This window comes from Balaenoptera physalus (genome assembly GCF_965194825.1).
Source record: "Balaenoptera physalus genome assembly, chromosome: 20".
Taxonomy (NCBI): Eukaryota; Metazoa; Chordata; class Mammalia; order Artiodactyla; family Balaenopteridae; genus Balaenoptera; species Balaenoptera physalus.
In genome coordinates, this window is record NC_138901.1 from 1,623,771 (window position 1) to 1,767,637 (window position 143,867).

Sequence of the window (143,867 nt, forward strand, 5' to 3'; positions counted from 1 at the left end):
TCTGATTTGAATTGCTTTGTTCTTGGTCCAGGAAGGGGGAAAGAGGGGGATGCATTTGGCCTAAAATGAAACATTTCCCTTTTAAGTCAAAAACTTGAACGTGGCTTGAAGGAGAGAGTTTAAGCTCCATAATCCCCGGTCCTGAGCAAAGCAGTAACAAGCCTGCCGTTTCCTTTCTGAAGGAGGGGAGTCAGGGCAACAGCTACTGGGTAGAGCAGCCTGGCATCCCCGCAAGCCTGGCCGGAGTGGCATTTCACATGCTCCCAGGGCCACCGCTCAGAAATCGTGTCCCGCAAGGCAGCTGGGCCCGTTTCCTTTCCCAGTCTAGGCAGAGATGCTCTGTGTTTCAACTGCTGGGGGAAAGAACCCCAAGGCAGCTTTTCTGTGGCTCCCAGCTCTTTTCTTCCACTTTTGCTGCCTGGGCGGGTTCCCCCCGCCCCTCGCTGCACCATCACAACAGCAGCGGCCACTGGTCTTTAACCAGCCCTGTTGCCTGTAACCAGCAGCGGTTCTGTCACAGTCTTTCTCCTCTCCCCGCCCACCAGCCATCAGCAAGTGATGAAGTCATGAGGGAGTGGAGTGGGTGTCAGGTCTTTGGGTACCAAAAGTTTGGTTGTTCTCACCCCAGACGTGAGAAAATCGGGCCAGATAACCCTCTAAATTATCATCCATTTTGAAAACCATTGGAATCATCATAGAATAGCCTCAAAGGGATGTGAGCAAGTATCTAGTTAGATTTTCTCATTTTTCTAATGAAAAAGAGGGCATCTGACTGAGTCCCAGCCTCCAGGCACAGAAGGCTTATTTGACTATGACTTAGTGCTTCAAGCCCTCTCCCTCGTAACACCTTGTGCCGGTTTTTTTTTTTGTTTGTTTGTTTGTTTTTTTAATGTATGTATTTATTTATTTATTTTTGGCTGCGTTGGGTCTTTGTTGCTGTGTGCGGGCTTTCTCTAGTTGCGGTGAGCGGGGGCTACTCTTCATTGTGGTGCATGGGCTTCTCATTGCGGTGGCTTCTCTTGTTGTGGAGCACGGGCTCTAGGCGCGCAGGCTTCAGTAGTTGTGGCACGTGGGCTCTAGAGCGCAGGCTCAGTAGTTGTGGTGCACGGGCTTAGTTGCTCCGTGGCATGTGGGATCTTCCCAGACCAGGGCTCGAACCCATGTCCCCTGCATTGCCAGGCGGATTCTTAACCACTGTGCCACCAGGGAAGTCCCCGGTTATTTATTTTTTAATTTTATTATTTTAATTTAATTTTTATCTTATATTGGAGTACAATTGATTTACAATGTTATGTTAGTTTCAGGTGTACAGCAAAATGATTCAGTTATACATATACATATATATCCATTCTTTTTCAGGTTCTTTTCCCATATAGGTTATTACAGAATACTGAGTAGAGTTCCCTGTGCTATACAATAGGATCTTGTTGTTTATCTATTTTATATATAGTAGTGTGTATATGTTAATCCCAAACTAATTTATCCCTCCCCTAACTTTCCCTTTTGGTAACCATAAGTCTGTTTTCTATGTCTGTGAGTCTATTTCTGTTTTGTAAATAAGTTCATTTGCATCATTTTTTTTAGATTCCACATATAAGTGAGATCATATGATATTTGTCTTTCTCTGTCTGACTTACTTTCTTGTGCCAGTTATTTAAACTCAATATTTGTTTAATTAATTGGCAAATGCAGAGATGGATGGATGGATAGATGAATAGGCGGATGGAGATGCTATCAGACCAGCAGATGCTTTCTCTCCTGCCCAGGGTTCCATGTCACAATAGACATGATCAGGTTCAGAAACACAGCAGAACCAACCCAATGTGACCCATCTTTCTTTAGCCATCCAAGTCTCACTTTGCTGTAGGTTCATTTCTTTCAGTCCCAGCCTTGCCTCTGTTTTGTCCATTCCGGAGGAGGAGGAGGTGATTTGATTTCCTTGGAACCTTGAATCTTTTTTCCAAGGAGCATCTTGCAAACTTCTGATCCAATTTCTTCATGTTAATACTTATGTACAAAGCTCACTATGTTAATCGAACACTTTGGGTTACAAATGCCAGAAACTCAACCCAACCCGGCTTAAGGCCTGAGGGGAATTATTGGTGTATGTAAACCAAAACTCCAGAGGTGGATTTGCCTCTGCCTATAGCTGAAACCAGGTCCATAAACGATGTGATCAGAAATCTTTCTCTCTCTTCATCCCTCAGCCTTACTTTCCTCAGTTCCAGCTTCCTTCTTAGGCAGGTTCTTACACACGGAGCCTTCAAAAAGATGCTGCCCAAGTAGCTCCAAGCCTGCTTGGTCCTTAGAGCCAATGATCACAGTGAAAAGAGTAGGACTCGCCCAGTAGTTCTAGCTAAGTTCCCAGGGCTGACTCTGCTAGGCCTGCCTTGTGTCCCTTGACTGTTCCTGAACCAATCACTGTGATGGCGGCGGGGTGGGAAATGGAATAAGCACTGTGATTGGTCAGGCCAGGTTAAGCAGCTGAGGCTGAGGACAAGCAGAATGGAAAGGTGGCTTCTATGTCCAGAGGGAGAGATGTGGAGAACACAGAAATGCCACCTGGCCGCTACACCCACTCACCTGCTCTGTCTCAGGCGGCAGCTGTATTTTTCTCCACTTCTCCCTCCGATACGTTTACCTTCATGAAAGCCCTAGGACTTGTAAAGTAGTTCTGGGGCCCAGGGTAAAGGATTCTGGCCAATGGCATTTTCCAAAGATGGCTGCAATAATGTCTTCTTTCCCCACATGCTCTTCTAGAACCTTGGCATCCCCCTGCCCTTGAACCAGGGTGGGCCTGAGGGCTGCCTGACCAGTTGAGGATGTAGAAGTGACACCATGTGATGTCAAAGGCTAAGTCATAGAAATGCCGTGCAGTTCTGCCTTGTTCTTTTGGGGTGTTCCTTCTCTTCCCTCCCCCGCCCCACACTTCTCTAACACATCTATTTACACTGCGGGGTTCACCTCAAAAATTTCCTCCCCAAGAAGCTTTCTGTGATCTGTCCCACCTTCGACACCCAACTCCCTTCTCCACGTCCTCAGCCCTCTGTACGTCTGGGATGTGTCCTGCTCCCAGGTGTACAGTGCCTGACAGTGGCTGAAGGGATCTGATCGTCCTGCCTAAGAAAAAATCCAGGGGGAGGGGGTTCTGGGATTGGCACAGCATTTCTACGAGGCCTGCTAGGAATCAGGTTCTCTCTTTCCATGTTGTGAAACTCGGCATTTGACTTTTCATCCTTGGTTTGATCCCAATCTAGCTGCTACCTCTCCAAATGCCGTCTCTATACACAACCATTCTCAAGTCAAAAAGATGCGCGAGGTCTCCCCACGAAATTCTCCTAGCGTCTCATTGGCCAAATCTGGTCACATGACCACACCCTAAGCCAATCCGTAGAACTGGGGATTACACTTGGCTTCGTCCAATCACGGTTTCTCCCTTGGGTCTGAGAGGGGCCCATCTGTCCTGACCATGTGGTCACAACAGAGTTTTTTGTCTGTTATCACTTAATGTGAGACAAATATCACTATCTTCCGGCCGGACTGAGTTTTTCAAGGATAAGAACGATATCTTATTTACCCCTTTGTTCGGAGCAGCACACCCAGGGCCTGATATTTTAAGGAACTCAATGAATATTGCCTGAATATAGACCAAGTTCATCTTGGAGTCAAATCCCTTGTGAATCCCATCTTCTTATTACTCCCAGCTACTCAGGGGGGCCCCTCTGAGGCACCTGGGGAACTAGTTTTTGTCTTCTCAGCATTGCTCCCTACCTGCAGCTTCTCACGAAAAATGTCAATTCCCTGGTTGCTGGGATGGACACGGTTGCTAGGATGGTCTAATCATAGACCCCATACCATGATGATGAACGGGACCCCGGAGCTACCAGCAGCCATGCTCTCTGCTTGAGAGAAAGGAGGTGCCCCCCGAGCAAGAAGCAGACATGGGAGCAGAGTGAGAGTCTGTGACTCTGAGGCCCTCAGAGCTGCCCTGTTACCCGCTCGGTATCCTTCGAATCAAGACCCACTTTCCCTTAAGCTGGTTCGAGTTGGCTTCTGTCACTTACCGTGCTGACTAATACAGCCCCCTGCCTAGACCTGGCCTCCTCAGCAGGGCTCAGTTCTTTGAGAACCGGTAGGTCAGCTTTGTTCACTGATGTGTCTAGTTCCCAGAAAGGTGCCCGAGCCATGGCAAGGATGCCATAGAATGAATGATGACAATACGACAGAGGTGGGTTCAAATCCCAGATCTACCGTTTATAAGATGCAAATTACAGGAGCCACTGAAAAGTACTGGAATTTAACCCCCTCCTTTTTAAAATGGAAATAACGCACTGTCTGTTTCCCTCCTGTAATTGTTATTAGAAATAACATAAACATATATGGAAAGTCTCCCAGCCTCAAGGGCCTCACAAGAATTCTTTCTGCCACGTCTTTCTCCCTGTGGGCCCAGCTGATCTGACTAACTGGAACAGCATCTATGCCTCATGATGTCTTGGCCTACGGGAGAAGCATCTGTGTGTCTCGGATCTTCTGCCACCGTCTCCTTCCAAGCAGAGTGGTCAGAAGAGGTGCCTATGCATGTGTTGCTGTGTTTTGAACCAACTGATGCTGGCACAGCCAACTGACATGAGCAGTGGTCTTGGCTGGCCAGTGGCCCTTGCGGTGCTTTGGTGGAAGAGCTCTACTCACCAGGAGTGACCTACAGTGGCCATCCAATCAGATTCTCTCACTGAAAAATGAGGCTTGTAGAGAAAAAGAGAGAGAGGTGTGATTATAGGGTGGGGGAAGCCACTGAAAGACACACAGAGAGAAGAAGACAGGAGATGTCATAGATGGTCTGAGACTTAGAAGCTTAACATGGCAACATCCAGGAAACGGGAAGAAAGAAATCTGATGCCACTATGTCAATAGCAGCAGGGACCTACTGGCCAGGCAGCTAACAGATGTCTTCTGCTCAAAGGGCAATAGTATGACCAAGTCACTCTGCTGGATGACCGGCGTTGCCATGGAAATACCCTAACTCTTGAAATGCCCTATTGAAAAACCTGGCTATCAAAATCCCATAACTCCTGTTATGGTATAAGATGTTCCCGTTCTTTGTGGGGCGTGGCTATGCAGCTGCTAAGATGTTTGCTGTCTCTCTAGATTCCCTGGGTCCCCTTATCATAAGCCCCATTAATACAGCCTGAACACACCCCTGTTCCATACAGTTTAAAAGAACCTATCATACCTTTCTCTCCGCCTAACACGTGCAGGTCTTACCTCAAAAGAAAGTTTGATGTAGACATTTCAGGCATTAGTGAAAAGACTAGTTGGTACATATATTTTAAGTAAGGAAACATAAAAAATCATACCACACAGACCCCAGTGTTCAACTTATCAACAGAACCAGAATTATACCACAAAGGACTGTAGTAATTATTCTTTAAAATAGCACTGTCTACAAAAGACTTGAACAGGACTTCACAAAAAAAAAAAAAAAAAAGGATATCCAAATGGCCAATAAACACATGAAGAGGTATTCAGGTACTCAGCTTCAAGAAGGCAATGACATACCACTACGTGCCCATCGAAATAGAAAATACCAAGTGTTGGCAAAGAAGCAGAGCACGAGAAACTCTTACACACTGTGAGGATGGGACGTAACCTGGTACAACCACTTTGGAAAACTGTTTGGTGGGATCTACCAAAGCGGAACACACATAGACCCTGTGACCCAACAATTCCACTCCTAGGTATGTGCCCCAAAGAAACACATTCACCGAACAACATGAAAAAAATCAGAAACAATCAAATGCCCATCGGCAGGAGAATGGGTAAAATCTACTGTGTAGACTCACAGTTGATAAATGTAGTTACTCGGTGGATACTGTATGTCAATGAGCTTGAACAAACTTTAGATAAACATCATGGGCAAATCTCATAAACATACTGTGTGATCCATTTATATAATGTTCAGAAAGTTCCATCCACATAAAGTTTAAATGAGGCAAAACTAACCTAAGGTGTTAGAAGTCAGGGTGGTTATTATTGTCAGCAAGGGGCAGGAAACTGGAAGGGGTACCAGGGAGGCTCCTGGGGTTCTTGAAATGCCTGTGAAAATCCATCAAGCTGTACCCTGGTTCGCTGTGTGAGCCTCTCTATTTATGTCAGACTTCAGTGAGAATGTACCTTAAAAAAGAAAAAGACCGCCTGGCTCAAAAATTACACTGAATAGATCAATGTTGATGTGATTCATGTGCCTTTGTCTTTCAAAAACAGTTCAATTCTTTCAAAAACGATTCTTTCATTGTTGCATCAATATAATTCATCATGGCAAGCTTTCCTTTCACACTGTACAGACAGCTGTGTCCCAGGCCCCATGCTGGCCGGCCCTTTGTGTGGACTCATCTTGTTTATTGGCAAGGCCAGCTCTGCTCAGCACCTGTGCTCGCTTGGAACCTCTAACCCCATCCCAGATGCTTTGGCTAATTTTGCGTTCGGCAGGAAAAAAAGTTGTCTGATAGACCACGGGGTAAGATGGAAAGAGCAGAGAACCAGATCTGCTTCTGTGGAGCCAGATCTGAACGATTGACACATTTCTGCCGCTTCAGGTAAGTTGCTTAACCTCTCTGAGCCTCAAGTTGCTCACCTGTAAAATGTGATCCCGGCAGTTGTGAGGAATGAATGGGGTGATATAAAGTAGCCAGCCCCATGCCCGGCATATTGAACTTCCTGCGTAAATGTGAATTCTTACTGTTGTTGTTGGAAAAGGATCTGAAATAAGTTTTTTTCTAATTTCAAAATTAAGGATGTTCTATTGCCAAACACATGAAAACCACAGGAAAGCACCCAGAAGGAGACAGAAATCGCTCAGCGATAACCCCCGAATCGTAATTCTGTGGTGTGTTCTCTTACTCCGTTCCTGTCCATACACCCTGGTCCCCGGCTTCAGGTGGGCAAGAAATAGATGTTGATTTCCTCTAGTTCAGCTTGAATTCTGTTATGAGCCCACCTCCCTGCAGGCAGGAATTCACCTCATCAGTTCAACCCCCTTCTTTTCGCTGGAGTCGTATCCAAATTCTCAGGGTGGGCGGAGGAGAGAAGGAGGAGGAACTGGGGGCCGGGGGATCTGGTCCGTGGCTCTGGGCGTCCATCTGTGTGGTTTGCTGCCCACTGCCCCTCACCCCCATCTGCAGGCCCCGCAGGTCCCCTGGAGCTGGGGACAAGCCGGGGCCTGCCACAGCGGCGGTCTGAGACCCCATCACAGGGTCCTCTCCACAAAGCACCCTCTCTCTGGGGTCAAAGGCCTCAGGGGAATTGCCTCCGATGCCCTTGGTTCTCAGAGCCTTTGAAGGTTCCTCCACCTCCATGCAGCCCCCCGGAAGGCTCGGCCTAAGAGAGGAGCAAGGCTCAGGACTTTTTCTTCTTTTTTCCTTTTTTATTTTTTTTTTGGCCGTGCCTCACGGTGGGACCTTAGTTCCCCCACCAGGGATCGAACCCGTGCCCACGGCAGGGTAAGCGTGGAGTCTTAACCACTGGACCACTGCGGAAGTCCCAGGACTTTTTCTCAGGAACGCTCCAGCCTCTAAACTCTCAGCCTCTCTCCCTCTACCCCGTCCCCAGCATCCCTCTGTCCCTCCCCCCCCTCCGATCTTAACCCCAGAGGACATTTTCTGGGGTGGAGCTGGGGGAAAGTTTATCCATCGTGCCTTCTGTTGTGGCAGCCCTCAAGACCTTTCTGTTTTTCAAGCCCCAAACCCTGAGACTCTCCTTTTCCACTGCTTCCTGTTTTACATCCCTTCCCCGAGGCAATAAGCACCAAAGAGCTGAACTTTAATTCCGAGATAGCGGTCTGGGAGGAAGTTCAGCAAAGGGTAAAAGGAAATGGAGATACAGAAATATCCCTTAATGTTGAAAAGATATTGTCTACACACACACGTGCGCGCACACACGCACCCCAGGAGGACGCAGCTTTGTGGCCTAATTTTTCCATGTAGCGATGCCTTGTGGACCCATGCCTGTGTCATGATGGCATTTTTATTGACTTCATGCTGTGCCATTGTCTGGGGTGCAGTCACTTACCTTAGTGCACCCAGTGTTGGAGAAACTCATGACACGTCTTCCTTGAGTTATGATGGGCTTACATCCCAATAAACCCACTGTAAATTGAAAACACCTTAAGTCGGAAATGCATTTAAATCACCTCACCTACCAAACATCATAGCTTAGCCCGGCCCGCCTTAAAAGTGCTCAGAACACTTAACGTTAGCCTGGGCAAAATCATCCAACACAAAGCCTGTTTTATAATAAAGTGTTGAATATCTCATGTAATTTATTGACTACCGGACCGAAAGCAAAATCCAGAATGGTCGTCTGGATCCAGCGTGGTTGTCAGCGTGTTGGTTGTTTACCCTCGTCATCGCCCGGCTGCCTCTGTACAGCTTCAAAAGAGGATCGGGGGCTTCCCTGGTGGCGCAGTGGTTGAGAATCTGCCTGCCAATGCAGGGGACACGGGTTCGAGCCCTGGTCTGGGAAGATCCCACATGCCGCGGAGCAACTAGGCCCGTGAGCCACAACTACTGAGCCTGCGCGTCTGGAGCCTGTGCTCCGCAACAAGAGAGGCCGCTATAATGAGAGGCCCGCGCACCGCGATGAAGAGTGGCCCCCGCTCGCCGCAACTAGAGAAAGCCCTCGCACAGAAACGAAGACCCAACACAGCCAAAAATAAATAAATAAATAAATAAATTTATTAAAAAAAAAAAGAGGATCGGACCTCATATCGCCAGCCCAGGAAAAGATCCAAATTCGCACCACCTTAAAGTTGAGAAATCATAAGTCAAACCACTGTTAAGTCGGGGACTGTCTGAATCTCCACATCTTTATTACCGTAAATAACATTGCCACGCACGTCCCATGGGCAGGCCACTCTCAGCTGTGGGTTCTAAGACAAGGCTCATTATCTCTCTAAGCCTTAGTGTCTTGATTTATAAAACACTGGCACTACCTCACAGAGTCGTTGGAAGAATTAAATAAGATAGTAGATGTAAAGGTGTAAAGTGCCCAGCAAAACCGTGTTCCTCCAAGGATGACGAAGATGGTGATGATGGTGATGGTGACAGTCACACAGCTTCTTACACATCTCTATTTTTCTCAGGATAAAAACCTAAAAACAAAACTGCTGGGCTAGAGGCTCCTTAAAAAACTGAAAATAGAGTTACCATATGATCCAGCAATCCCACTCCTGGGCGTATATCCATAGAAAACTCTAATTCAAAAAGACACATGCACCCCAGTGTTCACAGCAGCATTACTCACAATAGCCAAGACGTGGAAGCAACCTAAATGTCCATCAACAGAGGAATAAAGAAGATGTAGTATATAGATACAATGGAATATTACTCAGCCTTAAAGAAGAATGAAATAATGCCTTTGCAGCAAAATGGATGGACCTAGAGATTATCATACCAAGTGAAGTAAGTCAGACAGAGAAAGACAAATATCATATGATATCACTTATACGTGGAATCTAAAAAAAATGTTACAAATTAACTTATTTACAAAACAGAAATAGATCCACATAGAAAACAAACTTATGGGGCTTCCCTGGTGGCACAGTGGTTGAGAATCCACCTGCCAATGCAGGGGACATGGGTTCGATATCTGGTCCAGGAAGATCCCAGGTGCCGTGGAGTGGCTAAGCCTGTGAGCCACAGCTACTGAGCCCCCGTGCCACAACTACTGAAGCCCTCACGCCTAGAGCCCGTGCTCCACAACAAAGAGTAGCCCCCGCTCGCTGCAACTAGAGAAAGCCCGTGCGCAGCAACGAAGACCCAACGCAGCCAAAAATAAATAAATAAATAAATTTTTTAAAAAAGAAAACAAACTTAAGGTTACCAAAGGGGAAAGAGAGGGGAGGGGGGATAGATTAGGAGTTTCGGATCAGCAGACACACACTACTATATGTAAAATAGATAAACAAGGGCCAAGAAAACAAAACCGCTGGGTTAAACGATAGGTACATTTTCTAAAATCTTCTGAGAACTATTTTGATTTACCCTCCATGGCCCTTGCCCAGAACCCCATTGCCAGCCTGGTGCACCTGTCTCCCACCTGTTGGGCGCGTTGACTGCAAAGGGCTCACAGCTGCACTGTCATTTGGAGCGTCGCCCTTGGCCTATGGGAGCCACCCACCTGAGAAGTGCCTGGCACGTTAGCCCGCCCCCAGGGCAGGCCGCAGCCAGTGGCTGACTGACACAGGCTGCAAAGGCCAGCTCCCTGGCCTCAAGGTGGCACAACCCGTGGTTCCATTCCTGCTCCCAAGCTCCCCACGGGATCAGGTTAAGACCGGACTTCAGCTGAACCACATCGCGGCTGAGTTTCTCCCTCTAGCCCGCTTCCTTCACTTCCTTAAAGGCTTTTCTCCCAAGAGCCTTCCTCGATCAGTAGATCATTTCCCTGGGAATCCCTTCCACAGAATCCATCTTGAAACACCCATCCAATAGCAGTGGGGGGCGTCAGGTGGGAGGTCTTAGGTGCATTGTGTGGTTGTCACTCTTTAAAGCGCGTGACCACACAGCTAGGCAGCACGAGCGTGTGTGCTGGTAGAATGGGGGTCTCCATCCCTGGACACCCTGCTCTGAATGGACGCATCTCCCCAAACACACGTGCACGGGCTGCCCTCACCCAGCGAGCCAGTGAGTCTCGAGGCGAAGTAGGAGCAGACAAGCCGTGCAATAACAAACAAGCCAGCACTACGAGAAGGCGGCGTGGAGCTTCCCTGCCCTTCATGGAGAGAGGCCGAGGAAGCCTGCAAACAGAACCTGGGGGTCCAGGAGCGGTGAGGGGGTGGGCAGGCTGAGGCAGCTGAGACAAAGTCCAGAATGGGGCCAAGGTGAAAAACGGGCACTGTGACCTCGTTCAAGTACATCCGTGCAACAAAGATGCTCATTGAATAAGCAAACCACCTGATGCTTGCATGGTAGGAAAAATAATAATAAAACACCTGGCACTGCCTTTGGGTTGATCAGCCAATATCTTCATTCTCTCTCTCTGTCTCTCTCTCTGTCTGTCTCTGTGTCTGTCTGTCTCTGTCTCTCTCTGTGTCTGTCTCTCTCTGTGTCTGTCTCTGTCTCTCTGTCTCAGTTTCTCTCTCTGTCTCGGTTTCTCTCTCTGTCTCTCTCTGTCTCTCTCTGTCTCTGTCTCTCTCTCTGTCTCGGTCTCTCTCTCTCTGTCTCTCTCAGTCTCTGTCTCTCTGTCTCTGTCTGTCTCTCTCCCCCTCGATGACTGAAGTACCCACTCTGTACGGCCTTTTGCTCAATCCACACTGGTAATAGTGACAAGACTTTGATGTGCTCCTCATTCAACAGAATGTTGTTTAGTTCAAAGTGAGGAACAGAGGCAATTCTTTGCTTTTAAATTATTAGCTCCCTAAGTCTTCTGTAATGATGTAGTTTGACTGAAGTGTGCAGTTTATTAACTACATAAAGACGACATTATCAGAGCGGAGAAAGGCGGCTGCGAGATCTGCCATTCAGCCCAGCAGCAGGGGTTCTAGGTGCTTTGATCTCAATCAATGCTAAATGTCTTTGTGAGATAGAGAGCGAGCTGAAATTATCTTTGGCATGGCGGCAGCATCAATTATTCAAGTCCTTTTCCTTATGAATTAAAGTGTTCTTCAACTTCCACCCCATTTGTGGGTTTGGGGCATTTTTTTTTCTTTTATTGTTGTTTTTCCAGTCAGGAAAGGCCCTTGGAATAAACCTCCAAGCGTTTGCTAATCATACTCCAGCTGACCTTTGAAAATCCACGTCTCCTCCTCCTCCTCCTTACTAATTGCTTTCCCCACCCTCACTCAGAGCCCTGGTCCTCTTCGAGGTGACCCGAAGGACTGCAGAGAAAACAGGGGCATTGTTTCTATCTGGCTTCGTGCCAGGATGGTCAGCAGAGGCCAGTGAAGTAGCCCCTTGACACGAAGTGTTGGTTTGAAATCTGATGAAACGGAGGCGTCCCCAGGCTGTTAGAACACCGCCCCCCGGCTGACCTCAGCTGCCCGCTGTACCCCCCAAGGAAGAGGTCAGCTATCAAACCGCCCTTCTGATCAAGACCCAGTTCCTTTGAATACACCCGCCCTCTGGGATGGTGATTTTTCCATCTCCAAGCTGAGACCCATGAGTGAGTCATCTAATCAATGTAGTGGATTGTGTCCAGCAGAACTGAAGAGAAAAGAAAAGGAAAGATCAGAATGCATTGGATGTATTAGGCTACGTATTGTTCCTTGAAACTCTACTTCAGATCTGAGTGCCCTGGGTCAACTACCGCATCACCACCACCACTTCCTCACCAGAGAAACCCTGAGACAAGGATCTGGGGGCAAGTCGCTTATTTGGAGGGGGGGGGTGATTCCAGAAAGTTCTGTGCTAGGCGGGGTAAATGAGAGAAGAAGGAAGAAAGCCAATGAACTGCATGTTAATTACTGGGCTGCCACCATGGGCCACTGGAGCTCCGTCCCTCTGGGGACATTCTGAGTTGTCCCACCAAAAATGAGGGAGCTGAAACCTTGGTCCACAAAGGCTTGTCCTCCATCGGTTAGGGTCTCGCCTGGGTATTAGCTCCCTGTCGCTTCTAGGATGCTCCATACGTAGACCAAATATGCCCCCGTGGCCAGAGAACCCCTTCGGGCAGAGGGATGGGACAGAGTGCAGAGAAACTGTCTGTGAGGACGCTGGGGGAGACCAAGGGAATATACATGGAGCACAGCAGCATTTGCTCCACCATGTAAGACGTATTTTGTATCACGGATGGCAGTCAGGACAGTCTGAACATCCCTGCCCTAGAAGATAAAGGTAGGAGAGCCATCACCCACACCACTAGAGTATCCTTTAAGCCTTCTAGACTTTTCTTGAAAGCTCTGTATCAACTACATTCACTAACTTACTACATTTACCTTACAAGTTAGTGATGTTGGCACAGCAGAAGCCCATGGAGGTCAATGAGCCCAGCAGAGTGCTGGCCTGGAATGGCTACTCAACAAAGGGTGAGTTGAATTTGAAACCAGTTTATGAACCACGGTGGGGGGGGGAATCACTGAGCACCTACTGAATGCTCGACATGGCGCTTGGTGCTGTGGGCAATCAGGGCGTTGAGGTACTGATGATCTGTTCAGAAGACAAAGCTAAGCAAAAAGCGCCAGCTGGAAAACATCATGCAGCCAGTCAAAGACCAAGTCAGGAAGTAGGACTTGCCCCTGCGTGACGGTTAGGATCACGGTACCTGGGTATTTGGTCAAGCATTATTCTAAGTGTTTCTGTGAAGGTGTTTGGGGATTAGATGAACATATAAACGAGTGGATTTTGAGTAAAGCAGATTGCCCTCTGAAATGTGGGTAAGCCTCATCCAATCAAAGACCTCAGAAGAACAGACTGACCTCCCCCGAGCAAGAAGGAAATCTGCCAGAAGACAGCTTTGGGACTCAAACTGCAGCTGTCTCCAGCCTTCCTCCCCCATCAGATTTTAGACTCACCAAGGCTCCACTATCATGTGAGCCAATTCCTTAAGATCTCTCTCTCGATATCTATCTATCTATCTACCTACCTACATACCTATCTGTGTATCTCCTTTTGGTTCTGTTTCTCTGGAGAACACTGATTAATAACACCTAGATTCTCCCTTTTCACTCACCCCCAACCCCTCACAACCCGGTCACCAAACTCTTTGGTTTCACCTCTTTATTATCTCCAGAATCAATCCCTCTTTCCCACCCACACCATCCCATCCACGCCATCTTCTTACCTGGATCACTGCACTCTACACATAACCAGACTCTGTCTTCCCACCACCTTAGGGACCTGTGGCACATGTGTTAAATGTTGGCAGACTGGAAGCTGAGAACTTGACTTTGCCTAAGGTGACCTCAAGGGCTGAGCACAAAGGAGAAGAAGGCCAAGTAGGGGGCTGGAAGAGGAGAGAAGAGGGGTACATAAGATCCTCCTAGAGAAGGTACTGCTGGAAATGAGTCTTGGAAAAAATGATGACTGTTTACCAGGCAGGATGATAAAAGGGTGTGAGAAAATTTCTGGAAGAAGGAAGTGGCATGATGGGTTTAGGGAACCAAACTCTATTTAAAGTGGTGTTTTTTTAAAATGTACGTTTAAAATTGTAGCACCCACAGTAGGTGAAATGGGTTCTCACATATTCTGCTGAGAGTATTTTCCTGGAAGGCAAATGACCAACAGGTATGAAGAGCATTCAAATTTTTCCCCTCACTTGACAAGCAATACTTGTAGGAATTTTTTGGTAAGAAACGCCTGTAAAAGTGAAAAATTAGAAATATCCCAAATAGCCAACAAAATGGGATTAGTTCAATAAATATGCTATGTTCCCTACAATTGAATACAATCTGATTATTTAAAATGATGTTGAGATGAATATCTATTGTCATGGGAAAGTGTTCATGACAAATTAAGTGAAAAAAGTAGGTATTAAACTGGGTGAAAGGTACGTGGGAACTCTCTGTACTACTTCACGACTTTTCTGTAAATCTAAAACTATTCTCAAATGTAAAAGTTTGTCTAAATATCTTAAAAACCAGATATTTACAGTCCTGTCTTATTTGTACTGATATTTGACATACACACTGAAGAATATATTTGAAGGTGATCATAGTGGTTATTCTGTGTGGTAGGATCAGGGGCACTTATTTTCTTCTTTTTACTAATCTGTATTTTCTATCCTTTCTACAATGACTGTGGAGTACTTCTGTAGAGCTTTTAATAAGAAAAATAAAGTTTATCTTAAATTTATCTTAAATGTTCTTTAAAGGGAGCTTATCAAAGAGGGAAAGAAGAAAGACCAGTGGCTAGAGGAAAATAGTATCAAGAGATGGTTTAACATTTTATTTTCGTCTTTATTCCAATTCTAAAATAATATATTCTAATCATGTAGAAATGTGAACATTACTAAAATGTACAAAAAGTGTAATCATCACACATAAGCTTGCTTCTCAGAAACGATCACTGGGGAGTGGACTCTGGTGTTCCACTGAGAGCCCACGGATTCCTTTGACCATTTCTGGAGCTCCTCTCCTGGGTCCAGTGTGGCTTTGCTTCTCACCACGAGCACCTGTGACTCTCTTTGAAGGGCTACTTTCAGGATCCTGGAGCTGCTTTGCCCGAATGTGCAGAGAGGGAGAGGTGGCTGGGCAGACTATACGTGAAGGAGTAGAGCATGCGGTGAGGCATAATTTACACTCCTGAGTTTCCCTGTGGGAGGAGACTGGAGCTACTCTTAACTATACTGAGACTGCATTCTGACTTGGCTTCCTCCCCATCCCTATCCTGCTTCCCCCTCCCTGACCAGGTTCTCCTGGAAGCACTTCCGTAGTAAATCACCTGCACACGAATCTCCATCTCAGGGTCTGCTTTTAGGTAAACAGCTATGTTGTTGCTGTTGATGCTCAAATGCATCTCCTTCCCTTCTTTTCTCTATACATTAGAGATTCTCCCTTTTCACTCACCCCCAACTCCCCAACCCGGAGTTTGGTGACCAGGTTGTGAGGGGTTGGGGGTGAGTGAAAAGGGAGAATCTAGAGAAAGTACACGCTGTACTTTATGGACAACTTGGCTCTGATCTTCCCAGAAGCCAGTGCTGAGAGAGCCATGATTGGTCACATGATTCAAGGCATCCATGGGATTTAAAAAAAAAAAACAAAACATAGCTGGAGAGAAGCGGAGGTATGTTCTAGCATTGAGTGCAGAGAAAATTTTACCCTGTGACATGCAGAGAACCACCTCCTCAACAACTGCCTGCAGTGATTATAGTAACAAAGTCCATAAGCTGAAGCCAAAGAGCTGAAGCGGTGTGGTTGAGGAAAAGATGCTCTGATGCTCTGATAAAATCCAAGGTTTAAATTCAGCATGTAATCAGGGATTGCACAAGCAGATGCCTGTGGAGGCAAGGTGGCGTAAACAAGGCACCAGTGAGAACAAAAATGATCGGAGGGCACATTTCCTGTAGGAGCCACTACACAGCTCTAATGAGGAGTTGCCATGTGGGAGCATTGTTGCCAGATCTTCAAGAGGACCTGAAAATCAGAATTTATATGTAAAATATCTCAGTTTTTAAATACTGGAAATCTTTTTTGTTTTTAAAACACCAGGCCAAACAAATATGATTGTGGGCCAAATTCAACCCATGACTAACAATTTGCAACCACTGTTCTACGGGGGGAAATAGTGCATAGAAAGGGGAAAATAAGGCATGTTCTTCAAATAAGCCAACCAGAAAACTACCTCGCACAATTTACCTTTTAACTGCATTTTTCTATTGCTAAAAGCATATTGTACAGTCAGCTTTATCTTCTATTTTCATTTATCACAAGCATTTTCTAACACCATTAAATGTCACCTATGAAAATAATTTTAATGGCAACATTACAGAAGTACTTAAAGTGCTAGGGAGTTTTTGTTTGTTTGTTTGGGGATTTTTGTTTGTTTGTTTTTACTTTAGGAAATAACACTGCATTTCAGATAATTTCCTCCAACTAGACTCCTAGGTGTGGAATTACTTTGTAAGAAATTTTTTTAAACTCTAAATTCATATCAAGATTTAGAAATGCTGTTGCATATACCAATAGTTTGTTTCTTTTTATTGCTTTTTTATTGCATTCTACTGTATGACTATACCAAAGCTTGTTTTTTCAGTCTCCTGTTGATGGACACCAGGATGGTGATGGAATAATAAAAAGGTCTTTAGTGCCAAGTTTAAGAACCACTGAGATACACACACAACATAGATGATCATAAATACCGATGAGGGAAGGAAAAAATAATATTATTGCCTGTATACCCCTCATCATACATGGTGGGTCAAGTGGGTGAAGAGAAAGGTGAAAGAAAAAGTTGTCTGAGGACTAAGCATTTTTTTCTGTATTCTACATAGGAGTGATAACACCAGGGAATCTCAACTATGTCTTGGGAAAAAGAAGAAAGAGTGGAAAGTCACCAAAACTGTGGCTGATGAGGTCAAATACGTAGAGTCAGCTTACAGGGAGAGAGGACTAAAGAACACATATTTAGACACATAAGTAAGTGGTGGGGCTGAGGCATTTGCCTATGAAAACGCTTGTGACATCGAGTGGCCACACAACACACACCCTCCCTGGGCGCCATCAACGTGCGCTCATGGTCTCTTACCGCCAGTGGGTCCTCAACGCTGCCAGGCACCCTCCGCATTCCTCTGGCCCTTTCTCACTTCACTCTCCCCCAGATGCTGCGCTTGAATCTCTTCTCTCCCTCTGCTCTGTCCCTCAATATCCTCCTCGAACACCAGGCCTTCAATGCTCCCATCACGTCTCTGAGGAAGCCCACAAAAGCTACATCACCCTTCCCGTCTCCTCTCCCAGGAACCCATTCGGCGTCTTCAGACTCAACGTCATGAATTCATCTCCCCCAAACCACTCCCTCCTCTTGGTTTCCTGGTCCCATCAAAGGCAGCTCCGTTCTCTAACTCACAGGATTCCCCAGTCTCAGTGCCTTCGCCTTGCCTTCACCCTCTCCTTTCCCTTGATGACATGTTCCAGGTCTGTTCGACCTCTGGCTGCTCTTTCCTTTCTAGTCCCATTGCTGTCACCCTCGTGCAGTCCCCTTACCTCTCCAGCCCTATGGAGATTTCGCAAGCTTGCTGTGGCTCCATCCATCTCAAACCCTGTCCCCAGGGTTATTCTTCCAAAGTGTGGCTCTGATCAGCCACTGTCAAGCTCAAAAGCTTCCTGCGACTCTCCCGTCACCTATCAAGTTGCATCCATCCTCCTGAACTCAGCTCTGGGGTCAACCTAAGCTACAATATCATCCCCCACTGGCCCTTTAGTAAGCTGGGCTCCTCATTGTTCTGGAATGCTTCCCCCCTCTATCCTCTGGCCACCGCATTGTCCTCGTGGGTCCCTCTAGAACTGGAACGCTTTCCTTCTCCCCTTCCCATCATTTAAGTTTCAACCTAAACTCATCTATGAAAACCCTGATGGCACCAGTGGGGTGATTCTCCCTTCTCTGAAGCTCTGTACTCTCTAGGCAGTTGATCACATTCTGCTCTGTATCATTTTAATGCAGGTCTTAGCGTTCTGACTACCCAGAAGGTCCTTGAGGGCTGAGGCCGTGCGATCCATTCCTGCATCTTCCAGCAACAGCCGTGCGTAAATCCTCATAACGGGTGTTCAGCGAACCCTTAAGTTACTCAGGTTGTTGAGACTTGCCGAGCCAGGCCACGTATGTGGATAAAGAACTCTCTTCCTTGGCTCCGCTGCTAAACACACACACGCACCATCTCACTGGCGTTTCCTCACAAGTCAAGCAGCGCAGACGCATCCCTCATTACAGACCCGCCCAGCTGCTCTCTCTTCAGACCCAGATCTCTTGCCCTGAGGGTTTCCAGCCAACACCCCCAGACTAGAATCTCAGTCTCAGGCCTTAGCTGACTTCTTAGGGCCTCTTTCTTTGTCTTCTCGTCCCCAGCTTTTCACTTCTGGGACAATCCCCAGGCGCAAGAGCAAAGCCAAAGCTTGACCCCAAGGCAGAGTCCCCTCGGAACCAGCTCGAGAGCAGAAGAAACCCCGCCTTCCCCGAGATGAAAGCTCTGTGCAGCGGGGATCGCCCGAGGCCTAATGCCACGCTGCCATGGCAACGTGAATTTTAAGCAGTCATCGGCAGAACCCGCCTCTCCTATTTCAACAGCCCTGGAGCCAGCTTCTCCTGGGTGGGTCTTCCCACTGTGAGCGTGCCGGGTGGCCTTGAGGGACCTGAGTCACTTTCTGGGGTCAGGGCGGCCCAACCTGGTAACTGATATCCTGAGACCTGTTAAGTGTGACGTCTGGATCACACTTACGTCTCCAGACACAGAGTTCCTTGCTGGGGAAGAGGTGGAGGCACCAGCAGCCTCAAGGGAAGACCACCCAAGAGAAGGCTGGAAGCAGATTCTCACTTCTCTACCCTCCAGGAACCGGACTCTTCTGTACCTTTTGCATCCATGCAAAGATGACCGACGTGTACGTGATCCCAAGGACGTCGCCGCTTCTAGGGAAAATAAACCACGTATGGAAACAACACAAAATGCGTTGTAACTGAGGTCATAATAAAAGCTCCTCCACTTCCTGTTAAGCTGTAGGCTGGGACCCCGGGTGACAGTGACACCAAACAACAAACACCCAAAGCCCCAGCGAGGCTGGGATGCCCCAGAGGACAGGCAGGGAGGCACATGTCCTTCAGTGTCTGTGACCGTCCCCACTGTCCTGTCCCCCAAGGGCCAGGGGTGCTCAGAGAGACTAAGGCCCCAGCACACTTGGCCTCCTGCCCTAGACTCTAGAAAAAAGTGCTCGAGCCCAGGTGGTCTCCGTGCTGAGCAGATGCAGCACAGACAATGTAACAGTGTCAACATCAGCTCCGGCTAGCATGCAAGGAAATGATTGCCCACAGACCTTCAGATGGGTAGAAATCTGAATTAGTACAGAGTTTTAAAAAGGCAATTTGGGGACCTCCCTGGTGGCACAGTGGTTAAGAATCCACCTGCTAATGCAGGGGACACAGGTTTGATTCTTGGTGCAGGAAGAGCCCACATGCCGTGGAGCAACTAAGCCCGTGCGTCCCAACTACTGAAGCCCACGTGCCTAGAGACCGTGCTCCGCAACAAGAGAAGCCACCGCAATGAGAAGCCCATGCACCGCAACGAAGACCCAACGCAGCCAAAAAAAAAAAAAAAAAAGAGGCAATTTGTTATGGTGGATTGGTCTTTAAAATATGCATACTTTTTAACCCAGGGATTCTTTTTTTGTTTCTGTCCTGGAGAGGTACTTGCAGATGTGTCCAGAGAGGAATGTACCAGGGTGTTGGCTGCAACATTGTTTGTTTTCATGAAAACTTGGAAACAACTTAAAGTTCATCTACAGGAGAATAATCAAACCATGATACAAACTAAATGTATTGGTTTCCCAGCGCTGCTGTGACAACAAACTAAATGTATTGGTTTCCCAGCGCTGCTGTGACAAAGTACGACAAACTAGGGGGCTTAAAATAACAGAAATGCATTCTCTCATAGTTCTGGAGGCTAGAAGTCTAGAATCAAGGTGCAGGCAGGGCAGTGTCCTTGTTTTCAGAGCGGACTGTCCCTCTGAAGGCTCTGGGGAGTGTCCTTGTTTGCCTCTTCCAGCTTCTGGTTGCCCTGGCAATTCACAGCATCCCTTGGCTTGTCGCTGCATCGCTCCAATCTCTGCCTCTGTCTTCACGTTCCCTCGGTGTGTCTCTGTGTATCGTCTCCTCTTCTTAGGATTCCATTCACTGGATTTAGGGCCCAACCGAATCCAGCATGACTAACGTTTCAGTAGATTCACCCTTAGGGATTTTTTTGTTTTTCTGACTGCACGGCACAGCATTTGGGATCTTAGTTCCCTGACCAGGATCGAACCAGTGCCCCTGCATTGGAAGCGCGGAGTCTTAACCACTGGACCACCAGGGAAGTCCCAGGATTTTTTTTAAAAAAAGACATAGAAATCTGGACACCCATAACTGCTATGAAGTCATTGACTTTTCACCTATTTCACCAAAAATAATAGAAAGTAATATGAGATGTAAAAGTGAGGTAATAATAGGGCCACCAATCCACAGTATTAGTCGCAATGTGTAGTGATGTATCTGGACGTTTCCTGTGTAATCAGGAGATTTTTATTTTTATAGGTGACCCGACATCCTCAACCCCCTAAACCCCAAACTAAGTGTGGTACTGCCTTGGGGTCTGTACAAAGATGAGGTTATAGACGTGACTCCTGCCCTGGAGAAGTTCCCTTTGTTGAAACTGATTGAGGTGAGAGTAATGGGCAGTACAAATGCTTCAAGCTCTCCTTTTGCCTCAAAGCCAAAGAATGAGAGAATATAGAGGATTAATACAGGGAAGGACCAGCACCAGGGATGCTGCAAGGAAAGTAGAAACCCATAACCTAGGTCTCTCTAACATCTAATTAATAACGTATCAACACATAATAGAAGCTAACGGCTTGGGTCAAAGGTTTGCGCCCTACTGGGAATGAAGCTTGCTCTCCTCCCAGAATAGGTAGTCATGCTTCCCTGCTGGCTGAAATAGGCTCTGGTCTGTCCTCCTTCCCTGGGCTTCTAGAAACTGGATCCCAGAAGGTGTTTTATGCCAGCTCCTCACCGAGATGGGTGTCTCCTTCGTTCTATGCCTTCTCATTTTATATGGATAACATCTCACCACATTGTTTTGCATTTTATTGAAGGTCAGTGCTCTGAGATTATTTTGATATGTTTCACATGTTCCTCAAGGGAACGAAATCCTTCCCCATAGAAGCCCAACTCACAGAGAGCCACATTCTGGGGCCAGAAAGACTTTAGGAAGGCTCTTCTTTGCATCAATACAACCTTGCATGTAAAAATTGCAAATAGTCATCGAGCATTCACTAGGTACCAGGCACTGAACTGAGTTTTTTTTTACATAAAATTTCCCATAATTTTCATACCCCTGTATGAGGCAGGTATTACACAGATCTCAATTTTATGGACGAGAGAACCAAGTTTGGAGAGTTTTATTAAATGTTTAAGGTCACTCAGCTAGGAAAGGGTAGAACCTGGATCTGCCCCGAGGTGCTGTACACCAGGCAGTGTGCTCCTGTCATGCTCTGCCCCACCTCTTAATAGAGTGTATTCTAATTCTTAGTTTGAAAGTATGTTTCCCAACTAAACTATGAATTCTTGAGAGCAGTACCTAATTTTATTCATGGCAACATACCAAATGCCTAGTTGGCCTTCTATGAAATTGGATGGATGGATGGAAATGATAGGAAGGAAAAACCTTTTCCCTCTACCAATTTATGTCCATTGCTTGGGGGCCTGCAAGTTAACTGACAAAAGGACAGATTAACAGATTAATGAATGGAGGTTAATTCTCAGATTGACAGAGAAAAGACAAAGTTTATTCATGAGCATGAGAGCACACAAAGAAATGGCTCCTGAACAACTAGTTAAGGGTCTATATGTCATCTTAATCAAAAGGGAGGTTAGGACTTCAAGGGAAAGCAAATGGTGGGAAACTAACGAGAAACAAATAGGAGAAACAAGCAAAGGGTATGGAAAGTTTTGATAAGGTTTTGTTTATGTAATTTCTCATGCAGGTGCAAGTGGTCCATCTCCTTTCTGGCTGTAAACCTCCCAGAGAGGGGATTTATGGCAGCTGTATTTTTGAGGCTTTAAGTCAGAAAGAAAAAAAAATCAGGTAAGGTTTTTGCTGCTACTGCTGTTTGTTCAGATATTTTCAGCTTAAAATAGGCTTCATATCACATTGGTGGGTCCAAGTGGATACTATCAGATGGATGGTTGGATAGATGGATGGATGAGTGGATTGGTGGGTGGATGGATGGGCGGGTGGGTGGATGGGTGGGTGGATGGGTGGATGGAATGATGAAAGTGGATGGTATAAACTCATCTGTGCGTTTGGGGTGGAGAGTAAAGAGGCATTTTACAGCAGGGCCAGAGCCACAGTCAGCCTCACAAGACGTTCCGTATAAATCTCCCTGCCACCAAATTACATCCACAGCTTGCTGAGGTGCCTACCGTTCTAAGTTTGGAGATGCATTTTCTTGAGCCAGAGATCCCTGTTTAAACGGGGCTACAATAGAGAGGGAAATGGTATAATTTGAGAATTTATATGAAATGTATACTTATAAATATATGTGTATAATAATATATATTATATATGTTATATATATACATATATATCATATATATACATATATATGATATATATGTGTGTGTGTATATATATATATATATATATATATATATGTCAGACAGCTGTGTTGCAGTGGAAAAGAAGACCCCGGATGAACTTCTAGTTCCAGCAACAGGACAGCTGAGCTAACACGGACTCCCTTCTGTTATAAAATGCAGAAATAATCCTAAATGAAGGTAACAATTACATAGGCCCTGGGGGAGAACAACAGGAGGCTCAGAGACTTGGGGGATCAGACCCAGGTCCCCTCCATCAAGCTGGAATACCTGAAGGGCTGCCCAGGACAGGAAAAGGGGGCTCAGATAAAAGACAGGACTTCTCCCTAAGGTATAGCAAACATATAATAGGAGCTGCCGAAAGAGGACAGAGGAACGTTATTCAAAGGACAGTGGATGAGAATTTTGAGAATGGAAGCAAGACCTGGCTCCTCAGATTGAAGAAGCACCACCCTGAGCAGGACACACGGACGCACGCCCACCTCTAGACACACGGCAGGGAAGCTGCAGGACCCTCAAGGTAAAGACCTCTTCTTGGAAGTGAAATGGGGAAGAAAATCTATAAAATAACAACAGTTGGACTTCTCATCAGCAGCAAGACAGGGCAGAAGGATGAAATAATATCTGAAATGCAGAGAGGAAATTACTCTCAACTTATTCTTTATCCAGCTAAATAATCATTTAATGGTAATGATAAAAATCGTGACAGGTGGACATAGAGAACAGACTGGTGGTTGCCAAGGGGGAGGGGGTTGGGGGAGGGATGGAGTGGGAGGGTGGGATGAGCAGATGTAAGCTTTTATATATAAATAGAATGGATAAACAACAAAGTCCTACTGTATAGCACAGAGAATTATATCACTATCCTATGATAAACCATAATGGAAAAGAATATGAAAAAAAAGAATATATATATATGTGCATAACTGAATCACTTTGCTGTATAGCAGAAATTAACACAACATTGTAAATCAACTATACTTCAATAAAAAATAATAATAAAAATAAAAAATAAATAAAACTAAAGCAATACTCAAAGAAAAAAAATAGTGTTAGGGTACAATAAGAATGAGGGTAAAACAGAGACATTTTCAGACAAAAAACTCAGTTTCCTAATCAAAGCCATTGATGAAAGATCACTAAAAGATGCACTCCAGTAAAAAGAAAGTGGACCTGGAAGGAGGAAGTGGGATCCTAGGGGTGACGGTGAGCAAAGAGCTGGGTAAACATGCAGTTGAAGCTAAATCAGCATTGACTATAATAAACAATAATAGCAGTCACAATGACTCATTTGTTTAAAACCGTAATGGTACTAATAATAACATCAAGGTTGGCAAACCTTGACCCTGGAGCTAAATCCAGTCAACAGCCTGTTTTCATATAGCCCTTGTGGTAAAAATGGTTTTTCCATTTTTTTGTGCGGTTGTAAAATACCCGACATAAAAATTACCATTTTAACAATTTTTAACAGTTCAGTGGCATTAGGTATATTCACGTTGTTGTACAACCATCACCACCATCCATCTCCAGAACTTTCTTCACCTTCCCACACTGGAACTCTATCCCATTCCCCTCTGCCCCTCAGGCCCTGGCAACCACCACTCTGCTTTCTGTTTCTATGAATTTGACGACTCTAGGGACCACATATAATTGGAATCACACCGTATTTGTTCTTTTGTGACTGGCTTACTTCACTCAGTGTAATGTCCTCAAGGTTCACCCATGTTGTGGCCTGTGTCCGCGTTTTCTTCCTTCATAAGGCTGAATAATATTCCACTGTATGGACAGACCACATTTCAGTTATCCGTTCTTCCACTGATGGACACTTGAGTTGTTTCCACCTTTTGGGTCTTGTGGATAAAGCTGCTGTGAGCATGAATATGCAAATATCTGTCCAAATCCCTGATCTCAATTCTCTGGGGTATAGACCAAGAAATTGAATTGCTGGATCATATGGCAACTCTGTTTTTGATTTTTTGAGGAACAACCGTACTGTTTTCCAGAGCGGCTGCACCATTTTACGTTTCCACCAACAATACACAAGGGCTCCAATTTCTCCACATCCTTGCCAACCCTTGTTGTTTTCAGGGGTTTTTGATAGTAGCCCTCCTAACAGAGGTGAGGTGGTATCTCGTTGTGGTTTGAACTTGCATTTACATAAAGATTAGTGATGTTAAGCATCCGTTCATATCTTTATTGTCTGTTCATTTTTGCTGACATAGAAGATGGAAGGGAGGATGGATGCAGGGAGGAGTATAGAAATATTGTTTTGCTTTTTTATTAAGTATTAGTAGTAATTTGGGCAAAATGTTAACATGAGTTAATTCTAGGTGATGTGCATATGGATGTTTGTTATGTTATTCATTGTATTTTTATGTATTTTTTAATTCCAAAATTGAACTATAATTAACACACACACAAAGAAAATAAGGTGCATTAGATTCCATTGGAGTGCTTCTACCTGTTACAAGTGGGGAAATCACACCTGCAAAATGAAGGTAGAGATGCTCTCCCCCCACAGCGCTGTAGTGAGAATGAAATGAAGCAAGAATTCATGGAGGGACTCTTTCAGTGTAAGCCTGGAAGCTATGGTTGCCCAAATCCCTAATTCCCCGAGACAGGGAACTTCAGGGCAACACAGCTTGGTGGCCGCCTATGGTTGAGGAAGAAGAGCCGGTTAGAAGACGGAAAAAGGATTTCTTTCTCAAGGTCCTGAGCAGAGTCCTGCAGGAATTCTGCCCAGGACCAGCCCAGAGCATGGGCTTGGTCAGGTCAGTTGAATCTCACTGGACCCCAGCACCCTGTCTCACATGCAGTGCCCCCTCTCCCTAAACATTTGGGATCAGGAAGACAGAGGCAGGGACTTCTCTGGTGGGGCAGTGGTTGAGAATCTGCCTGCCAGTGCAGGGGACACGGGTTCGATCCCTGGTCCGGGAGGATCCCGCATGCCGCGGAGCAACTAAGCCCGTGCGCCACAACTACTGAGCCTGCGCTCTAGAGCCTGCGTGCCGCAACTACTGAGCCCGCGAGCCACAACTACTGAGCCAGCATGCCACAAGAAATAATAATAATAATAATAAATTAATTAAATAATGAGGGACGGAAGGGAAAGAACTGAAGGAAGACAGAGGCATTCCTCAACAACATCTCAAGGACACATCCTGTGATGTTTGCCACGTGCATCGTGGTCTCCAAGTTCACCGCTGAGTTGCTGTTGTGTTGGGTGTACGCGGTGCGCCCACTGCAGCCGGAACCTGGCTCACACCCGCAGCATGCCATGTGGGCAGCACAGAGGCACTCCCTACACACGGGGACAGGGCGTTCGCACGTGGTCCCTGTGCGTGCATACGTGTGAACGCGCACACTGTCATGCACATGGGCCGGCTCCCTCCCCTCCGCGGCTGACGCCAATAAACTGGCGCCTGTACACTCACCCCGCCGTCCCTAATACGCTCCTTCTAGCCACAGCGGCCTTCAGACACCCTTGGTTCACTTCTTGAGAAGAAGATGAGCCGTCTCCTCCCTCAATCCCCTATCGTGTGGTCATACAGCGCCCTCCCACCAGAAGCGGAAAAAGCTTCTTTTCTGGCACCACTTATTCCCCCTGCACATCACCCCGCGCAGGCGCCCCCGATGCCCCAGCCCCCGACCTCACCTGCTCAGTGGAGAAGCTGACTAATCACTCAGGCTGAGGAGGGGAGATGAAGGGGGCTTGATCAGTTTGCGGTGCCAGGAGTTGGAGCTGGACACACAGAGATGACCTTCAAAGGGAGGAATTCTCTTGGCCGTGGTCCACAGGCCAGGGAGGGAGTTTTCTTTCCGCACGAGGTTTTCAGCAGAGTCTCAACACTTATCCGAAGCCACTAGAAACAGGGCAGAGGCCCCTTATCCCCTCAGGGCACAGCAGCCAGGAGACCCTGCGGCGACCCCCTCCCCCTCCGCCACCCCCCCCCCCCCGCCACCATCAGCTCCCACCTCGCCGGCTCCGGGGGCCCTGGGGCTGAGGACGGGGGGCGTGGGGAAGCCCGGTCCCCTCTGCTCCCCACGCCACCCCAAGCCGGCTTTCCAACAAGGAAAGGACTTTCTCCACAACAGGTCCCTGAATCCCTAAGGGGAAAGCCCAGCCGCCCGTCTTTGGGGATCCATGAGCCTGGGACGCCCCCTTCTGGTGAAGTGTGGGGAGGGGACTGTCCCCAGAGCGGAGGGCGGGGCCTCTGAGGCTGAGGAGAGGGACGCCCCGTGTCCCCAGACACACAGACCCCCGGCTCGCCTTCTCTGCACCCTGGGACCCCAGAGCCCTTGGCTGACGCAGACGTCACGATCCTTCTTCCATTTCCTAAAACTAGCAACGGGCAGCAGTGTCTCCTCTAAGGATAAACGACTTCACAGCCTCCAGGGGGCCACTAATGGTCCCCTCCCCAGAGGGCCAAGGGACAAACGCCTGAGGACTCCTGGAGAAATGGCGCTGGTGGTCAATTTTCAAAAGCAGGAAAATAAGCACATTCCCAAAACTCTGACAAAGGTAACGGGATTCTGTCTCTGTTTCTGCTGTGGCCCCAAAGACTGAGAATAAACCGGTAGGTGCCCACCACTCGCCCAGGTCCAGACAAGGTGCGGGACAGGTGTGCCCACCTGGTGGACCACAAGGCATCCTTGCCGTCCAGCCTGCTGGGGAAGAGGGGTTGTGCCCTCTCTTCAGTTAAGTGAGGGGGTGTCACAGGGCCGTTCAGGGGGCTTGGCTTGTGCTGCGGAGTGAGAAGGGCGGGACCGGAGGAAAGTGAAGGTCAGTTGAGGCCACGCAGCAGAGGGGTCGGAGGGAGGACCAGGTGCCCTGTTGGGGCAAGGATGCTGGCGTCGGAGGGGCTGCGCGGAAGGAAGTGGCTGCAGCCATTAGAATCTCGCCCCAGGCAACTGGAGATGTGACCACAACTAAGATGGGGACCAGGGGACGCTCAAGGGCCCAGAGAGGCCCTCATGCAACCAGCAAGGGGACTCGTGGTCCCTTCTGACTACGGAAGCCGAAGCCAGAAAGCCCTCAAGGATCTAGGAAACCCCCCACCCAAGTAAGCGTCAGCAGGATGGGTGGTTTCTGTGTCAGTCAACTAAGCGCTCCCCTGTTCTCCCACCTCCCTGCTCCAGGGGCCAGAGGCTCCACAATGAGTGGGAAAGGAAGGAAAGAAGAGCAAGGCAGACAAGAGAGAAGAAGCTGACCCCTGTCTCCGCAGCCCGGGGCACCCCAGGCGGCGCAGCCTGGAACAATGCAGGCTGCAGGAAGGAAGGAGCTTGACCTCTGGATGAAGTTCTGAGTTTGCTCATTACGCTAACATTTGAACTGCAAACAGAATTAACTCGAGATGGTTTTTGTCACGGACAGTGCTTGGAGGATTTGTTTTCTGAAAGAGACCAGAAAAGATACAGGACTTGCCAGAGCTTTCATTCAGGGTTTAGGAAAAGAAAGAATGCACAGTGTAGGTTTAAAGGGAGAATGGGGTGTGTGTGTGTTGGTGGGGAAATACAGTTGTTTTCCTCTTGCACCCTATAAAGTTCTGAACAGACAAAAAGTTACATATGTATCACCTCATTTTATGTATCTCCAAATAACCCTAGGAAGAAGGTCAAATGATCACCCTGGGTTCACAGAAAGCAAGGAGCTGTCCCAAGCTGGAAAGGGGCAGGGGGAGCTCAAGCATCTCACAATCCTACAATCCACCAAGGACCCACAGACCCAACTCCCCCACCTTCTTCTGAGCAAGAACAGAGCTCCATAGGTAAGCAGCTTTCCTACCCCCTTTCTTGGTGTTTGGCACCTCACAGGCATTCCATCTGAATGAATGAAAAGCCACCCAGCCATGGAATAGAGCATGACTGCATTTCATAGATATTTACAAACTATTTGGCTACATAAAAACTAACCAGCACTCCAATCCTCTCCTGCCCCACCTCCTGCATCCTCCCATTTTCCCATCTCCCAACCAAGACAGTGTAACCATTCCAGTGTGGGAGTGCCTATGTATCCACCAATATCCATTCTCCCCACCTTCCTTCCCAGTATTAGAACCTCCAGAAGTTCAGCTAGTCACAAGCTGAACTAATGAAAGACTACAATTCCCAGCTTCCTTTGCACCCAGGTACGGCCACGTGACCAAGTACAGGCCAATGGGAGGTGGGTGGAGATGACACCCACCCCTTCCTCTCTTCCCACTGTCTTCCCAGGCATGACCATGGACGTGGGGGTGGTGAATCAGCTTCAGTCACTACCCCAGGGCAGTGGTTGCCCACCTTGTCTGGACCTTGGGATCACCTGGGCAAAGGCTCTAAAAAAGCCCTCTGATGCCAGGGCTCCACCTCCAGATTCTGACTTGATTGGACCAGAAGATTCTAACGTCCAGACAAGACAGAGAATAATCATACCAGCGCCGAGGGGAGGGGTGGAGCAGCAAGATGAAAACGTCTCGGTCCCTGGGTTTCCGCTCTTCCTTGGCGTCCACTCACCCTGGGCCGCCTCCTGCCTTTGAGCAAGGATGTGACAGAGACAGAAACCCCTCCACGTGTGAACCACTGTCTCCCTTCCAGGCTTCTCTGTTACTGCTCTTTGGCCTGGACCTCACCTAGTCCAACCAGGGAATCCTCCAGTCTCCCATAATTGATGCTGGGCTTGGTTTCTCTGTAGGACCCTGGGGGCCTAGGAGTACAGCCCCCTAATACAAGTATGCAAGTCCAGGGTTGAAATTCTCCTGATTTCTAGACACACTGGCTGCTGGTAGGGTATGGATTTGCTTTTAACCTCATTGTAGACGAGCTTTGCAAGTAAAGGCATCAAATTAATTGGCCTGCTCGCCTTCCAAGAAAGATCTGGCCAATTTTGCTTACTCTCTGGGAGAGATGTTTCCTTTCCCCTAGACGAGGGACTCTTGTGAGCCCCAAAGAGTGGATTCTGTAGAATCTAAGATGAGACACTCTTTCAGTGGTGAAGCATCTGTGTTCCCTGCAGGGGCAGTGAGTCCGGGTCTTGGGCACACACCTACCTGCATTCATCTTCAGAGGCGTGCAGAGAGATGGCTCAGCGGCCCCAGTACTTATGGGCTAAATAAGGTAAGTTGTCTGAGGTTACAAGCAAGTGAGGGGCTCCTACCTGCTAACTGGTTTCTGCTGAAGCTGAGGATTAACGGTGAAGGGCATAATGAGTGTTTGGCAAATCACTTACAATCTTTTCTCCGACGAGGACTTTCCAGGCAACTTTTAAGAAATGTTTTATTCACCACGTAACCCTTAATCTCAACCCACTGTCCAATTCAAGTATGAGCCCAGCGGGACCCTTTGGGGCAACACTTCAGGGCTTTGGGCAGAAACCAATGACAATGTCGAGCAGCCCAGGGCGTAACCTGTAGCTTCGAGTCCCGGGCTCCTCCACAGCGGCACTGAAATTTGAGACCAGATCATCTTCCGTCGGGGGGGGGTGAGGGCTGCCCCGTGCGCTGTAGGATGTGTAGCAGCAACCCTGGCCTCTGCCCGCGCGATGCCAGGACCGCTCCCCGCCCGTCATGGCGTCTGAAAATGTCTCCAGGCCCTGCTCAACATCCCCTGCGGGCAGAGCTGGACGCTGGTTGAGAACCGGTGCTCTAGATGAACTCCACGCATTGAGAAGTCACAGCTGCCTCCACAAGGGCTCAGCGCAGACTGCACTCATAGGAGGTGCTCCGTCAATGCTTGTTGGGGCTCCGTCAAGGCGTGTTGCGTTAATAACTGGAGGAGAGGTGGGCCGGGTGCACCGAGGCCCAAACCTCCAGAAGTGCCTCCTATGTTCGTGCAGCGGACGTGAAAATGTGCGCTCAGGGGGCAAATGGACTGAGGGTCCCCAGCATGTCCACACCAGGGCCAGGCTGCCCACGGGGGCTCCCAGCCAATGACCTTGCTTGGTGGGGGTCCTAAGGCAGAACCATTCTCACAAGACACCGGCTCAAGGACACCCGGGCAGCCTGGCCAAAACTTTCTTGGAAATGCTCCGCCACCTGAGACTCCCTGCCCACCGCCTCCCCAGAGGTCAGCCCTGCACCGTGGTCCGAGAGCCCTCACCCTGCTCTCCAGCCTCCACCCATCATCCTTCACAGGTGTCTCCACCAGCCCACCTCATCCCATCTTGGCCTCTGCTTCTGGGCGGATCGGAGCACACCTGGCATTCTAGAAGGATGCCTTTCCCCAGCCCCCTCTTCTTGTGTGATGCCACAGCCTGGGGCTTCCTCCTGGGGGGCTCCGTTGATGAGAGCATCACAGAAAACCCAGTTTAGACAGGGAGGGAGTTCTTGGAAGTGATTCAGTTCCCTTGGTCCAGAAAACCAAAGAAGACTTGAGATTATCTCATAAATAGCTAATAAAACCAGACACACACTAACATTCCAATCCAAAAACACTTTGACAAGGTAACCTTTTATCGGTTTTAAGGCAGCAAGTCAAGTCCTCTGGTCCACATGCCTTTCTTCTGACCGAGGGTCAGGGTCGAGGGAAGGGGCTGGCCAGGGGGAGCCCAGCCACAGCACTCTTCTCCATCATCCATCCATCTTGTCTCTCCAATCCCCAAATATGATCTTAATGCGCTTTGGTTTAGAGCAAGCATGTCCCGCGGCCCCATCCAGCCGAGTGTGCGGGAGCGACTGCCTAGTCCGAGGCCCCGGGCTCAGCTAGCTTTGCCCTCGGCCAGGCTTTCCCAGGGGCAGATGACCTCCTTTTCTATGGCCTGGTCACTCCGTTCTCCTGTCCCCGTGTCCTCCAAATCCATCAGGCAGGTCCCGCTCCCCATAGGCACATCCATTTTGATCTGGAAGAAGCTTCAGGCACAAGAGGAAAGCAGGTGTGTGGGGACAGGAGGTCACCAAATCCCCAACTCACCCTGACATCCCTGAAGAAGCATGGACACAGGTGCATTTGCCAAAAGCTGTGTGTGCAGGGATTGGCTCGGCGGAACCCTTTCACTGGGGAAGGAGGGAGGCTCCTATTTTCCTGCTGAATGAAGGGTAACTCAGAAAATGCTTTACTTTCATTTTCAAGGGGCTTGAGTTTTTATGGTTTTGATGAATTCAGGATGTTCCTATAGAACATGCCAGGACTTAATCCTCAGCCCCTTTAAACTGCCTTCTGATGAAGTGGTGGCCACTGAGAACAGTTTTAAAAGCCCCAAGCCTGTATGTGTGGCCTGGCTGTGGCCACAAAGCTAGAACATTCCCTCAGCAGAGCCAGTTGGGAGGAATCAACAGATATGTTCACCCTGGATCCTGACCCCTCCCCTCCCCCATGCCCGGATGCACAGCGCACAGCAGAGGCCAGATGCGTGGGTCTCCATGGCAACCTGAGACCTCAGCAGGCGCCTTCTTTCTCCAAGACCTGGCAGGGCCAAGCGCAGGAGCCTGTTGGTTGGTGCAAGGTTGCCCCCCCGCCTGCTGTCTCCCCCCCCAACCAAATAAAGATGGGGGCTGATTCTTTGTTTTGCACTGTCTGTAACTTTTCTTTCTGCCCCTGCTCCGGGAGTGATCAAGCGCCCCTCAGAGCCTCTGTTCTGCACCCAGAGAGCTGCTTCGGGGCAGGGGGTCCTCAGAGGTGGGAGCCGCGCCACCCACAGTGGGGTTTAGAGGGGCCACCCCTGCGCAGAGACTGGACACGGTCAGCACCCCTGCAGCGCCTCTGAGCCACCGGGCAGGTGTGTGCAGGAGGGGGGTGGGGGAGGGGAGGGGGTGCCGGGGCCCCAGCACCGCCTGTGGGTCCCACTGCTGCCACTGACCTTTCCGGCCCTTTTAAAAATGCGACGGATTCATTAGATTAACGTTTGGGGGGGTGGAGCAGGGTGGGTGGAAGAGTATAAAAAGGGGAAAAGAAGATGGAAAAGAAAGGCACTCTTCTCCTTTTCCTCAGAAGGACAGGAGAGGGCAGCACTGAGTGTCTGGAAACTACCCAGAGGCCGAGGAGCTTAATGGGCCTGTGGGTGGTGTTTATTCTCCCAGAATCCTCCTTACCCAGCCCCCAGCCCCCTACTGACCCCCAGCCCCCAGCCCCCAGCCTCCAGCCCCCTACTGCCCCCATAGCCCAGCCCCCAGCCCCCTACTGCCCCCCAGCCCAGCCCCCAGCCCTCTACTGCCCTCCTACTGCCCCCTAGCCCAGCCCCCAGCCCCCCACTGACCCCCAGCCCCCAGTCCCCTACTGACCCCCAGCCCCCAGCCCCCCACTGACCCCCAGCCCCCAGCCCCCTACTGACCACCAGCCCCCAGCCCCCAGCCCCCTACTGCCCCCCAGCCCCCTACTGCCCCCCTAGCCCAGCCCCCAGCCCCCTACTGCCCCCCTACTGCCCCCCTAGCCCAGCCCCCAGCCCCCGGCCCCCAGAGCCTCGGTCCTCACCAGACATCCACGTGCCCGCGCGTGCGCACACAGACACACACACCCCTCCATCACACACACTCACACACACACACACACCCCTCCATCCTTACTTGGCTGCTCTCCGGGACCTCGGTCGTGGCAGCTGCCGGCCCGCGTCCCCCAGCGGCTGCACCTTCCCGTGGGGCACAGGGGGGCACCTGGGGGAGAGCCTGGCAAAGGCCGGGGAGGCCAAGCAGCCTCGTCTCAGGAACCAGCCGAGCGACAGGGCCACGCGGGCCTTGGGAGGGGCCCGGGGCCGGGGCTGGTCCGCGGAGGCCCCGCCGGTCCCAGCATCCGCGCGCCCGCGGGCGGCCTCCCGCTTCTGCTCCTCGCCCGGGGAGCCGTCCAAGGCCACCGTGATGGGCGAGGGGCAGACGGTGCTGCTGGGCCGCCGGAGGAAGCGGCCGGGCGAGGGGAAGGGCCTCCGCGGCGAGCGGCAGCGCGGGGAGCGGGGGCTGGAAGGAGAGGGGGGCAGGCGGGTCCCGGTGTACACGGCCAGGTGAGGGCTGGGCGCCGCGCGCTGGCCCGGCTGCGGAGAAGGAGGGGGAGAGCGCCGAGTGAGCCGTGTGGCTGGTCCACGGCCCGCGGGCCGCGCTCGGCTGACCCCGCCGCCTGGGCCGAGGGCAGGCCGCACACAGACCTCCCACCAAGGGGCCTGCCCGTCCCCAGGCCCCGGCCACGTCCCCAGAGCTGGGGGGTTGCACCCCAGGGCACAGACGGCCGTTCTTCCAGGCCTGGGACAGGGGTGTGGCCAGGCTGGATTTCCAATCGGCCTTGGACTCCGCCCCCAGCGAGCACCGCCTGCACCCACGGTCCATCATGCCCTCCCTTCTCCGCCCTCCGTACCGCCTGGAGTCTGGAGGCGTCTAACACCCTTTCCACAGAGCAGCGGAGGCGGCACGAGGAGCTCGTGCTGACCCCCCCAGGCCTAAGACCACCCGTCTGGTCCTGAGCCCCGACCCATGTCCACGGGTCTCCCCTGGGGATGGCCGGGCCCACCCTTTCCCGTGCCCTTCCCCGCAGGCAGCGCAGCAGGACCTGGACCTTCCGCGGAGAAGGAGCCTGGAAACACAGACAAGGAGGTTATGGGTGGGGAAAGGGGAAGCAGGTCAGCAGATCAACCTCCCCGGGCCACGGGGGCCGACCAGGGGGGCAGGAGCATGGGGTCAGGCACGCTGTCGGGAAGGAGCCCGAGACAGCTTCGTCTGAGCTAACGGCGGAAGCTAGAATCCGACTCCTCAGCAGGAAGGCTCTCTGCTCTCACCTCTCCTCGGCCTGCTTTGTGTCCCCCCCCCCACCCCGAAGGCCTGCCCCGGCCACGTGCCACATCAAAGCCCAGTGTGGACGGAGCTGGGGGCTGTGCTGGTCCTGGCGGGGAGAGGGCTCCCGGGACAGCTGGGCCAACACTGCCTCCAGGAGAGAAATGCCTTCAGGGAAGAAAAAGCCTCTTTGAAACTGTCACCGCCACACAGACGTCCCCCTTAGAGGGAGCCACCTGTCCCCAGGGGCCTGGGCACTGCCCTGGGGCCGAAGGAGGGCAGCTCCGGGCGCTGAGCTGGAGTCTCCTGGCTTCTGAGGAGTGTGCTGGTCCCGACCTGAAGAGGGAAGGGCACATCCGAGAACAGCCCTGAGAGGAAAAGCAAGGCCAGGGGGCCACAGGGGGCTTTGCCGCCGGGGTGGGGGAGGGCCGTCTCCACTCTCTCCCACCAGCTCCCTGAAGCTCAAGCAACACTCGGTTCTGAAACAGCAGCTCGGAGCCGCTGATGCTGCTCCACTGCTCAGACAGGCCGACAAACCAGAGCCGAGGCCACTGGGTTATTACACTAATCATCATTGTGATTACTGTTAACATGCAGTGACAACTTAGCAAATGTGAGTTTCTGGGCTGAGCACTTTATGTGGACTATTGCATTTATCTCCCAGAGCCACTCGGTGAGGCAGTCAACTCTCATTATGCCCATTTTACAGATGAGAAAACTAAGGCTTCCAGAAGCCAAGCCCCAGGAACACGGGAACGGTGAGCAGATTTTGCAAAACCAGGCTCACTGGCTCCGTAGTTTGCGTGGGTGACGCCAGCCGGATGTCTCAGTGCAGGCTGCAGGTCAGAATCACGCAGGGTGCCCGTTACAAATGCAGATCCCAGCCCCACGCAAGACCCACTGGAGGAGAACCTCACGGGGGGCACTCAGGGAAAGCAAAGTCTCACAAACTTTGCTTGTGAGAAGGAGATGCTTTGCAAGTAAGCAAGACCCAGTAAGTTCAGGGAGCTGTGCACTGCACTTCTGACACCTGTCTCCTACAGGGCACAGCTTGCAAAGGAGAATAACAAAAGGGACGGCTGGGCCCTGATGAAGGGTTTGGGAGATGACTGTCAGGTGTACGGCCCTGCAGTTTACGAAGCACTTACGATGTGCCAGGTGCTCAACGCATCTATAACCACCCCATTTTAGAGACCAGAATACTGAGGACCAGAGGGGTTCAGTACCGTCCCCATGCTCCCACCACAAACCAGTGGCTGTGGAACACAGAACTCTAAGGTGGCACCAAGATGCCTGCCCCTGCCCTTCAGGATGGGTGTGAGCTGTGGAAGTCACAGGGCAGTCACCCCCAAGGTCAGGCTATGGCATACGGCACAGGCGACTCTAAAAAGGGATTATCCCGGTGACCCTGATCTCATCACCTGATCCCTTCAAATCTGAGTCTAGAAGCCAGAGAGACAGAAGTCAGAGAGGTTCGGAGCATGATTAGGAATTCAACGAGGGAGGAGCTCTCCACGGCTGGCTTTGAAGATGGAGGGTGGGGAGCGTGCAGCAAGGAGTTCGGGCGGCTTCTGGAAGCTGAGAGCAGCCCTCAGCCGACAGCTGGCAAAAACAAGGGGGCCCTCAGTCCCACAACAGGAGACGGAATCCTTCCAACACCGTGGAAGAGGTTCCAGATGAGAGCACGCACAGCCTCGCGACAGCTTGACTGCGAACCCTGAACAGAGAGTCCTGCCCAGTCTCACCTGGCCAGCTACGAGCTGATAAATGGTGCTTGTCGGTGCTAATCTGTCCCTCGGTGATCGCTAACTAATACAGTGACCAAATGAGACTCTGACCCCAGGTCTGTGTAACCCCAAAGGCTTTGCTTTTCCTACTGGTCCACGCTGCCAGCCCATTGCCTGGGGGCTTTGGACGGGACTTGGGGTCGTGGGCCAAAACGCCAAACTAGGAACCAGGCTTTGTTCAGAGAGATGGAGAGGCATCGAGTTAAGCGAGGACACACCCACCCCCAGTTCATTACCTTAAATCCCACTCACTCAGAATTTGCGGTCAACTCCTGCTATAATCCTCACTTTACAGATAAAAAAACAGAGGCTCATGGAGATGATGCAGCTTGACCAAGACGATACAGCTTAGGACAGCCAAGCCCCGCCACATCCCCCCGCCCAATTCTGGCCCCTCCTCTCCACCCCACTCCTCCCCCCAGCACCTGCTTTTTTCCAGGATGAATGACAGGACACGTTAGGAAGATGGCTACTGTCCTGCTGCACCTACCTGGCCTGAGAAGGTCCCTTCTTCTGGGCAAACAGGCATCAGCCCACGTGGCCCTGGACACTCTGAGTAAGATGCCTTTTTCTACCCACTCCCACCACGACCCTGGCCCCTCCCATACCCACCACGGGTGTGAAGCAGCAAAGCAGCAGCGTGCGAGGCACGTGGCAAAGAAATGACACAACAGAGACACAGTGAAGGAGTGCTTGGCTTTGTTTTGTGCTGCTGTTTTATTCTGCTGCAGAAAGAGCATGACATGGAGCGGGTTCAGTGGCATGAGAACACGAGCACAGGCTTTTCATGAAAGGCAAAGCAGATGATGCAGAGACGCAACTCACTTTCCGTACAGAAACTGGCTGAGAATTTGCAGGAGACCCTGTGGCCACTTCCTGGGAGCAGGCAGGCGGACACGGCCGCCTTCCGGGGGCCACATGCCATGCACCGGTCCCCCCTTCCCAGCCCCTCTCACTCGCCCTTTCCCTGCTGCCCCCAAAAGCACATGAGCACAGCTGGCCCCGTGGAGAAAAATCCACGTGGGCAAACACCCCATTTCTCGTACCAGTCAGCTCATCTGCCACCGCCCAGCGCAACCTTCCCATCTTGAACAGACGAAACTGGGGACCCATGGACTGACCCGTCACTACCCTGCTGCTGGTCAGCCCTCTCCTAGGAACTGCGGACATACGCCATGACATCAATTCCCCACTCTCTTCCCCTCGAGTATATCCTAATGGTCCCTGGAGAGCTAGACTCTGAGAGAGAAGAGAAGTAAGATGGCTTGGGTCAACAAGGCTTTAAATACACCTCAGGAAATGCCCTAAATAATAAAGAATAACGAACCACTGTATTGGGCAACACTGACAAATGCAAGGAAGAACAAGCTTACTTTAAGACCATGAAGCTACTAGGGTTGGTGCTGACGATACTGATGACAACAATGACGATAGTGATGGTGATGATGGTGAGGATGATGGTGATATTGATGATGATGATGGTGGTGATGATGGTGATGATGGTGGTGATGGTGATGATGGTGATGATGACGGTGAGGATGGTGATGATGATGATGGTGATGATGAGGATGGTGATATTGATGATGATGATGGTGGTGATGATGGTGATGATGGTGGTGATGGTGATGATGGTGGTGATGGTGATGATGGTGGTGATGGTGATGATGGTGATGACGATGGTGAGGATGATGGTGATGATGGTGATATTGATGATGATGATGGTGCTGATGATGGTGATGTTGATGATGATGATGGTGATGATGGTGGTGATGATGGTGATATTGATGATGATGATGGTGCTGATGATGGTGATGGTAAGGATGATGGGGATGATGGTGGTGATGGTAATAATAATGATGGTTGTGATGATGATCACGGCAGCTAGCATTTACTGAGCACTTATATGCCAGGCATTTTCCTAAGCACTCTACCCTACTCCCTAGCCCTTGTATTTCCACTCAACCCTCACAACAAAAGCAGTCTTTTCTCTAAAAGCAAAGCCTGAAAATGAATTCTGGTACCTTATGGCATAACTTATATTCTAGCATCAGATATACACCACATGGGTAGAGAAACTCAAGCTGTTTACAATATTGCATTAATGGAATTAAGACGGTGCCTAAGTACGTGGCAGAATAGAGAATATCATAGTAATTTAAATGTATCAATACTATTGTCCAAATAAATACTATTTTTACACCATTTGAGATTCAAATGGACCCTGTGGGCCTACTGTTAGTGCATCAAAGCTGGCAGGAGCAGATACCAGTGGCTGGAGTCTAGAAGCAGACACATTTCCAAAACCTCAAAACTGGGTAGGGCTCCTTTCTACCAAACATGAGAATTTCCTGGTGGATCCCCCTCGACCCCCCAGGCCAGACAATTCTTCCCCATCTCTGTGCTCCACGGGTGTGTTGTACACCACCCAGACTAGATAGCCTCCATGCACCCTTGTCAGCCCCTTGAGGGCAGAGAACACCTCGGCCATTTTTGCATCTGTGCCATAGCACCCACCATGGGCTCTCACACAAAACAGGTGTTTAAAATACATTTGTGGATGGAGATTAAGAGGTACAAACTACTAGGTATAAAATAAATGATACCAGGACGTAATGTACAGCACAGGGAATATAGCCAACGTTTTATAATAAGTTTAAACGGAGTATAATCTATAAAAATACTGAATCACTATGTTGTACACCTGAAACTAATATAATATTGTAAACCAACTATACTTTAATAATAAAAAATACATAGAATACACTTGTGGAACGCATCCAGAAGTGAAGCCATGTGTCATCTCCCTTCCTTCAGAAGGGTAATGTGGAAGCACCCATCCGTCCAATAAGGAACGATAACCTACTCTGTTGACGTGTCTGTGCTTCTCCTTTGACTGGGGATCCTTGTGTGTCTGACACTGAGAAGGTTTCCATCAATGTGTGCGCCACACCTACTATGCGTCTGACACAGTGCATTGGGTACTCTGCAGGAGGTTGACAGGCACATGAGGCAGACATGTCTCATGAGTGAGGAGTGGGCTGGTGAATCGCTGAGTCAAAGATGACCAAGACATGCTCTGTGTCCTGAAGAATTCAAGGTGCATTTCAACTCTCCCACCACCCCACCACCATTTTGCTAGGTGTGTAACCTCAGCTCATACAGGGGTAACTAGGATGGATGGCAAATACCTCCAGTTCCATGCTTCTCAAACTTCCCCACAGAAGCAGGCCAAACAGCAGGAGAACTGGGCAACCATGCTCTCCCAGGAGTCTGAGGGCAAAAGCCTGAGCCTGCCACAGCCAGGCATGAGATATCTTTGATGTCTCAGCTTTTATCTTAAAAAATTCATGTACATCTTGCAGTCTAATTCGTAATATATTCATGATTATTTTAATGTGAAATTTTAAAAATTATCTAACTTTCCTTCCATTGCAAATCTTCAAGTAAAACTGATGCCCCAGGCTGGGTATGCTCCTGGAATTCACTGAGTCTGGTTTGAGAAACATGGATCTGGTCCCAACCCCTCATTTCAAAAATTATGAAGCAGAGAGGTGAAGTGACTTGCTCAAGACCACATGGCTAGCGACAGAATGAGGACAAGAGCCTGAGAGGCCTTCTCGAAACCCAGGGCTCTTTCCACCCACCCATCCATCCATCCATCCATCCATCCATCCATGCAATGTGTTTATGCAGAATTCACTAGACCTAAAGCATCAGATTCCAAATAGTGAGTGAGATACGGTCCCTTCCCTCATGTCACTCAGTTTACAATGGTTCATCACCTGAAATTTCCGCTTGAGGCGCTCCCCCTGAGTTGGAGGACTCCAACATTCTTCAAAAGAGAGATGAACAAAGTATCTCTCTAGCTGCTCTTCCAGAGTGTAAACCAGTCTATGACTGGGGAAGACGGGGAGAGTAATAGAATCCCTTTGCTAACATGAAACCAAGAGCCTCAAACCTCTTACAATGGCCTGCCCTGCCCACCTCTTGAACCTCATCTGGTACCACTGCCCCTTTGTCTACCAGGCTCCTTTCACCTGGCCTTATCAGTCTGAGCCATTTCCCACCTCTGGGCCTTTGCTCATGCAGCTCCCTCTGCCTGGAAAGTTCTTCCTGCCTCACCTGCACTCCTTCTACGGCCAAATCTTTTGCATCCTCTGCTTATCCGCCACCACCTCAGAGAGACCCCCCGAGTCCACACGTCTCATCCCCCTACTACGGCACCATATGCATTAAAGCACATTCTATGGGTTTTATCATATTTTTGTTTGAGTTGCCAATTGCAAGGATGGCCTCAGTTCTTCAGCCCTCCACATCTCCCTGTCTTTTGCCAGGAGACTTTGAAATTTCTCTCACTGAAGAGGTAAAATCGATTTCCCCAGCCCTTGATTCTAGGCTGGATTTGTGACTTGCTTTGGTTATTAAGATGAGGCACCAGTTCCAGGCCTTCGTCTCAAGAATCTTACATGCTTCCACCAACTCCCCTGCAATTTTGCCATCCTTATAGGATCACGCCCAGGCCAGGCTGTTGAAGGATAAGAAACATGTGAGCAGAATCTTTCAACGCATCCCGGCCTAGGCTGCCACAGATCAACCCTCACCAGGCGTGGGAATGAGCCCCACCACGATCAACAGAGCCACAGAGATGACCCTATATGCATAAGCCATGAACACTTACTCTTCTATACCACTCTAGTTGTGCGCTTGTTTGTTACACAGCAGCAGCTACCTGATACACTACCTGATACACCTTATTTTTTTGTCAGTCCTGGACTATAAGCTCCATGAGGCAGGGACCATGTCTATGTTATTCACCAATGCCTGGCACATAATAGGTGCTCAGTTAATTTGCTGAGTGAGTCTTCTTGATGCAGAAGGTCGGTACCTTGCTCATCCACTTGTTCTATCTCTTTTGCATTCTTACACAGGTGTACAGGAGCAAACCCAACTTCAAGAATTACCTTTAGGCCTCCAAGGTCAGAGCTGGAACTGTCCTGACCACCGTCCCCCCCACCCCACCCCTGACCACAGGCTAGCCTAATCTAAAGCTACGGAGGAGGGAAGCACCAACATCTAGATATCCCAAAGAGTACTATCTTTGACCCTGACTCATTTTGAAAATGTCACAGACCTCTAACCATCCCTCCTCCCATGAATGAAGACATCGGCACCTTCGTCCTTTAACCAAAAAGATGCTCCATTTTACCTGAACTTCTCTGGAAGCTTCTGGCCTAAGTCCTTCATTCCTACAAGCTACTAATTCCCCTGGCATCATGTAAAAGGGGGATGGGGAGGCAAAAGCGAAGGAGAGAGCCCACCAACCCTCAAAACTTAGGACTAAGAACAAGCTCAAAAGAAATGTCTCAGCAGAGCTTCTCCAGGCAGGTGTGACAGAGGGGCCCCAGGAAAGGGCATCTACAGGGGAGCCCTGCAGCCAGCCCCTGGTTGGGGGGCCCGTCCCTGGCTGCTTTAGAGGCAGAGTCTAAATTGGAGAGACGGGAGGAGGAGCTTCATGAAGCTACTGGAAACAACGTGCGGAACGACACCCTGGGGGTAGTTAACTACGCCCTTCTCGCCAATGGCGGTTCACGAAGCAGCTTTTCCCTCTGGCTCTCACCCCCAAGGACTCCGGAGGGTAAGACAGGCGATGTCACAGCAACGGAGTCAGGTGCAGCCCCCCTCTCCCCCCCTCCCCCGTGCCCGCCCGGCCCCTTGGCGATCTGGAGGGGTAGGAGGAAGCCCAAGACAGGGGTCCGAGGAATCGGGGGTGAACCCGACTGGCCCACCGCCCCATGAATGGGGAGCAGAACCCTCTAGACTCTCCCCCTACCCCCTCTGCCGCCCTCGCCCGCGTGCTTCCCCCCCCCACCCCAGGAATAAATAAGTAACTGTGGATTTATTTGGGAGGCAGCTCTTTTCTGAGTTGGCTCCTGCGGTCCAGCTTGCTCATGACCTGGGTGATGTCCACCGTGGTGGCCGCTTCCCGAGCCTTGGCTTCTTCTTCCAGCTGCCTGAGGATGACGGGGCTGGGGCTGGAGCGCAGGGGGCGCCGCATGAACGGGAGGCTCGATCTGAACGGGAGGAGAGAACGGTGGTCGGTGGAGGGCCACGCGCTCCCCGAAGCGACACTGGCACACCGGGCGGGAGGTGAGGCCGGACTCCGGATCGGCCCCTTATGCCCGCGGGGAACCTCAAAGGGGGGCCCTCAGAGGCACATCCAGCCGTGGCTCTTTTCTCCCCGCTGGGAGGATGGGACCAGACTGAGGACCAGCTGCCATCAGATCTTAGGCTTAGACGCGGCCAGGAAGACTCAGATCGTGCCAAGTAAGACCACTTTTCATGAGGTTTAGAAATCAACGAGGCATCTTATCTTCCTGGAGGCCCTTCCAGAAAGAAGCGGACAAGGAGGGTCTGGAGACTGGAAACCCAGGGGTTCTTGCCTCCAGGGAGAATTGGAACGCTTGTTTTCAAAAGCCAAGGTTCTGGGAAGGAAGGAAAGAGCGGGGCCATCGAAGAGCGAGGCTGCACGGGCAGAGCAAGGGGAAGGGTCTGGAAGAGGGCTGACGAGCAGCCGTGCGCTGTGCGCATGCACCAGACCCGGCGGCCCCTTCCTCCAAAGCGCTGTGCGCATGCGCGAGCCGTCAGCCCCGTCCGCGAAAGCGAAGCGTGGATCGCCGACCCCAAACGCTCCACCACGACCTCGGGAGCCACGACAAAGCTCCAGGTATCTGAGTGAGGCAGGCGATGGAGAGCAGGCTTGGAAAATAAGCATTTCAGCAGCAAGGGGAGACTTAAAACCTAGGACCTCCGCAAATTTCAGGACCACGTAAGCCCCTGGAACTCTAGCATCCACCCTAGGGAGGAAGAGGGCTCCCCTACCCGTAAGTCAGGGCTCCCACCAGCCCTGACTTCCTGGAGCTCCATTTAACTTGTTCTGGAAAAATTAAGTTTTGTGCGCTGTCTCACGCCTGAGAGTCACGGGACAAACTCGTACCCGCCCTGCCATCCCCACATAGTTCCAGGCCGGGCTTCCCACGTCCCACGGGGGTGTTCTCACTCCCGGTAGCGGTGACAGCAACACCGGACCGCGGTACCCGACCTCACAGCCGAGCACTGCACCTGTGGTCTAGTGCCACCCCAGCCAAGCACCCGGATGCCCCACAAAAGCTCTCAGCTGATTTCTCAGGTCTGTGCCAACTTAAAAAACATCTGGAGAGAGACATAAGAGGCTCTCCTCCCTTCCCCACTACTTTCTGGCAGAACTTCTGGAGCTATTATGGCCCTTTCTTGTGGCTTAAAGAAAAGCTTTCAAGTCCCCAGGGACACTGAACTCCCTTCCTTACCCCGTGAACCTAGAAGAATAGCACCACAAAGACCTCCTTTCTCTCCTTTTCATAACAGGGCCATTATCCTCAAGAATGAAACCAAGTTGGGGTTTTTTTTAAGCTCCTTTGACAAAGGCTCTGGTCCAACCACCCCTCTTTTGAATTGACTGGAGACTCTGGAAAAAGAGCCCAGCGTGGGCTGAGCTGGCAAACGGGGCGGCGGGGGGCGGGGGGGAACATCTACTAAGGGGGGGCCTGGGGAGGGGGGGACAGGACATGCGCTGGCGCTGGGAAAACCTCCGCCAAAGTCCTGCGTCTTTGTTCAAGCTGCCGTTTGGCTACTCTTTTGAATCTTCAGTCCCTGTAGAGTTTTCTTTTTCCTCCAAAAAAGGAGTTCAAACTGCCCCTCAGAACATTTCATCCTTTGCCCAAGGGCTCTGCCACATGGGATGCTCCAAATCTCCAGTGAGGAAGGTGAGAATGAATAAAGAAGGCAGTCCCCCGGGGTCAGCAAGAGTACTTAGTTTTCCTGTACATTTTCCCTAAGAGTCTATATTTTTCTTGGGGTGCAATCTGCTCTTCTCTCCACGGTCTTAGGCCGTTACAAAGGACATTACCAGGATGTAGCTAAATTAATTCCTACACATCAGTTTGGAGGTGGAGAAGTGTAGCCATTAAAAAGCCAATGAGATGCTTCCATTTGTAATAAAGGTCATTATCCCAGCTCATAATCAAAACTCTTTGAAACCAGTGTTAGGGAAACAAAACTTACTGGCGGTAATTACTATGTACATCTTGCCAGCATGATTTCAGAGCATGGTGAAGGCAATAAGGCAGTCAGACCCTAAGAAATACTTCCCAGTCCCCAATATTTTCATCCAGGAAGTATCTCGATAATAGCCATTTGGCTGACAGAGACCCTCCTTTCCCTGTAAACAGAGCAGCAGGCAATGCGTGATTGTAACCCTTTCCACTTGCCTTCTCTTGGTGGTTTCCTGAGGTTCAACTGATCTGGCCAGCATTTCCTTATAGATTGGCGATTTTAAGTAGCGGGCATAAGAGTCCTAGCGGGAACAAGAGAAAAGCAGTTACTGTGAGAGGGAAAGTGTCACATCAAACGAATACACTTGCCGTTTCCCCAGCCTTCCCTCGGCAGTGAGATTGCAAAGTTAAGAGGGTTTGTATCCTTGTGTGCAAGGCATTCAGATGTGTGTCTAAAGCCGCGGTGCTCAAGTGTGGTCCCCGTGCCGGCAGCATCCATTTCACCCAGCCACTTGCTAGAAATGCACATTCTCAGGCCCACGCCAGTCCTGCTGAATCAGAGACCCGGGCTGTGGGACACGCTGAGTCTTGGCCAGATGCTGCTGCCCTTTGCGCTGGAGGACCTGGTCCATATCCGCCCCCAAAGAGTCTCGAGGGCTCTTCGGCGAAGTACGCATGCAACGGCAGACCCCCCTGGTCCATAGCCGCCCCCAAAGAGTCTCGAGGGCTCTTCGGCGAAGTACGCATGCAACGGCAGACCCTTGCTTCCAACCTTGCCCACCCAGTACCTCCAGTTCGAAGCCCACTCACAACCCCTTCTCCCCTGAATTTCAGTAGAAAGGCAAGAGAATACCAAACCCAGCCCAACCAAACAAAGCCCCAGCCTCAGACTCCTCTCGCGTGGCTGTTTGCTGGGACTCTCGGCAGGTTCAGGGAAGTCGCTTCCTCAACGCTTGCTCCCCGCAAGCCGACTGCAAACTCTAGTCGTAACACACATGGGACAAAGCCCACAGAAACATCTAGGAGAATTTCTCAACAACCAATTGAGGATTTTAAAAAATTTATTGAAACGGTACCATTCTAAAGACTAAGTAGTAGCAGTCAAAGTCGTGAGAACTATGGGCAGAAGACCTAAATAGACATTTCTCCAAAGAAGACATCCAGATGGCCAACAGGAACATGAAAAGCTGCTCCACATCGCTAATCATTAGAGAATGCAAATCAGGACTACCGCGAGTTATCCCCTCACACTGGTCAGAAGGGCCATCATCGAAAAGTCTACAGATAACAAATGCTGGAGAGGGTGTGGAGAAAAGGGAACCCTCCTACACGGTGGGGGGAATGTAAATTGGCGCAGCCACTATGTCACGACGGTCTATACGATGACTGCAGAGTGAGAAGCCTTAAGAAGGCACGCAGGGGCTTCCCTGGTGGCGCAGTGGTTAAGAATCTGCCTGCCAACGCAGCGGACACGTGTTCAAGCCCTGGTCCGGGAAGATCCCACATGCCGCGGAGCAACTAAGCCCGTGCGCCACAACTACTGAGCCTGTGCTCTAGAGCCCGCGAGCCACAACTACTGAGCCCACCTGCCACAACTACTGAGCCCACGTGCCTAGAGCCCGTGCTCCGCAACAAGAGAAGCCACTGCATTGAGAAGCCCGCACACCACAACGAAGAGTAGCCCCTGCTCGCTGCAACTAGAGAAAGCCCGTGCGCAGCAACGAAGACCCAATGCAGCCAAAAATAAATAAATAAATATATAGATTTAAAAAAAAAAAAAGGGCACACAGCCTCTGCAGGCAGGCAGTCCTCCTTGGCCAGAGGGCTCAGAAACACACGGAGGGGCCAGCCGGGCGGGCAGGAGGAAGAGAGAGTTGAGAGCTCTGCATCTAACACCAGCAAAGCAGCAAGCACACATTCTCTCCCTTTTCCCTACATCTAAAGAACCTTCCCGGTACCTGGGGAGGGAAGGGCTTCCGGGCCTCCGTGCACCCTCACCACGGCCGCGCCTACCTTCTTCATGAGCATGTAGATGTGGGTCTGCGCGGCGTCCAGCACGTAGCGGTGGGGATGCTTCAGCCCCCTGACCGTGATGTCCATGGTTTTGCCGTCTATGTTTATCCACCGCCTCGCCCCTGGGGCCAGGAACAGCCTGAGACGGGGAGGAAAATGTCAGCAAAAGTAGCCAGACCAAGTCAGTGAATGAAAAGTTCACAGCTGCTTGGGAGCGAGGGGTTGACAGACGTGGCTTGGGTCCCCCGGGGTGAAAGTGGTCCTTTTCTTAGGAGACACTAAAGCATTTGAACAGGGCGTCAAGCAACGTTTCCTAGAAGCAAGAAAACAGCCCTGGCAGCATCGGGAATGTGAACTTGTGTGTGACTTTGGAATTCCCAACCTCTGGCAGAGAGAGAGCAAAAAGTGGGTGGGGTGACCCTCCCCCAGCTTTCTCCCAGGACCTCCAGCCTCCCGGAGCAGGGGTGAGGTGTCCACAGCGCGAGGTGCGGTGACCGATGGGGACGCGAGGCGTGGGGGGCCTCCATCCAGTCTCCGACCTCAAGCGTAACCGGGGTTGGGGGGGCCGGTTGGGGTGCCGCGGGGAGGCTCCCCACCAATCGGGCTCATCCTCACTTGTAAATCTCCTCCGCTTTCTCCTTGACCTTGGACTGATCTCCGTACTTCAGATCTTCACAGGCTTCCCAGAATCCCAGATTCTCCCCTGCGTGGGCCAGGAGCGGAGGGGGGGGGGGGCGGGGAGGGGGGTAGGGTCAACGGCGACAGCCGGACAGGAGCCCAGATGGGAGGGGAAGGGAGGAAAGAAAAGAAACGGGTCAGCTGGGGTACATCCCATCCTGGAGCGGCGAGCACGTTGGGGGCAGGACCACACGCTCCTGGGGAGAAGGAGCCCCTCCTCCGTCCAGGGCCCCGGAGAGGCTTGTTACCCCAGTGAGCGCACCTACGTGCTCCGGCAGTGAACCAGGGGGGCACGTGCCCTGTGTGTAGCCCTACGTGTCTGCCGGGAACCTGCGCTTTCCCCCAGGGCACGCAAGTCAGAGCTCAGATGAACCCCCAGAGGCGGTCTCGTTCCTCTTCATCCAGGATGTCGCACACCTTGCTTGGACAAGTGACATCTGATTAGGCTGGGACGCATGCGTCGCTGCTCTGTAGGTTTTTCTCCGTGAAGGGTCCTGGTGACTTTGCTCCTGGTCGATGACGCACGTGACTCCCACCTCCTTTGTGCACAGAGAGCCCGTCTCTTAGGGCTCCTCGCGGGGCGTATTCCAGCCAAAGACCCTCACGGAGATGCTGCCGAAGCGGCGATGCTGATGGGCTGGCTCTCGAGGAAGGCCTGGTCACCTGAGCCAGAGAGTCTGCGCCTCTGGGCCCAGAAGGAAAGTCAGCTGCCGCCCCACCCCATTTCCTTCCAACTTCTCTAACCGGTTCTCCCAGCCCCCAGTAGTGCGAACACCTCGGTGCACCATCCCAGGTGGCCAGTTTTCACCTGAGAAAATAAAGGGGGTCACTCCAGTGGGAGAGCAAGAGCTTATGTGTGCATGTGTATGTGTGTACATTGTGCGTGCGCATGTGTCTGTGTATTCGCGTGTGCGCATGTGTGTGTGTGTGCATGTGGGGCGGGGGGGAAGTGAATCACGGAATGCCATGGTGGGCGGAAATGGACCAGACCATCCCCTCTCCATTCCCAGTATTCTCTGGAAGGCTCCCAGGCATTTTAGACTGGAAAAGTTTGCACAATCCTAAGCTAGCTGACCTCTGTCCCGTAACTCTACAGAGCTCCTTCCTCTTCAGCATAAAGTTCAGGGTGTTCTTGGGACCAAGGTCACAAGCATGAGTAAACAGGCCAGCAGTGCTCTTAAGTGACAGCCGCTGGTCTTACAGCAAGCGCCCTGTAGACCACCTTGCCCACGGCAAGACGGTTAATTGCTTAAAGGTAAAATTAAATGAGCAATTATTCACACTAGTCAAAAGGCGGAAACAACCCACACGTTCATCAGCCGATGAATGGATAAACAAAATGTGGTGCATACATACAAAGTATTATTCAGCCTTAAAGAGGAAGGAAATTCTGACATAGCTACAACGTGGATGAACCTTGAAGACAGCATGCAAAGTGAAACAAGCCAGACACAGAAGGACAAATACAGTGTGATTCCATTTATATGTGGTCTCTAGAGTCGTCAAGTTCATAGAGACAGAAAGTAGAATGGTTCCCAGGAGCTGGCGGGGAGTGGAGGAGGGGGAGTTAGTGTTTAATGGGGACAGAGTTTCGGTTTGGGAAGATAAAAATGTTCCGGAGACGGATGGTGGTGACAGTTGCACAATGATGTTAATTTCACTGAACTCTACACTTAGAATGGTTAAAATGGTAAGTCTTACGTTATGAATATTTTACCAGGGTAAAAAAAAACTAAATGAGCACAGAAAAATGTGTACGTGAATGTTCATAGCAGTACTACCCATAATAGCCAAAAAGTTGAAACAACCCAAATGTCCACCACCTGAGAAGTAGATAAACAAAATGTGGTATCTTCACAGAATGGAATATTATTTGGTCATGAAAAGGAATGAAGCACTGTTACATGCTCCAACGTGGACGGCCTTTGAAAATACTATGCTAAGTGAAAGAGGACAGAAAGCCACCTATGGTATGATTCCATTTATATGGAAATATAAATGGAAATATCCAGAATAGGCAAATCCATGAAAATAGAAAGTAAATTAGTGGTTGCCTAGGGCTGGGGGGGTGGGCCGGGGAGTTGAGAGCAGAGGAAGACAGAGAAAAAGGGAGTGACTTCTGTGGGTCCGGGGTTTCTTTTTGAGGTGGTGAAAAGGTTCTAGAATTATATAGCGGTGATTGTTGTGCAACTCTGTGAACCTACTACACAGCACTGAAGTGCAGACTTTAAAAGGGCATGCAAATGATACGGTCTGTGAATTTACAGCATGTGAAGCATATCTCAGTTTTTTTAATTTTAATTAAATGAACTGATTATTTACCTGTTCTGTTCGTACCGGAAGCCTCGGGAATCTCATCCCGAGATCACCAGTAGCGCTCTTTTAATAACGCAGGGAAATCTTGGGGATGGATTCTTACCAACACTAAGCAAGGCGTGGGTGGGATAAGCTCAGGGTGTAGTTTGTTAGCCGACCACTAGATGGCGCCGGATCCACTTATTCACCCGTTGCTTCCGGCCTAAAAGCAGCTCCCTTTCCCATCCAACTGTTCCGGGTTTTATTACCTCACGGCAATGAGGCTTAATCAGAAAAAAGCGATTTTTCAAGAATCCATCTTAGCATGTAATGTGTGCACCCGGCAGTCAAACAGGCTCCTGGCAAGTCCCGTGGGATGCTTTCAGGTGCAACCTCACAGGCCAGCGGGTCTTGGGGAGCCAGGCTGTGTCAAGGCTCAAATGTGATGCTCCCCGCGACTGGGGACTCGGAGAGAAATAAAGGGACCCCGTAAAAGTAAATCTTTCAGGGGAGGTGGTGAAGCCCATGGCATGCTCCGCCTAGGGAAGTTGGTCCTGATCTGGCCTTTGCTTTTCCCAGGTGTCTCCCACTGCAGTGTATTTACGAGGCTGCAGGGGCCTCCCACAGTGAGCCGCCCGGAGCTGGGGTATAAAATGTGGCCCCATCCATTCCATTCAAATCCTCCAAGGAAGCAGCGGACCAGGAGCTGAGACAGTGGCTCTCGATCATGGCCACATGTCAGAATCACCTGGGGGGTTTTCAAGACGTCAGAGATTCCGCCCCAAACCAATTAAAAAGGAACCTCTGGGGATGGGATCCAGGTGAACTGAACGGGCGGCCACGGCAGAGGAGCCCTGAGCTGAAGAAAACCAGGCCCATGGCGGCAGCAGACCTGGGAGCTCGGGGGTGGGAGAGCCAGGGATCAGGGCGAGCCAGTGAGGGCAGCCAGAGGGGACGAAGCCTTGGAAACCTGAGTCATGTCCACGTGGATTCTGTGAGCAAAGCAATTCCCCCGACTGCGGGGCCCCCAGGAGCCGATGGAGAGGCCGGGTCCGGGGTGAGAGTCGGCCCAAGCAGAGCTATGGAAACACCTGCCCAGCATACTCGGAGCCCTAGGCTAGACATTCAGGAATATTTCTAAAAGCAAATATTTTATTTAAAAAACTCAGAGACCCACCACTGAATTCTTTCTTGAGAAAGTACTGGAAGCTCTGTCGGCCCTTGGGGTCTCGGATCAGCTCGCTGAAGTTGAAGGCCCATCGTTCCACCCGCATCTTGGTTGGGATTTCCACCCTGCAAGGACCACGATTTGTTAAGTGCTCCAGACACTCGGGGCTGTGCCAGGGGGCGGCCTGGGTGGGGCGAGGGGGCTTCAGCCCCTGCTAACCTCCGTGAGTCCCCTGGCCCAGGGCACGACCCAACCCTCCCCTGCCCCATCCCCGCACAAACAACCCGAGTAACCCCTTGCTTGGAAAATGCAGCCTCAGACACGTCCCCTGGGCCTCGTCTCAGGATCTGGCCTCCCCAGCGGGGGGAAGGAGGCCCCCAGCAGAGAGCCTCACGCTAACCCTTCAGGGCAGAGGGCCATGCACACCTCCTCCAAGGCCTGTGGAGACCAGGGGGCCAGCCTGCCACACCAGACCAGAGAGAACCCCAGAACGGCCCCGGTGATGGGTGCTGCGGCCACCGCCACCCCCTCGACCCCCCTTCCCTACGGGGACATCTGGTGACCCTTCCTGCCCTGCTTCAGGCCCCGTGCCCCCAGGCAGACACCCCACAGGCCCTGCCAGCCGTGCACCCTCTCCCAGAGCCTCCCCTACGATGCCAGGCCCACTCCACCCCTGCTTGTTCTGAACATGCCTCGATCTCAGGAAGGACACGCGAGCCCAGCTAGCATGGGATGGGTCTCACGGTCCAGAAAATCCGGAAAACTGTTGGCTTTTCTCTTATTCCTTATGGAATTCTCCATAACCCAACACAGCCCCTTGGAAACAGAGGTTCCCAAGTCCCAGACACCACGTTGCCCACTGATGCAACAGCTGAAACCATGACTGGGTACAAGTGATGTCTGTGGGATCTCAAGTCGGTCAGGCGAGCTTACACTTCCCTAACATCAGCGTGGAAACAGTAAGAATCCCGGAAAAACAGCTACCACTTACGGAGTCACCATCTGTGATGCACTGTGCTTTACACACACACCCATCGCTGGGTCCCTAAGGGAACACGGCCAGCTGGATAGCATCGTCCCCACTGTATTTCCAAGACGACGGAGGCTCAGAGAGGGTAAACCCTTGCCCGGGCCCACACAGTAAGAAGCAGGGCCCGGCGTCAAACAGGTGTGCCAACTTCAGCGGACATCAGAATCCCCTGGGAGACTCATTAAAACACGGACTGCTGGGTGCCATCCCCCAACTTCCCGACTCAGTCTCGGGTGCGGCCCAAGAACTTGCATTTCCCACGAGTTCCTGGAGGATCCTGATGCGGCTGGTCCGTGGCCAACCCTGGGGGCGGACGCTCCGAGCCCGTCCCGTGAACCCTCGCTGCTCACTGAGATCAACGGGCTGATGGGGGTGAGGAGGTAAGCCAGGCCAGTTAACAAGAGGCTTTGGAGATAAGGGCTGGATATTGGGTTTTTGTCTGGTTTGTTTTGTTTGTTTGGCCGCAATGCGCGGCATGTGGGATCTTAGTTCCCAGACCAAGGTGTGAACCCGCATCCCCAGCATTGGAAGTGCGGAGTCTTTACCACTGGACCACCAGGCAAGTCCCTGTTTTTGTTTTTTTTTTAAGCTTCCCCGGTGATGTTAATACCGTTCTAAAATCTAAACCATTAAGAAGAAGGCCTCCCATTTTTGGGGGGTGGGGTTCATCTGGCATCCACTCAGTACCCTCTGAGCAAGGGCTCCTACATAAGCATCACCTCTCTTCTTCACCAGCAAATCTCTACCTCAAGCTTCCATACTCTACTCTCCATTTCACGTAGCATCCGGCAGCATCCCGCCTCCTTCCCAAACCCTCTCAGGACAATCCCTGTCCTGGCCAGGTGGCCCTGCCTTTTCCCCCACAAGACCCGACTTCTGCACAACCTTGTGCACGGGGAGGTTCAGGCTGCCTCTCCCTTCTGATAACTGCGAGAGAGACACAAGCTCCAGAAAACCATCCTATTAACTAGAGGCCCCGGAAGACTCCCCAGAAGATGGTTCTAGAGTCTTGGGCTCTGCGGTGGACCCCCGACTCCAGATGAGCGCCCTCCTTCACCTGTCCACTGCCCACAGCAGGCTACACGGAGGGGGTGAAAGGCCTCCGCAGCTACGCCTGCTCACCTGGCCGGATCTGTGCCTCCTGGGTGTTCCTCATGCCTTAGGTGGTGATGGCCTTGGCGTTGACCCAGCTGTGGCACGTACCTGACGCCCTCTGTCTTTCCAATCTCCCCACCCATCTCACACGCTCATCCCGGCCCCTTCTCCCCTCTCCTCCTCCTCCACCTTTCCTGCTGAGCTGCCCTTCTCTTCTTTCTTCCTATGTTAGCTTGGGCTTTTCCCTTCTGCATTTTGGCCTTTGCCCCTCTTCCAGACGACAGATTTACGCAGACACAGGTAGCAGCAACAACTGTTCAAATTTCACAAACAGCAAAGGAGTGAGTGACGTAATTCCCCAAGGCAAGTTTAGGGCTCTGCCTTCCAGGAGCTTATTTTTACTCTAATCAGAAGTCAAAAATGCAAAGCCATAAAGATGATTGTTTTCTTTTCGAAAACGATCTATGTATTGTTAAAACAGAGTTACCACTTGACCCAGCAGTTCCATTCCTAGGTACATACTCCAGAGAAATGAAAAACATATGTCCACATAAAAACCAGCACACAAATGTTCATAGCAGCATTAGTCACAATCGCTAAATGGCAGAGACAACCCAAATGTCCATCAACTGATGAATGGATAAACAAAATGTGGCATAAGCATATAGATTAATATTTTTCAGCCATAAATCGGGATTGAGTATGAACACCTGCTTCAGCATGGATAAGCTTTGACGGCATTATGCTAAGTGAAAAAAGCTAATCACAAAAGACCACATATTGTATGATTCCATTGATATGAATGTCCAGAACAGGCAAACCTCTGGAGACAGAAAGTTTAGTGGTTGCCGAGGGCTGGAGGGTTTTGGGGGGAGGGGGATTTGGAGGGTAATAGCTAAAGGGTAGGGGGTTTCTTATTTGGGTGATGAAAACATTTTAAAATTGTGGTGATGGCTGCACAATTCTATGAATATAGTAAAAACCGTTGAATTGTACACTTTAAATGGGTGAATTATATGGTGTGTGAATTCTAACTCAAAAAGTTACTTTTAAAAGGACCCCGGTATCTCGAATACATACAGTTTGGCATTTAAGTCCCAGAACTGGGTGTCATCCGTTACCCAAGGATTGCTAGGAAGGCAGCCCGACATGATGGCGTCGTTGGACGAAAACTGCTCACTGTACTTGACGATCCTGAAAAGCAAACGGAAAGCGATTTCCTAGAAGTTCAACACCCCAGAGACCAAATCAACACTCAGGTTGATCGACCAGGCTGTCCTCCTTCAACTTGATGGATTTCGTTACATACTTGTTACTGTCTTCTTAGAAAAACGCTCTAACAGCCCTCGGGATTGGCAGGTGTTAAACAAGATCTGTCCTATTCTAGTTGTGAAATGAAACGTCGTCTCCCAAACCAGTTCTTTGTGACTTCTCTGTACCTATTTCATTAAAATACAGCCTCTTTACATTTGATCACGAGTTTTCAAAATGCAAAGCTGACTCTGTTTGCACGTGTTCACACAGGTGTCTTGGCACCATCTTGGAAGCACAAGGTCACCACGGACTCGGTGAGATTCTGTTGCCACCCTGGGGTCCACCCTTGGTCAAATAATGCCTGCGTTTGGGAACTCAGACACAGTATTCAAAACGGTGGTCTCATTGAGACAAATGTGGGCAAGAGCTAATTCCTCCTAGTCGGGTTAGACCTTCTGAGTCAACACGTGTCCTGGTATCTGGCAGTTTGGAAAAACCTGGCATGCCTTCACCCTATAGGTGGGGATTGCATCCGTAGTATACACGTAAGGCACCTGCCGCGAAGTCTGCCCACAGCCATGAGAGTACGATAGAGCAGGACCATGCCCGAGAGATACACCAGAGCTCTCGGTTTACAGTTCTGTGCAGAACTCAAGCCCCTGGGCTCCATTTCCCCCACGACCTTCTTATTCTTACCAGACCTTTTCAGCGGAGCAGCTGAAGGGAAGGGGAAAAAATGCATCCACAGGTCCAAACAGTGTAATGACGTCAAAATTATGGTAATGAGGCTCTGAGACAAATAAAACTTGGAAGGTGGGCCTGCGGAGTATCCAGTGTAGCCTTCCAACCTCCTCTAATGGACTTTCTATTTGGTTTCACGGAACTGGGTTTCTGGAACATCAGAGTAGATGGGTCTGACTTTATCACAGAACAATGAGTATCATTATACCCCAAAGCGAGCGCCCACCAAGCACCCGGGTGCAGACCCACCTGTGACTCAGCGGCCACAGACAGAAGTCACTGCAAAAGGTGGGTGAGGTCAGGGCATGTATCTTCAGGCAGGTGGTAGTTTTGCAAACTAGGGGTTTGGGAGGATGTCAAAAGATACTTGAAGATTTTTACAAGAGCCTAACCCTAACCGCATTGGAAGAAAGGCACTGGACAAAACACAGTATCTCCCACCCCGATGGGTACCTGTGGTCAGAATAAATGAATAGTCACGTTGTGTGTCCCCAGAAATCAGCCAAGTCCATTTTCAAGTGTGCAGGAAAATCGCAGAGCTAGAAAGGTGATCCTCCAAGGAATTCCACATTTTGAAAGGGTAATTGCTTACATTTGGGGGGCACTAAACCTTTTCATGTCTTCCAAATAATGCCCTCTGGGAGACTGGATCAAAGTAGCCTGAATGTTCAAGGATCAAACATAAATTTCCAGTTTCTCCCAATGGGATTTTAAATCAAACATTAACAACGGATACTTATCAGTACATTGAACTGCAGAATCCAGCCGGTGGACTTTTGACTCTTCCCACTTTCCCATCCACACAGACAGGCTTGTCTAGGGCCTCACCCAACCCTGATTTTGCCTAGCCCGAGACCTGGAGACTAGCACTGAGTGAAGAACTAGGCACTAAACCCCCAAGAGACTGCTTTTGTCCCTCTGAGTCCTTCAGGCTCTTACGTCAACCTATGACTTGTCAAGGTCACCTTGAAGCAGTTCTCCTCCTGCCTAACTATCATGCAAACCTCACCAAGACCAACAAAACAGGGACATACCCGCCAAGGGACACGGAAGACTTCACCGTGGACCTCATTAAGGCCTGTCGGTAATACATGATCTGGAAGAGACACAGTTGTTAGATGTCCAACTGCCCCACTGGGGTGTCGCCAACGCCGACAAATACATATTGCTCCAAACCAGAAGCCACGTCCCCAGCAAAGCACCCCGTTCCGTTCCCGCAAGCCGGCCACCCCAGGACCAGCAGGGCTCAGGTCTGCAGCAGATGGGTGGCCCCCATGCCTCCTTCACTCATCTCATCGTGTGTTAGTCTCAGAAAAGGCACCAACTGGGAAAAAAAAAGTTCTAAGGTGCGTTCAAGTGAGACATGGGATAGACACAGAAGCTTAGCTTTTCCCCCAAATGCCTCTGACTCAAGAAGCAGACCTAACTAACCTCACGACCAACACTCCCCAGGGCTCTCTGTCTTGCACCCCGGATACAAGATTTGCCAACACAGGTAGCCTGTCACCCTGGACAGATGCTGAGCGGCCCCATAACGGTAGCAGCAGGGTGCTGCACCTGCCCCACGTCCCTCAGATCTGAGCCTCCAGAGGGCATTTCACAGCCTGAGCATCAGCCCCATCCAGATCTTACACGAGACGCTTTGGCATTCTGTGCTGTCCATTAATCGGGAAACAACTGTTTGAACGTCACACATGGTTTTCATTTCATCACTGAGTGCAGAGCAAGAAGCCAAAGTACATATAATTTGTTAAGAGGATTAAAAATCAGACTTCCCTTGAAACTGGGAGACTAATTACCTCTTTTCTGACAGAAACCACTGTTTGTTTCTGTAAAACAAAGAAGCAAAAACCGTTAAACAGATGTCATGAAATCATTACAGTCCAATAACCCATTTGAAAAATAAAAACCCTTCCCCGAGAGGAAACTGCCCATCTCTTTTGACTTAAAAGATAGAATTTCCCCATCACCACCCCTTCCACCCTATTCTACACAACTACTAGAGAATAAGATCAACTAAGAGGTTTGGTGAGGGAAGGGGATGCTTTACCACTGTAACTTTATCCTACTCTCCTAAAAGCCAAGATGAATTGAAGACTAAGTTTGGGATTGCTCCCAACCCACCGTAGCGCCTACAGAACGTCTGAAATGGAATGGGGGAGGGGGGGAAACTAGCAACTTGACCAATACCATATGTTGCGGGGGGAAAGCCACGCTGTCAAAAACAAAGCACACAATTAAAAGACTCAAGAGAAGCCTCCACTGCAAGCTGAGTCCAAGAGCTGAGCTGTAACGTGGAAGAGTTCACACCGGGCCCTATCCTCTCTGAAACCGCTGAAGCAAGTTCGCGTCCTCTCTCTGGACTTTTCCAGTCATAGCCAAGGAAGGAGGGCTCCAAGAGGGGCTCCATGTTTAGGGTCTTGGAAGCTCCTGGAAACCATTCAGACCTGTCTCCTACTAAACTCTCCTACCATCTGACATGCTTCCCTGGTACCACCTGTCTGCCCCATGCAACTCTTGGAGGCTGGGCACGGTGGGTGATTCCAATTCAGTTTTCCTAGGTCTGGTCCAGGGGCTGCCTGGTGCTGACTCTTATACTTGAAGCTGAGCATCTAATTGCTGGCTGCTAAAACCCATGCTGCTGAGTGCCGCCAGGTTTGTGCTTGAAATAGAGTCAGAAGTCCAAGGAGGACACGACCTCCCTTAGCCAGTTAGTAAAATAAGTACTGGACCAGAGCCCATTAACAAGGAATGAAGGAAGGTCTGATCTGGAACGTCATACGCAAGTCTCTCCCTTCTAATCCACGCTGGGTTTCATTTTGCATCCTTAGATTGTTTTTATGTGCTTGCTTTTCGCAGGAAATCCTTCTTCCTGGGTGGGGTAGGGAGAGTTAACTCAGAAAGGTAATGCTCAGATAGGCCTCTCTAATCTGCCGCACCCCCCCCCAAACTTCCTTCTTCATAGCACTGATCACAGTATAATTAGATATTTGTTTGTGTGACTCTTTGTTTAATCTATGTATCACCCATTAAGCACCATTAAGAGCAGGAAGGCCATGTTTATCTTCCTGAGCATAATGTATGGCACAGAGTAGGTGCTCATTAAATGTCAAACAAATGATGACTGCAGTGTGCTTGGAGGCCTAGAAAAATGGAGATGTATTTTAAGGTTAACAGAATATTTTTCCACTTAAAAAATTGAGAACACCCCCCAAATATTTTGGCAATCACACTGATTTTCTGTTCCAATTCTCTAACAGCCCTAACATAGGGCTGTTTTAGAAGACACATGTTTCAGGTAGAAAAGAACCCTGGGGTCAGAGTAGGGAAGCTGGACTTTCGTGTAATAATAACCACCAAGCAATAGTACAAAGCAATTTACACCTCTCTGAGCCCTTACAGAGTTTGAGGGAGGAAGGTTTTATTTTTCTGATTTTCAGCTGAGGAAACCAAGGCCCTGACATCTCCTGGTCAGTAACCGGCTGAGGCAGTATTCAAACCCAGATCTGCCCTTTGCAAAGCCGAGGAGTGATCCAGGAAAGACAGAAAATGATCTGCTCTCTTCACCAATGCCTTCCTCCTTGCCCTGAAGCTGAGGATACCGCCGAACTAAATGTCTTCTCTGTCCGGCCATTTAGTTTAAAATTAAAACAAAAAAGAGTGCTAGGGCCCCAATCACCAGAGGAAGCACACACACAGAAGACACTCTGTAATTAACACTAGTGATGGGAAAACACACTCCCAGCTAGAAGGGAAATAAGATCTGGGGACCTAAAGCACAGCATGGTGACTATAATTAATGATACTTGGGAGCTGGTCAGAAAGTAGAGCTTAACTGTCACCACCACAAAAATCGCAATTACGTCAGGGGATGGAGGTGTTACCTCACCTTCTTGGCGGTAATCATTCTGCAATATCTACATGCATCTAATCACACACTGTACACCTGAAACCTACATATGTCATGCGCCAATGATACTTCAATGAAGCTGGAGTCCGGAAGCACGAACATTGGTATAAAGATGGCAATTGTACTATCAAGCAGGCACCATCACAAACACCCTCCTTCGAAGCGCCCAGGCCCCAGGATGAGCCACCCTGTGGGCCACTGTCCTCTGGCCTCGGGGACCCTGCGTGCACGAATACAGACAAGACAGGCAGACTCTCAGCCTGTCCGATGGTCTCTGGGCTCCCCGGGGAGCTGTGCTTGCAAACCGGTCACCAGCACACTCATTTCCAGTCTACTTAGCGTGGTCTGACTTCGGCTTAATACCTTTATTTCTGGGGTCATTATCTCCAGCTTCGGGGTTTTAACATTTGTATATTTTAAGTCCCTTCTTGACTTTGCTATCCGTTTAGGGCTCTGTGTCGAAGGTGTGCTTTGCTGTGGGTTTCCTGAGTCCCCAGATTACCAGCTGTCTCCTGGGAATCCGACTGCAGTGGATTTGATTGAGTCTAAGAGTTTGCCCACCTCCACCCTGGATTGTCCGTGCGGATTTCAGCATTTCTAGCTTTAAAAACAGCTGTCCAGGGACTTCCCTGGTGGTGTGGTGGTTAAGACTCCACACTCCCAATGCAGGGGGCCTGGGTTCGATCCCTGGTCAGGGAACTAGATCCCGCATGCACGCCTCAACTAAGAGTTCGCATGCTACAACTAAGGAGCCCGTGAGCCATGACTAAGGAGCCCACCTGCCGCAACTAAAGACCCAGTGCTACCAAGTAAATACTAAAAAAAAAAAAAAAAAAAAAAGCTGTACATAAGATCTGCCTCCTGTGGATTGACATATAGGGTATCTCTGTGCTTTTAGGAGTGCATGTGTATCTGGGCAGTGAGGGAGAGGGAGCTGGACTTTTCTGAAAGCCGGAGAGAGAATTTGATGGGGGTGGGAGTCGTTATAAGAAAGAGTATCAACTTTGGGGTCAGAAAGGTCAAAATCCCTGTTCTGTCACTAATCGGTGACCTGACTTTGGATGACTTATTTGGCATCTCAAAGCCTCTGTCTTCTCATTCGTAAAAGGGAATAGAAAAGGGGGGATTAAATGACAGAATCCTTAAGTGACTGGCATGAGGCGGGGACTCAACGTACCCTGGCTACTGATTAAGGTTCAGATACTGCTGCTGAGAAGATACAGGGTACGGCATTAGCCCCAACTACGAGATAAAATACAGGATGCCCAGGCAATACCGGGGACATAGTCACGCCAACAAAAGTTATTCGCTGCTTATGTGAAATTTAAATTTAACTGGGCATCCTGTATTTTACTCGCTAAACCTCACAAACCTACTTTCAATATGATTATTACCTAGCCAAAGGCCATAAGAAACATTAAAGTGCAGTTATTAAAAAATACACACACACACACACACACACACTTCTAAGCAATTCAAAGAAAGCCACCTCATGGTAAAATAAGAAGTAAACATTTGTCGCACCTTGGAAGGCATGCACAAACCCCGGCTTTCTCAGCAGCTGGTCCACCTGGGATGAAGTCACTTCTTTATCCTTCATCCCAGTGACACATTTCACTACAACAGGAACACTCCGCCTAAGGAATTGTCAAATACTCTGCATTCTTGGGATTCTGACTTATGATTTTTCACTTGCAGAGTTGCCCAAATAGGGACGCATCCAGATCTTGTTTACACAGCTCTGCAGCCAGCTTGCTGGCCCTGAAACCCAGATGCAGGCTGCAGACGACTGTCACAGGGCAGGAGGGGTCAAGCCCATGCCCTGGGAGACCCTGGAGTGACAGTGGACAGAGGCGCGGGAGCCCCAGAGAGGGGTGAGCAGGGACCCTGGGGTCAGGCAGCCAGGCAGGAATCTGTGTAAACAGGGCTGAGAGCCGGGCAAGCCATGGAGTGAGACGCAAGGTGGGGAGAACCACAGGGAATCGGGGAACACAGGCCTTGAGAGCAGAGAAAGGGTCAAAAGCCAGAAACCAGGAAATCCGGGAACTGAGGCGCTTATCGCAAAGCAGACAGGAAAGAGATGGGGGCAGCCGGCCAGCCAAGGGGCCGAGAATCCGAGGCTGTGAGCATCCGAAGGAGGTCTGTCCTGCCATGTCCTTCCCGATCAGGTCGGGGGGGAATGACCACACAGCTTCTAGGGCCCAAGGCAAGATGAAAATGTCCGGCCCCTGGTCCGAAAAAGTAGTAAGAATTCTAAGACAGCAGAACATCAAGGCAAGTGCGGGCCTGCTGAGCGTGGAGCTGGGGGCCTGAGCACAGGCCGTCTGCTCCTGAAAGGGGCCCTGGGTGCAGCACCGAAGGGTGCGGTCGGGGAGCAGAGGTGGTACCCAGAGGCCCTAAAGGTCCCCGTGGCTGGCCCAGCCTGGGCAAACGGCTCAATCTGTCTGTTTCCGTTTTGTCCTCTGAAAAAGGGAACTTATATAAGCCTCAGTTCCCAAGCTGCTGGGAGAAGGTAATAAAATCCAGCGAAGCTTCTAGAAGCTGCGTGACGGACATCAGGGCACGTCAGCAGGACACGGAGTGGGCTCAGGGGCCCGTCCGCTGGGGCACAAACCCCAGCTTCACCGTCTCCGACGTGTGACTCGGATACGTTGCCTGGTCCCTCGGCCTGTCTCAACTGTGGAGCAGAGATGCTAGAGCTTCTACCTCGTGAGCTGCTGAATCTGCAGAGCCCTGACCAGGGGTGAAGCGACTGGCCCCGTGGCCGGCACACAGGGAGCTGTGGGCAAGCCTCAGCCCTCCCCCCACTACCACCGGTCACACAGGAGCCCCAGGAAGGCAGCCGTTTGTCCCCAGCTGGGGGGAACACACGGCGGGCGGGGTTATCGCTCACGGAGGGCTCCAGGCCGGGGCTCTGCAGAGCACAGAACTTACGTCTGCGTAGCCACACTTCTGTCCTTCGCCCAAAGGCCGGTGTGGCCGCCAGCGTAAACAGTGCTGTTCTCGGCAGCCGTTGGAGGAACCAGGCAGGGGTGTGGACACTGGTGTGTACCTGCCTCCCCCCCACCCCCAGCCGGGGCAGAAGGATGAGAAGCGAGAAGGACAAGAAGGAAACTGGCGAGGGACAGTCCCCCAAGCAGGGTCGAGGGCCTGCAGACCCCATAAATGCTCTCTGGCAGCAGGGAGACGGTTGTAATGATAGTGAAAGCTGCTGTGTACACGTCGGATTCTGTTCCAGACACTTCACATAAATGACCTCACTGAGGCCCCTGAAGAAGGAACTATTCTTATTCCCATTTTATAGATGAGAAAACTGAGGCTTTGAGAGCTCAAGAGCTTGTCCAAGGTCACAGCTCCAGAGGGTGGCGGAGCTGTAGTCACTCTGGTGTCAGAGCTCCCTCGAGCACACAGCACTGGCCCTCGTCACAAAATGACCCTGGTGACCCTGTCGGGGTCGGGGAGGGAGGGCCGGCCCCGGGCACTGCTGCCCACAGCAGGCTGGGGCCCGGCCACCACTCAGCCCCTCCCTGCAGGGCCAAATCCTCTCTGAGATAACGGGAAGGTGGCCCCCCACCTCCAGACATCAGGACTGAGAGAGGACACGCTCCCTACGTGTCACCCTGGCTCTGGCTGGCTCCTCCCAGGGCTGGGTGCCCAGCGGCCAGCGGCCGTCAGCTCGAGGAAGTGGGTCACCCAGGGTCGTGGACACCTGCCAACCCCACAGCCTCCTTCCTGTGCTCGATGGTGTTTATGGCTCTTGGATCATTTGCCCCTGTTTAAGGAAAAAAGAGATCTTTTCAAGAATTTACGAATTCTTGGAAATAGGCCATCTCTTCAAACCGGCACTGAGAGATCTTCTCTGATCGAGGCAGCAATCCGACACCTCTGCACCCCAAGGCCTCCTGGACACACGCCCCGTCCTCCGGACCCTCTCCTCTCAGGCCAGATAAACAGGGGACACTGGGTCCCACTGTGGGGAAGGTCACACAGGTAAAGCCCAGCCCCTAACAGCTGGCTGTGACCCGCGCTGGCCGAGAGGAGGACGGAGGGAGGATTACGGTTCTTTGTTCTTCTTGATGCACCAGCCAGAGTGCAGACAGGAGAAAGAGAGCTGGTGGGAGAGAGACACAGAAGACAGAGCGTAAACGGCAGTGACAGCACCCCGGTCACACAGCGCCGCGGCCGCAGCCTCACCCCCGGCCCGTGTGCGGACCCCGGGCTGAGAGCATGGCCCACGTCTGCCAGGAAAGGGGCTCGGAGAGCAGGAGGCATCTCGGCCCCGAGCCTGCCCGCCAGGGAGCCTGGATACACCTCCTCGGCGGCGGGGCCTGGCCGCCCTCCTGGGAAGGCACCCCAGAGAGCGCCCGACCTGGGAAGGCACCCCAGAGAGCGCCTGAGAGGAGGCAGCTCACTCAGCATCTGCACCGTCCTGCCAGGGCTGAAGCTAGAGATCCCGCCCCAGCACGCACGTGCGCACACACACGTGCACAGGCGCGCACACGGACACGTGCATACACGCACCTACACACACAGACGCGCGCCACACAGACACGTGCATACACGCACATACACACACAGACGCGCGCCACACAGACACATGCATACACGCACATACACACACAGACAGACGCGCGCACACACACACACACATACACACACACAAATAGACACACACACACAGACTCACGCACAGACACATGCATACACGCACATACACACAGACGCGGACACACACAAACACACACATACACACACACAAATACACATACACAGGCGTGCACACAGAGACACAGACACACACATACACGCACATACACACACAGACACATACATACACATACATACACACACAAGACACACACATAGACACACACACACAGACACACACACACACGTACACAGACGCAGACACATACACACACATACACGCGCACACACACATATACACAGACACACACACACAGCAGCGCCTGGTCAGAGCGAGTGATGGGCCGTCCCCCTCCACCCTCCCCTCCTCCACACCACAGAGCTTTCCAGAGCTGCCTGACCCATAATAACTGCACATCTTCCAGCCCGGTTCAGTATTTTCCTTGATGACTCTGTTTCCTTGGTAACCAAGCCTGACAAGGCCCCGGCAATTATCTGTTATCTGACGAGGGGAACGTAGGAAAGGCCGCTGAAGGCTGACAGTGCCAAGCGTGCATCAAAGGAAGGGTGACTCTGAATTACGGATGAGGGGCCCAGCAACGTCCCCGGGGATGCCCTCTGGGGACGCGACGTCCCCTCCAGGTGGACTCCAGCCGAAACCTGGGCCTCTGGCCCACACACTGGGGGGGGGTCCCCAAAGCCATCCTGAGCTCCAGGCCCCGGTGGGCAGCGTACACAAGTCAGAGCCTCCCAGCCAGCTTTCGCGTGCTCCTTCCTCTTGCCCCTCCGACTTCCTTCCTCCTCCTTTCCGGGCCCACCCCCCACCCCCCGGCTCCCGCCCAGGGCTTTAGGCACTGGCTCACGGATGACACACTAGGCTAACAAGGCCCCTGACCCCTTGCTGCCCAAAGACAACGGTAGACAGAAAGCAAGGAAACCATCTACCGCTAGTTTACGTGGGTTTAGGCTGGTTTACTGACAGCTGTGGTTCTCAGCTGGGGCAATCTTGGCCCCCCAGGGGGCACCGGACAAAGTCTGGAGACACTTTTGATAGTTGGGACTGAGGGGCAGGCAGGGAAAGGCGCGGAGCTACTGGCCTCCAGGGCGTGGAGGCCAGGTATGCTGCCGAACACTCCACAGTGCACAGGACAGCCCCCAGGGCACGGTCTGGCCCCAAGTAACAGTGCCACGGTCGGGAAACCCTAACCGGGTGCCCACTCTTTCAGCAGCTTCTGCACCACCTTTCTTTAAATAAAAACCCGTCTTAGGAAATCGGCCATCCATCATCAAAGGTGGCCTACTGGGGGAAAAGGGTCCTTTTAAAATAAAAAGCACAGGAGAATCTTTGCAAAGATCCCACCCAACGAGATGCAAAAGAAATTGGGACAGTCCAGGTCCGGTCACGTGGATTAAGGTTTAAACCCAAAGTTGATTCAAGGGTTGTGAGCCTGTGGCCTACAGACTTCGGGGCGGGGGAGGGGGGACTGGCGGAAATTGTGTGCGAAATGCCTGTCTGTGCATCTCTGGGTGAAATGGGTTCATAACTTTCATCAGGTTTTCAAAGGGGGAAGTGACTCAGAAAAGTCTGAAAACCAACCATCTAGATCCCATTGGCTCTGACCTGCACGCTGCCAACTCCGGTCTCTCTTGATCAGAACCCCTGCCACGGCCTCCCTGCTCTGATACCACACAGCCCATAGGCCTCCCCTCTTTGGCAGTCTCAAAGGGGAGGTACCAGTGACCCACAGACACAAACAGACAACAGACATGTGGACACCTTCCCAGCCTGAGACCCTGACCTAGGCCCCGCCCAACGTATGCAGCAGAGACCTACCTGTTTTACCTGATCTTCATTTGGATTGGTCACTCGGTCCAGGCCATAGTCCAGCACGTCATTCATTCCCGGCTGAGTGGGAAAACAAAAACAAAAACAACATAAGAACCACCGCTGGGAGAGTCTCCAGTTTCTGATTAACTTTGGATCTTGGTCAAGCTGCCAATCGTGAGACCAAGCTGAGGGCCGTGGTCCAGCCTGTGGGGAGCTACAGGGGTGTGCACGATTCTCCAGGCGAGCTGGTGAGTTTCATGGGGCTATTCCACCACCACAGCATCCCCAGAGCCTAAAACAGAGGGATGGAGAGAGGGATGGAGGGAGGGAGGATGGATGGATGGATGGAGGGTGGGTAGGTGGGTAGGTGGATGGATGGATGGATAAGTGATGGATGGATGGATGGATGGAGGGTGGGTAGGTGGATGGATGGATGGATGGATAAGTGATGGATGGATGGACGGATGAGGGGTGGGTAGGGGAATGAATGGATGGATGGATGGATGGATGGATGGATGGAGGGTGGGTAGGTGGGTAGGTGGATGGATGGATGGATAAGTGATGGATGGATGGATGGATGGAGGGTGGGTAGGTGGATGGATGGATGGATGGATAAGTGATGGATGGATGGATGGATGAGGGGTGGGTAGGGGGATGGATGAATGAGTGGGTGGGTGCACAGATGGATAAACAACATGCAAACTCAATCAGAGTTCCCTGGGATTAGCACATGGGACTCCCGACTCCCTTCCCGCTCTACAGTTCATTGTGTTGGAGAGTCCAGGCTTCCGTCAGGCACCCAGAGTTTCCAATCCCGGTTCTGCCACTTCCCAGCTGTGAGGAAGATCTTGGAAACCACTTCTCCTCTCTGCCCTTCCCACCCCTGAGAACTGCAGACGATCCCTCCTGCCTGTCAGGTTCCTGTGAGGATTTAGCACGATGGAGTACGGAGCTCTCAGCAGAGCGTCCCTGTTACCAAGCAAAGGCTGTGTTCATCGTAGGATCACGTGTGTGAACACCTGGCCCAAAGCCGGCCTCAGCGTCTGTCTGTCTCCCTCAGGCAGCCACCTCCCCAGCCAGTCCTGCTCCGTCTCTCAGTCCCTCGGGGCCAGCAATTCGGGTCTTCCACCTCCTCTGTCTGTCTGGTGCGGGCACCCGTCTGGGACAAAGAAATCCCCCCAGGGTGACGGAAGACAAACATCACACACGCACACTCGCATACTCTCACACTACTCACACGTACACACTCACTCTCACGCTCAAAGACTCGCTCACGTGCACACACCCCCTCCCACTCACAACTCACATCATCACTCTTTCGCACTCTCACAGGTATGCACTCACGCTCGAACACAGGCACATGTGCTCACGTCTGCAGCTCACACACGTATGTCCCGGCACAGTCACACACACACACACACACGCACACACACATGCTCCCCCCAGGCCCACGCCCTCGGGGCCCCTGCCCCCCAGCAGGCCCTCCAGCCTCAGGGGCTTCCGCGCAGTCGTCTGCTCGCGTCTTGGGCCCCTTCTCCAACTCTTTGCTCTGAACTTGATCCACACTCTGATGTGAATTCAGCTGCTGCACGGTGCACCTGTGTAATCGGCGCAGGACCCTGAGCCGGAGCCGCCCGGCGGGCCTTGTCCTGCCGGCCGGTCCCCGCCGGCCCCTCCTCATCTCTCAGCCGCTCCCATCCAGCTGCAGTCCCACCCCGGGGCCCTGCCTTCAGACCTCTGCATGGGGCTGCCTTTCTCCTGCTGCTGTTTTGGGAGACTCCCAGGCTGCATTCGCTCATGCACTCATTCATTCATTCACTCATTCCCCTACCCACTCATTCATTCACTCACACACTCATTCATTCATTCACTCATTCCCTTACCCACTCATTCATTCACTCACGCACTCACTCATTCACTCACTCATTCCCTTATCCACTCATTCATTCCCTCACGCACTCATTCATTCATTCACTCATTCCCTTATCCACTCATTCATTCACTCACGCACTCATTCATTCATTCACTCATTCCCTTATCCACTTATTCATTCACTCATGTACTCACTCATTCATCATTCACTCATTCATTCAGGCATGCATTCATTCACCCACTCATGCACTCATTCACTCATGCACTCACTCATTCATCCATTCACTCATTCATCCATCCACTCATTCCTTCATCCACTCATTCACCAGGTAGCATGGGGGTCTCTGCTCTCCACAACGGTCACCAGAGCCACCGCTAACACAGTTTCTGGGATGCAAGAGGCAGCCGGAACGCAGATACCGCAGAGCTGACCATCAGCGCACAGGACACAAGGGCCACGGTGGCCTGGCGGTGGGCTGTCAGCAGACAGGGAGCCGTGCAGCCGCGTGCAGCCCGGGCCAAGTGCAGGAAGCCCCGCCTGCCCAGAGACGCCAAGCCCACCACCACCACCTCCAGCCGGAGGAAGTGTGAACGCCAGGGCGTGGTGCCCGAGAACATCCCTGACGCGAAAGCCAAAGAGACAATTTGCTAACGGCTCCTTAACTCAGGTTGGGAAAGGACCCTCGTACCCCCAAGGTCTGCTCACGAGGAGGGGACAGTCCCAGAGCCAGGGCCAGGGTGGGCGCCGGTGCCACGTCCCGGTGACACGTGGCTGCACCACATCCCTCCCGTCCCTTGTCTTGTTCTCTCCTCTTCTCACCGTCACTCTCTCCCCTAATGTACAGTTTGGACCTTTCTGGTGCGCGGCACAGAAAACAAATAACAAATAAAACACCAGATAGTTTTAAAAACAAAACAGGGGACAGAGAGAGAGATGAGGTTGACGCAGGGAGAGACAGAACTGGAGGGAAGGGCTGGAGGAGCCTGACCTTGGCGTGAACGTTGCTTCCGCGGAGAGCTGGTCCCAGACCCCGGATCTGAAGCAGGACCCCGCCCCTCACAGCTGTCCCCGCATCCGCACAGGACACATTCGCTGTGCAGCAGTTCTAGTCTCAGACCCTCCACCAGACTGTAAGCTCCCTGAGGGCCACGTCTGTCTCGGCTCCCAGGGCAAAGACCTCCATTGCCTCCTAAGCCCCGGCACAGGGTGGAAATTCACAAAACAGATGTTCGGGGTTTTTTTCTTAATTTGGATCAGAGTCAATGGACTCTCCCATCCTGTTTTAATGGTAAAACGTTGTATGTCAGACCACTTCCCCAGGTTCACAAATGGCCTTCGAAAATATTATTTTCATAGTGTCACAGCGTTCAGTCATGGAGCTGTAACTTAATTTACTTTGCCCCTCTCTGGACATTCAGTTCAACCTCAGCGGGAAGTGGAGGACAGGTATCCTCTCGGGTGAGTGTCTGCACTTGTGGTTGAAACAAAGGCCGTTCAGCTCGACGCTCAGACCAGCAACCGCCCGACTTAGAGCACACGTGCCACAGGCCGCCTCTGTCCCCAGACCACACCCTCCTTGTACCCATGGTCCACGTGTCAGCGGCCTGTATCCTGGGGAGACACGGATGCCACAGCAATGATGCACGGGAGGCCCCAAGATGACTTTTCTAAAGAAACCGTTTCTCCTTCTGTTCGTTTACACACAATGAACTGTTGTTTGCATCGTGCCCAGACCTGTACCCTGTTCCACTGGGGAAAAATGTGAGAGGAACCTCGTTTTTCTTCATGATAGGATGCCCCCCACTCCCTGAATCCATCCCCCCTCGCTGTGCCCCTCACACTGAGGTCTCAGCTCCGGGAGGGCGTGGCTCACCAGGGTCAGCAGTTTGGACTTGGAGCTGCTTGAGCTGAGAGAGGGGCCCACCCGTGGGTGCACCTTCCATGGCAGCAGCGTGTCAGACAGAGGTGTGTTCACGTCCCAGCGCTGCCCAGGCCGCTGCAGCTTCCTGAGCCTCAATGTCCCCACCTGAACGACGGGGCAATGACACCCCTATGTCACAGCATTTCCGTCAGGTCCATGGGATCAGCCAGGCACTTAAGCCAGAGCTTAACCCAGGCACGTGGCAGGTGCTCAGCGGCCTTCAGCAGTTACCTCACGCCCAGCGCCCGGCTCCTCGGCTGGTGCAGACTCAGGGCCCCAGGAAGGTTTCGCAGATTCAGGGACAGACCAGCGAACAGGGGATGAATCTGCTCAGTAAGTACGGCAGCTGGCTACAGTCACCCCACCCAGCCTAATGCTTTGTCTGCCCGGCTGGCTTCCTCCCGCCCAGCTGACAGTGTGTCTGGGGCCCCTGGAGACGGTCTGACAGCCCCCAAGCGCCTGGGCTGCTGGGTTGTCAGTCAGATTGCTCAGTTTCCAGCCGAGACAGACCTCAAACCGGATGCTCTTCACACAGGACACGTCCCTCATCCTGACGCTCTTGGGCCACCGAGAGGCTGAAGGTTTTACGAAAGTCAGGGAGAGAAGGAGCCAGGGCCACCCGGGCCCGTCCCCGACTCCTGGTCCGGTCTTGGGTGAGGGGATCGGCGGTGAGAGGGCCGGGGCGGGGAGAGAGGCTTTGTGTCCGGGGAGCTTCATGTCTGCTCCAAGCACATCAGGCCTCCTTCTGAACGTGGGCTCCCCAGTGCCGCCAGTGAGGGACAGGCACCTCTGAACCCTGCACCATGTGCATGACAGTGGCAGCAACCACGTGATGCTCTAGTGACCAAGGAGGTGACAAAAGACCCTAAACGCACAACATCACGTGACACTGTCATCGGAGGCAAAGGAGCATGGAGACCAGGAGGGAAGGCTCTGCAGTCTGTGGGTCCAGGTCCCCTGGCGCTCACTCACTGGCTGTCACTGGCAAGTCAGCAGCAGCCCTGGGCCTCTGCTTTCTCATCAGCAAAACGGGACTAATTACGTGGCCTCTCAGGTAGGGCCGCAGAGGTGGAACGAGAAAGTGCAGAACGATGCTTGGCGCACAGCCCGGGGCACCGTAAGGTCTCCACTCAGGTCTGCGGTGACGGTGACCGTGACAACGGAGGTGATGGAGGTGGAGGAAGTGGGGACCATGGGGGAGGTGGTAGTAGAAGCCATTGCCAGGGACACACTGTTGAACGTCTGTGCTTCTGCATCACACAGGGAAGAGCCACTCGGCCACCTGCCTGGCGTCGGGGCTGAGAGCTGCCCCAGGAGGCCTGAGAACAACACGGATAATCTGCTTCTCGTCGTGTCCCTGTAGACCTCCTGGCTGCAGGGACAGAGGGGAGGGGAGGGTCCCAGGGCAGATCGCGTGCACAGTCAGACTCTGTCGCCTGGCAAGGGATGCAGGCACACGGGCATCCCACAGCATGGAGTCTCCACACGTGATACGGAGGCCGTTTTCCATCCTACAAGGAGCAGGACTGCCTCGGTCACGGGTGCCGCAGGGCACCAGCGCCCCTTACCATCTGAGAGGCTTATCCACAATTCGCCATTCTCCTCACCAAGGGTCCCCCCCCTTCAGGATCAGATGACAATATGGGCTGAGCAAGGCCTGGCTCCCTCTCACACAAAGATCTCACTCCTGCGCTACCAGCGGGACGGCGGGTGTGGGCTCTGACCTCCGGGACCCTGTGCTCAGTCAACCAGCCTTCCGCTCAGGCCCCCAGGGACCTGGGTCGGGCGTCAGCCAAGTGGTCTAGCTGGAGGAGGTGCCCTGAAACAAAGCAAAACCAAACACGCCTCAACCCCAGGGCCTTAACCTCGGCAACAAGGCATCCAAACCAATGCCCTCGCAGCTGGAACACCTTATGGGCTGCCTGTCTTGAATGCAGAAAGAAAAGTAGCAAAACGGCCCAAATCTGATGGGCTCCAAGTTCAAAACTCCAGAAGCTTTGGCCCCGTGAGGGACGCAGTTCGCTCTCTGGTTCTGAGAACTTGGTTCCTGGCCAGGCAAGAAAACTGAAGGAGAAAGAGGAGAAACGTGTGTTCCGAATGCTCCACTTTGCAGAATTCCTTCCACATCTCCCACCTCCAGTGCCCGGGAGGCAGCACACGGGTCTGACGCAGGAGGGAACCGAGGCGGCACAGGTCCCCACGGTGGGTGGCGGTTACAGCCTGCTTCTCCGCGCTGGAGATGTGGCTTCCCTCCCAAGTAATGAGCTGCTACAAGTCACATCTCATATGTACAGCTTGTGCCTCTAGGCCACCTAACGTCCCAAAGCCAGAGATGCCATATGTTCTAAGCCATAAGGCTGAGCACACATTTATCCCCTGGCCCCCATCTCCGCCGGGGACCAGATCCAGAGAGGAAAAGGAGGGCAGCAAGAGACACACAGCATGGCCGTGGCAAGGCCGGCTTCCGGTTCCCTACACGTGTGATTTTTTCCTGCGGTGGAGCCTGTGTCCTACCTTTTTCTTCTTACATTCCTCTTCTAAGGCATCGAGTCCTAGCCCTCACACAAGGCAGACTCATTCAGGTCCCTCCGCTACGGAAATGCACTCAGTCCTAACAGCAAGGGATGGGCCACCGGCGGACTCCATCCAGATGGTGAATTTCCTCTTCCAGCCAGAGGCCCTTGGATGTTAATCAACACTGAGCAGCAACTCCTGCAGATTCAATTCTAGCTCCAGGCAGAGATGAGCCACAAAAGGGGGATGGGGAGTAAGGTTGGGAGTGGTCAGGCGCAAGAAGAGATGGGTGAAACCAGGGAGGATGGCACTCACGGGGCATCGGTGGACCAGCCAATACGCCTTCTCCTGGCAATCCAGTGCGTACCTGTCCGCTTTCTTCCTTTCCTTTCCAGCCCTGAAAAGCCAAAAGCCACGTTAAAGGCCAGTAAGGTTTTGCATCTTTTGCTCACTGATGGACACCCTTCCTGCTGGACTGCATTCCGGACCACTCTCCCAATCTGCCCAAATAATCTGTGCTTTTGCCATAATGAGAATAATGAAAATAGCGAACATTAATATCATACTTATGTGCTAAATACCCTGCTAAATACTTTTATACATATTAACTCGGATCCTCCCAGTGAGCAATTCTCAATTTGCAGTTCAGGGGCTGAAGCACAGAGAGGTTGAATGTCCCACTGAGGGTCATGCTGTCACCAGGGGGCAGAGGTGGGACCTGAACCAGGAATCTGGTCCCAGAGTCCAGCTCCCCCTGAGAGCACCAGCGTGAGATGCGATCGTGCCACCGTGATCAGACCACCTCCACCAGCGTCTCCAATGGAGTGAGCGTGGATGGCATTCTGGGCCCACCTGGCTTCCGGATCTTTCCCTGCTCTGATAAACAACATAATCAACACCTGAGTCAGGAGGCAACGGCAATGCCAGAGCCTGGGATGGGGAAAACGCGGGCTCTGGGGAGTTCTGGTTTCTCCCTGTCAGTTCCACTCTGTCACTTCAAAGAGTTCGCACCAAGTCAGGGTTTCTCTGAGCCCAGCTGATTACTGTGAAAGGTTATTCACGCTCCCTCTCATCTCCCAGTCTCCCTCTTTCCCATTACAGGTAGGAAGTGACAGGGGTGAGGCAGGGCTCATTATCATACCCCATCCAGCGCCATTGCCACGGCGACCTGCGCTCCGCTCGGTGATGCTTGTTTGCCGAGGCAACGCAGGATGACGCACGCACCCTCCTCGAGACAGAGTCGGCGGATTTATGTGCCAGCTCATGTATTGTGAGTAACATAATATCCAGAGAGCCAGGTGGGTGGAGAGTGCCCTTCCAGTGGGGTGTTTTGCAGCCTCCTCGGGAAATTAACTATAAACACTGTCACTCCAACTTCCCCCTTGCCAACTGAAACAGATTTTCTACCGCATTAACTACCCCGTGTCCTCAGGAAGATGGGCTGCAGATGGCCTGAGGCACTGTGGACTTTCCATAATGCTGGACCACCTTGGCAATAGAGTTGATCGCTAATTTACTGCAATGCCCTTTCTGGCTTTGCTCTTGTGCTCTTGGGTGACAGAGGTTATTGGAGGAGAGTGGTGATGAATGGCATTCAAGAGAACCAGTAAACGAAGAATTATCTTAGTTTGTCATGTTGTGATCTTTACAGCAACAGTATCCCTTCGTCAATGACACTTTGATTCAATCATGTATTTACTGATCTCCACTATGTTCCAAACACTGGGAGAATTCGGGTGAACCAAATAGACTGTAATGGACTGAACGTTTGCGTCCCCCAAAAACTCATACGTTGAAGCCCTGACTCCCAATGCGACAGTATCTGGAGATGGGGCCTTTAAGAAGGAATAAGGGTTTAGAAGTAATTAGATGAGGTCATTAGGGTGGGGCCCTTATGACAGGATTAGTGCCCTGGTAATAGGAGATACCAGAAGAGTCTCTCTGTCTCTCTGTCTGTCCGTCTCTCTCCCCCATGTGAGAGCACAACAAAAAGGCAGCTGTCTGCAAGCTGAGAAGAGAGTCCTCATCAGAAACCAAACCCTGCCAGAACCTTGATCTTGAACTTCCCCCGCTCCAGACCTGTGAGAAAATAAATGTCTGTTGTTTAAGACACCCAGTCTATGGTACTCTGATACGGCAGCCTGAGCAGACTGACACACAGACATATTTCTTGCCCTTCCCTGAGTACCTTTAGGTCTAAACATTCCACAAATAGTCAAGAAATAAATATAAAATTACAAATTGTGTCGTGAGCTGTGAGGACACATTCAGTGTACTATAATGCAGAATCAGGGATGGCCAGTGTGGTACTTTTTAAATAGTATGTCTACAGTCCTGTGACCCTCCTTCCATTGCCAGGTGGGTCTATGTCTTCCCCCACTGAGACCAGGTGGGGTTTGTGGCTGTGCTGACCAACAGAGTATATCACAAACGGCACTGTGTGATTTCTGAGGCTGGGCCATCGAAGGTGGGGCAGCTGCCACCCTCCTCAGTGAAGTGTTTGCCCTTGGGGCTTCCAACCACCTGTAGGCAGTGTTATATGCCTGTTGCTGTGAGGAAGCCCAAGGCAGACCTTCCAGCCCTCTGGCTGCAAGCACTTGAGAGGCTCTGATCCACAGCTGCCCAGCCCAGCCGTCCCAAACTCCAGACCCACAGAACACTTGAGAGATAATAAAATACTGTTGCCACTCTGATCCATGAAGTTTCAGGATGATTGTGTGCAGAATAACAGCTAATCAGAAAAGCTTCTTTGATTGGGATTGATATACACACACTACCATATATAAACTAGATAACTAATAAGGCCCTACTGTACAGCACAGGGAACTCTGCTCAGTACTCTGTAACGACCTGAATGGGAAAAGAACCTAAAAAAGAGTGTATATATGTCTATGTCTAACTGATTCACTTTGCTGTACACCTGAAACTAACACAACATTGTAAACCACCTATACCCCAATAAAACTTAAACAAACAAAAAAAAGAAATAAAAGCTTCTTTGAGCACATGACATTTGAACTGAGGGTTCTCTCTCGAAAGGGTGGGACAGGATCCTGTTTGTGTCCCAAAACTGGGGGCATGTGGGAGCAGAGGATGCTGCCACGGTCCAGCTGACAGTGAGGTTGGCTCCGGGGTGACGGAAGCAGACAGCAGTGGACACGTGTGGCAGAAGAGATTCTGCCAGCGGTACCAGCGAGACCGGATGACTGAACACAGGACACGGGTTGGGAAGAGGTGAATGGGGGTTCGTTGTAGTGATACGCGTAACGCTGAAGGGAGAGAAGGCTTGGGGAGCGAGGGGGAAACATTCAAGTATGGACAAGGTCAGGCTGAGGTGTGATGTCAACGTGAGATGTTGAGTTTATAGCTGAGATGCTGAGTCTGGGATTCAGGAGAGAGGTCTGTGTGCAGAGACTCAGAGGAATGAAATGGGTGCCTCATGAGCCAGACTACACGGCCAACCTGCTTTTGTGGTGAGATCTTGTACTTGTATTAGTTAGGCTTCTCCAGAGAAACAGAAGCAGTAGGAGAATAAACAGAGAGAGACAGAGACAGAATTTATTTATTTCAAGGAATTCGCTCACACTATTGAGGAGGCTAGCAAGTCCAAATTCTGCAGGACACGCCAGCAGGCTGGAGGACTAGGAAAGAGCTGATGCGGCAACTCAAGTCCAAGCCCGTCTAGAGGCAGAATTACTTCTTCCTCTGGGAACCCCAGTCTTGTAACGCCTTCAACTGTTTGGATGAGGCCCACCCACATTGCGGGGAGTCATTTGCTTTACTTCAAGTCTATTGATTCAATACTCATCTCATCTAAAAAACACCTTCACAGTGACATCTGAGATGGGTATTGGACCAACTCTCTAGGCACTGTGGCCCAGCCAAGCGGACACATAAAATTAACCATCACAGATCCTAAACTTGAAATCTGAGGCAGCCTTTGAGTGAAGCAACGGAATCAGTGGGGAAAAGCCAGCATCTCAGGAGGAGAGTGGCTTTCAGGAAGCGCTCATCCCAAGGCGTCTAGAAGCGAATGGCCAAGGGGCTGCCCCATGATGTGGGCAGCTCAGAGCTTTACACTCAGGCCTGAGTGGTGGGGCTCGCGGGGGCCACTGGGGGTACCTCTGTGCTGCAAGGCAGCTTGGGGGTCCACAGTCCTCTGGGTCATGGGCTCATCCTGCTTGGAGCAGAGAGGCAGAGGAAGATGGAGAGGGGTCAGGGGTGGGACGCGGGCACATCCCAGCCAACTCTGTGTCCCTGGGGCCCGGCCCAGCGCTGGAACCCAGTAGGCACTAAAAACCGCCCACTGAGTGGGAGTAACACTAGGCCAGGCTGGACCACGACCTCACCAAGTGACCTTGGCCAAGTATTCTGACCCCGCTAAGCCTCCGTTTCCCCCGCTGCAGATGTGAGGGCGACAAGAATTACTGCTCCAGGCATTTCCTCGCCCCGGCGTGGGATGAGACAGTGCACGGAACCCACCCAGCGGAGCCTCACACACAAATGCATGTCACAAAAGATTAGCAAACTGCCCCCCTGCCGCTCTGTCTCAAAAATACCCAGGCAGAGGCAGGTTCGTGGTGAAAGGGCAGAGCCAGCTCTCCCCATAATGCCCCTCCGCATGAATCACGGCCTGAGAACAAATTTTCCCCACGTGAGCAATAAAGCCATCCTGCCTTTCGGATTTCTGTTTTTCCCGGATGGCCCTCCTGCATAACAGTGCTCACCACTTGGTATGGTTAATTTTATGGGCCCAGGGGTGCCCAGGTGATTGGTCAACATTATTCTGCGGGTGTCTGTGAGGGTGTCTTTGGATGAGGGTGCTTTTAGTTGAAGACCTGAATAGAACAAAGAGGTTGATCCTCCTGCAAAGAAGAGGAAGTGCCTCCTGCCTGGTGGCCTCGAGCTGGGACATCTGTCTCTTCCTGCCTTCAGGCTCCAACCGAAACATCAGCTGGGGGTCCAGCTGGCCGACTGCAGGTACTGGGACGTCTCAGCCTCCATAACTGTGTGACCTAATACCTCGTAATCAATCTCAATCTCAGTCTCTCTCCTCTCTCTCCCACCTCCTTCCCCTCCCCCACCTCTTCTCTAGCTAGATCAATACATAGAGATTCTGTTTCTCTGGAGAACCCTGACTCACCCACCACTACTCTTCTCCCAGGGCTGCTTCAGGAGGACGGGTTCTCCACCATCCAGCCCAACCATGTGCCAGCCACTCTAGACCTCCCGGGGTCTGGACCTGCCAGGGTGAGTGAGGCCGGGCCGGCTGGACTCACTGTTCTGGTGATCACGGGTATTGGTCCCCAGATATTCCTGACTCTCCTGCATCTCAGACACACAGGAGGACTGCACACCCCGTGCACCCTCCTTTGAAGCAGGCATAACCACATGAGCTGCCTTGGCTAGTGAATTGTGAGCACAAGTGACGTGAGTCCTGGAGTGGGTGCAAGCACGTCAGGGCCCCAGCTGGCCCACGGTGGACACGTGACACGAGCAAGAAATGAGCCTTGTGGTTTCATGCCTCTGAGTGCTGGGTGATGTTTGTTACGACAGCCTAACCTCGCCCTGACTGATACACCCTCCCCAACATGTATAGCTGGCCCTTACAGACAAGGCAGGGCCCCCAGGGGGAACTTCAGGTCCAGTTTTGAACCGACAAATGAGGGCGAGCAGTGAGTGGCTCTAACAGGTGACTCTGATGACAGCTCTCCCCTGTTTAAGATCCTTCTATGGCTCCCCACGGCCCTGAGCACAAAACCTTCTCCCGATCTGCTCCTGCTAACACATCCAGCCTCACTTCCGCCAGTTTGGGGCTTTGCACTCTCTGTGCCAGCTCCAAGGGATGGCATCAGGCGGGCACTCCCATGCCCGCAGACTCTGGTTGTCTGCTTAGAGCACCCTCCCTCCCACCTCTCCTCTCCTCTCCTCTCCATCCACCACCACCATCCCTCACCTGGATACACCCTCTGCAGCCTCCAGATTCAATGTTGTTTCTGCAGCTCCTTCTCCAAACCCCGACGTGGGGCTCTCAACTCACTGAGGCATCATGTCCTGTCTGCTTGTCTGCCGGGCTCCCTAGACGATGCCTCTACCTTCCCTATGTCTCACCCACTGTTTAACACATACACACCCAATAAAAGTTAATTTTATTAAAAAGAAACAAAGCAGGAAGGGAGGAGGAAAGACAACTAGGGGACCAACAAGATCTTTGACTCACCGGTACTGCTCTTTGGCCTGCATGATGACAAAGTCCCACTTGTAGTTAATTTTTTTGTTCAAGAAATTATAATCTTCCTAGAGGAGGAAAACAAAATGAGAACACTAAGCCCCACAACCTATGCTGTGTGCAGAGGGCAGGAAGTCCTAAGTCAACAACGAGACCCAGCCAAACGGTCTCCCAGCCCAGCTGTGCTAAGGCAGTCATTCAAAGGGTAGCACCGAATTCTCGACAAGCCTTCAAAACAGAAGCCACAGGTTGGCTTGGATTTTTTGTTTAATAAATGTATCCCAAATCTGATAAGGAAGAGGGGGGTAGTGTGGAGGAGAATATGGGAACTTAATATTCAACAACAGAGCACAACAAATGCACAAAGCTAAGCCCTAACATTGGTGTGATGCTGGCTTTCTAAAAACATGTTTGTAAAAAGCAAAAAAACCCAGCAAGATTGTTGCTTTCTGCCCAGAAATCTAGCCTTTGAGGGTTAGGGTGTGTTCTTTGAGAAATATGACTCATCCTGCCTAAAACAAAAGTCTGCACTCTTGTTTTCCCATCTCAAACTCAAGTTCAAATTTGTCCATCCTGTAATATGCATTATCACACGTATTAATTAAGTCCTATTATGTTGGGACAGCAAAAGGAAAGTGGTAGCTACTGTGTGCCCAGTAGTTACTGAGGCAAGGGCTTAAGTCACAGCAGGAGAAACTGAACCTCCACATGGAGGAGAATTTACTTCAGCCGGCTGCTTCTAAATATATGGATGGATGAGGGATGGATGGATGGATAGATGAGGCATAGATGGATGAGGGAGGGATGGAGGGATGGATGGATGGATGGATGGATGGATGAGGGATGGATGGGTGGATGGATGAGGGATGGATGGATGAAGGATGGATGGATGGATGGATGAGGCATAGATGGATGAGGGAGGGATGGAGGGATGGATGGATGGATGGATGAGGGATGGATGGATGAATGGATGAAGGATGGATGGATGAGGGATGGATGGATGGATGAGGGATGGATGGATGGATGGATGAGGGATGGATGGATGAGGGATCGACAGAGAAATGACGGATGGATGAGGGATGGAGGGATGGATGAGGGATGGAGGGATGGATGGACGGATGAGGGATGGATAGTTGAGAAATGGATGGATGAGATATGGATGGATGGATGAGACATGGATGGATGGATGAGACATGGATGGATGAGGGATGGAGGGATGGATGGATGATGAGGGTACATATGAATCGATTAATGGGGGGAACAGGGGAAAACAACTCAAGACTATATTCCACTCAATTATAAGAACCTATACTTGAAATCATCTCTATACCTTTTCATATTCTTCTAAAACCCCTTTCTTCTTGATATTTCTCTTGGTCAGATAGATGGCTGGAAAAGAAAACAATGACATTTTCCATCATCATCATATTTCAAAACCCCTCTATGCGTGAGCCTGTTGTGCTCAGCTTAGTGAAGGGGACACTCAGCAGACCCAGTCCCTCCCCTGGGAATCACTCCTAATACAGATGAGAACTGACGTAAAGAACTGACTGTTGTGATGACAGCAAGACAAATCTCACCAAAATGCAGCGAGTAAATAAGCAGCATGGTAAGCCCTCCCCAAGGCATAGGAGGAGGGGCAGAGTTTTACCATAGTCTGTGTCTTCAGCCGGCCACTGCTGGGTGGGCCAGAAATACGGTGTCTACAAGAGAAACCAGGGAACCAGGCTTACACACTGGGCTGTGAACCCCTGGCCCCCAGCCCTGTAGCTTAAAACATAAAGCTGCCTCAGCCCCCTCCACTGTTTCTAAAGATCTGTGAGGATGTGAAGCCAACCAATTATCTTTTCAGATGACACTAACCCCCTGTGAACACCTAAGGTCAAGGCCAAGGCTCACCTGAAATCGATAGAGGCTGCTGTCAGGCTTGAGAACGAGGTTCCTGGGGTCTTGCAGGGGGTAAATGTAGCCGTACTTGACAATAAAGTTGCCCAAGTTCTGTGCCTCTGGGGAGAAGCGGTTGAGACAAGGAAGCTAAGAGCGGGGGGCCAAGGGCAGAAGCTCACAGCCCCGCCCCCGCATAGCACCCCAAACTCAGGGCAGGTACCCCCATCCTAACAGCACTTCAGCCAAGAAGTGGGGACAGTGGTTCCTGAACTTAGCTGTGGACAGGTACCAGCTGGGTAGCCAAGGCTAAAAGGAGGGTCCCCCAGCCCAACCCCCGAATGACAACTCAGTAAGTCTGGAGGGGAGTCAGTGACCCCAGTGTTGACAGTGCCACAGGTCATCCACTGCAGGCGTCTGGGGTGACGGATGGGGAAATCCTGGAGGAGCACCGCTGGGCCCTTTGGGTCCGGAGAAGTCCAGAGGAGCAGGGAGAGAACGTCTTCATCCCGAGAGGGGCAGGAAGGGGAGGCTGTGTTTATGGCCAACTTCTACCCCAAGCTCAACTCTGCCTGCACCCTGGGTCCAGACCCTCGGCTCCTTGCCACTTCCCTTCAACTCCCACCCGCCTCCAGTCTGCTCAGAAACACAGCCTTGGTTCTGGATTTGCACCAATTAAAGGAAAACTCTCCTGGTTCATTCTCAGAGGCACCAGTGACAGCAGGTGTCTTTCTACCACCAAGAGAGAATTCCAGCCCTCCCATCCTGCAGGCCCAGGGACCCAACCCACATCCCATCCCACAGCTCAGCCTCCCAGGAGTGGGGAGGCTTCCTCCCCACCCTCCCTCCCTCTATCAGAGACCAGACCCTCGTTGTACCAACAGCCCTTTTGCTAGTGGCAAGTCAGGTCCCCGAGTCTTTCTGCTCCAATCCATCCTTCAGACTGCTGCCTAACATCCCAGCTTAAATCTGATTACTGTACACACCGCCACACTGCAAAACCCTCCACGGGTTACACTGCCTCTCTCCCAGATAAAATTTGGAATCCAAGAATGTACCAGGTGCACCCCACCCGTCCACTGCCCTCCACACCCAGCTGAAGTCACTACTCCCCATTTCCCCTGTTACCGCTCCATTCCTCGTTCATTCCATGTTTACGTCTTTGCTAATTTCCCCGCTGGGAAGACAGACCCTCTGAGCTTCCTTCCAGGATTCACAGGCATCACTTGTTTTGAGACCAAGGGTACGTATGCATCACCCCCTCCAGGAAGTCTTTCTTGATTACCCATGAAGTTCTCATCTCTCCAATTAAAATGTCAATTTCTCAGAGACGCGGGCTGAGCCCCCGTTTAGCTTCTACCCTCCAGAGATGCCCCCAGGGTGACGCGCATACAGCAGCCCTTGGTCTAGGAGGAAAAGACGAGCTCTCACCCAGGCTGGAGACCCACAGCCGCTGGGTGATCCACTGGAGAACATCATTCCCTGCAAAGCAGAAGCATTTGGCCACCGTCAGAGCCTTCCCAACCTCCACGCCCTCCTCCACACGGTTGCCCAACTGGCCTCCTCCCTGTTCAGCCGTGATCTCGTCCTTCCGCTCAAAACCTTCAGGGCTGCCCCTCCTCCCCTCCCCCCAACAAAGTTCAGTCCGAACCCTGCAGCCCATAATTCAGGGCCGTCCATGATCCGACTCTGGCCAGATTTTCAGCCTAACATCCCCTACACCCTTCAGGCGTCACCTCTCTTGTGATACTTATTCTCTGTCCTTACAATAATTGGTGCCTGGACTGGCATTCACCGAGTAAGAAGTAAACAGACTAAGACTTAACAATGAAAAAAAAACAAAAAAACAGACCCAAAGCAAGCTGTCCGTGGAACTCTGGATGGAGCCCGGACCCAGGGGAGTAAATCAGAGCCAGGGATGGGAGGGGAAAGGGGTACGCCAAGGGCAGGGCTGGTTCTCCCACACCCCCAAGTTCCCAGGCAGAACTCTGAGGGGTCAGAGAATTCTAAATCCAAACCTGGCTTCCCAGGTCGTTGTAAAGACGCTTTTGTCAAAGCAGGAAGATGAGACACTTTTTTAGGAACACTTTGTGGGTTGATTTACAACTTCAGACCATGGAATGCGGGCTCTGAGTGCCCTCTCGCCCTGGGCCCTGCGAGGCCGAGGGGCTGGCCTGGGAACAACGCAGACTGCAGGCCGGCGTGGAAGAAATCGGGGGAGGCACACGGGGACAAGATCAGGAGGGAATGTGCACCCCACCGCCCCCCACAAGTGTTCAGATCGATCTAAGGGCCAAGGCAAGCCGGGTCCCACCAAGTCCAGAGCTGATGCAGGACCCCAGGGAAGCTGCGGCCTCCTCCTCGGCCCGGGCCCTCTGGCCCCGTCGGCAGAACACACGCTCCTTGTAGGAGGCGGGCAGGATCATCTCGGGAGGAAGGTGCACCCCAACTCCGACGTCATCTTGCAAATGCCAACAACCATATTCTCCAGCCACCCCGGCCTGCTTTCCAGAGGCCGAGCTGCGTCCCCTGCCTGCGTGGAAACTGGCCCACGAAACACACCAAGGAGGAGGGTCAGGGTCTGAAACCCCGCCTGCCTGTGTCCTTGTAGCTGGACTGTCGCAAAGGACACTTCCTTGCTTTGCTTGGAGGTGGCGAAGGGGCGTTTCTTCTGACGCCCGCGGGGGGGTGGGAGGGCTTAGGGCCCCTCCCCCCTCTCTGGGCTGAAGGAGCTGCCCGCAGTGTGGCTGAGGATGGACCCCCTGTCACTGCCCTTCCTGCGCTCACCCTGGGCCACAGACATCCAGCCAACAGCTCTCCACGCCCACGTGCCCCCCGCGACGGCTTTCAGAGGGTCCCCTGTGGCTCCTGGCTTTAGTCTGCGCTTTGCTTATTCAAAAGCAAAATTCTTCACCTAAACCCCTACTTAAAAATCCCAGGACTGGGTGTTTTAGACTTTCCACCCCAAGTCTCTAGACGGTGGTGTGCAGACCAGGAAAGAGAGCCCCCGGCGGACAGCAGACGGCTTAGCGCTCCCCACCAAGGGGCTGAAGGTTTTCTCGTCCACTTGACCGCTTCCTGAAATAGATGGAATGAGATTACGGGGGTCCCGGTGTGTCCGCCACGCGATTTGTGCTGACAGCACCACAGGCTGCTCAGCACCCCCGTCAGCCACCGTCGTCCCCTTAAGCCCTGAGTCACCTGCCCTCTGAGGAGTCGGGTGGCACTGATGCAGTTTGCTTTGATTAGTGCCGACACTGCAGGACAGGGCTCCTCCTGGGTTCCAACCGCAGCTGGGATTCACCCGAGTAGGAGGAACAAGGCAGAACATGGCTGGGTGGGCAGCCCCCGACCCAACCCAGGAAACCAGGGGCCCCACGTGCCAGGAAGGAAAGCACCTCACAAACCCGGACGGGGGATGGGAGCACGGACGCTGGAGCTGTGTAGCTGGGCTCAAGCCCACGCTCAGCCCTGGGTGCGTTTAGTGACCTGGGGACAAGATGCTGGAACTCTGCATCTCCGTGTCCCCGGCTGCAAGAAAGGGCTGGGGGGGTCACATCTCTCCCTATGCTCATCGTGGGTGACAGCGCGGGACACTGCCAGCTATGGGGCCCGTGGAGCGTCACTGAGCACCGGCCACGTGTACACGAGAGCCTTGTCTGGTTCCTGCAGGCATCCCCTGGGGCAGGGATCACTACTTCTGCTTGTAGAATGAGGAAATGGAGACTAGGGCTACACAGCAAAAAAAGAAAAAGAAAAGGCACCCAAAGGATTCAATCCCAGGGTGCCTGACTCAACATCAGCGCCCTTTGGACAGTTCGAGACCAGGATTGATTCATGCACTCGATAAACTTTTATTAAACTTCCACCCTGACCCCCAGCTGCACTAAGCGCAGGGGTTACTCAGATGAGCTAGACGAGATCTCTCCCCTCGAGGGCTGCCCAATCCAGTGGAGAATTCAAGCCAGAATTCACGACGACCAGGAGCCGAGAGGGGGTGGGGTCAGGGGTCAGAGACAGCCTGCGAAGTCTTGGGGCGCCCAGGCTCCTCTGGGTCCTAGTCTTTCCCAAGTCTAGACCATTGGAGTTTTCTTTTCTTCTGTGAGCTAGCCTGTCGCATGCCAATCTATTCCTCTACTGCTCCCACCAGCCAGAGCTGGCCTTCTGTTGCTCACACTCAGGGAACCCAAGAGACGCTGTGCTGGCTGGGACACGCCTCCTTCCGGCCGGCTTGCCTCTGCAGAGACCCCAGTACCTTGAGTGACAAATACTCAGGTCATGGGTGAGGTCAAGAGCGAGGGCTCACAGGGGACTCAGCACAGCGGCGAGTCCCAGGCCCGTGCTCTGAGAAGCTGCGCCCCTCTGCCAACAACACGACTCGGTGGGAAAGGGACTCTTTACTGCAAAACCAAAATCACAAAACAAACGCAACGCACGGATCAACATGCATTCTTATCTGGGGGTCCAGCCCCTTCTGCCGATATCCTGAAATGACGCCCTTTATCCCACCCCCAGAGAAAGGAGACTAAGGTGCCCTGCCCTTGGGGGAGTCAAGAAGGGTCTGAATGTGAATTAGAAGACAGGGAAGGATGGAGAAAACAAAGGCCAATTCTTTTTATTTTTTTGCTAAATAGTATTTTTCCTGCTACTTGATTTTATTAAAACAAATCAAACAAGACAATCAAATAAAAAACAACAGTAAAGGTTTTTAAAATGACCTCCTGGGGAGGAGGAATGGCTTCACAAGGTGACCTACTGGATTCTTTTCTCTTTCCTTTCTGACTCCTTGCCCAGAGGAAGCCTGTGGTGCATGAATCGGCAAGTAAGCAGTAAGTAAATTCGGCTTTGTGGGCCACGTTACGGTCTCTGCACAGCTATTTAACTCTGCCATTGCAGAGTAAAAGCTGCCACAGACAATACATAAATGGGGGCGTGTATCTGTTCCAATAAAACTTTATTCACAGATACAGAACACGGGGCGCATTTGGCCCACGAGCTATAGTTTGCCAGCCTCTGTGTACGGGCCGTTCCAGGCCAAGACCAAATCACAAGATACATTACCCGTCATGGCGTGAGGGACGCTGATGACCGTGACCTTCTGGTTCTGCACTCTGACCCCCATCTCTGGGTCCTGCATGTCCTTGACGAGGGCTTCAATCTGCAAGACAGAACCGCCAAACCTGGCTAAGCAGAACCATCTCGAAGGCTGAGTGAGGCCCTTCTGGCAGCACCGAGGGAGCAAAAGATGCAAAGCGGAACGCGGGGCACGTATAACCAGGAGCCCGCCGCCTAGATGGGCAGCGCACAGCTGTCGGGCAGCCAGAACTAAACGCGTGCATCAGAGGCACAAACACCCGCCCAGGTGTGAGAGCTCGGACGGATTCATTCCGACAAGGAGATGCTGCAGAGGCTTTTAGGAGAAGATGGGACTTGGCAAAAAATGGGTTTTGCTGGATAGAAAGTGAGAGAGCTACAAGGCACGGGAGAACGACAGCGCCCCGGGTGGGAGCGGGACGGGGGGAGGGCAGGGGCCGGGTCTCAGGGGGCCTCGGACGTCCCCCCCCAGAGGGTGGGCTCTGTCCCAGCAGCTCTGGCTGGGGAGCAGCGCCATCGGGCCCGCATCTGGAAACGTGGCCCACACCTGAGAGAGGCGCATCGAAGCATGAAGAAACCCGCCCCAACAGAGAAAAGCAGGGGCCTGTTCAACACTACTGCGATCGTCCGGGCACAAGATGACGGGGCTTCCACCCCTCCCACTTCCACCCCTCGGTCTGTCCTGAGCAGGGCAGCCCGTGCGAGACTTTCAATTATTTTAGGCTGTATCTCTCCTCCGCTTGAAACCCCGCAAGGGCCATTCCACTCAGTCAGGGGCCAAGTTCTCCTACTGGTCTACATGGCTGGGATCACTTCCCCCCGACTCTCCCCCTAAAAGGCTCAGGAGCCACCCCCAGCTGCATCCTACTTCGTGCTGCAACCTCGGACTCCCCCCGGGCATTCCTATAGCACTCACCTTCCAACGTATGAAATAATCTACCCGCTGATCATGACGTTTGCCATGTGTCTCCCTCGCTCCTAGAAAGTAAGGTCTTCAAGAGCAAATCTTTTTTTTTTTTTTTTTAATTTTTTGACCGCGCTGCACAGCATGTGGGTTCTTAGTTCCCTGACCAGGGATCAAACCCGCGTCCCCTGCAGCGGAAGCACAGAATCTTGACCACTGGACCGCCAGGGAAGTCCCGTTTTGTCTATTGCTGTTTGCTGCTGTATTCTGACTGCCTGGAACAGCGCCCAGCACACGGACAGTACCCAGTAAACAGCCGGCGCATGAATTAATAAATAAATAAAGGCAGGGGCAGAGAAGGTGATAAGAAGGCATGGCTTTTAGAGCCCTCGTTCTGACTCTAATTACCTAGAATTAACTGCGCATGCAAGTGACTGACTGGATCAGTCAGGGTGGCAGAGAATAACGGCAAAGTTTATAACTTATACGATCCGAGTTGCCAGTTACCAAAATAGAAACTTCATAAGGAGGAGCACTTTGAGAGAGCAAACACTTCGGCTTTTGGAATGCTGACTGTGAAGGGCTGCTGAGATAGCCACAACGTCTGGAAGGCAATTGGAAACGAATGTCCCAACTTCAAAGGACACGACGGTCAGAGATATGAACTCGATTCACGAACATCGACGCGAGAGTTGACACCAGAGGGAATCCATGAACCATCGAAGGAAGCTGGAAGTGCAGGAAGACACCCACAAGGACAGCCCTGATCGTCTTGAGAGTATTTTTTTAACACTGATGAATACAAAATATTTTTCCACTTGAAAAAATTAATGGGAGTGAACTTAACCGAAGGATATTTTAAAACAAACCGGATGGGTTGGCACAATTGCAAAAAGACACCCAAGCGCTTCTCTGGTCAATGCTGATGACAGGCATCGACAAAGCCTCACATGCAGACGCTTTAAAGTTCATGCTCCTCCAGGAAACTCCTCGCGAGGGGGAAACCGTGCACACCCCCAGCCCCCCCCAAGTGCTTGCAAACAATCAGTCCGTCATTCAACAAACAGGCAGCCATGGTGGACTCAGGGAACCAAAGATAAAGAGATCTGGTCCCTGAGCTTAAGGAGTTCACCGTCTAGTGCAAGGATATTACAGGACGACACAGGAAGTACAGCGACCAGGGTGAGGCCACGGTGTCCTGAGAACACACCTGTGCCAGGAGGTGGCCGGGAGGGGCACTCCTGGAGTGGTCGTAAAAAGACGAACAGGAATTAGGAGGCAGAAAGGGCAAAGGATGGCAGGCAAGGACCCTAAGGCTCAGTGAGCAGCAAAAGCAAAAACACAGAATACGAACGAGTAGGTGGAAACAAAGACCTCTCCTGTCCTCCTCCGGCTGGAAGCCCTCTCCTGAGGTCAGGGCAGCTGCGCACGGCTGGACAGATGCTCGTGGAGGGTCGCCCCTCAAACCCAACCTGCCCACGTCCCAACCACGACCCAAAGCAAAACGGTTCACTGAGCCACCGCTTCCCCCAGTTTAACTAGCTTGGTTACATGACCCTTATTCTCCTGCAGCTTCATAAAATAACTCATCCTCACACTGTACAGCCCTTTACAATTTCCAGAGTCCTTTTAGAGTCTGCCTGTGCTGGTGGCCCAGAGAAAAGGAACCCAAGATTCTCATGACCTCAAGGTTCTCTCCTACCTGCAGGAGTCCGCTCAACCTCTCTGAATTCCCTTCCTCTACCATAAAATGACAGTATATTCGCGACTGATAGCGTTTTGTTACCTCTTAGAATCTGAGTAATTGTGTAAAAATGCTTTGTAGGGACAGATATATAAAGATATATAAGCATAAAGATATATACTTTATAAGGAGAGATATTTGTTAGTGTTTGTGGGGTAGAATCATTAACATCAGTAGTGTTCGTATAATCAGTGCATCTTTAAAATTTTGCACGCAGAGCTGTCTTTAGATGCCTGGGAATAAAAACCCTGCTCCACCAATCATCCAAATATAGGTATTTATTGAGCACGTATTAGGTGCCCAGCCCTGGCAGGGGGGTTGGTAAAAGACAGCCTCCCAGTCCTCAGAGGGTCGGGAAGATATTGGTATGAAGATAAACAAATGAACTAAGATAAATACTAGGGATCTGCGTGCGAAGAAAGTTCAGTTCAAATCCCCCTCCAATGAGCAGGCGAGGTAAATCACTAAACTTCACTAAGACTCATCCTCTGTAAAGCAGACATGAGCACAGTACCTACATCAGCAGACGGACGTTGTGAAGATCAAAGGAGATGAAACATTGAAAGCACCTAATACCATGCTACGCACAAAGAATTTATTAGACAGCAACTGCAGACTGAATTATGCACCAAAAACTAGGGAAAGCAGTGATGGGAGTAAGAGCCGGGAGAAGAAGAGGATGGCTGAGGTGATCCCCAAAAATCACACGCAGAGAGTGAGAAGGATTTTCCCGGCCGGCCGCTGCACTGCAAGGGAGGGACGGTGTGAGGGGCCCCGCGCTGCCTGACACAGGAAAGTGAAAGGCTAAATTTGGAACCCTCGGGCACGGTTGGTGGGAATGCAAAATGTATGCAGGTTCCTCCCCAAATTAAAAATAGAACTGAGACAGGCTGGGACCTGGGGCCCTTTGCTGCAGTGCCCGCACCTGGACACACGTCGCCTCACGCAACAAAATACAAAGAAACTATAAGGGACGAAAAATGACTGCGTGCATGCACAGTTGGAGCAAATTCTGGACAAAAAGATACAAAAAAGGCCAAAAGAACCCAACTGCCGCTTCCGAAGAGCCGGGAGCAAAAGCAGGGTCCTGCGCATGCCCCCTGCGCTCAACACCACCTAAGGGGCGGGCAGACCACCTCAGCCACCCCTCCTGCCAGACCCCCACGACAGCACGGATGAACCTGAAGGACGTTATGCTAAGTGAATAAGCCAGTCTCGGAAGGACTGCACGATTCCACTACCTAAAATCGGCTAATTCACAGAACCAGTGGAAGGGCAGTTGCCAGGGCCTGGGGGAGGGGGAGACGGGGAGATGCAACCACTGGGCATAAGGTTACAGTCAAGAAGATGAAGTAAGTTCTAGAAACCTGCCCTGCAATATTGTTTCTGTAATTAACAACATTGTGAATTATACACGTAAAAAATGTAGGAGGGTAGTTTCTTGTGTGACGTCTTCTCACCACAATAAAACAGAATTTTTTTTTAAAAGAGAGAGAGAGAGAGAGGGCCAGGCTGCGCTGGAAGTGAAAGGTCATGCGGGGAGCCCTGAACTGGAGACACTCCACCCGCCACCCCGGAGGCTGGTAGGCCCCCCACGTCCCCAGGGCGGGAGGAGGGGGGACACAGGACGTCCTAGGTCAGCGCCGAGGGCTGGGCTGTCCTATTTCCACCTGCTGCTAAACCAGCACCGGCAGCAGAACCACAATCCTGAGAAGCAGCCGAGGTCAGGGCCAAGGTCACGGCCGCTCCGGGCCCAGAGCCAGCCCCTCAGCCGCCCGCGGGACCGGCCGGGGCCCAGGGGCGCCCGGGGCTCCTCATGCAAGACCCACCGTGAGCTCGTCCGCACAGATGCGCTCTCGGCTCGCAGGATCCTTCTGGAACGGAAATGATGCGTTTCCGCTCCACTTGGAGCTGCAGTGCTTGGCCTCCTGCAAGGTCGGGGCCTGGGGGCGTCTCGGGCCACGGGGGCACCGAGCGGCTCCCAGCGGAGAAGGGGGCACGGGGACACCCCAGGAGGTGGCCGGAGGGCGGCTGCTTCCCCCATGGGCGGCAGGGGTCACCTTTTCTGGAGTTTGTTTTTCTAACTGAAGCACAGTTGATTTACAGTGCTGGGCCAGTCTCTGCTGTACAGCAAAGTGACTCAGTTACACACATACAGACATTCTTTTTTATACACATCCTCTCCCATTATGGTTTTCTGGAATTCTTGACTGACCGTGAGCCTCGGATTCACCTGCTCCTGCCAGAAGTGCCCACCATTCTGACGTGAGAGCCCGGGACCCCCCCTTGCCCATGGTAACTGCCAGAGGAACGTCCACATTTGCTCCAAAACGTTTATCAGCTGAAACAGCAGCATTTCATGCAGTCAGGGCGCCCATACATTGGAGAAGAAATAGAAACCCCCGTTATGAGTTAGAAACCTGAGCTTCTCTGATAGAAAGTCAGGGGATTTGATTCCTTCTCTCCGCATTAGAGGAAAAAAAAATCTAGTTATAAAGAGTTTGAAAATAACCTTCAGAGGAGGAGTAATGAGAGTTATTTTAAAAACACAATGAGGGGAGTCAGATTTCTTTCTGGCAGGTGTGTCACCTTCACAGAAGAGAAGGGCTGGGGGAGCAGGGCGCGTCACAGGGGCCTCGAGAACATTCTGAGGGAGTTCGGCCCATTGGGGTTTGGATCCATTTTCCTCAGAACTTTCCTTGTATCAGTTCCTCTGAGGGGTCTCCCCAGGCACCCAACAAGGAAACCATGGGACTCTGGCTGGTGGTCCCGTCTCTGAGAGACTCTGTTATGGGCTGGATGGCACCCACCCCTCAAATTCATAGGTTGGGGTCCTAACCCCCAGGACCTCAGAATGTGACTGGATTGGGAGAGAGGGTCCTTGACAAGGTAACTGAGTTAAAAGGAGGTCACTAGGGCGGCCCTGTGACAGTGTGACTGGTGTTCTTTGAAGAAGAGGAGATGAGGACACAGACATGGGGGACGAGCACGTGGGGACACGGGGAGGAGACGGCATCTGCAGGCCGCGGAGAGAGGCCGCCGGAAAGCACGCCGCCCACACCTCGCCTGGGCCCTGCGGTGCTCTGCCGTGGCGGCCCCACCCAGCCATACAGGCTCTGCGCTCCAGCTCTGCTTCCAGCAGAAAAGCCCCTCTGCCCATCCCAGACAGCGGACAATCCGAGTTGTGTCCCCAGGTCCCCAGAGGGTAAGAAGCCCTTGCCTGTCTGCTCCCAACTGCTGCCAACTCTCACCCCCTCCTCCTTGTGCCTGGTGGGCATCCCTCCAGAGACGGGGAGGGACGGCCACCCCCGCCCCAAACGTCAGGCCCCCTCCGGTCTCCCAGACTCAGCTCCCCGCGATCCTGGGCCGCACGAGGACGGCGTGGTAACCGGGTGGTGCTGAACCCCGGGTGACCCCGAGCTGGGGGCGGGATGGGGGCGTCGGATGCCACGTGTCTCCGCCCGACTGCAGGCGTGTCACCAAGCGGCAGGAACAACGGCTCCTAAGGCCTCGACGTCCCACCTTCCACGCCCACGCCGCTCCTGGCTGTCACTCCCTGTGCGAGATCTCGGGCTGGGATTTTCCTTTGAGCCGGAGAAGGTTCCCGGGGGATGATAATAATCAGTACTTTTCTGTACAGGGAGGGAGCAAGTGACCCGGAACCACGGGGTTGTCTGGCAAACAGAAGAAGCTCCCACTAAGGAGCCTGTCCGCCCAGAGGCCAGCGGAGCCCCGGGCCACCTCACCCCGAAGCCTCTCGGACCCTCAGGGGCAGCACGCCCACTCTGGTCGGTGCTTAGGCCACCCCAGCCAGAAGCCCAGGAAGCACCCTCCGTGACCCCGGCCAGCTTCTGCGGACCCTGCTTTTGTTTCTGACCTGTCTCCTAACAGGCCTCTGTGGAACGTCTCAGCTCCCTCCTGGACCGTCAGGCTCGGCCCAACTGGCCTCTGCCTTGGGCCTGGCAGGTCCCCAGCCTCCAGGGCGCCCTCCAGTGGTGGTGCTGTTGACATTTGGGGCCGGCTGTCCTGTGCACCGTAGGTGTCTAGCAGCGTTCCTGTCTCTTCCCTCCAGCTGCCAGGGGTAGCCCCCTCCCCAGCTGGGACCACCCCAGATGTCGCCAAATGTCCTGGGGCTTTCCTCTGGGCTGTGCATTCAAATCACCTGGGAAGCTCTTCTGTATTTGATTTTATACATATGCATATATATATATACATGCACCGCACAGCATGCGGGATCTTAGTTCACTGACCAGGGATGGAAACTTTGCCCCCTGCAGTGGAAGTGCGGAGTCTTAACCACTGGACCACCAGGGAAGTCCACGGGAAGCTTTTCTTTGAAAACACCAATGTTTCGGGACTTCCCTGGTGGCCCAGTGGTTAAGACTCCACACTCCCAATGCAGGGGGTTCGATTCCTGGTCAGGGAACTAGAGCCCGCATGCCGCAACTAAGACCCGGTGCGGCCAAATAAATAAATAAATACTTTTTTTAAAAAAACCAATGTTTGGACTCCATCTGACTTAACTACTTAATTATCTCCTAAGTAAATCAGAAACTCTAAGGATGGTGACCTGATAACAATGTTTTTTAAAGTGCAGCCAGGGTAGAGAAGCACTCCTACCCTTTAATCAGGATCATCTTTCTAACATGGGAACCAACTCGTTTTATTCGTCCCCGATTTTAAAACGTCAAATGGCTTCTCAGCGAACACAGAAGGCGTCAAACCCCCGGCTGGACGTGCGAAGCCCCCAGTTCTGGAGCCTCCTTCACTACCAGCCTTTCCATCACCAACTTCCTGCCCACCCCTGCCCCCCCGCCAATTACCCCAACCCCTGAAGACTCTCCCAGGGCACAGCGCTATTCCACACTTCCGAGCTTTGCACTCCCCCAAATGCCACTCATCTTCCCATCCTCCTGGCAAAAAAAAAAAACCTACTAATTTTTCACACCTCCACTCAGTTACAAGCCCCCCTGTGAAGGCTGCTGGTCCCCACCTCAGATGGCACTGACCACTCCCTGTTTTGTGTTTTATATACGTGCATCTCCTCTAATGACGTCTCCCACGACCTACAGAACATTCTTCTTACTTATACAGCGGTCCTTCTCTATTAGACCCTAAGCTCCAGGAGGAAGGGGCCGTGTCCTAATCCCACAGTGTCCCCAGCATCAGGCACGGCGCCCAGCACAGACGCGCACGGCCCTGTGCACGTGTTGAATGAAAGAATGATACAAGCGAAAGATCCCGTGCTCTGCCCAGGTCTCCTCACTTTTGTTTCCGCACCCCCTCGCCCCGCAGCAAAAGGAGATGCCGGACGCCACACAGGAAAGCAAAGCAGTCGAGGCTTCTCCATGAGGCACCAAGACAGTCAGTCCTGAGGCGCATCCCAAGGGCAGCAGCTGCTCCTGGCTGGTATGGAGATCCGGACATCACGGGGGAGGGGGAGATGGGGGGGGACGGGCCAGCACTAGGACAGGAGCCCACAGGTGCCACGGGAGGCGGTCCACCGTGCGTCATCCCACACACACACATACACAGACACACATACACACACAGACACACACAGACACACACAGACACACACACACACAGACACACACACAGACACACACACACACACAGACACACACACAGACACACACACACACACACACACGCACACACACACGCACATGCACTCAGCACACGCCGTTCCCCTGCCTGGAACAGTCTTCTTTCTCTCCGCCTAGAACCCCCATTTATCCTTCAGTTTTCAGCTCTGCGTCCGCCAGGCACCTTCGGTCAGGCCTTCCCACGGCCTCCCCTGCACCCAACATCACAGGAAAGCTTACAGCACTGGATCACACTTGGCGACAACCTGTGTTTTTCCTGGTTCCACCACTTAGCGGCTACGACTGGGGTGAGTGACTTCACCTCTCTGAGCTTCCTGCTCTGTAGAACGCTGATGATAAGTCTGTCTCACGGAACAGACGAGAACACGCATGTGCGGCTCCCAGTGGGGACACAGCCTACTTCAAAAATACCCATTGAGTGGTGGGTGACAGTTGCGCCCAAGTCCACATTCCTTAGGTCTGCGTCCTTCTCCGAAGGCTGGGCACCTCGTTCAGCTGCTTCACGGTTGAGGGCCCCCTGGCACAGGCTCTTGGGACCTGCTCTGTGATCTGACCAAGGACCTCGGAAGACACAGACAGACGGGGGTCTCCCCCCATCCAACAAGGCAAAGGGAAAGAGCAGCGCTGAGGTGCAGGCAGGGTCTGCAGGGCAGAGGGGGTGGGGAGAGCCAGCCGTCACAGGGGAGGGGCCCCAGAGCTGGGCCTGGGAGTGGGGGGGGACGGGGGGGTCGGCCGGCGAGAAGGGGCAGAAGGGCTTTCCCAGTGGAGGAATCTGAGGCTTGAAGGGCACAGGGTTCCTGGAAAGACGAGGAGGTCGTTGAGGCCAGAGCCCCCTGAGTGAGGGGGGCTGCTCTGTCCTGTGTCCCTGCAGGGCAGGTGCGGGAGGCCGGCGGGAGGTCAAGTCAGAGGGGTGGCTGGGAGCAGGATCCTCAGTGGCCGGGCTGGGAAGGCTGGACGTCACCCTGTGCACGTGGGAAATCAGCGGAGGGTTTCAGGTCGAGGGGATCCGCGTCAGTTTGGGAAAGAAACCCAACATGCCGATGAATGGTATTGTGGAGGCCGGCAGGTGGAGGGGAAGACAGGAGGCTGGGGTGGAAAAGAGGAGGCAGCGGTGGAGGACGGGAGGCTGGGGTGGAGGACGGGAGGCTGGGGTAGAAAAGAGGAGGCTGGGGTAGAAAAGAGGAGGCAGCAGTGGAGGATGGGAGGCTGGGGTGGTAAAGAGGAGGCTGGGGTGGTAATGAGGAGGCTGGGGTGGAAATGAGGAGGGAGGGGTGGAGGACGGGAGGCTGGGGTGGAAAAGAGGAGGCAGGGGTGGAGGACAGGAGGCTGGGGTGGAAATGAGGAGAAAGGGGTGGAGGACGGGAGGCTGGGGTGGAGGATGGAAGGCTGGGGTGGAAAAGAGGAGGCAGGGGTGGAGGACAGGAGGCTGGTGTGGAGGATGGGAGGCTGGGGTGGAGGATGAGAGGCTGGGGTGGAAAAGAGGAGGCTGGGTGGAAAAGAGGAGGCAGGGGTGGAGGACGGGAGGCTGGGGTGGAAAAGAGGCAGGGGTAGAGGATGGGAGGCTGGGGTGGAGGACGGGAGGCTGGGGTGGAGGATGGAAGGCTGGGGTGGAGGACGGGAGGCTGGGGTGGAGGACGAGAGGCTGGGGTGGAGGACGAGAGGCTGGGGTGGAGGACGGAAGGCTGGGGTGGAAAAGAGGAGGCAGGGGTGGAGGACAGGAGACTGGGGTGGAAAAGAGGAGGCTGGGGTGGAGGAGGATGGGCTGGAGACCAAGACACCAGTCAGAAGGCCCAGGTAAAGACAGGAATGTCGACCACATAACAGTCATGATGAAACACAATGTCCGAGGTTCAAAAACAAACAGCATGTCTCCAGACAATTGCTCTCAGAGCCTCAGCGCCAGAGCTGCCCTGTCTGGGAGAAGAAGGCAGTCCTGGGAAATCCTGGAAGATGACTGACGGCTCTCAGAGATCCAGTCTGGGCAGTTTTCTCTGATTTTAGGCGCTGGTGTCTGCAGTAGAGGCTCTCAGGGTTCTTTCCCAGCGAGACCACACTCCACCTCTGTTTTATATCTTCACACCTCTACCACCTGGAATACGCACAAGCTTATTGAAGCAGGTGGACTGAGGGTGACCAACTGTCCCAGGGTGCCCAGGACTGTCCAGGGTTTAGCGTTGAAAGTCTTAGACAAATCAGGACAGTTTTGACTACGCCAATTTGCTGAGCTCCAAGGGCTCAGGGCAGGGCTCTTACTGTCACAAAGCATTCAGCTAATTCTACTCAAGACAAGCCGAAGACGGTGGACACCACACTGTGAAAAGTGGCTGCAAATGGGAGGAAGGGCGGGCAAGTGACCCAGGACCTAATCCTCTGCTGACCTATTCTGATACTGGTCACCTCAAAAGCCCAGAACAAAACGAGCCATTTCATCCCCAAATACATCACCCCACAAGGTGCGTTCCACCCCGCACAAGTCCCCAGTATGGACACCCTGTGCCCAGCCACTTGCTCTGAGAAAGCCTTTGCCTGGAGAGGGTCCTGACATCCGCTGCGCACAGAGAGACCTGAGATGCACAAATACTCACACTTGAATAAGGAATCTAGGGGCGCTGCAAGTGGGGTGTCCCTTTAGCCTGCAAATCACACCTTTTCCACGGTCTATGTGTACACACTCACCACACACACACGCTTTAAAATACTGCAGTGTTGAATCAGAAAAACAGCAAACGTGTTAATTTAACATCTGGAAGCCTCTAACAGTATCAGGAGGCTGTCTCAAATCTGACCCAGCCTGGCTGAACTGCCTTCCCGCCTGCTCTCCCAAGTAACAGGTTGTTTCCAGCCTCCAGCCGGCAATCGCCCACGGCTGCAGATTCTCCACTACAAACAGGTAACAAGGAAACCTAACCATTAGAGTCTTGAAAAGACGTACAGACAGAAACACAAGGCAAGTAAGTCACTTAATGACATCAAGCGGCACTAACCGACCTCAAGGGCTGCCCCCCGCCCCTCCCCGCATCGCCGCCGGCACTTCCCGGAGTTGGTCCCCGCGCCCCTCCCGGGCCCAGGTGATGGGACCGCGCTCACCTTCCGCAGAAATGCCATCCTCGGCCTGTACTGCTGGCCTTGGTGTCGGATTGTCATCCTGGACCCTGGCGGACGCAGAACCGGGACACAACCGGAGGGAAGAAGAAGCCCCCGGAGAGCGCGCCGGCGTCCCCGTGCGCGGGCGGGGTGGTGCGGCCTGCGGCGCCCCCGGGAAGCTGCCCGAATCCGCGCCGGCCAATCAGCGCGCCGCGCCGCGGGCCGGGCGTGCTCCGCGCCGGCGCCCACCTGCCGCCAGGGGGCGGTGTCGGGCTCCGCCGGGGCCCGCGGAGCCACAGGTGAGCGCCGCGCGCCCGGGACCCGCGTGGGAGGCTCTGTGGCCGAGGGCGAGCCCTTAAGGAGGATGGGACTTCGGTTAGGAAGGGAGACAAGGCACGGGAAAGGGGGGGGAAGGGATGGATTCGGCGTTTGGGATTAACATATATACACCACTATGTTTAAAATAGATAAAACGACTATACTCCAATGAAAATTATTTTTTAGAAAAAGGACATTTATGGCAAAAATAAAATAAAATAGATAATCCTGAAAGACCTACTGTACAGCACAGGGAACTCTGCTCAATATTCTGTAATAACCTAAATGGGAAAAGAATTTGAAAAAGAATAGGTACATGTATATGTATAACTGAATCACTTTGCCATACACCTGAAACTAACACAACATTGTAACCCAACTATACTCCAATAAAAAAATTAAAATTTTTTTAAATGTTTAGAAGTGTTTAGGGGAAAAGCAAATTCTACGTGGAATTGGTAAGATGTTGGTTAACAAAAGAAAGGACGTGAAGAATAAAGAAGGAAAGTTGAAGTCCCTGCTGGGCCAGCTGCCTGGTCTATTTTTTCAGTTTCTTTTCTGTTAGAGGTTATTACAAGAGATTGAATATAGTTCCCTGTGCTCTACAGTAAATCCTTGTTGTTTAAGATGCTCTATATCTGGATGGGAGTGATGGTTATACACAGCTAATCATGTTTGTCAAAACTCATCCAACTGTACTCTTAAAACTGGAGCATGACATTGTCTGTAAACTATACCTCAATAAAAAGACTGACCCAAAAAAGCAAGTATTATCTTGCAAGGCAGCAGAGGGACATCGTGCTAAAATGAAATTCTCCTGTGACTCGGTCAGGTAAGTAGACATCTAATCATCACCACCACCACCATCACCACCATCACCACCATCACCACCGTCACCACCGTCATCACTATAGTCAGCCGCAGCCTCCTCTTCATCAACACAGAGGTGTGATTCGGGACCTATATGGGGGTCCTGCTGCCCTGGATACCATACAATGGGATCTCCATGAGCCTGGCCCCTGTAGGATAAACCTCATCCAAGCACAATGATATGGTCATTTACATAGCAGTGCCCTTTAAACCCCAGTTCCAAGGTCACCTCCCAGGAAAATGTCCCAACACCTCTGGTCAACTCAACAATTCAGTTCAGTCCACTGTGCTTAGCGCTCAGGAGATAAAACTTAAAACGTCCTGCTCTCAGCCCTTGTGCCCTCCTCCCACACTGGGAGGAAGGGCAGAATCATCAACAGTTCATCTCTCCATGGCGGATGCCTCAGACTGCCTGCAGGCAGAGATCTTCTTAGAGGGGTGAGGGTTAGAGCAACCGTGGGACGCCACTGCCCTCACCCAGGCCCGAGGGATGGCGAGCCGGAGCCCTGGTGGGGGGCTGCCATGCTGGGGCTGTCATCCTGGAGGGACACAGCCATGGCTAGAAAGGGTGCTGGCGGAATAAATACCCCGAGTCTCTCTCCTCTGAGTGCCTCCCATTTGTCAGTCCTGACTGGAAGCCAGAGGGTGATAGAGGCCCGGCGATGCAGCCTGTCAAGATCAGCCTCCCAGGGCACACAGCCAGGCAGAGAAGGGCAAAGGGTTGGGGGTGGGAAGGACTTAGGGGAGGCAAATCGTGAAGAAGCAGCACCATGGGTTCAATGTCTTCGATAGCGTGGAAGCCCAGAGCACAGATCTTGGATTTTGTGTCCCCAAGCGCTCTGGACAGCTCGGTGACAGCACCACCCACCCCGCACAGACGTCTCCCTGACTCAGATAGAAGTCATGTTGAATTCACCTGACTCCCTGGGCCACTGCCCGTGCTCTGGGCCATGTTTGCATTTCATATAATTCTGTCTCGTTTGCATTTTGTCACAAGTGTGTATTACACTGGCGATTCTAAAAGATCATATATATAAAAAAAAACCTTAGATGCATGAATGTTTCTTCCTAGCTCCCCTGAGAGAGGCAATAGCTCATGAAAACATATTCTGGGAGGGAACTCAGAGGGCCTTAATTTCCACGCAGTGAGCACACTGGGCCTGCGGACAGACCCTCTCTGCACACCCACTGGTCAGCGCCAGTTCAGCAATAAAGGGAAGGAAGTGTGGGTGGAGCCCTACGTAGCCCACACCTACGCTTCTCCCTGCCTTCCACCTTCTCCACAAGAAGCTACTTGAGACCCTCATAAGCTGACCACGCCTGGTGTGGCTCTGAGTGCTTGACCCGGGAGAGAGGGAGAAAAAGAGGAACTTTGGGGAACTTTTCTGGAAGGTTTCCTGCTTCTTCATCAACTGGAGATTGTTCGCAAACTATTTTGGCCCAGCAGGGGCTACCAGATACCACCACCAAGTACAGTCCTAGAATAAAAATCCCATCCTTATCTGTTTTCTCCTAAATTAAATGCATTGGATGCATCCAGAGGTGATACTTTTCACAAGCATGGCTAGAGATAAACACAGGAAAATAGAACACGATCACGCCTCCCTCTGTCCCCACCCTCTTCCCAACTCCGCGGGGTGCACTTCTGTCTACCTGTGGAGCAGGTCAGGCTGCAACGAGTAAATGGCATCTGCAACTTTTTTTTTTGTTAAGGGCAGTACTGTTTTTCATTATAGAAAATTTGGAGCTATGGACCTTTTAAAAATGACAATTATGTAAATTGGTACAGCTACCATGGAAAATAGTATAGAATAGAGGTTTCTCAAGAAACTAAAAACAGAACTACCATAGGACCCAGCAATTCTACTCCTGGGTATTTATCCAAAAAAGAAAAACAAAAAAAAAACCCCAAAAAACCCTAATTCTAAAAGATACATGCACCCTATGTTCATAGCAGCACTATTTACAATAACCAAGACAGATGAATGGACAAAGAAGATGTGGTTTATATATTCAATGGAATACTACTCAGCCATAAAAAAGAATGAAATAATGCCATTTGTAGCAACATGGATGGATCTAGAGATTATCATACTAAGTCAGAAAGAAAAAGACAAATACCATATGATATCACTTATATGTGGAATCTAAAATATGACACGGGGCTTCCCTGGTGGCACAGTGGTTGAGAATCTGCCTGCCAATGCAGGGGACACGGGTTCGAGCCCTGGTCTGGGAAGATCCCACATGCCGTGGAGCAGCTGGGCCCGTGAGCCACAATTACTGAGCCTGCACGTCTGGAGCCTGTGCTCCGCAACAAGAGAGGCCGCGATAGTGAGAGGCCCGCGCACCGTGATGAAGAGTGGCCCCCACTTACCGCAACTAGAGAAAGCCCTCGCACAGAAAAGAAGACCCAACACAGCCAAACATAATTAAATAAATAAATAAATAAATAAAAAACTAAGTCTCTTATAAAAAAAAAATGTTAAAATATGACACGAATGAACCTATCTACAAAACAGAAACAAACTCACAGAGAGAACAGACTTGTAGTTGCCGAGGGAGGGCAGGAGGGAGAGGGTTGGACTGGGAGTTTGGGGTCGGTAGATGCAAACTGTTACGTTTAGAATGGAGAAGCACCAAGGTCCTACTGTATAGCACAGGGAACTACATCCAATCTCCTGGGATAAACCCTAATGGGAAAGAATATTTAAAAAAGAATGTAGATATGTGTGTAACTGAGTCACTTTACTGTACAGCAGAGATTGCCACAACTTTGTAAATCAACTCTACTTCAATTTTAAAAAAACTAAAAACAGAACTACCATATGACCCAACAATTCCACTCCTGGGTATTTATCCAAAAGAAAAAAAACCACTAATTCGAAAAGATACAAGCACCCCTACGTTCAGAGCAGCACTATTTACAATAACCAAGACATGGAAGCAACCTAAGTGTCCATCAACAGATGAATGGATAAAGATGATGTGGTACATATATACAATGGAATATTACTCAGCCATGAAAAAAGAATGAAATTTTGCCATTGGCAGCAACATGGATGGGCATGGAGGGCATTATGCTTAGTGAAATAAGTCAGACAAAGAAAGAAAAATGCTGTATGATATCACTTATATGTGGAATCTGAAAACTACAACAAACTAGTAAATGTAACAAAAAAGAAGCAGACTCACAGGTACTGAGAACAAACTAGTCGTTACCAGTGGGGAGGGGGATGAGGGGAGGGGCAATATGGGTAGGGGATTAAGAGGTACAAACTATTAGGTATCAAACAAGCTACAAGGATATATTGTACAATATGGGGAATACTTCATAATAGCCAATATTTTATAATAACTACCAATGGTGTATGACCTTTAAAAATTGTGAATCACTATATTGTACACCTGTAACTTATATAATATTGTACAGCAACTATACTTCAATTTTTTTTTTAATTTTAATTTAAAAAAGGAAAAAATGGCATTATGGGAAAAGGCATTTTCACAACTTGAAATAGGCTTTCGTTTTAAGACAGCTGAGGGCTTCAGGGGAAGTGTGAAGGCCTCTCTGGTCCCTGCTCAGCCTCTCACCGGATGTGAAACTTTTTTCTAACAGCTTTATTGAGGGATAACTGACACACACTAAACTGCATGTATCTGAAGTGCACACTTTGATGAGTTTCGATATATACATACCCCCATGAAACTACACCCACGGTCAAGATAGGGAGCACATCTGTTACGCCCCGAAGTTTCCTTATGCCCTTTGTGATCCCTCCCCCCGCTGTCCCCAGGCAACCCCTGACCTGCTTTCTGTCACCGTGAATTAGTGGCAGGGGTTAATCTGATCAAGTCATGTAATCTCTCCAAGTCTCTACTTTCTCAGTAGTAATAAGAAAGAGTCCGACTTGATGAATTCAAAATTCCCCTCCAGTTTGAAAGTCACATGACTTTAATAAGTGAAGGTAAATAAATACACAGCTCAATCAGCCTGAAGGCTGGCAGAGTGGGATTTAGCGCTCCCTACAAAGCGAGGCCTCTCTGGACTTAGACCAGCCACCCCAAAACGGGATTCCACGTGGCAGACATTCAAAAGAGCCGAAGAGCTGAGTGCCACCATGGACGTGCCCCCAACCATTCCTGCCACACGTGCTCGGGGAGGGGTGGGGGAGAGGGGCAAGAGGGACCCACCTTAGGAGAAGAGACCCCAAGAAAATGTATTACTTGGTGCACCCCATCTGCGTCAATCTTACTGAAATCCTTCTCTTTTGTCAAACATGCCCATCCTGCGAAGGATTTTTAAACCCAAAGCATGCCAGCGAGGGTCGTCTACTGATACTCAGATGCTCCCCCTGCCTGTGGGGTGGCTCAGCCTCCAAAACCCTGGGTTCCCAGCCCCTGTCCTGCTCCCAGCGGCCACCTCTGTCCACGGAGAGCAAGTGTCTTTCTTAGGACTTCCAAAGTTCCTGCGCCTTCTCTTTCCCTTGGCTTCCCCAGGAACAGCGATGTCTGGAAGGCTACAGGAAGATGAATGCTACAGGAGATGCCAAGGAAATAAAAATATTAGCCCATGCAAGAATTTTCTTCTAAGACTATACTCTCAGGGATCATTTCTATAGTTCGTTACTAGAGAAGTTTCTCTGAAAGAGATATGGGAACATATGTTTATGTATAACTGATTCCCTTTGTTATAAAGCAGAAACTAACATACCATTGTAAAGCAATTATACTCCAATAAAGATGTTAAAAATAAAAAATAAAAAAGAATTTTCTTCTGACACCCATAGCTTCCACGTCACCCAGATGCTGCATTTGAAGATCAACTTCACCCATGCTCTCTGCTCCCATGTGTGGGTCTAGTACTGCTTTCTCTCTCTGCTCTCTCTCTTCTCTTTCTAGGTAGGTAGGTAGGTAGATAGATGATAGATGATAGATAGATAGATAGATAGATAGATAGATAGATAGATAGATAGATAGATAATAGATAGATAGATAGATAGATAGATAGATAGATAGATAGATAGATAGATAGATAAATGTCTGGTTACATCACCTGAAGCTTGGAAAAGCCAGTTCTGCTCTTTCCCTTTCCCTCTTTATGTTTGGTACACAGCCCTCCTGGGTTCAAACTCAAGTCACTTTACAGATAACCAAATTTGGTGTTTTGCAAAAAGTGCAAACCTTTAGGGGAGGAAGGAGTGACTGCTAATGAGTATGGAGTTTCTTCTTGGGGATAATGAAAATGTTCTGGCATTAGACAGTGGTGATGGTTGCACGACCTTGTGAATAGACTAAAAGGACAGAACTGTACACTTGAAAACAGTGAATTGTAATGGTATGGGAATTATACTTCAATTTTTTAAAGTGCAAGCTCAGAGAAATAATTTTCCCCAGGTTTTGCTATCATAAGGCCCCCTCTCTTTCTCAACAATCTTCAGCGGCTCCCCACCACCTCCCTAATGAAATTCATTCTCTCCCAGTCTGGCCCGATCTGAACTGTCACCTGTAGTGTCACTGCCTCTCGACACGGAGTTTCTTTCTCTCGCCAGCCTTGAAGTCTGCTTTTTCACCAGCCTGTGGTGGATTTTCTGCCCCCAAGTCTTTCCCACCAGGTGTTCTGCTGACACCTCCCTCCTCCCCATTCCTTCACCACTGAGTTGATGCCATTCCCGTGGCATTTCTCCACGCACAAATTTGGGTGGGACATCATTGGTGAACATCTTACATCCCCTGCTAATCGATGAGTTTCACTAAGAATAAGGTCAGCCAGCAGCTTGTGAGCAGCGGTCTCTGGGTTTTGGTTTTGGTTCTGGCAGGGGGTAGATCTGATTGTGGCACTGCCAATTTCTGAGGTGCAAATACTCCTGTTAATGTGACATCAGTGACCACAGAATCACTGGACGGGAGGTGAAGGTCCTTCTGTATCTGTTGGATTCATTTTGCAGCACCAAAAACTGCTAAGGATTAGCAAAACCTGAACCAGAGCATCGTTACATAAAGACTGAGCAGAAAACTTTATAGCAACTAGAACTGTTCCAGAAACTTCAGAGGTGATCTCATGGACCGGGAGAACCGGGAGTCATTGGAATATTCGCGGCTTAAGAGGCCATGGTCTAGGATGTTGTAGACAAGACCTACACTACACTCAATGGCTGCATCTCTTCCGACTCTGAGAATTATTGAGTCTCAGATGGGTGTGGCTCCAAGGGAGTCTTGAATGGCTGGTATCACTCACCCAATATCACCCTCAGAGGCTGGGCAATCACCCCTTAGAAAGGGTTTTCTGGCTGCCCCGATCCACCTCTTCCACGCACCTAAGGAAGCCTGCCCTTTTAAGCCCACTCTTCACTGCATCGTATGTGTGAAGTTTTGCACATGAACGCTGGGCCTGCAGGGCGGTGTCTGATATCTTGCGGGTAGATTTGATTTCCTTGAAGGCGGTGGTTATTTCTCCTGGCCAGTCCCCAAGGGAAGAAATAGGTTCCAAGGCAGAAAAAAAGAAGCAGGAATTCAGAAAGTCAGTCTTGGTTACCAGTCTATTGCTGGAACTCACCTGCCCACCATAAGAGAGCAAGTCCAGGGCCAGGAAGAAATGGAGTCTGCAATCTCCAGGGATCACACCATTTTTGTTAAGAAAATTGTTCTAGTTTCATGTGGCTTTCGCCATTTCCCTTTTGTTTCTCCTCTAGGATTCATGACATTTTCATTCATTGTTCCAGCGTTCTCTGCTCTGTGTCAGGGAGTACTCAGTTTTGTTCAACAAACCTTGACTGAGCACCGTTTCTGGGCTGGGAATCATGTCAAGCACCCGTGGTATAAAGGTGAATGAGACACGGTCCTGCCTTGAAGATGCCTCCAGTAGAAAGAAAGACATAAAATATAATTCTGGGACAGTGCAGTGGATGGTGTGGGAGGATGTGGAAGGCAAAAAAGAAAAGGAAAGAACCGAAAGGTGGTAAGAGACTGCTCAGATGAAATCATAATGGTTTTGCATAACAGGCCTTAGTGTACCTGCCCACTCACTGAGGGCTCGCAGCAACCTAGGAGTAGTTGTCTATTATTAAGACCCCCAGTCAACAAACGAGTCAAGAGAGGGGAAAGGTAGGGAGGGAGATAAATTAGGAGATTGGAATTACCACACACACACTACTGTATATAAAACAGATAAGCAACAAGGACCTACCATATAGCACAGGGAACACTACTCAATACGCTGTAATAACCTATATGGGAAAAGAATCTGAAAAAGAATAGATGTAGATATATGAATCACTTATAAATCAACTCTACTCCAATATAAAATTTTAAAAATTTTTTAAATGAGTAAAGAGAAAAAATAACAAGCTGAAGTGTTTGCCCCTATTAAGCATCAGAGCCAGGACTGGGACCCAGGCAGCCTGGCCTCTGACTTCACACCTCACCTCCACGCGATGCCAGTGTCCTCGGATCGGCCAGAAACTGCGTCCCGTGCCCGCCTCAGTCGTGAACTGAGAGCTAGCTGGTTTCCCACAGAAAAATCATGGTGTGAAAACCAGAAACAGAGAACACTGGGTGCTAGGCAAGCAAAATCAACAGCTGTCCATGGTAGAGTCACCTCAGAAATGCAGCTTTTCCTCTCTCTCGGATTGTTGGACTGGGATGAGTTTTCCACAGATGGTCATCTCATGTGTCAAGAGTCTGAACTTACTTCTTCAATGGCTTCTGACACAGAGCGCCAAGTAGTTTTTCAGCAGTATCGCATATTTACATTCCGTTTGCCCAAAATGAACTAATTTCACCACGCCCTTGTTTGTGTTGGGTGCTATTACGTTTCTTATACCTAGACAATTCTAATTTTTCTAGATTCTGTATTTGTACGTGCATAGTTTTCCCTTCTTAGACCAGAAAATCCAAATAAGAGGGTACTATCTCAAAGTTGTTAACGTGACCCTCTGAATCCACAGGTGAGCCAGAGGGGGCGCCGGCGCGAGGCAAGGACAGGTGTGCCCGTTCATCCCTGCCGTTCTAGGGGACAAGAGGGCTGCGTCTGGGAGAAGAAAACAAGAGCCGCAGGTCCAGCACCCAGACTGGGGTTCACGTTCAAAAGGCACTTCAGTGTAAAACCTTTTTAAAAAAAAATTATTTAGGGTCATTTCAGCTGTGTGATTGCATGAAAGCTAGACTTCACGTCATTAAAAAATGGATGTGCGCCTGCCCTGGTAAAAACCGGCTAGAAAACTGATGGGGAGTTTGGGGGAACCCTACTGTGTTCCTGCATCTCCGTTTTTAAACATCGTGATGAGGGGAATTTCCGCCTCCCTGCTAGCAGTGCGGCCAGGTGCGCAGATACGAAAGGGCAGGGAAGGGTTCCGCGGTCCCCAGCGCCCCCTCCCTTCCCGCAGAGGGGCCGGGCCCGGCCCAGACCATAGAGGCGCGGATGCCTCCAAAGTCCTAGGGAGGAAGCGCAGGCTCCCGGCGGCGGACTTCCGGCGGCGGCCATTTCCGGCCCCGCCCCTCCGGGCCCGGGCGCCGGCTGGGTGTGGGTCTCCTACGGGGAGCTAGTGGGCGGCGCGGACCCCGGAAGTTTGGGGCCCCTTTCCCCAAGTGGGGGGTCGGGGTCGGCCCCTCGAACCCCCAGCGCTGTGGACTTCTTTCCTCGTTATAACTCCTCGGGCCGTGGTGAAACCCGCCCTAAAATTACGTGATTTAGGCTTGTCTTGGTGTATCTGAGAGAACGCCCGGCTGCCTGTGTGAAAAACAGTCAAGTAGCTAAAACAAACAAGTGTGCCTTCGTGTTTCGTCGTGTGCAGATGCGGGGGGAGGACTTGGGGCGCATGACGAGGCCCTGCACCCTGGAAGGAGCTGGGCGCCGGGGGAGAGGGCGGCCCGGAAGGTCGGCACGGCCTCCCCCGGCGGGGGGCGGGCAGGGTGAGGCTCAGAACCGAGCTCTCGCCCGGAAGTGGGCCTGGCGATTAGATCCCTGCGGAGCACTGGCCGCGGTTCTTCCTCTTCCAGGACCGCGCTCGCTACAGGCGCTGACTGCCTAGACTTTGACTTCAGTGTCCTCGATTTTAAAGTGAGGATGGTATCGGCCATCCTGTTCTGTGGGATCCTGTCCTACTGGGGAGATCCCGTCCTACTGTGGGATCCTGTCCTACTATGTATCATCTTATCCTACTGTGTGGGATCCTGTCCTACTGGGGGGGATCCCATCCTACTGTGTGATCCTGTCCTACCATATGTGATCCTGTCCTACTGTGTGTAATCCTGTCCTACTGTGTGTGATTGTACTGTAGCATATGTTCTTTAGTGAACCGGATTTACCTTCTCTGATACTAGAAGACTGTGTTGGGGGAATGTTTCATAGAAAGAAACTTTCACCACAGTGTGTTCCTGAGGGGAAAATAAAAGATGGACAAGTTTGGGATTTGAACTGCGGTCTCTCGCCACAGTTACTGATAGAATATTAAATTGTTCTGAGAAGCTCTGCAGTAATGGAACTCATCTAACTCTGTTGAGCCGGGTGTTTCTCAAGCATTTGACCACAGAAACTTGAGTAACACCCTATTAATATCTCCCCAACGCGGTTTTGACCAGAACACATTTTTGGGAGACGCTGACATAAATCATTCACGTGAGCACAGACCTGTGCAAGAGTCACTCTCACTTCTCAAAAGACATTTCAGAACTACTTTTTGAAAATCACCTGACTGGATTTCAGTAAGGATAGTTTCAGTTTTACAGACATTGGAGAAACTGGTCCATAAATAATGAAGTACTACAAGCCGTTAACATTCGGAAAAGGAAGTGAACCTTCCTCACCCTTCCTCCTTCGTACATCATGGACAGTAAATAACATCTTAACGTCACTGCGCCAGTATTATCAGCGTATTATCAGCATATTATTCATAAAGCAATAGGAATAATTACTTTGAAAAACACGGATCGTTCCAAGTGGAAATTCTACAATTCAGGGCTTCTGAATGACAAACCTTGGACATTTGTTCAAGGACCTACTTTAGTAAAACATGATTAACATTTCCTGCTATAAATAGAATGTAGCTAAGAAACGCTTAAGTATGTTGTATGTATATATGAAGTGACATTCACTCGAAACTTGCCCTAACATTATAGAATAAAATTTAGTACAGGGACTGTCTTCAGCTTTATTCACGATGACTTAGCTGCTGAAGTAACAACAGAAGCTCTTAAGGCAATTTCATGTGTTTGGTGCAAACCTCTTTCAAGGGGAGCTTTGAAGTGACTTACCAGTATGTTACTAAACTTGCAGTTTCAAGCAGGACCTGCCTAAGGATGACAGTAACAAGACATTACAGTGTCCTTGTTCCAGTGTCTGGTCCTCCATCCTGTAGGGCCAGAAACCTACACCATTCGCACAGAGATAACCAGGCTCCAGAGGACACACTAATGCTAACCAAACTCAAAAGGGACCAATGTATAAACCCAGAGTGTAAGGTAATTCCTTTCTAGTGAAAAATGTAACTATCAGGCAGCTGGCAAACTTTATTCACCAACAGTGTGTTACTTCTTGAAAGAAGATCTACATGGGAGTCCAGATTCATATACTATGGGTATATCATATTGGAGACACATGGCATGGAATCAGAACAAGAATGATACCCAAGTTTAATGGCATTGGGTGTCTTCACCCTACAGATGTACCTGTCAGGTTAGCTAGATCTTCATGTTCCTGGGTGAAAGCACTCTCATCCATGGTGCTAGAGACAAGATAAGCCATTTTGTCTCTTTGAACATCTCTTTCAGAGATGCTCTCCCCATATTCTTTCTCGAGCTGGAGTACAATGCAAGTGACTTGGTTCAATCTTTTCTGTTTACAGCCCCCATCCAGCTGGACCTCCGTGAAGTTGCACCTGGGGCAGAAAGATAGGGTACTGAGTGGTCACACAAAGACTTTCCTCCCTGGGGGCAGAGGAAGCCGGAAGGCTGCTTGGGAGACCCTGTCTCTGTCTGCCCGAAGCACAGGTGAACTGGATTGCGGAGGGCACCTTGACAAGAAGAAAGATCACAGCTGGGGCAGTCAGGGAGGTCTGATGGAGAGGGCCACTTAGTGCAAAGTCACACAGGTTTCTTCAGGAAGCCATCTGCTTGAACAGTGAGTAACGTGTGCCTGCGATGCAAAATTCTGCTTCTTTAAACAGAATTTAATGATTTAAAATATATGCACCACATTCTGTTTGTGAAAATCATGTTTGTGAAAACATGTTCGAAAGATCTGTATATGTTGTCTTTTCTAAGTGAATATTATATTTCGATTAAAATATACGTACATATAACATGCTAATCAAAATGCGTTTTACTTAGATCTCCCTCACCTTCAATCTATTGATATATTCTCAATTGATGTTTTTCAGGCCCTTGACCTTCACCCCATAAGAAGCATTACAGTGTTCCCCAATTTTATGATTGAGAATGGTCTGATTAGGGAAGGGGCATAAGAGAAAGGCCAAATATAATTTTTCTGCTAATTAATTTCATAGAACAACCAGCAAAGATTTTAAAAATAATTTCCTGGTCACAACAGGCAAGAGAGAATTCATTGTCAATAGGTCTGCAGAATGAAAATGAATCATCCTTGGGACTTCCCTGCTGGCACAGTGGTTAAGAATCCGCCTACCAACGCAGGGGACACAGGTTCGATCCCTGGTCCAGGAAGATCCCACACGCTGTGGAGCAACTAAGCCCATGCGCCACAACTATTGAGCCCGCGTGCTGCAACTACGGAGCCTGCGCACCTAGAGCCCGTGCTCCGCAACAAGAGAAGCCACCACAATGAGAAGCCCGTGCACCGCAACAAAGAGTAGCCCCCGCTCGCCACAACTAGAGAAAGCCCGCACGTAGCAACGAAGACCCAACGCAGCCAAAAATAAAATCATTAAAAAAAAAAAATCATCCTAGTCAGAAACATGGAAATGCAAGAAGGAATGAAAAATACCAGAAAGGATAAAAATATGGGGAATTATTAATAAATATTAAATGTCAACCCAACAATTATCATGTCTTGTGGAGTTAAATTTATGTGTAGAACTAAAAATGTATGAAACAACACAAAAAGAGGAAAGGGATAAACTTTTAGGAAAGCTAAAGTTGTCTAAGGTTCTAGCAGTACTGGGAAACTGGTAAAAGTAATAAATTGTATTAGACAGAAATAAGACAAGATTACATATTGTCTAATCTCTAGGATATCAACTAAAAGAAAATAATGTATAATAACAGAACATATAACCTACAAGTTTGGGGTGGGGAATAGAGTAAGAGATAATATTGTATTAAACCACAAGAAGGCAAGAAAAAAGAAAAGTGGAACATAAAACAGATTAGCCAAATAGAAAAAAAAATACTATGAAAGTAGGAATAAATCCAACTATATCAGCAGTTACTTTATATGTAAATGGACTAAATAATACAAGAAAAAGACTAAGATTGTCAGATGGGATAAAGAAAAAAAAAAACACGTAACTTCTAAGAGAGACACTTTAAATATACAGAGACAGAATGATTAAAGTAGAAGGACGGGAAAAGATAGATTACACAAACCCTAGCAAAAAGAAGTCAAGTGTATCTATACCAGTATCAAATAAGACTTTAAGGCAAGAAGCATTACTAGAACTAAAGAAATATCATAATGGGTCAATCCAACAAGAAGATAACAAGTCACAAATCTGTACATAGTCAATGACATAACTTCAAACTACATACAGCAAAAATTAAACAAAGAAAGAGGCAAATCCACAATCATAGCGAAAAACTAAGACACTTTCCTCAATAGTTTATACAACCAGCAGATAAAAGACCAATCAGGATATAGAAGATAAAACACACAACAAACTTGACCTGGTGGCTTATACGTAGAATTCTGTACTCAACAATGACAGAATTTACATTTTTAAGTGTAAGTGAAACATATACCAGAATTGACCACATAGTGGATTATAAAGAAAGCCTCAACTAATTTCAAAACATTGAAATCATTCAGAGAATGTTATTTGACCACAGTGGAATTAAGCTTAGAAATTAGTAATAAAAAGATTATATGCATTGTCTGGAAATTTAAAAATATATTCCTAAATAATTCATAAACTAAAGAAAACCCCCAGATATTAGAAAATATTTTTAATTGAATGATAATAAAGACATAACTTATATAAAAACTCACAGGATTCAGCTAATGCAGGGCACAGAGAGAAACTTATAACCTTAAAAATGTACACATTAGAGGGACTTCCCTGGTGGCGCAGTGGATAAGACTCCACGCTCCCAATGTAGGGGGCCCGGGTTCCATCCCTGGTCAGGGAACTAGATCTCACATGCATGCCGCAACTAAGAGTTCACATGCCACGACTAAGGAGCCCACGAGCCGCAACTTAGACCCAGTGCAACCAAATAAATATTTTTTAAAAAAAGAATTCAATGGAAGAAAGACATCAAAAAAAAAAATGTACACGTTAGAAAAATGGTAGGCTGAAAATCAGTGATTTATTCTTCTATTTCAAGAATGTATTAAAAGAACAGCAAATTAAATATAAGGAAAATAGAAGTAAATGAGAAAGATGATAAACAGTGAAGTAGAACACAAATATACAACAGAGAAAATCAACAAAATCAAAAGTTGGCTCTTTGAAAATATCTTTAAATGGTAAACTCCTAACAATACTGTCCTACAAAAACAAAACAAATTCCCAATATTAGAAATGAAAAAGAATGTCACTACAGAGCCTACAGACATCAAAAGGATTAATAAACATATTATTTTTAAAACTTTACACTAAAATTTTGGAATTTCAGATGAAATGGAAAATTTTCTTGAAAAATGCAGCTTTCCAAAGCCCACTGAAGAAAACGAAAATTTTAATATCTAATAAATAAATTGAAGTTATTCAAGAACTTCCCACAGAGAAAACTCCAAGCATACATGGTTTCACCAGTTAATTCTTGCAAATATTTAAATAACACGAATCTTGCACAAACTCTTCCCGAGAATAGAAAAACAGAGTATACTTCCCAACTCTTTATGTGGCCAACATAACCTTGATAGAAAATTGGACTAGAATCTTACAAGAAGGAAAAATCACTGGCCAGTCACTCACGTTGTGATATAATAAAAGTAAATATTTGGCCTTTGTCCAGGTTCCTGGCACACAGCTCTGAACCCCTTGGAATCTCAGGGTAACAAGAGTGTCTCTTGTATGCTGATGAGGTGGCTGGTGCCTGGAGGCCCTTCGGGCTGGTCACCAGAAAGAAGGAGGCCTGATTAGAGGACTGAAACTTCCAGCCCAGCCCCCTAAACTGCAGGGAGGGAAGACGGATGGAGATTGAGCTAATCACCCACGGCCAATGATTGAATCGATGATCGTGTCTACATAATGAAACCTGCATAAAAACTCCTAAACGAAAGGGTTCAGAGCGCTTCTGGGTTGGCGAGCGCATCAAGGAACCAGGAGGGCGACCTGCCCGGAGAGAGCATGGAGCCTCCAAGCGTGCCCTCACCCCCGTATCTTGCTCTACGCCTCTCTTCCATTTGCCTATTACAGAACCCTGTCATTTACAATAAACCGGCAGCAGTAAGGAAAGCACTTCCCTGAGTTCCGTGAGTCGTTTAACGAAATATCTAAACTTGGTGGGTGGGGTGGGGGCGGGTATGTGGAAGCCCCCAGTTTACAGCCAGTTGGTCAGAAGCACCGGCGACCTGAGCCTTGGGACTGGTGTCTGAAATGGGGGGGGTCTTGTGGGACTGAGCCCCCCACACCTAACTCCAGGTAGTTAGGATTTCAGACAAAAAAAAGTGGCCGGCCATTTCAGCAAGCAAAGAATGGTGCCCGCGGCCAAGTCGGGGGAACGCCAGATGGAGAAAAAGAGGCTACTGGCCCCAGAGGGTTAAGATGCAGATCTAAGGAATTTCAATGAGCCCAGACCCTTGCATCTCCCCATACATAGAAAAGGACTAAAATCATCTACTTGACGTGTTTGTTTTTTGTGAGTAGCAGTAATCTTTTGATGTTCGACTACACAATTTATTTTTCAGCAAAAACTCCTCTATATCCTGACTCCTTCCTTGCCTCTTTGGAATGTTCTCCAGAGCTATGTGAGAGGCTGTCTCCCAGGCCATAGTCCTCGGTAAGGTCCCAGAATAAAACATAACTCACAACTTTTAGGTTGTGCGTTTTTTCTTTTCAGTCGACAGTGGCAAAATTGAGTTGAATTGTTAAGACACCCAGTTGGTGTCAGAGAATTAGAGAACTGGTGGGTGTCAGGAGGGGGAAAAAAACCTCACTTGTGAACATTAGATGCAAAATCCTAAATAAATTACTAGCAAATAAAATCAAGCATCCAGCTAGGGTTTATTTCAGGAATGCAAGTGATGCAATATACTAAAATCAATCAAGGTAAGTCATCACATTAGTAGAAAAAAGAATCATAAACCACGTTGGTGCACACCTAAAAATGATGACCTCAGGGAAAGTGGTTTCAAGAAGTAAGATCAGATGTATCTTTCCTTCCTCCCTCTGAGTCCTACCCCTCCAGTCTGAGTTAATTTGTAGGAGAAAACTGCAGTCTGTTCCAGGCCTGGCCTGGCCTGAGCTACAGGCTGTATCACCTGTTAAGTCACAAGGACCCCTGATTACAGGACCCTCTGGCTTTGCATTTTGACCCCCGTCTCTGGTTCTGCATGTCTTTTACTGATGCTTCGATCTGCAAGACAAAACAGAAGGCGGCTAGCAAGCTGGTACTATTGGAACAATTAATTATTGTACCAGGTGCTCTGGCAGGTCCTAGAAGAACAAATATGAATCAAGGTCCTGGAAGATTAAGTAACTCATCAAAAGTCCCACTGCTGATAAATGGCAGGGCTGAGATATGAACCCAGTCAGTCTGGTTCCCGAATTCACAGTCTTACTCATTCTGTGTCACTAACTCTATGTGTAGATCACTAAGCATAATGCTAAGCTTTAAGTGTCAAATTGACATAAGTTACACATGCTGTGAAAGTGTAAAGGAAAGAGATTAATTTGACTGGGGCTAGGTTGGTTTAGAAGAGCTTTAAAGAAAGAAGCAGGATTTAAACTGGAACGCAGACGATGACAATTTTAACCGGCAGAGAATGAAAGTGCGTTAGTCAGGACAGACGGGGTTATGCTGCAGTAACAATGGTTTAACACAACAAAGATTCGCTTCCCTCATGCAGATGCTAATTCATTGCCCTGGCCGTGTCCAGGGCACTCCCTCAATGCCATGACTCAGGGATGCAGGCTGCTACCATCCGTGGTCCACATGCCCTCACGAGCGCTGTGCAGGGAAGACACCAAAAGTGGAGGATGTGCACCTGCCTTTCAATGCTTTCAGCCTGGAAACCACACATATCACTACTGCTTGTAGCCTGTTGGTTCTAAGACAGCATCTGGGATATTGGGTGGGAATTTTTTGCCTCTGCCACTGAGAAAAGGGGCGTTCCAGACTGAGGAGCAAACACGTGCAAAGGCATGAGAGTATAAAAATGCATGGTATGCAACATAAGAGCAAAGAGACCTAGGACCCAGTAGGCCTTGACGATCATTTCACAGGTGTATTAGTTTGCTTGAGCTGCCGTAACAAAATACCACAGACTGTGGGGCTTAAACTTCAGAAATTTATGTTCTCACAGTTCTAGAGGCCGGAAAGTCTGAGGTCAGGGTACCAGCAATGTTGTTTTCTCCTGAGGCGTCTCTCCTTGGCTTGCAGACGGCCATCCCTCGGCCCACGTGCCCCTGGTGTCTCTCCGTGTGTCTTAATCTCCTCTCATTAGGACACCAGACAAATCGGATTAGGGCCCAAATGAATGGCATCATTTGACCTCAATCACCTCTTTAAAGGCTTTATCTCTGTTACAGACTGAATGTTGGCACCTTCCCCAAATTCATATATTGAAGCCCTAACACCCGATGTGACTGTATTTGGAGGTGGCGCCTCTCGGAAGTTATTAACGTGAAATGAGGTCATAAGGATGGGGCCTGGATCTGATAGGATTAGAGCTCATGAGGAGAGAGACCAGAGAGCTTGCTCTCTCCCTCTCTCTCTCTGGGAACTCACAGAGAGGTGGCAGCTGCCTACAAGCCAAAGAGAGATGCCTCAGGATGAGACCCACCTTGCTGGCCCCTTGATCTTGAACTTCCCAACTTCCAGAACGGCGAGAAAATAGATTTCTGTTGTTTAAGCCGCCCAGCACGTAGCTATCCTGAACGGACTAAGACAGTCTCCGAATACAGTCACAGTCTGAGATGCTGGGGGTTAGGGCTTCGACACGTGAATCTGGGGGACACAATTCAGCCCGGGACAACGGGCACGTGGAAGCTGTCGGGGAGGAACGTCATCGTTTGCCTCGATTCACAAGATCACAGAAGGCAACACAAAGGGGGGCACGCAGAGGTGGGAGCCCAGAGAGTGGGTGAGCGCAACAGTTCAGGCGGCAGCGCAAGGACGGGGAGGCGGGAGACTGGGGGGATGCTGGTCCTTGGAGACTGGATTCGCTTTGGGGAGGGGAAGAGACCATGACCGCGAGGTGTCCAGGCTCCAGCGTAGGAAGCACGTGAGCAGCAGCCTGCTTTGGAAGAGGAAGATTTCAGTTTGCGCCGTGCTGCTGGATCGTCATGAGAACGTCTAGGGGACGACTGGCAACAGTGCCCCCAGCTCCGGGGGAGGAGGGCGGACGGGCAGCCAGGGGGAGGGCAGAGCAGAAGCAGAGGGACGGGGGCTGGAGGGGTCAGCGTGTGTGCAGACGACAGCCCTCGGGACTCGGGTCTCCCCTCCCGCCCCCCCCACACCACTACCTCCTGCTGCCGCACACCCAGCGGGGGCCCCCCAGATGCGACCAACGCCCTGCCTCCTGCCCACCTAGTCAAAGCCGTCCAGACCGATTGTTCCCTCAATCTCACTGTCTCACTCTAGCGATATTCCTGCAGTTCATCCAATTCCATGTAACCTTGTATAAACCCTCAGTTCACAAAGCCCTTTCACAGGCATGAAGGTACCCGTGGTCTGAACGGGGCAGTGGTCTTCCCAGCCTCGCGGAAGCTTTCTCTGTCAGCTCTTTGACCCTGGGCCCGTCATCTAACCTCTCTGAACCCTGAAAACCTCAGGGTTTCCATCCACTGCAGAAAACATGCAATACCCGCTTCATCTACTTAAAAAAGCAGCTGTCAAGATCAAATGAAAATACGGAATGTGAAACAGCTTTATCATCTCTAAGGCAATGTAGGAACAGTGACATCTGGGGTGGGAGTGGCAGTGATAGAAGTTTTTGTCACATGATGCCCTTTAGGGGTCAACCAATAAGGTTACATGAGAAAAGCTCAGCCAGACAACCAAATCCAAAGAGAGCGACTGAACTGAGTGCTTCCTCTGGAGCCAACTGTATGATTGCTACAAATAAACAACATAATCTTCGTCCTCTGGGAGGCGGGGCAGCAAAATACGGAGACAGGTAGAGACGAACACACAGCACAGAATAAAGCACGTCGCAGCTGGGCGTACGGGGCCTGCGCAGGAGCTCAGAGGGAGCGGAGATCTTCTGGATGGTCAAGGGGTGCTTCCTGGAGGGAGCGGACTTTGAAGGGAGCCCACGATGTGGCCAGGCCGGGGTGGGTGCCCACTGACCTGGCTGCGCTGGAGGTGAAAGGTCATGCGGGGAGCCCTGAACTGGAGACACTCCACCCGCCACCCCGGAGGCAGGCAGGCCCCCCACGTCCCCAGGGAGGGAGGAGGGGGGGATACAGGACGTCCTAGGTCAGCGCCGAGGGCTGGGAGGTCCTATTTCCACCTGCTGCTAACCCAGCACCGGCAGCAGAACCACAGTGCTGAGAAGCGGCCGAGGTCAGGGCCAAGGTCACGGCCGCTCCGGGCCCAGCGCCGGGCCCTCAGCCACCCGCGGGACCGGCCGGGGCCCAGGGGCGCCCGGGGCTCCTCGTGCAAGACCCACCGTGAGCTCGTCTGCACAGACGCGCTCTCGGCTCGCAGGATCCTTCTGGAACGGAAATGATGCGTTTCCGCTCCACTCGGAGCTGCAATGCTTGGCCTCCTGCAAGGTCAGGGCCTGGGGGCGTCTCGGGCCACGGGGGCACCGAGCGGCTCCCAGCGGAGAAGGGGGCACGGGGACACCCCAGGAGGTGGCCGGAGGGCGGCTGCTTCCCCCGGACGCGGGCAGGGACCGAGGAGCCACGGGCGGCAGGGGTCACTCCTTCCCCAACAAACACACACACACACACACACACCCCTGTTATGCTCATTTCTGATGACAGGGCTTAGAGCTCCATCCTCTCCCTCATAGCTTTGCAGGTTACACACAACTCTTCCTGAAAATACCGTACTTCGCTGGGTGAAGCCAGCAGCTTCTTAGTAGAGAATCAGGGGGAGCTAGTTAGGCGTTTTACCTGCTTCGCCAGTGAGAAATGTAAACTCCTCTGATAAAAAAAAAAAAAAAAAAAATCAGCAGGCTCATTCCTTTCCCTTTGTGTTAAAAAAAAATCAATCTACAAAGAATTTGAAACCCTTCAAAGGGGATTAACAAGAGCTATTTTCAAAAACCCAACAGAGACAAATTTCTTTCCAGCAGGGAGGGCCCACTTTGCACAAAGGGTTTGCCAGGAAGCGGGGAACATGTGTGCACCATGTATGTTCTTAGGGAGTTACCATGGTCTGAATGTTTGTGTCCCCCCCAAATTCAACCTAACCCCCAAAGCAATCATCTCCCACAGCAGGTGGGGTGACGAGGGTGGAAACCTCATGTGTGGGATTAGTGCCCGAATAAAAGAGACCCGGAAGCTCCCTCGCCCCTTCTACCATGTGAGAACACAGCCAGAAGTCTGCGACCAGGAAGAAGGTCCTCACCAGAGCCCAACCCTGCTTGCTGGCTCCCTGATCTCAGACCTCCAGCCTCCAGAAGAGGGAGAAATAAATTTCTGTTGTTTGGAAGCTACCCAGTTTGTGGTATTTTGTTATAGCAGCCCCAATGGACTCAGACAGGAGTCTTCCCATTAGGGTACAGAATAATTTTCCTCTGTAAATTCACTTAAGTGGTTCCCTTTTAAAAAGTTATAATAAATGTAAAGTGCAAAAAAAAATATGACTGACTCCTAGGATCTCAGGGAGGCAACCTCGGCCATCTCCTTTTCTCAAGCAGAAACTCTGTCCACCAACAACAGAAAATCTGCCTTGATTTTAAAGCTCTTCAGAAAGGATGCTGCGGTGGCCTTTCTCCGAGCCCCCCATCATCCCTGTGTTCTGTGTGCATCCCTCCTGCGGGCCTCCTTTCATCAGACACAGGCAGGACCCCCTGGCCCCTTCCCGACACACAGACACACAGACACAGACACAGACACACACACACACACACACACACACATACACACACACACAGAGACACACACACAGACACACACAGACACACACACACACAAACACACACACAGAGTTGACCAGACCACGGCTTCCCGGCTGTAACAAGAGGTCATCGTTGACCTGTCAGACCCCACAGCAGGCCTAGTGTCTCCGCTCTCAGATTCCAGCTCACTGAGGTATGACATCAAGCATTTCAAGGAATCCAGTCACTAAAAGTATCAGAAGCCATGGCTTCAACATCCGTCATCCGTCCACCCACACTTATGTTTTCTTCTCACATTACGTGGCTGTCATTCTCCACGAGATCTCAGCGAGCAGTGCTCCCATGAACCAGAGAGGGCTCCCTGCCAACAAGACTCATCACGCCCTTTGCTGTGCAAAGCTGTAAATAGTGATCTTTCTTTCCTCATAAGGGCTCGTGTCCCAACTACAGCGCTGCCGTCCACAGCCCAAATGCCCAAGCCCCCCACCATGTGGCCTCTTAGCTGCATCCAGCCTCGATATAACTTTTGTTACATCCCCAATAACCACTGAGAACCACTGTCAAGTCTTCCAGAGCCTCCCTCTAGAAACAGAACTGCCTGTTGGCCATCGCCATTGGGCTCCACTCAACAACAGACAGGCAACAGATCCACGGCTCTATGCACGTCCCTCCTCCTGCGTCCTGGTCCTCTTCCGGCGCCCCATCAGCCTCAAGAACATCCTCCAAGCTCCAGCTAAACTACCACCAAATCTTCCAGAACCCTTCTGTGACACTCCACCCAGGATAAAGTGAATGCCTGCAAGGGCGCTTCCTCTACCCTCCGGGCATCTGCCATCGCACCTGTGATGTGCCATCGGGTTGGTGTACGTGACCGCCTCCCACTACTAGACTAGAAGCCACCTGAGGACAGGGACCACGGCCCCACTGTCTTTGTTATCCAGCATCTAACGATGTCTGACACATAGTAGGTGCTTAATAAATGCTTGTTGTGGGAGGATTGTATAAATGCTACCAGCAATTCTAAATCAGCCCAACCCTATACTATAATTTGAAAAGATACATGCACACCAATGTTCATAGCAGCACTATTCACAACAGCCAAGACATGGACGCAACCTAAATGCTCTTCAACATAGGAACAGATAAAGAAGATGTGGTACATATACACATATGTATATGTATATACAATGGACTATTACTCAGCCATAAAAAAGAATGAAATAATGCCATTTGCAGCAACATGGATGGACCTAGAGATGATCATACTAAGTGAAGTAAGTCAGAAAAAGAAAGACAAGTATATGATATCGCTTATATGTGGAATCTTAAAAAAAGAAAAAGATACAAATGAACTTATTTACAAAACAGAAATAGACCCACAGACATAGAAAACAAACTTGTGGTTACTACAGGGGAAAGGGGGGGAAGGATAAATTAGGAGTCTAGGATTAACATATACACACGACTGTATATAAAATAGATAACCAACAAGGACCTACTGTACAGCACAGGGAACTCTACTCAATATTTTGTAGAGTAAGGGAAAAGAATCTGAAAAAGAATCTGAAAAAGCAGGGTCAATTCGGTGTCTGTGTGTATGTGTCTGTGTGTTGGGAAAGGGCCAGGGGGTCTTCCCTGTGTCTGATGAAAGGGGACCCGCAGGAGGGATGCACACAGAACAGAGATGATGGGGGGCTCGGAGAAAGGCCACGTGTGTATATATACGTGATATATATACACATATATATGTATGTATCACTGTTCTGTATACCTGAAACTAACACAACATTATAAATCACCTACACTTCAATAAGTAAATAAATAAATCAGTCCAAGCCTCATTATGATCCCTATTCCTTGCAGTCCTCGCCCAGGACCACCTGTTTCCCTAAATCAAGAGGAAAGCTTTTCAGAGGGCTGCAGCAAGTTTTGTACCACCTCCCCCTAGATGGTCAGGGCTGCCGGGACACAGGAAATGACAGCCTGGACAGGGAACAGAGCCCTGCGGGTGTCGGAGGCCACGCTCTTCGGACCACTGTGTGTCATCAGCTAACTCCACCAGGTGAAGCTCCTGGCTTTGGATACTCCAGCTCTTTCTGCCACATCTTAAACAAGCCCAGGACCCTCCGTGGTGGGCGCCCATCACCAGGCTGTGCAAAAAGAAATCAGACGTGGGGCTGGTGGTCACGAGCACGTAGGGGTGGCACTGGGCCCGAGGCGGCAGCCTGGGAGCCACAGGAGAAAGAAGGGTCCTTCTGACCAGCACCGTTCCCCCCAGCCCTGTCACAAGCCTGTCATTTCCTAAGCAGCTGGACTTGGAGTGGACACCGGAGGACCCTGAGCAAACTCTCTAAGCTCAGGGAAAAGTCACTCCATCCATTCCTCTGGCTCACAGCCGAGTGGTCTTTTGAACTTGAATCTGACATCGCTTGCCTGCTCCAAATTCCTCCGTGGCTTCTTTTGGGAAAAGTCAGACCACCTTTGAAAGGCACAGGAGATTTTTAGCATGTATCTTTGCCTGCCTGTCTGGCCTCACACTCCCCGCGGATAAAAATCTCAGCAACAAGGAACAACTTACCTTAAACACACCAGACTCGCACACACCTCTGCTCTGACGCACGCTGCTCCCGCTGCCTGGGCCTTCCTTCTGCCTCTTCTGGGCCCAGCAGAAGCCCCGATGCAGCATCCTTCAGTCTTAGAGTCAAGGCTCTTCCTCTGCTGGGCCTCTCCTGCTCCTAGAGTAGAATCCGAAGCCCCTGCCCACTAGACGCTGTACTTTATGTTCCTAGCCTTGTAGCGAGACCAGCTTCACTGTATCACACCGACCGTTCTTCCAGCGCTGGTCCTTACTCGCCTCAGTTTCCTTACCTGTAAAATGGGGATAATTGTCAAACCTATTGCTATAGTGTCAGTGGGAGGACTGACGGCCGGAAGTGGCCACAGTGGTTGGAAAGGGAGCCTGGGAAAGAAAGGAGGGCAATACTCCGTGCATTCCTGTGCAGGTGTGCAGGTTCCCCCCCTCCGTGGGTCACTGGGGTTACGGGGAGCCTCTGGGAGCAAGAGCATGGAGGGCAGAACACCCCCAGGACAGTGCGGCCCCAGTGGGGAGGAAGCTTCTGGTAACGGGCTTCTCACCGCCCTACATTGACCAAGAGGCAGCCTGGAAACTGAGATCCTGTGGTTATTAAGACCACAAGAGCTGCCCCCCGCCCCTCCCCGCATCGCCGCCGGCACTTCCCGGAGTTGGTCCCCGCGCCCCTCCCGGGCCCAGGTGATGGGACCGCGCTCACCTTCCGCAGAAATGCCATCCTCGGCCTGTACTGCTGGCCTTGGTGTCGGATTGTCATCCTGGACCCTGGCGGACGCAGAACCGGGACACAACCGGAGGGAAGAAGAAGCCCCCGGAGAGCGCGCCGGCGTCCCCGTGCGCGGGCGGGGTGGTGCGGCCTGCGGCGCCCCCGGGAAGCTGCCCGAATCCGCGCCGGCCAATCAGCGCGCCGCGCCGCGGGCCGGGCGTGCTCCGCGCCGGCGCCCACCTGCCGCCAGGGGGCGGTGTCGGGCTCCGCCGGGGCCCGCGGAGCCGCAGGTGAGCCCCGCGCGCCCGGGACCCGCGTGGGAGGCTCTGCCCCAGGGGGCGAGCTTGGACCGCAGCACCAAAGGCCGGGGAGTGAAAACAGTGCATCACGGGCCTTGGACCCCGGGCTGGGCTGCCACAGCTCCCTGCATGGGCCTTAGCAAATTGCTTAAGAGCATCTGTCTCCTCATCTCACGGGAGAAAAGCAAGTGAGTGAGTGGGAAGTGACACCTGTGTGTCAGGTACTATGAGGACGGAATGAGTTTCCGGGCTAATCGGCAGTGAAGTGTGGCTGGCGGTGAGGAATGCTGCCCCGCCCCTTCAGACGGGCTGGCTCCGACCCCGGAACCTCCACTGGCTGTGCGGTCTCAAGCCGGTTACAGAAACTTTTCCCCATCTTGTCAATGAGGACGGTGCACACGCCCTGTGATTTTTCTTTGTGTGTGTGGGGGGGTTGATTTGGGTTTAACATTACTGAGCTAATACATGTAAAAAGCACTTAGACAATATCATATGATCTCACTTGTATGTGGAATCTAAAAAAAATGATACAAATGAACTTATTTACAAAACAGAAACAGACTCACAGACACAGAAAATAAACTTATGGTTACCAAAGGGGAAGGGGTGGGGATAAATTAGGAGGTTGGGATTAACATATACACACTGCTATATATATTAACAAAAGAGATGATCAACAAGGACCTACTGTATAGCACAGGGAACTGTACTCAATATTCTGTAATAACCTATATGGGAAAAGAATCTGAAAAAGAATGGATATATGTATCTGTATAACTGAATCACTTTGTTGTACACCTGAAACTAACACAACGTTGTAAATCAACTATACTCCAATATAAAATAAAAATTAAATTTAAAAAAAAACAGAAGCGTGACTGACACATGGTGAATGTCAAATAAACCATAGTTTGTCTTATGTCTCTTGGGATTCTTAAAAATTACCATCCCTAGTGTCTTCTTTATACCCATAGTCCGAGACCTATATTATCCCAGAATAATACAAGAAGTCTTGGAGTAGTCAATGGAGGTAAGAGTACAGACTCTGGAGTCAGATTACATGGGATCAAATCTCACTCTGCTATTTACTAACGAACAAACTGTGTGACTTTGGGCAAGTTACTTAACCCCTCTGTGCTTCAGTTTCTGTAAAATGGGAATGGCACAACGACCGCCTACATAACAGGGTTGTTAAGGGGAGATAAAGGAGTACACAAATCAATAGATATCAGTTGTTACTATTATTAATATTAGTATCATTAAAGATAGTGTAATAGAAAGAGCACAAAATGAATGAAAATAGTCTCAACTTGACAGCTACATCATTCCCCTTGTCCTCAATTTATTCATCTATAAAGGAGGGACTAGAGCTAACCAGTCTCCGACAGGGTGAGACCTCCCAGGTCTAGCAGGCAGGATTCTCAGGACCAGGGACTTGCCTGTTTTTCCTTCTAGAGCTGGGCGCCCGAGCGTGGCAGATAACGCTGACGTCAGAAGAGGGCGGGTGGGCAGTTGCCGTCAGAGGGGCAGTTAGCAAACAAGTCTTCAGATAATCTGGTTCCCATCCCAGCGGAAGAGCCGAGTTCCTGCCACGCCACTCTGACATCTTAGCTCTGGGTTAAAGTGCTAGAATAAGCGTTTCAGAAACCAGACTCTGAGGTCTGGTTGATTCACAGGGAAATGACTTGACAGAAAGCAATGAGATGCAGCGCCAGCCCCGGCGAGGCCCTGCGATGGTGTGTGACAGAGGGCGAGAAACCGCCCATTTCTTCCAGGTTCCCAAATTCAACGGGACGGGCAGAGCAAAGTAATTTCAGAATCGTTTTAAATTGGTGTGCGTCTGTAATTGTTTCCCCGTTCTCTTATCTTGTTGACTTGGGCTTTCTCTCTTTTTTCTCAATGAGGTTAGACGGTGATTTGTCTATTATGAGATTGTGTGTGTGTGTGTGTGTGTGTGTGTGTGTGTATTTACTTGAGAATCGGATTTTATTGAAAAGCTAGAACTTTAAGATCATCTAGTCATTGGATATTTATGCTGTGTAAGTTACGTAACAGATGTGAGAGGGCTCTGTAAACTAGAAAAGAACTTTAGAATCTAGAGTGGCCATCTGTATCACTTTGTGTCACCTGTGCCTTGCCTGACGTCCCCCAGCGGATCCTCAATAGATTTGGGATCAGAATCCAGGTGTCCTGAGTTCCAGTCATATTCGTGTCCCCTACCCTACAATGTCTCCCTCATCTAGGACACTTGTCAGTCACAGTTCTAAGTGCTTTTTTTAAAATTTTTATTTTATGTTGGAGTAGAGTTGATTTACAATGTTGTGTTAGTTTCAGGTGTACAGCAAAGTGATTCAGTTATACATAGACATATAGCCATTCTTTTTCAGATTCTTTTCCCATATAGGTTATTACAGAATATCAAGTAGAGTTCCCTGTGCTTTACAGTAGGTCCCGGTTGATCATCTATTTTATATATAGTGTTGTGTATCTGTTAATCCCAAACTCCTAATTTATCCCCACCCCTTCCCCTTTGGTGACCACAAGTTTGTTTTCTGTGTCTGTGAGTCTGTTTCTGTTTTGTAAATAAGTTCATTTGTGTCACTTCTTTAGATTCCACCTATAAGTGAGATCATATGTATTAGCTCAGTAATCTTAAAACCAAAACCAACCCCCCCCCCCCAAAGAAGAAGCACAACAAGGGTACAATATCCTCATTGATAAGATGAGGAAAAGGTTCAACGACTGGCTGGTGATGTAAGAGCGAGCAGCGAATCGGGTTCAGAGCCAGCCCACCTGGCGGGTCTTTGATTGCTTGCAGGACTTGAACCTCGTCGTGAGGAAAATGGTTTCACCTACAGGTCCCTCCACATCCCTTCCCCCCACTCCCTGGCTCATATTTTGGACCATGTCACTTGACCCATGGCTAACTGGACCAGGGGCCCTGGAGCACCTGACCCAGGCCACCAGTCCATAGAAAGGCCAACAACTTGTAACATGGCCAAATGTCAAATGATGAACTGGGCCAACCAGATTATCACTCTTGGAGGAACCACGTGAGCCAGTAGTAGAGGCGGCCAGATCTGAAAAGAAGCCCCGAGGTGGAATCAGGCCCATGGTGGGGCAAAGCCATAGGTGAGCTAAAGTTAGGAAGGGGACAAAGTCTGAGCAGGCAGTGGAAGCCTGGGGTAGAAATGAGAATGAAACAGCAGCACAGAGCAAGACAGAGAGGCCCCAAGAGCTCTTACAAACATAAGTGAAGGCCCCTGGGGCCCTTGTTGGCAAAGAGCAAATTGCACTGTCTCTAGTTAGTTTTTCGTGGAGGTAATGGGCTACAGATCAGGAGAATGATGGAGATACAGTACAGTTGTGTTTCAGCAAGACGTTTGTGGTCCACAGGGGAAAAGTGAACTTTATCGCTGCCCGACCCCCAAAGCCCAAAACAAATTTGCAACCAATCTGTAGCAACAGTAGGATTGTACTGCCATCATATCTGCACTCTGTCCAACCTCACCCTATACCCACCCTGGTCTTGACTCCATAGTTAATGTTTTCCTTGTCTTGGTTTTTAATTTACAGCTGACCATTTTATATTATGCATCTCCTGTATGCCCCATTGGCCCAACTGTGAAAAGAGACATGGTATAAATAAATACACCGTTCAGATGAGAACTAGCTTAAGAGGACTCGTGTCTGAATGACCAAATCCCCAATTCTTCCTTAATCATGGAGATAGGTCTCTAGCTGCATGTCACAGGATTTACCCAAAATTGCATCCTATTAAAAATCATAATGATTTGGATGACAACACTGGTGACATAATGTTTACATTTTCAAAGATGCAAAATAAAAGAATGGCTAATACATTAGAAAATAGCCTTTGCCTCCAGAAATTCTTGCCAGTCTGAGCTTCCTCCGGTGTGCTTTCAAATGCCCACAATGAATCAGCATCTCTGGGTAAATCTGCAGTGTTAGGGTTTTTGACTATTACCAAAAGTCATCACTGGAATAAGTCATATGAATTTCTTTTTGAAAAAATTCTGACTTGACCCCAAACGGTTGTCAAGATAGTGTCCATTCTGTCTCTCTACCACGAACTGTAGGAGAAATTTCTTTCCACATTTAGTAATAAGAAAAGCTAAGTCTTCCCTGAAAAAGAAAATCACAATGTATCCTTTTCTCTGATCAAGAGAGATGTGTATCCAGTTTCCTTTTTCACCCTGATCAGCAAAACACTTCAAATCTGGCATTAGGGTCCCTTGGAGCAACTGGAATGAACTTTTGATTTTTAATTTTTTTCTCCAATCTGTTTTCCTATTTGAGTTCATATATCATCGGTTTTATTATCTGGGTTTTGTCATTTGGTAAGCCACAACAACTCCTTTTTGGAATGACTTGGGATATAAATTAATTACATAAATTATATTTGAGTAATGAGTGGGCGAGACAAGGTGGGGGAGAAGGAAAAAAATGTGCAGTCTCAAGGGTCTTCAAGATAAGTGACTATATTTATCCAAATATTTGTCCGATCTACACTGTTTAATTTGAGCCCAAGATAACCTGTGAGAGGGAGAACAGTGTGGTGAAAATGTATTCGAATTTGATGAACATCTTGCTTTCCTTACAAGACAATTGATTAGATCACGCCTGTCCATCTAAATTGATCAGCTCAGCTCGGAAGTAAAAGGATAAAAGGATGTCTCCTTCCTGCAACTTGAGATCTCCTCTCTCCCCCCTGCATCCACATAACTTCCAGGTGAGATGGGTGAGCAAGTGAGGGAGGGAGGAAGCGGGGAGGAATGGAGGGAAGTGGCTGGCTGCCAGGACTTCAGGAATTTCACACAGAATCATCTGAGCTAAGTGAGATCTCCTAGTCACCCCCAGTTCGTCCCCCCTTAATAGGGAATGTTTCCCTCCATCCTCGCCATCCTAAGGAGTAGCGTCCCTGCAGTGAGTCCGGGGCGGAAATTTCCCAGAAACACTTGCTAGACATTAACAAAGACAAATAGGACCATACTGTCCCAGCCTCTGTCCCCCATAAGAAATCACATTCTACCTCCCTTAAACAGGAGTCAGGTGGATTCTGCTTAATAATATTGACGCCTTTGCTTTTACAAGTCTCTTTTTCCCACTATAAATATATGCTCACTACTGAAAATCTGGGAATAGAGAGAAGTGCATTTTTTAAATTTTGATAATAGCTAATCTGGGAAAATAAGTTTGAGTGACTGGGGAGGCAGGACGGAAAAGGGCGGACTGGGGCCACCAGCGCTGCTTGCCTGGGCAACTATGACGCTGTCTAAGGGGGTGATGCGCTCTCCTGACCCCCTACCCCGCCAAACTCCAATTCACTCCTCCCACTGCGACAGGAGCCATTTTTTGTTTTAACTCCATATCTGGACATCTTACTCTTCTGCTTCGAGGGCTTCTGTTGTCCACCAGGCTCTTAAGAAAAAGCCCATCTGTAATGAGTGCTGCAAGACCCCTCAGGTGCACCCCGTCACCCCCTTCTTCATTATGCCCCTGCCACTCCGGCCCCCTTTCCATTCCTAGAACAACCCAAGCCTCTTTCTGTCCCAGGACTGTCACGTGTGGCCAAAACTCTTCTTCATTTACTTTTTCACCTGGCTAACTTCTCATGTTTGGGGTTCCAGCCAAAATGTCACTTCCTCAGCTGAAAACCTTCCCTGACTCCCTCCCCAGAATGGGTTAGGTCCTTCCACTCTGCCTCTTTCTTCTTGGTCCACTTTCTGCAACTATAATTCTTTTCACTTGTAAAAGGAAAAGGTTGGATTTGCACACCCAACTTTCATAGTAGTGTCAGTCACAGTAGCCCAGAGGTGGAAACAACCCAAAAGTCCATCAATGGATGAATGGGTAAATAAAACGTAATACATGCATATAATGGAATATTATTCAGCCTTCAAAAGGAAGAAAATCTGACCAGTGCTCCAACATGGTTGATCATTATGTGAGTCTCTCGGTACTGTCTGTCTGTCTTCCTAACCGGACCCTCAGCCCCATGAGGGCAGGGACCTGATTCTCTTATCCACATGCTATTTCCAGCACTTGGGGTAGAGGAGGCTTTTAGTCAACATATGAGAGAAGAAGGAGATTCAGAAAGACTCGCAGAGAACAGACATGAGGGACCCCGGGGCCCAGGAGCCTCAGTTTCTGTTTCTTCAGCTCTCATAGGCCCCGCTGTCCACTGATTTTGCTGCCTGTCCTTGGATGCACGGACATGTCATTGCAATCACTTTACGTAAGGTGGCACAAGGGCCTTTCTGTTCCTGGAGTGCCGGAAACCCCCCTGGAAACCTTCCAGATGATAATAATGACAACAAAACTCATAGGGCCAAGCTATCATGAGCCCGGCACTGGTGTGTTTTTAAAGACAATCTTCATGTCAACTGGATACCCTGCCCACCGTTCAGGGGAGAACCTAGAGGCCCCGTGAGGCCTGGCACAGAACTAGGAAGTAACAGAGGTAGGATTTCGGCCTAGCAGTGCAGCACCAAAGTCCACAGAGTAACTGCTCTACTGCATTGCAACTCCCCCCGTGAAGTGTGGCGTAAATGTTTGTGGAATAAAGATGCAGGAGGTGTGGAGTAGCTGAACGGAGAAGGCTCCTGTCCCCTCCAGGCTGCTGCTCTCCGGCCCCCACCTTCCCATCCCGGCTCCACCCCTTCATTCCCTCTGTTCTGGAGGAGGTGGGGTGACTCGTCTGATGGGCAAACCCTTTCCTCCTAAGCCTTGAGCTTCCTGCAGGCGGCATCTCTTTTGCGGTGCCCACCCTAAGGAGCCCTGCCCTGGACCAGGTGGGAGGTCCTGTCTCATTGTGGCTTCCGTGGGCCCATTTGACCCTCAGCCGAAGCTCAGGTCTCCAACTTAGCCCCTACCAGAAAGAAAAGTGTTATTTCCATGTCCTTCCAACTGTGACCTTACCAAGTCAGGGATTTTCCAAAGTTCCCACCCAGCTGCCTTCTGGCTCTGAGTTTCCTGGGAAGAGCCCCTCTGGAAGGGCTCAGGAAGCTGACTGATGCAGGAGAGCGGAGGAAATGAAAACAGAGGCACCTGCCAGGATTCTGTTTAACATCCACAAGTTTCACTTTCTTTCTTTAGACGGGGAGTTTCAACCCCCATCTCCCTCACCCTCACTTCTCTTTGCTCCCCATGTGGCTCTCAGCACTGCTTCTCTCCCTCCCTCCCGCTCTAGCCCTAGCCCTCTTCTCCCCGCCTCCCCACTCCGTGTTCTCTCTCTTTCCCCAGTGACAGTAGTGGGCACCTTGACCTTGGAAGCAGTAGTCCTACACTTTTATCTCCTTTCTCTTCTTGGGTAGGCAGCTTTTCCAGGATCGACGCCAAGCCTGCCCTGCAGACACCAAACTTTTTTCTCTTTTTCAATCCAAACTCAGAAGTTATCTTCCGGGCTTCCCTGGTGGTGCAGTGGTTGAGAATCTGCCTGCCAATGCAGGGGACACGGGTTCGAGCCCTGGTCTGGGAAGATCCCACATGCCGCGGAGCAACTGGGCCCGTGAGCCACAACTACTGAGCCTGCGCGTCTGGAGCCTGTGCTCCGCAACAAGAGAGGCCGCGATAGTGAGAGGCCCGCGCACCGCGATGAAGAGTGGCCCCCGCTTGCCACAACTAGAGAAAGCCCTCGCACAGAAATGAAGACCCAACACAGCCATAAATAAATAAATAAATAAAAATTTTAAAAAAAAATAAGTTCTCTTCCGCGGGGACGGCCATCCCGAGCCTCCGCGAGGAAGCCGGCGCCCCCTCCCGGCCGGCCCGGGATCTGCGCTAGTTTTCCAGCCATTGCTGCTCCCTAACCCTCCCCAACGCACTTCTTTGGTCAGTTCAGGCGGCCGGCTTTGTCCTGGGCACTCGTTGAACCAGTTGCCTGGCTGAACTGGTTTCCTCCTCCTCGGCCTGAATCCCCGCCCGCACGTCCACATCTTTGACCGCTGCTGCGGCCCCGAAGCCCCCTGCGCCCCGGTCGGAGCCACGCTTCCTTCCTCTTCGCTGGGGCTGGCTCGTGCCTGCATGTGACACACAGCTTCCCGGGGCACATGTCCCCTCTGGGACAGCTTCCCCAGACCCCTCCTCCTGCCCCGGCATCGCACACGCTCCACCCGCGCCCCCATGGGACCCCCTTCCTAAACAAACTGCCCTCCGCCCCCCAGAACTCCACCCAGAAATGCAGCAGCCCTCGAGGGGCCACTCCCTAGCTGCTCCCCACCGGCCCGGCCCGGCCCGGAGGCTCCTCCTAGCTCCCCGGACACGCCCGCGATCAGACGCCAAAGGCCCCGCTCCTCCGGGGCGCGCGCCGCCCAGCTCCGCCTCCTCCCAGCCACCCAGGTACCAGGCATGGCCTGTGTTCAGTTCCCTGTGTTCAGCCTCGTGTGCTCAGGCCCCTGGGTGACCCATCGCACTTCCCCACCTCACGGACCCCCAAGGACCCCTGCTGCCCCTTCGCTTCGGCCACCCACCCACCCCCAAAGCCACACCCCGGACCTTGTCCTCACCCAGAAACGTGCTGCCTTCAAATCCTGGATTGCAGCTTCTGGCCCCGTGAGCCTGCTTCCGGGCCCTCCGGCTCTCTCTCCCTCGCTCCCCTCTCCCTGCCCCGAAAGGCCAGGGCACACCCCGCCCAGCCCCTCGGGGCACCGGGCCCTGGCGGCCACGCTTCCCACCTCCTTCACGGGACCCCAGGTCAGCAGGTGAACTGACTTCTCAGAGCCTCGTGGGCCCTGCCGCCCACAGACGTGCCTGCACATCCCCCAGGCGAGCGGAAACCTACATGCAAGAGCATACGGGAACCTGAGGAAAACCCGGCTGTGACACGCGTCAGCCTCGTCACCAAGGCTACCAGCTCACTTGACTCCTCAAACTACACGTCGCCCCTTGAACTTGGCGGATCCCTCTGCCGCCCTTCCCCACGCTAGCCTCTTCCCCAGTGCCCGACCAGACCTCCACCCCTCCCGTTTCTGTAGGCAAAGCGGCTGGAGGATTCTGCCAGAGGGTAAGGGGTCATTTCTCCTGTTCAAGGCCACCACCTCCAGCTGTGTGTGCTCTTTTTTTTTTTAATTAATTTTTAATGGAGTAGAGTTGATTGACAGTGTTGCGTCAGTTTCTGCTGTACAGCACAGTGAATCAGCTATGCATATACAAACATCCACTCTCTTTTAGATTCTCTTCCCATATAGGTCATGTGTGTGCTCTTGAGTCTGTTTCCTGCTCTCTCCTTCTCGACCCTACTCCATCCTGTCTCTCTGTCTCTGTCCCTGTCTCCCCGTCTCCTTCTCCCTTGGCTACTGGGCTTGCCAAGAATAGCCTGGTGAGACCAGTGATATGAGTCCAATTGTGTCCCCGAAAAAGATACGCCCAAGGGCTTCCCTGGTGGCGCAGTGGTTAAGAATCCGCCTGCCAACGCAGGGGACACGGGTTCAAGCGCTGGTCCAGGAAGATCCCACATGCTGCGGAGCAACTAAGCCCATGCGCCACAACTACTGAGCCTGTGCTCTAGAGCCTGCGAGCCACAACTACTGAGCCCGCATGCCACAACTACTGAAGCCCGCGCGCCTAGAGCCCACGCTCCCAACAAAAGAAGCCACCACAGTGAGAAGCCCGCGCACTGCAACGAAGAGTAGCCCCTGCTTGCCGCAACTAGAGAAAAAAAAAAGCTCGTGTGCAGCAACGAAGGCCTAATGCAGCCAAAAATAAATATAATTAATTAATTAATTTAAAAAAAAGAGAATCACATTGAACATATTAAAAAAAAAAAGATATGTCCAAGTCCTGACACCCACTACTTGAGAATGTGACCTTATTAGGAAACAGGGTCTGTACAGAGAAAATCAAATTAAAATGAGGTCAGATGGACCCTAACCCAATATGACTGGCGTCTTTATAAAAAGGGGAAATTTGGACGGAAGGAAGATGATGGCCATGGGAGCGGAGTGATGCGTGTACAAGCAAGGGGTGCCCAGAGTGCTGGCAAACACCAGGTGCTGGAAGAAGCAAAGAAGGATCCTCCCCTAGAGCTGTCAGAGAGAGCGTGGCCCTGGCCACACTTGAATTAGGACGCGTAGCCCCCAGAATGGGGGCAGGGCATTTCCGTTGTTTTAAGTCACCCAGTGTTGGTACTTTGTTACAGCAGCAGCCCTGGGAAGGTCAGACAGCTGGGGAGGCCATGCCACGGTCAAGACCATCAAGTAAAGGTTCGGGATGCGCTGGTGGGCTCTTCAGACTATTTCCCAAGGGTGACTGACAGCTCCCTGGAGAGAAGCAGGCTGAGACTCAAGGGCCTGGGCTTTCTTTTCCTTTCTTCTGTGTTTCCAGGAAGCCCTTGGAACAGATGTAGAAATAGCTCTTTCCATCCAGCCTGGCATCTTGCTTCCAGAGGCAAGAGGCTGAGCAGGCCAGCAGGTTAACATTTAAGCAGCCCTGGGCACGGTGTTCTCATGTGAAAACTGGGGCCTGGCAACTGGCCTCCTCCCAACCCCAAATCCCCATCCCCCTATGCCCTCCCATCTCCCCATCGCCCGTCCCCCCCAGGCCTTGAAAGAGGTCTGAATTATATATTCAGTCAGTATTCGTCGCTCGCTGTTAGCACTTGGGAAGCAGGGACCCTGTCGTATTCATCTTTCTGGTCTGGGGCTCTGCGCCTAGGAGGAGCTCTCCAGGTGTTTGGTAAAATGAATTTGTAAAGCAGTTGTTGAGTCATCTGTCAGGTCCATGTTGAAGCAACACAACACAAAGGACCTTACTCTGGGGAGGGTTTCCAGCCACCTGTTCTATCAGGCTCCTTCCAGCAGCCCCTGGCAGTAGCCGTGTGATAACAAGGATCCCAGAGTTTTGCAGGAGACCCACACCCTCTTTTCTCCCAAGCTCTCACCTCCCGGCCTCCCAGACCCAAGGCAGGACCGGAGGGAGCGGATGCTGATGCGGAACATGAGCAACTGCGCTTTCAAGTGACCTGGCTGCCAGAGCATCTCCAAGCCAGCGTCTGACAGGTAAATGCAAGGTGCTTTCCGTGTTCCCAGGGCCACGGTGGGGGCAAAGTACCCCGATGGGCGGGACAGAAGCGTGGAGGGTCGAGGAACATGAGTGGCCTCAGGTCACATTCCCACACGGGCCATACAGAGCCCTTGTCTTGGTCTCTCGGTGTGACAGCAGTTCTGCTCCCGCCTGGAAAAAGCTTTACCGTATTTACATGTGATAAGGACGTGCCGTATTTACAAGTGGTAAGTGCCACCACCGACTGGTTGAATGACTGAGGGCTGAGTGGGGAATCCCATAGATCCTTAAGCATTTATTGAGCCCTTATTATCTGCACACTGTAGTGGGGAATCAAAGGCAAAAGACACAGTCACTAAAAAAAGAGTCAGCTTGTATCAGGGAGCCAAGACTCACACAGACCAGCACAAACGGTGTAGGGAAGAGGGGTTGGGGGCGCAGGCTTTAGAGCCAGACTGGGTTCCGGTCCCAGCTCTGCCACATCCAAGCTGTGTGCCCTGGACACATGACTCAACCTCTCTGTGTCTCAAGTTCTTTAAAGGTAAGATGGGAATGATACTAATCACCGTACCCACTTCGTTGACTGCATAGAATGTGCGTGCAGGACTTAGTTTCTGGCACTTTACCAGTGTTCACTGTGGTAGTGATGATTATGATTGACTATACTGTTAAGTGAGATATTATATATAAAGTGCTAAGCAGTGCCTGGAATTTATGAAACACTCAGTAATATTAATTGCTATTACTATTATGATTACTATCATTTTTATTTTTACGTTCTGAATTAGTTTTCTATGACTGTATTACAAATCACCCCAGAACTTAGCAGCTTAATACAACAAGAAACATTTATTATCTCACTTATTATTAGTTTCTGTGGGTCAGGAATTCGGCAGCCACTTATAGCTGCCTGGTCCTAGCCCAGGATCTCTCAAGAGGCTGCAGACAAGCCATTACCTGGGGCTTGACTAGGATCTGCTTCCCGGATGGCTCACTCACGAGGCTGGCAAGTTGGCGCTGGCTGTTGGCAGTGGTCTCAGTTCTTTCCCACGTGGACCCCTGCATGGGGCTGCTTGAGAGTCCTCACAATATGGCAGCTGGATCCTTGCCGGCAAAATAATCCAAGAGAGCAAGGCAGAAGCCACAGTGTCTCTTATTGTTTTTTATTGAGCCACAGTAACCTACTAGTCATGGGGGTTGACCCTGTTCATTTTGGGAGGGGCTACACAAGGGTGTGAACACCTGGAGTAGAGACTCATTGGAGGCTGACCACCACCACGTCCTAAATTGTGTGGCAGAGACTGTAACTTCCATAGGAGTTCAGATGAGAGGGAGAAAAATGAAGGTAAGAGGGCTTAGGGAATGCGTGGATTTTTTTACAGCTAGATCTCGAGGGGTGTCCATCGCCACTTCTTTTTCCTCAAATTCCTTATTTCTGTGACACTTGGACAGAGAGGAGGGTAGGACTTTGATGATCAGAAGGGCAAAGGGGAGACAGGGGAAGTATGAGGAAAATTTAAAAAGAGGTGAACGGGATTTATTTAAGGGATAGTAAAAAGGAGACTAACATTGGGAAGGAAAAAACTCTAGAAATAGGGTGAGAGAGGCAGCCTGGGCTGCCTTTTGCCAAGAAGAGTCGCAAAAGCCAAGTAAATAGGCATAAACTAGCTGGAGTAGAAAGTAAACGTTAAGGGCATAAGGCTTTGGAGAAACATTTTCAAAATGCTTGCAGGCTTGTTTGATGTGGGAGATTTGAGGCTAAAGAATTTTCAAAGGTAAAGAATGTTCTCCTCTAAGGGGGCATTCCCTTCAATGCAAGCATGGCCTGGGGGGGTCAAGGCAATACCAGGAACCGGACTTTAATAGCTTCCTTATATCAGGGTAGGAAGCTCAAGTTGATAAGAAAGTTGGAATCGAGCATCCCAGCTGGAGGGGGAGCCTCCCCAAAGGAAACGTTGGAGTGGGAGATAGTCTATGTTTACACAGTGCTCGGGCCATGCCTGCAGTTTACACAAACTGCATCCTCGGGCCGCCTGACCTAGAAGAACCCACATCTGGTGCCCAGCCAGTGCCCGGAGGAACTGCCTGCCCAGACCCAACCAGCCCATGAGTGCAAAGCTGGTTGGACGCGCCTGGGAGCGACGACCGCTCTGCCCACACTGGGGCCATGACGGTCACGTACGTGTCCCCTTCGTGTCCCGCACAGAACTACCTGCAACCCCTCCAGTTAGGTTCCTTCATCAAGACAATAAGAAAACCTCAGAATGCCCACCTTGCCGTTTTCCCTCTTCCCTTTCCCTTCTTTCAAAGCAACTCCGATCCCATTCAGCTGCTTTCCGAGGCCCCAGCCGAGCTCCCAGGCTGGTAGATGTGCTCTAACACGTCAGCTGTCCCTGTTCCCCACTTAGCACTGTGGTGGCTAGTTGGCCACTTGGCCTCGCCCACTGCAACCTCCCCGTAAACGCCCTCCCCTTCGCACCCCACAACACACGGCACCGTGCCCGGCCCACGCAGACGCTCCCCACGTGTCCAGCCAAGGCAGTGCTGGGCTGGCTTCACCCTCCATAGGTCAGTCCCGCCCTGTGCGCCAGCAGCCACAGGCTTGCTTTTTGACCTGGACCATAGGCAGGAGGAGACTGGACATCACGGTGACTCAGGCCACAGGAGGATTAGAGGAGCCCGGGGGGCGCGGAGGCGGAGGGGGGGGGAGGGGGGGGAAGGAGGCGCGGAGGCGGGGACGCGGAGCGTGGAGGGGGGGCGTGGAGGAAGGGGGCGCGGAGGAGGGGGGGCGTGGAGGAAGGGGGCGCGGAGGAGGGGGGGCGTGGAGGAAGGGGGCGCGGAGGAGGGGGGGCGTGGAGGGGGGGGCGGAGGTAGGTCGGGGAGCTGTCCTTTCCCTTACAACACAGCAAAGCCTCAAGTCACGTTAGAAGTCATGCTTTCCCGGGGAGGGGATGAGGGGGATGAAAAACTAGCCAGGGAGCCGCTGCAGCCTCAACTTTTCCTCCAACATCTGAAGTCTTTAACTCGGCTCCAGTCTGGACCCAGCACCTCAAGGAGTTCCCTAGAATTAAGGAGTGTCTTTCACAATCTCAGAGACTCTGGGCAAAGTCCAGGGTCACCGTGTGATTCAGAGGGTGGAGTGGATGTTATAAATCATATATTTGCTTAAAAAAAAAAAACAACATAAAAAAAAAAAAAAGAACAACAGTCTCCTGGGCCTGGGCTCAGCCATTTGTCTTGGGCAGTTGGTTTCTGATGGGCAGAAACACCCTGGTTCCTTAAACCTCTCAGGGTCAAGCCAGTCTCCCAAGCAGGCAAGCGGTCCCCAAGCCTGCCAGCATCTGTGCCTCTGTCCTTGCCGTCACACTAAGGAGGCTCGTGGCTTTCCAAGTCCTGTGGAGGCTGGCTCTGAGGAGTCTCCGGACGGTTCCGTTCGCTCTCACGCCAGCCAGGTACTGTCACTGCACACCTGAATTACTGCAGCCACCTCCAAGCTGCTCTTCCCGGCCTGTGCCCCCTCTCTCTCGTCCCCTCATGGACACCAGCGCCGGGTGCACCAGCCTAAAACTGCACATGGCACCGGCCCCTGCTCAAGAGTATTACCGTGCTTCCTGCTCAGCGACGGAATAAAATCTCAACATCGTGACCTGACACCACCATGCCTCGTCAACCTAACCTGGCTGATTCTGATCCAACCGACGGCTCCCACGGTGTCCTGGCCACATGCCGGGCACCTGCCTGCAATGCCCTTCCTTTCTTTGCAAACAATCATTCCAGGCTTCCGTCCACTTCCCATGGTTTGGCCCAGGAAACAGCCACTAGCTCCAAGTAGCTTTTGAACACTTCAAATGTGACTCGTGACACTGAGGAACTTAATATTAAATTTTATTTAAATTTTAATTAATTTAAATGTAAAGACTGAAAAAAAATTCGACTCTGGTACTGGGAAATGTTTAAGTATGTTGGGAACAATTTGGTTTTGTGACTCTATTTTTTCAACTGTAAATTTTATGAAATCTAAATACAGGCCAGATGTCCTCAATGAAGAATTTAGCATCTGAGCTGAGATCGCTGCAAATGTAAAAACACACACTGGATTTTGAAGACTTAGTCCAATAAATAAGAATGTAAGGTATCTCTGTAATAATCCTTATATTGATTAGGTGTTGAAATATTTTGGATATAGTGGGTTCCATAAACTCTATCATGAAAATCAATTTCACTTTTTTTTTCTAATGTGGCTACTAGAAAATTTAAAATTACGTCTGTGGCTTGCATTATATTTTTATTAAACAGCCATGTTCAAAACTCTAGATTCCTGAAGCAGTGATCAGTAGAGTACATTTAAAACTTAGCATACACAACTTTGTATTTTTTTTAAATCTCCATATTTATATAACAAAATCATTAACCACTTTCAATCCCCAACACCTAGCAGCAAACGCTACATTATCTGACACCTATGTGGGCCAGGCAGTTTGTCAGGTACTTTACACGTTACCATCATACTGAACCCTCTCAGCAACTCAGTGAAGTGTGGGCATAATTAGCTCCATTTTTCAGATAACAAAAACGAAGCTCAGAGAGTTTAGGTGGTTTGTGCCAGGATTCTCATGGTAGATGCATGAAGCAGCAGAGCTGGGATGTGATCCCACCCCTGCCCAGCTCTCGCTGCTGTTCTTTGCGACCCCAGCTCACGTCTGATAGGAGTGGGCAGCCATGAAGGATCTGCTGCTGAGAAGGATGAGGGCTCAAGTTCTAATTTCTCCTGGCCCACACAGGCAAACCCTGCCATCCTGCTTGCCCGCTGTGAGCGGGCCGCTTGACTGATGTGCAGAGTGTGACGGTGTGTCCTAATCACCCCCCCCCCCCGCCCCATGCACACCCTTCGGCTAGTTCAAGTCACTTAACAGCTCATAATGTGGTATTATCTGGCAGTGCCAAGTTAGAGCACGCGGCACGATCTGGGACCCTGCTTCTGACAAGCGGGGCTGAGCCATGAGTCCCTCTAGTCACCGCACACGACCCTCCGGTCCTGGAGGGCTGCAAACCCAGCTGGCCGCCATCAGAAATGCGGGAAAACAATCTGGGAGCAGGCAGATGGTGCCTACTGATTTAAATTACCTGCTTTTAGGGAGCCTTTAGCATACGACATGCTAGATGCTGAAGGTACCAGGGAAGTTGGCTGTGTCCCCTGTCTCGGGGGCCACATTCTGGTGCAGTGGGTGAGGGAGGGGACAATTACAGTCCACTGTGACCAAGGCTGGGGTGGGGGATAGGGGGTGAGGCTGCTGTAGGACTTCAGAGGCCGGGTACCTTGATCAGCCCAGGGAGACTGAGAGGGGAAGGAAGGGAGGGAGGGAGGAGGGAAGGAAGGGAGGGAGGAGGGAAGGAAGGGAGGAAGGAAACAATGGGCTGGGGGACGGAGGGCAGGGAAGGAGAGGGAGCAGGGGAAGGAAAAGAGCTGAGATAGAGGAAGATGGCCTGTGAAGCAAAACAGGGAGAACTTTGGGTGTTTTCTCCCACTGCCGGCCAGTCGACAAAAATGGCTGGCACTGGTTTGGGATGGGCATGAAATTCACCAAGAGAGTAGTTTGTCAAAAGAAACATCTCCCTAAGAAAATGCCATTATTCCATGAGAGGATTATGCTGGGAGATAGCGGGAAGGCTTTTCAGAAACACCCCTTAGTTCCCGGCTATTGATAAAGTGCCCGCTACTATTTGTTCCCTGGTTTATGGAGAAGATTAAATAGTTAAGAATAGGGCCAGGGAGGGCCAACTCTTTTGGGAACCCAAGACGTAAATGGACATACATCAGAACCCACTGTGCTTCCCCTGGGGAGTTAAATAGCGCCCCAATCCCAATTCCTTAATTGGGATTATAACAAAGTATCCAAATGTCTCTGTGATCTGCAGGATTCTTCCTGAGAAAAGCATCTAGGGCAATAGGTGTCAGTCTTTTAATATCTGAGCACGTCGCCCTTTCTGCCCTCCAAAAAGCACACACAGAGCTCCTAAGTTACAGAGGATGAGTCTTGCTTGCAGAGCCTCACATCCTGCCTGAGGTGGTCCCACGGAACCCCATGTCCCCTTGGAGCTGGCTTTAACTCCTCGGGGTCACTTCCTTTGCTTCCCCTCAGGCCCTGAGCAGAAATCCAGGGTAAGGGAAGAACTGAGGTTTGGGCCAAAGCGCGTGGTGTGTCTGTCCTACAGAGCGTTCTTTGACCTCTTGCCCGGGGTGGCCTTGGGAAGGACGGCGACGCCCCAGAACCTTGGCAGCTTCTGCCAGAGGAGCACAAAAGTCCCCAGCCAGGGGCTGGCTAAGGGATGACTTCTACGCGGTGTCTCGGCCGAGCATTCACGTTTCCCCGTGGGGACCCAGTTCAAGGGCCTGGGGAGTTGGAGGTTTTTGAGGTCTAGTTTAGGCCCCATGTCTGTAAAATGGGGCAATTTAGATGGTATCTCATTATACCCTCCCAGCCAGTACTGCCCTAGCTCCGGGCAAGAGAAGCCCCCTTGCCCCCGACCTGTGCTTTAGAAGGTCCTGCTCTGACCCTCTTCTGCTGCAGTCCCTACTCACAGGGTGAGGCCAAGAGACCCACCCATAGCCTGTGCTCCCCCCCAGACCAAATGCACCGACCCCTAGGGTGAGGGGTGTCCAATGGAGGCTGCAGGGAGGGGTGTGCACAGAGCATGGCACGTGGGCTGAGGCATCCCCTCATCCCCATGACCTTGATGGTGCAGCTGTTGCTTTATCAATTGGACAAGCAAATACTTTTGACAGAAGGAAACATGGTGACACAGACTAAAAGCCTGCTCTGTCATTTTATATAACTCCCCCCCAGTACTCTGAGATTATTGCACCCACTTTACAGATTAGAAGACAAAGCCCATGCTCTGAATGCACTGTGCTGACATCTCCACTTGAACCTCTGCCCTCTGGTTGAGGTGATTCCTTACCTGACACTCCTGGTGCTGGTGAAAACTAATAAACCCCGCCCTTCTTTAGAGTTCAGATTTGGGGGACAACCTCCAATATGCATGTATTTTTCTCACTGTTGTTGTCAACAGACCCTGTTGGGCAAGAGAGACATCAGCGTCTGTGAGTGAGTCTGAGCACAGGAAAGAGAAGAGATTTTTTTTGTTTGTTTTCTTCTTTCTTTCTTTCTTTTTTCCTTTTATTGAAGTGTAGTTGATTTACAATGTTGTGTTAGTTTCTGCTGTACAGCAAAGTGATTCAGTTATACATATATATACGTTCTTTTTTTATATATATTCTTTTCCATTATGGTTTATCATAGGATATTGAATATGGTTCTCTAGAAGAGAGATGTTTCAACCATAGAAGGAAGAGCTCAGGAAATACCTGGGACAATGTTCTGACCAGGACAATATTGCTAAACCCTCAGAAGGTTTTTAAAGAAGTTTGGTGGCTTCGTCCTCAAATAATCTAAAACTGAATCTCTCATGTATGGGCTGAGATGGAGTGCATTTGTTCTATAACTTAATCCTCAGGACATATCGTTAGGTATCCACACTCCCATTTTACAGATAGGAGAGGCAAGGCTCGGATGTGTTAACTGAGTTCTCCCCAAGTTCCCGTACTCTGCTCCCTCTCTGGGAAACGAAACGACTAGCAAACAATCTGATATGCTTCGTATGGTTTAACCAGAAAAGCGGATGACCTCAACTTGCTGCTTGAGGGACTTTTTCCTATTACCATTCTGTGTATTAGCAGAAAAAGGGAAAGCAATCACAGTACAAAACTGCTTGCCACACAAAGAAATGCTCCCTCTTGCTTTTATCTCCTCCCCATCTTCTCGTGTGTGGGTCTGGCATAACCCTCCCACGGCTAGGGGACAGGCTGCAACTGAAGCGAGAGAAGGACCTCTGGGGCCGGTGCTCATCTTCCAGACCTCTGACTGTGATTCTGATTCAGCAGTGGGTGCCTTTCCCTGAGTCCTGCCGTGAGCTAGCCCTCCTTTTCCTTAGCAGCTGACACAGGAGTTTGGAGACAGATGCGTTGATGGCATTATTTGCTCCAGGGAGCCAGGATGTCATAGTCTGACAAAGGCAACACGGACTGTTTCTCAGTGCCCCTGGGTGAGCCCTTACTGCATGATGGTCAACACGTCCTGGCATTTATACTGAGGCAAAGGCTAGGTCTATAGGCCATGACGTGTGATGATGCCCGGCCAGCCAGCTAGCCAGGAGCGTGGTTCCTGCTAGTACACGTTCCGAGGGAAAAAAACCACGCAGCAGCTGGGCTGGGAGCAGAGGATGTTAAGATACAGGAATCAGCTGAGATTTTGCACACTTAAACTTCCTTGGAGAAACAGAACTTATGTTAGAGGACTTTTACCTGTTACTGGCAAGGGGCAGCCCACTTACAGGCAATAAAATATAAAAAGTCATCCTCATCTTGAAAAGCTGCAAGGGAAAAGAAAGGCGAGAGATTGAGCTAGGATGTTTTGAGTTTCCCAGAAAGAGCTTCAGATTTCCAAGCAAAGCCTTGTGTTGAGTGTTATATAAATAGACTGCCCATAAATGCGTCCGAGGCAGTAAGCAAGGTGTAAGCGTTTCTATGAGAGCTGGTGTGTGTCTTTCAGACACAGGCTTTTGACTTTGGAGAAGCTGAGTGAGGTCACAGCTGGTCAACACCAGCTCATGGATCTTTCTCGGAGGCTGAGAAAAATACAACCAGTAATTAAAATCATGTTCTCCTTTAATAACAACAGCAACAAAACCCACCGACAACGCAATTCCACATGCCGAGTTTCATACAAAACTTTCCCCATGAGAGGCTTATTCTGGTAGGGGCACCATCGCATTTCATAACAAAAAAAGTTGCCTTTTCATATGGAACTCACGTTAAGGGAACATCTGGGGCTTCCGCCACCATGTAAATATTGCCAGAAGCGTGGCCCCTCTTTTCTTATTTCTACATCAACCACCTGGAACATTTTACAAACCAGAGCCTGAATTCCATCACAGAACATCTTAGTAGAATCAGCCTAAAAGCTGGTAAACTTTGAGGTGGCAGTTAGCCCGAAAGGGGCTGGAAAAACAGACCAAGCAACCACCCAACAAATAAACAAACTTAACTGTTTGTTCCTTAAATTTGAGATCTTAATACACTTGGGCACTCGGGGAACTACCGCTTTTCGGCATATCAGAAAGAGCCCTGGGTTCAGAGTCAAAAGGGGGGATTTCTTAGTTCTGGCTCTGCAAGTGGCCAGGCTGAGGGAGGCTGTGAATAGTACATCACTTAGACCTTTCTTCCCTCAGTTTCCTCCTGCTCTGGGAGTGAGCTTAATGCTGGGTGTTCCTGTCAGGCTATTGTGAGCAGAGAATGAGATCAAGTAGGTCAAAGTGCTTTGCGGCAGTTAAAACATTACACACACACACACACACACACACACACACACACACACACACACACACACACACAACTGTAAGGGATTTGTATTATGGGAGGACTAGGAATTCCCTTCCTTTCCTGGGACAGAAAGGAAGATATGAAAAATCCATGCCTGTTTTACCTGTAAGAAAGAATTAGAATCCACCTGTTTATAACACTGATGATGAGACAGAAGACAGTTTAGTGACGAGAACCGTGGGTGTGTCGTCATCCTTATTAGAAAATAAACACATGGTTTCACCATCCAGTAATGTGACTGGTTTTTAAATAAACATATTTAAAGGGGTGTGGTCCTGTCCTGCATAGAGAGTAGTCACCTTGGCAGGTGAAACACTTATTTAAATTATATGTCCCATCATTCCAAAAAAAATTTTTTTGTTTTTAACTCTTCTTTTGGAATTGTTCCTAGAGCTTCTGGCACATTCTTTCGAACATGTCTGAGGGTGACAAATTTTTGTCCTTTGTGGAAAATACTGATTTTTGTAAACAGCCCAAAGTTATTTGGCATGGAGTTTGGTAAACGGGCTAAGTAATGCCACTTTTTAAAAAACTGTGACTATAAGATAGGAAAACTTTCTTTCAGTTCCAACAGCAAGTTACAAATAGTTGGAGTTCCCTGGTGGTCCAGTGGTTAGGACTCCGCGCTTCCACTCTAGGGGGCACAGGCTCAACCCCTGGTTGGGGAGCTGAGATCTGCAAGCCAAGCAGCACAGCCAAAAAAAAAAGGAACAAATAGTAGATTTCAGGAATCGACAGTATTGCTAGAAAGGATCCTTCATAAGGTGCCCACATTAGAGTAGAAAAGCCATCTGGAAATGCATTTCTACAATTTTAGTCACACCTTCATTATTTATCTAGTTAGACTGTTTGCCACTAGACTTAGAGTTTCCAGAAAGAAAAGAGCACTGCAACTAATTAACTGTTTAATCATTTTATCACAGCTCCTCTGGGCATCTGAACCCCTCATTTGCATATGGATTAACTGGCTAATACAGATGTTTCCAATGAACTCACATCTGGGTCTACTGAAAATGGAGTAGCCAGCCAATCCAATTCCAACCAACAAACTCTATATTCCCTTAAAAAGTTTAGAATTTTTTTTGGTTATGAAACTATCTGAAAATTAGAATATCACTAATATCATTACAACGTAACCTGAAGCAACAGCTAGAGTGGATTTGCTTCTGGTGCAAATAATTTAAACTGTTAGCATTACTTTAAAATAATCATAATCAGGGAATTCCCTGGCTGTCCAGTGGTTAGGACTCTGCGCTTTCACTGCTGAGGGCCCAGGTTCAATCCCTGGTCAGGGAAATAAGATTCCACAAGCTGCACGGCCAAAAAAAAAACCCCCCAAAACCATAATCACACTTTTATTCACTGACTATTGCACAGTGTTAAATGAATCCAAAGACTTTTATGGAAACTATTGTTTTCCCTACTTCATTTTTTTTTTTTTATTGTGGTGAAATTTACATAACATTAAATTCATCATTTGACCATTTTAAAGTGTACAATTCGGGGGCATTTAGCACATTCCCAATGTTCTGTGAATGAACCATCACCACTACCTAGTTCCTGAACATCTTCATCACCCCAAAAGGAAAGCCTGTACCCATTAAGCAGTCACTCCCTGTTCTCCCCTCCCCCTGCCCCTGGCAACTACTAATCTGCTGTTTCTATGGCATTTCATATAAATGGAGCCTTACACTGTGTGGCCTTTTGTGACCGGCTTTTTCACGTAGCGTAATGTTTTCAGGGTTCATCCATGTTGTAGCATGTGTACTTCATTTGCTTTTATGGCTGAATAATTGCGTTGCATGGGGACACTACATTTCGTTTATCCATCCATCCACTGATGGATGGATGAGTTGTTCACCCCTTTGGGCTATTCTGAATAGTGCTGCCATGAACACAGGTGTACATTTTTTTCTTTGAACGCCTGTTTTCAATTCTTTTGGGTATATACCTAGGAGTGGAATTGCTGGTCCATATGGCAATTGTATGTTTAACTTTCTGAGGAGCCACCAAACCTCTAGCTCATTTTAATGCTCACGTTTTCAAGGTGGCTTGATGACCAGACAGTTAGCAGCAGTTGGACAACTGCAGCCAGACTCCAGGCTGGGCCCAAAGAGGTGTCTTTTTTTCAGAAACACTGATTAGAGCAGCTGGGCTTGATCTGAGCCAAGCTTGTTCCAACAGAAGGTTACAGGCAGGGCTTGGAACAGCTTTCTCTGCTGCTCTACGTGTCACAACATGAGCTGGCAGGGCGGGAATACCTTCCTGCCTCCTAGGGATCCTTGGTTCTCCAATTGTGTTGCACACACTTCTGGAAAAAGAAAAAAAGATGTTACCTACCTAACTGATAGGCTTCTCTCTTCCTGCTTTTGTAGAATTCAAATTAGCATCTGAAGTCCAGGTAGAAATGGGTGTTTGGGGGCCAATGCTATACCCCTGTCCTGGG

The 143,867-nt window shown here is 50.6% G+C and overlaps 1 protein-coding gene and 1 long non-coding RNA gene across 7 annotated transcripts; both read right to left on the minus strand.

Moving 5' to 3' along the window:
- Nucleotides 1–8,736: 8,736 nt before the first annotated feature.
- On the minus strand, nucleotides 8,737–26,839 carry LOC309650505. Of its 2 annotated transcripts, XR_014257598.1 has the most exons (3): nucleotides 26,733–26,839; nucleotides 26,413–26,620; nucleotides 8,737–16,060 (listed from the first exon to the last, which is right to left on the minus strand). It is a non-coding gene; the product is annotated as an uncharacterized lncRNA (long non-coding RNA). The 2 variants fall into 2 exon arrangements; XR_014257599.1 differs by lacking the exon at nucleotides 26,733–26,839 and having other exon boundaries at nucleotides 26,413–26,671.
- Nucleotides 26,840–31,148: 4,309 nt separating this feature from the next.
- On the minus strand, nucleotides 31,149–120,814 carry RGS9 (regulator of G protein signaling 9). Of its 5 annotated transcripts, none has more exons than XM_082441903.1 (20): nucleotides 120,656–120,814; nucleotides 119,944–120,233; nucleotides 84,433–84,529; nucleotides 80,803–80,853; nucleotides 79,387–79,493; nucleotides 79,139–79,190; nucleotides 78,818–78,876; nucleotides 77,479–77,555; nucleotides 71,574–71,655; nucleotides 64,966–65,028; nucleotides 56,365–56,394; nucleotides 55,600–55,661; nucleotides 53,651–53,764; nucleotides 50,455–50,570; nucleotides 46,920–47,007; nucleotides 46,305–46,443; nucleotides 44,508–44,593; nucleotides 42,158–42,275; nucleotides 33,230–33,687; nucleotides 31,149–31,579 (listed from the first exon to the last, which is right to left on the minus strand). In XM_082441903.1, exons 2-20 carry the CDS (start codon nucleotides 120,049–120,051, stop codon nucleotides 31,429–31,431), a joined length of 2,058 nt encoding a protein of 685 aa, XP_082298029.1. In that variant the 5' UTR covers nucleotides 120,052–120,233; nucleotides 120,656–120,814; the 3' UTR covers nucleotides 31,149–31,428. The 5 variants fall into 5 exon arrangements, with proteins under 5 accessions (XP_082298029.1, XP_082298030.1, XP_082298032.1 ...); XM_082441906.1 differs by having other exon boundaries at nucleotides 31,436–31,751; XM_082441905.1 differs by having other exon boundaries at nucleotides 31,436–31,754.
- Nucleotides 120,815–143,867: the final 23,053 nt, after the last annotated feature.

Bases quoted from the DNA above. Each gene is read 5' to 3' on its own strand.
- RGS9 (XM_082441907.1), bottom strand. From the start codon at position 95,866: ATGACAATCCGACACCAAGGCCAGCAGTACAGGCCGAGGATGGCATTT. The intron at 77,556-78,817 runs GTATAGAGATGA...TTCCTCCTCTAG, and splicing joins TTTTAGAAGAATATGAAAAG to GAAGATTATAATTTCTTGAA. The intron at 55,662-56,364 runs GTAATTAGTCTC...TGTCTCTTCCAG, and splicing joins TGGTTTCTGTCAGAAAAGAG to ATCATGTATTACCGACAGGC.